This window comes from Diadema antillarum, unplaced genomic scaffold, assembly GCF_040938485.1.
Source record: "Diadema antillarum isolate AM-2024a unplaced genomic scaffold, OU_Dant_1.0 scf00000028, whole genome shotgun sequence".
NCBI lineage: Eukaryota > Metazoa > Echinodermata > Echinoidea > Diadematoida > Diadematidae > Diadema > Diadema antillarum.
Genome location: NW_027270917.1, coordinates 4,645,850 through 4,764,098, shown reverse-complemented (window position 1 = coordinate 4,764,098; position 118,249 = coordinate 4,645,850). Strand labels below are relative to the sequence as shown.

General features: G+C 38.8%; 2 protein-coding genes across 2 annotated transcripts; both read left to right on the top strand.

Annotated features, from left to right (window-relative positions):
* The first annotated feature begins 21,324 nt into the window (after positions 1-21,324).
* Positions 21,325-40,730, top strand: LOC139735990 (zinc metalloproteinase nas-13-like). The gene is made up of 14 exons (XM_071646746.1): positions 21,325-21,330; positions 21,985-22,077; positions 24,425-24,452; positions 26,977-27,054; positions 28,374-28,426; positions 29,519-29,627; positions 30,566-30,683; positions 32,194-32,372; positions 33,284-33,508; positions 34,156-34,296; positions 35,392-35,541; positions 38,944-39,063; positions 39,892-40,020; positions 40,447-40,730. Exons 1-14 carry the CDS (start codon positions 21,325-21,327, stop codon positions 40,728-40,730), a joined length of 1,713 nt encoding a protein of 570 aa, XP_071502847.1.
* Positions 40,731-50,339: 9,609 nt separating this feature from the next.
* On the top strand, positions 50,340-111,386 carry LOC139736898 (cytochrome P450 27C1-like). Its single transcript, XM_071647560.1, has 9 exons — positions 50,340-50,876; positions 87,165-87,355; positions 88,085-88,284; positions 90,437-90,640; positions 95,467-95,633; positions 108,085-108,257; positions 108,926-109,004; positions 109,781-109,987; positions 111,203-111,386. The coding sequence occupies exons 1-9, from the start codon at positions 50,490-50,492 to the stop codon at positions 111,311-111,313; spliced, it is 1,719 nt and encodes a 572-aa protein (XP_071503661.1). The 5' UTR covers positions 50,340-50,489; the 3' UTR covers positions 111,314-111,386.
* The last annotated feature ends 6,863 nt before the right edge of the window (positions 111,387-118,249 follow it).

Here is a 118,249-nt window from a genome sequence, read left to right as displayed (position 1 = left end):
TTGCAACGTACTACACAAAATACATGGCCCCAGAACAACCATTCTCAACTTTGCACTCAAATCCTCATGACTCATAACAACGATCATCCTGACCAGGGTATCATAAGTAATCACAGTAAGTACTACACTATTTCGGATTTCAATAATATGTTCAAATCTTCACTTGATTCCACTGCAAGTCATGTTAATAATTCCCGTAGTAATTCCACAAATAGGAATGATGACACTAATTATAACCCCATTAAAGATTTTAGCTTATTCCACTGGAATGCTAGAAGCTTAAACAAAAATTTTGATTTATTTGAACTACTTCTTTTTTCTTTACAAAATTTTCCCTTTTCCGCAATCGGTATAACTGAAACTTGGCTAGGGCACACGTCTCCAAATTTGTTTAGCCTTGATAGATATAAAATATTTCGCTCTGATCGTAAGAGAGGTAGAGGGGGAGGGGTAGCCCTATATATATATAACGAATTGCGAGTAAAAATAAGAACTGATATTGATATTGAAGGTTGTGAAAGCCTGTTTGTGGAAATCATTAATGATAAAATGAAAAATAAGATAATTGGTGTTATATACAGGCCACCAAATCATAAAACCGAAATGTTTTTAGAAAATTTTGATGAATGCCTCAACACGATTACACAAGAAAATAAGGAAATTTATATTATGGGCGACTATAACATTGATATGACGAAAATAGATACTTTAGCGGTAAAATTAAAAACTATTCTTTTTTCATATGCTTTCCATTCCCATATTGATAACCCAACAAGAATATCCCAAACATCTAAAACCTTGTTGGATAATATTTTTTCTAATAACTTTTCTGTAAATAAATTCATTAATGGTATTTTATATTATGATATATCTGATCATTTACCGATATTCATTATTCTTCGTTATTCTGAAAACGTCAAAAGTATTTCAAAACCCAGGCCGATAATGTACAGAAAAGAATCAGACGAGAATATTGAATTACTTAATCTTGATTTAGTGAAGGAAGAATGGCAAGAAGTGTATCTTCAAAATAACGCCGATAAAGCTTATGATATTTTCCTAGATAAACTTTTATATTATTATCGAAAAAAAACATTCCTTTAGTTAAGAAAACAATACGCAGAAAGAACAAACATCCCTGGATTACAAAGGGAATCATCAATTCAATAAAAACCCGTAATAAATTGTATAAACTGGCGATTACTACCCACAATACAAAACATTTTACAGATTACAAAAAGTATAGAAATATACTCAGTAATTTGATTCGTATTTCTCGTAAAATGTATTATTCTGATAAGTTTGATAATCAAAAGGATAACGTAAATGGTTTATGGGAAATTATATATGAAATAACAGGTAAAAATAATAAGGAAACATCGTCCGTTTTTTATAATGACAACAAAGAACTCATAAACCCTGATGAAATATCTGATGCTTTTAACTCATACTTCGTAAATATTGGTCCCCAATTAGCTTCAAAAATAAAAAACAAACATGTTCATTCAAACTTTACTGAATTTCTTCCACCAAACTGCGACAAATCCCTTTTCTTTACCCCAACAGATGAGGAAGAAATACTGGAGATTGTTAACAGATTAAAGCCAAGTAGATCTAGTGGCCATGATGAAATAAGTGTTTATATACTGAAGAAAAATCATCAAACAAATAACCACACCTTTATCTTACATTTTCAATCTTTCACTGTCTTCTGGAATATGCCCAAACTCATTAAAAATTGCGAAAGTAGTTCCAATTTTCAAAAGAAAAGACGACCCTTCTCTTTTAACAAATTATAGACCAATATCGTTACTACCTAGTATTTCTAAAATTCTGGAAAAAATTATTCATAAACGCCTGTACATTTTTCTTCATGTAAATGACCTACTTATACCTAATCAGTTTGGATTTAGAAAGGGCCATTCCACCGATTTAGCTATAATTCAATTGTTAGATAAGATTACTGAATCTTTTGCAAATAAAAAACATTTTATAGGAATTTTTATGGATTTATCAAAGGCTTTTGATACCATAGATCATGATATATTAATTTACAAATTAAAAAGATATGGTATTCGTGGTTTAGCACTTTCTTGGATTATTGATTATTTATCCAACAGAAAGCAATATGTACTATTTAAGTCATCTAAATCTCCGAATTCTAATATTGTATGTGGTGTTCCCCAGGGATCAATTCTTGGCCCCCTACTGTTCCTTGTATATATTAATGATATAATAAATACATCAAAAACTCTTAAATTTATACTTTTTGCGGATGATACTAATATTTTTTACTCCCATGAGAACCTTGAAACACTGTTTAATACTCTGAACACGGAAATAGACAAAGTCTCCCGATGGTTTATATGTAATAAATTATCCCTTAATGTCTCTAAAACAAATTTTATACGTTTCAAACCTACTGCTTCACAGAACATTAACAGCAGTTATAATATCAATATTGATGGATTATCTTTAACTGAAGTAAGATTTACTAAATTCTTAGGAATCACAATTGACTAGAGTTTAACTTGGAACTTCCTTTCATATATGATATTCGTTCTTGAAAAAAAAAAAAGAAAATGTATGTAAGATCCAAACGTTACGAATATTAGCTGTGTAAATGACTATGTAAGTATCTTGTTGATTTGTTGATTTGTATTGATTTTGAAATGCAGAAATAAAAACTGAACTGAACTGAACTGAACTGAACCTGTTCCGTTGCTTTTGTTTTGCTTTTTTTCTGTCTGTCTAAATCACAGACTTGAGGTGCCTCCTTGTTTGAGGCAAGTAATTTCATTCAATGTAAACACACCGGGTATTTAGCAGTGGAAGATGAGCAATTCCAGTGAAGTATTAAACCTGACCGCTGATATGAGGTCATCAAACGAGTTCAGGATTCCTGTTAACATCCCAATCGCTTCCTTCATGTGAAGGAAGCGATTTCACCTAGCAATCAATAAGCCATTTCCCGGGAGATTTGTGAAAGCATGATTTTAAGGGGCAATTCCAGTCCAAAACTATCTTTCCCTTAACTAATTGAAAATGTCAAAATTTGTTGGTTAAATTCACTTTGGACAAAACTGCAGAAAATTTTGTAAATTCGCAGGAATTCTGGATAAACTCTTAAGTCACCTAGTCACGATTTGCCGCTGAATAGCACGAGCAGCGCAGCAGTGAGCCGTGATTAGTCCATTAGCCTCTAAAACTTTGAATACTGTTTATGAAACGCTAATTTTTTTTTTCGCACTTTAAGCAACGGTATACATGTACTTCACTTTGATCACTTCTGGTTTTCTTTTACTATACAATGTATGATTACTATAGGTCCTCAATTGTTGTACAATCTTTTGTTTCACTATGTTCTATTCACCTTATTCTCTGTTATCAAAGGAAGTGAAACATATGTTTTGTCGAAAATGAAATAAACTTTGAATTGAATTGAACTCAATTACTGTTAAAGTGCACATGAATCGAAATCGTATAAAGTTTAATGAAAGTTTACTTTCAAATGAATTCAATTCAGGTTTTCTTTATTGACCTGTTGAAACTTAATCTCGGGTTGTCCTGTGTCTTTTTGGATAAATGAATGTGGCCAATAAATAAATACTAAAATACCTATAACAATCTATTACTGGACCTGCGATTTAAAGACATATCATCCCTTTTGCATGCAAATTTTTGAAAATTTGGTGAGAACACTTAGGTATTGGAGAAAATACTATTTGGAAATCTCCTGTAAATTTTGAACTCAAGAGGGTCTTTATTTGTTGAGATATATTGACTGCTAAGATTCGAATAATTTTTTTGTACCACAAAAAAAAAAATCTAAAATACTAGTCTAGTTTTACATACCTTTAAGCTTTAAATACTGTTTTCAAAATCTCTTTATAAAACGTCAATGCGTTTGAATAAATTATTAAAAAACTGAGATATTAATTCCCTGGATATTTTTGTCATTCATGTTTCAGGTTTCAAGATTATCAAATTTGTTCTCCATCTCAACATAGTCAATAACAATTAAAAAGGAAGCAATTTGTACGTTTGTCGTGCGCCATATCAATCAAACGTATTCACTCATGAGATTTCAATGTAAAAAAGCATCGGTAAATATTACTTTTCTTCACTCAATTTAGTAGATAATTATGACAAAAATGCCTCATTATAAATGTATTCAGTGCTGTGCCATGGAGCAACCGAAGAGGAATTCGCTGTTTTTGGAAGAAGGGTAAACCCGGCTGTGATTCAAGACGGATGGACGGGCCCTGGACCCCCTACCCAACGCGACCCTAACCTAGACCCTGCCGACAGGAGATCCAGCATCTAAATTGTGCACATACGGTGTCGGGCAAAATAATATCCACAGCACGAGACTGCGTAAGTTGTCGCGGTAATACGGATTGGAATCATACCCTTATCAGATACGACAGGGAAAGAAAGAGAGGTGGAACTAATGTTCTTCTTTTAAGGAAAGGCATACATACAAATGGAATCATTATTTAAAGAAATGTGTGCCATTTGAAATACATCAGGTGCATATGCGCCCCATCCTCTACACTTCGCACAAATTTTCCCTGACATGCATGACTGTATTCTATAATATTCTTATTTATGTTATAGAATTTATATGTTTGCAATCATCATCACGAAATCTGTAATATATCAATATATCATCATGAATTTAAAAAATGCATTGTTTTCTTAAGTTCTCAGGTTTCCTTAATTCAAAAGATGAACATGTTCAAAAACAGATGAACATTTTCAAAGGAAGCATAAAAGTCGATATTTACAGCACTGCATGGCCATAAAACGTATCCGAGCGCCCACAGCATAACAAATTGGAAATTATACCCGATTATACAAATCCATAGATACAAATTTTTCTTCTTCGTTATGTTTTATAGTTGAGTTCGTGAATCCATTCGTTTCTGCCCCTCTTGATGTCTTTATATATATATATATATATATATATATATATATATATATACATACATATATATATATATACATATATATATATATATATATGTGTGTGTGTGTGTGTATGTGTGTGTGTGTGTATTCCAATGATTTCAAGTTTACTTCTACAGATCGTGTCAAAAAACTAGAAATTGTTTCGTTATCGTATATTTTCGTGTGAATATTAACATTGGGGTTTTTTTTTTGTGTGTGTAAAAATTCTATTCGTGGCACCTGAACTGAAATAATTATCATGAACATGAAGAAGTGACAATATTGTAATTTTACTGTCATAGTGCAGATGAAACGAAATTGTATAAAGTTTTATCAAAGTTTACTTTCAAATGAATTCAGTTTCAGGTTTCTTCATAGACCTGTTGAAACCGGTTTGTTTGTGTCTTTTGAACTAATGAATGTGGCCAAAAAATAAATACTAACATGCCTATAACAAGTTATCACTGGACCTATATCTAGACCTAGACATATCATCCCTTTTGCATGCAAATTTTTAAAAATATGGTGAGAACACTTAGGTATTGAAGAAAATACTATTTGGAAACCTCCTGTAAATATTGAACTCAAGAGGGTCTTTATTTGTTGAGTTAAATTGACCGTTTAGATTCGAATGATTTTTTCGTACTACGAAAAAAAAAAATACAAATCTAAACTACTAGTTTTAAAGACCTGTGTGATGCACTTATGTAGTTCGTGTAAGTGGCGTATTGCTATGGGTGCTGTTCATTATTCCGAAGGTTCGTTATTCCGAAGTTTCGTTATTCCGAAGGTTCGATAATCCGAAAAACACAAATTCCCTATACCTGGAGGTTCGTTAATCCGAAAATGAAAAGGGGTTCGTTAATCCATGGAGGTACACTTTGTAACTCCATGGTTAATCCGAACATTTGTGACGTTATTCCGAAAGTTCGTTATTCCGAAGGTTCGTTAATCCGAAAATGAAATAGGGTTCGCTATTCCGAAGGTTCGTTAATCCGAAAATGAAATAGGGTACGGTATTCCGAAGGTTCGTTGATCTGAAGTGATATAGGGTCAGTAACAAACCTTCGGAATAAAGAGCTTTGTTTCATTTTCGGATTAATAAACCTTCGGAATAACGAACTTTATTTCATTTTCGGATTAACGAACCTTCGGAATAACGAACCGTCGGACTAAAAAACCTTCGGAATAACGATCCTTCGGAATAACGAGCTGCAACCGTTGCTATTTGCCATAGATAACAAAGTGAAAGAAGCTAGTGAATTCTTCCTTTCTGACAGCTTTGAAAGGCATATCTTTTGTTCGAAGTATAAGTATCATATCGCAACCACAGGAGGATTAGTTTATGCAGCTGTTCCTCGTACACAGAATACGTTTCGGTGAGCATTTGGTGCATTATTTGAATTTCAACGGCTAACAACCTTCAAATATCACATAAAGGTTATACTACTAGACTAGCTTTACAATAGTCTTGTCATTCTGGTGGAATATATCATGTTCTGTGCTATTTGGGAAGGCATTGAAAAGGGATGGCCCATCTTGAAAGTCCCATGAGAGTAAAGTGCCCTGCCTATATAGACCAGTTCGTAACTGTCTGTAACTTGTGTCGGCCATAGGTAATGGTTGGCTTAAAAAAATAGAAAAGAAATAATGATTCAATAGGTTATGCAGCGAGTCAGATGCATTGCTATGTCAGTGCATAAATTAATTATTGTTATAGACTTACTGAAACCCCACAGATAATGCTGAAATAGACATAAACATACAAAAACAGCACTCAAACCCAGCTGGTCCATGAGCACCACCCCAGCCGCCAGTGGCATCGAACCAGGGGCCCTGTCACACCGGCTGCTCTGTAAAGTTATGGAAACAATGTCCAACAAACGAAAATTTCACAACTCGAAACTTGCCATATATAGCTTGATCATTGATGAATAACTTGTTGAAGCAAAATATTGCAGTCATATTTCTTTTCTAGTTCATAGCTTGTGACCTAGGTTTCGAGTAACAAAAAGATATTTGCAGCATGATGTAAAAATGCATCCTTGTCTTTGGGTTGTTGTTTTTTCTTCATTTCTTTGAAGTGCAGTAATATAGGAGTTAATAGTAAAAAGTAAGTAAGACTTAGTTGATCAATTAAAGGCTAGCCTGGGAATGATAAGAAAAAGAACTGCACGTTGGCACGTTTTCAAATCCACTAAATCTTTCGGACGTAACAAATTCCTACAACGGAAATTACATCGCATATATAGGATCAACCTGGAAATTCAGTTGTCTGCTTATTACACTTCCTTTGATCAAAAGTGACTAGTTTAATCCCAAGGAACCTTGGTTTCACATGATTTTTTTTCGTGATTCACATAAACAACACATAAACATCTTTTTCCCCCTATTATTTCACCAAAACTTAGATAACTGTCGCTATAAATATGATTTTTTTTTCTTCAATCTAAAGAGGGAAATTACAGGTGTTTCTACCACTGGAGAAACCACTTAATAACGAAATTGGGCACTTTACTGTTGCTATGTAGGTGACAAATGTTAGCATGGTTAGTGTTTGGACGTACTCGGATGTGTGTGTTTGTTTGTAATAGCATAATGAATACATTTGTCACGTTGATTACTAATCTACGATGAGAACTCCGATAGTCCTTTTTCAGTACAGGGGGCGTGGAATGAGGCGGAGGACAGCCCCCCCCCCCACCCCATGTTTTAAATCTTGAAAAGAAAAAAAAATATGCGTTTACCCTTGAACCCATCTCCACTGGCCCGCAAACGCTTTAAACGCCTTGAATGAAAATAATGAGTTTATGCCACAACAGGAAAATGTTGCTATGTGTGCGAACTCATGATTTTACTTTGTCATTCTTATACAAAAAAATGTATATATTTTCCGATAAAGAAAGAGAAAGATTTTTGTTTTCTTTTTTTTTCCCCTCACATCCTGTTGAACCATTGCCAGGAACTTTCTAATGGCGTATAGTTCCCAGGGAGTTCAATATAATGGCGTTAGACGATGAATGTAATGACTACACACTCTTGTCATTGGACTGACAAAAAAGGCAATAGGCCTATGTGACTTACATGTTGAATTCCGTCCGGTTTCTATATCACCCGTCTCAACAACGTTGGGGTTGGGTATGAGGGGGAGGGAGCGAAAGTTGACGAAAGATTTTTCATAACAATTAATTTGCTGTTGCCAATAATCCCAGCCATGAGACTTATAAAAATATGATCAAATTCAGGTGAAGTGTAAGGTTCTCCCAATTGCATCTTTCAGTGAAGATGACATTGGTAAAATATGAGACTTAATTATTTAGCGATGTTCCTTTTTCCGAGTCCAGATAAGATGTTGGCAGTGCATTTACGCCATAACACAACCTTGCCAGCGGTATTACAACCTTATTTTACATGCCGTCTATGATTTAGACTAGTAACAAAACGGAGGAACATTTTTTAAACAAAACTGACACCACCAAACGTTATAGCATCTGAACAAATCTGATCGATAACATATAGAATGTTATCCTTATCTTTACATGGCTTGTATATCTACATATTTTTTTTAAATCAGTATGAAATCGCCCAAGCACAATATGTACGCATGTACAGTGTATTTTCATTCCGTAAACAATGTATGGGTTTTGTGCTCATGACTATGTGTAAAGGTGCAAAGCTATAGTGTTACATTAGCAGTTGAACACTGTGAATATACACGCATGATAATCATGATAATTGTGATTGAGTTGTCACAGAAATGGATGTAAACATCTTTCAAATTTATGTGCACGTTTCGTAGAGATTCTCGTCAATATACGCAGTTCCCCTATTTATGATGTTGACTAGAGCTTCAAGTGGACGGTTGTATATAAAGATAAATGATCACAGGCGCACTGAATATAACGTGTATAAAGGAACTCAATCATTCCGGTTTTCATACTGCGACGAGTAAAGGAATCTAAATTTATTTTTTGCTCTTCCCTATTCAAACGCTGTTTTATGTCCCTTCTTGTCGTCTTGCACGTTGTCTTTGTCTAGTTTCATTTCCTTTGTGTTTACGTCCTCGTCTCAATGCAATTGAAATTAATGCACGCGAGGTTAAGTTATGTCATGTATATCTGTGTCGATCGTCAGTCACATTAAAAAAAAAAGGAGAGAGAAAGAGAGAGAATTAAAGATGCCAGATCGCCCATAGGCCGTTATTCCAGTGGCGCAAACTGATTTAATGACTCCGACCTCCGACCGTACCTTCAAATACGATAAAATGCATGTTCTTGTTCCATTTCACTCTAATCTCCTAATTCACATTTAGGTGACAAGATGACAACGTAGCTGTTGATTTGTCATGAGATTTCAGTCGTACAATTGGAGAAATGAAACAAGCCGAAACTGAGAAAAAAAAAACCTAAACCTGGAAAGTATTCTTCTTTTTTTTCAACTCATTATGAATGTTCAGTTCTGGTTGTATTTTCCAACAGCATAAGAACCTCCCTGGGAATTAGAGTGCTCAATATTCTATACCTATAAAAAATGACATCCTGGAACTGAAGTTGAGCTTCTAGCTTTGTGAGATCTTGTTTCGCTTGCTTACTGTTCATTTGCTTTGTTTGGTTATAACTATGATCTCTTTCTTTGTACGCAGCCATGTTAAGTAAAGAAAAGGGGGAGGGGAGGGAGGGGGAGGGGAGGGGGTGGGGGTGGCAGTTGGTATTCCACGGAAATATTATGATCGCCATTGGCTATGAGCCAGGGCCGTTTATCCCCTGGATTTCGTCCAATCTCGGGTGTTGCATAGATCATTTCGCTTGGAACAGGTTGCGAAAATGGGTTAAGCGCCTGCGCAACCAGTTATCAACACCACCAAAACGGTCTCGGTGAGAAACGGGACTGGACCAATAACCCGGAATGCCATTTGGCTCCAAGATTGAAAATAATGTTCATATTTTCACAAGTACATTGTACAACAACTAGGACAAAACTGCAAGAAAAACTGGTCAAATTTTCGACCAGTTTTTCTGCCACATTAGAAACAGGAGCGGATCCAGGAATTCCGTAAAAAAAAAAGGGGGGCGCACGCACCCCCTTCATTTTTTTTCCTTTTTAATTCTTTTGTTTTAACAAAAGATAAAGGAGGGTGTCCCAGGTGCGCTGCCCCCTGGATCCGCCAGTGAGAAAGGATTTAAATGGGTGCATGCTTATTAGTGCTTGCACGTGAATCATGAAGAAATACTGAGGCAATCGGATGTCCAAAAAGTTTACCTTCAATTGGTGGTTTAAATGTGGCTTGTGAGCAAAGAGGTTCTATTATGTAGGCCTCAATAGAAACACTTTGCTTTTGACTTGATTGCTTTGTTTCTATCATTGCGTTTGGGGGTTTGGAAAATCCCCCCCCCCCCCGCCCCTCATCCGTAATTCAGTTAGAGTTATTTTGCGCAGTCATAATAATAAGATCATGATGCTTGCCCGCGGTGTAATACCGCAAATGAGATTATAGGATTACTAGCGAAATTAGTGAAGGATATCATACGTGTTCGTTGACAGTCATCAAGGGTGGTAAAGAATGGAAGGTGAAAGTATATCCCAGCTACAAGGCCACCCATTCTCTATACTTTATCAAAATTTCATAATGAGTCTTGTTCAAGTTTCTGAAATGTTGATTTTCTTATTGCGTAATTATATTCGCTTCATTTCGGATTAGAGGAAATTTTCAAAGTACTTGTAACATATTATATAACATAGTCAGCATGTGTGCTGATTATGTTGTATAAATATATATATATATATATATATATATATATATATATATATATATACATATATATATAATCGTCGTCACATACCGTTTTCAGTGGTAAGTGAACACTGGAACCTCTATGTCGTTATCATTTTAAGTTGAAGTTGCACCCAAACTAGAATGGAATCGACATGTGAATAATTATATGGAAATGTTGATATTACACAAAAACTCTGGACAATATTTACGTGATACTGTTACCCATATGATATTGGTTGTGCATTAGTAATCATGGGTGAATATCGGGAGAAAAAAAAACCAACAACTTTCATTGACTTTTGCAAATTCAAAATTTCGAATTTCCAACATGCATGTACGTCGCATGCAAATTTTCCACGCCAGCTTTTGATTTTTGGCAGAAATTCATAAAGGTGGTTTGAATCTAGTCCACATTGCTAATTTGTACGCATGTCTTTAATAGTTTAGGGACTTATTTTAAACCATTTCAGTGATTTCGTGCTATCTGTTCCTATGTCAAACCACCTTTTCTCTCCAAGATAAGCATTAAAACAGGAAATTTTGCTTACTCAGTATTGTGTTTGTTTTGCCTACGTGCTGTGAGACAAGCATCCTCCTGTCAAGTTCATTAGTCAAGTATAAAAAAGTCCTTTTGAAGGCGAATTCTCCACATCTTGCACAATGCACCACTGCATTTTTCCCCTCTTCCCCCCTTCATTCTTCCCTCCCTCTTTCTTTATCGTCACTCAATGAGTGGTGACTTGTATATTGTATTCTTACGATGTCGCATTGTTTAAGACAATCATTTCTGAGGTCGTTTTCCTCGTCAAGCGTTTGCTTATGATGACGGTCTCCTGAATTTCTATACATCAAGAGTTGCTTAATTTGTCTTTGAACGATATACGGGATCCTATGTTTGCATAAATATATGCATAGAATAATGCTTGTTTGTTTTCATTTTGCATGGTGTTAGAAAAAATGTTGGATATTTGAATTATTCATTTGTTTTAACTGTCAGATTCAAATCATACTGTGCTCAATTAGTTCGTTTAATTGACTTTGTGTATCATTTATGTATGAAAAAGAAATTAAGAAATCAAATCAAATCAAAATTATTCAAAGTAAAGATACATTCTCTGATATGACAACCATCGCCTGGTTTTGCATGATGACAGACATTGAACTGTCAAATATGATGGATCTTAAAGCTTCTAGTACAATTGGTGGTCATAACATCATCTTTTTCTCACCAAGCATACTCGATTCCAGTACTATTCAAAACCTACATCTGGTCCACAATTAATCTCTTATGTGGACTACAAAAAAAAAAAAAAAAACTTTTTGAAACGGAGTGGATGCTAGTTAGATTAAAAATGTGTTATGTCCCATTGCGTTACGGTTGTTTTGCGTTTCGGGCGATGTTCAGTATAGCGTCATTCGAAAAAAAAGAAAATATGATGTCTAGTGTGTATTTGTTCGCCTATCTATCTATCTTTTCTAAAGTTGTATGTTTTTTCATACATTATCTACCATTACTTAGTGAATTGTAAGCCTATGTATTTTGTTCAAAAGATTTGTGGTTGCAGCATCAGTACCTCTTGCAGTTGTTTTTTGTGTGTGTGTGGTTTTTTGTTGTTGAAAACATGCTAAACTTTAACCTTAAAATAATGTTGTATTTTATATCCGATCAAAGATGAAACTTCTATCAGTGTGTTAACATGGTGTGGATTTTGAGATTTGAGATCTGAGACCTGAATATGGATAGATATAAATGATATTTTGGCTGGAGTATACATAACAGATTAATAATAAGTCCATGATCAAGTAAACTATTATTCCTTTAGAGCTCATCACCAGATTCTAAAGCATGCAATTTCCAAACAGAGATAGTTTCTTGTTCTGTTACGGAAACATATTTCAATCAATCAGATCTCATATATATATATATATATATATATATATATATATTGCCCATGATCAGACGTGTTTTCATGTCTGTTTCAGAAACGGGTTTGATTAAGATCTTTTGTCACACCATGGGCACTGATGAAGAGTGTGACCTTGCCTTTCAGTATTTGAGAGCTATGCTCCGTTTTTAAGATCTTCAAGATCTAGGATTTATTATTATTTTTTACGGCGTTCTTTTTCTACTGATTCGTTTACTTATTATCATCAAGATGCCGAGCAGACCAATTTTCTTATTACGTTTCTGTACTGTGTACATTTTCTGCTACTCTTCCGACTGTTGGCGATGAGGCCCTTTTCAGATTCTCTGTTTTGGAGCCGGAGATTTGCCATGTCATCTTGCAGTCATGACTACGCGTCATTGGATGCGTCACTATGGACACTGTGCGCTACCTCCATCTGTTTAGCGCAGTGACTTCTTTGAAAGGTGAGTTTCAAAATCCGTCTGCCCATGATCAGACGTGTTTTCATGTCTGTTTCAGAAACGGGTTTGATTAAGATCTTTTGTCACACCATGGGCACTGATGAAGAGTGTGACCTTGCCTTTCAGTATTTGAGAGCTATGCTCCGTTTTTAAGATCTTCAAGATCTAGGATTTATTATTATTTTTTACGGCGTTCTTTTTCTACTGATTCGTTTACTTATATATATATATATATATATATATATATATATATATATATATATATCTTAACATTAACTGTTTTTGCCAATTTGAATAGAAACACCATAAATGGCATACAACCTTTGCAAGAGACTGGCCACATCAGGAACAGACTAATTCCTCGGCTTAACTTCATGCTGCTAGGTGGTAAAACCAACCTCATGCGGCCTTGAAATTTGTACACTCTCGAATATAGCAATCTCTCAATAATATTGACTCTTATCTACGACAGGTTCGTAGTAAGGGGCTTAGTTTCAAGGACACTACAATTTAACCACGCAAATCTATGTGGTTTACTGAATCGAGCCAACAAAAGTAACATAACTGTTTAATTATGTTTTTAATTCTTAAGTTCTGTTCAGATTGATCTCGTTTGATATATAAAGAAAGACAAATCCCTGACGGAGCAGAAATTACGCATAGTTTGTTTGGAAATTCCTAAAGAAGTACAGCTCGTAAGATTTCTTTTTTTTTTCTTTTCCGACAACGTCCAGTTGTTAGACTGATTTGAATAATGGATTTTTCTTTTGCTATCCTGGTGCTTTGTGGATTAGTAGCGTTACCTTGCAGTGCGTACTCTCATCCCGGACACCAGAAGGTAGGCAGACACGTTTCCAAGATTTTTATTTTGTTTTCTTTCTTTTATATATATAATATCATTCCAAATTAAAGATGAGTTTACCTCCTGATGTTTTAGAGGATGCAGCCAGATTTCCGGAAGTTGGTATACTCTGTGACGCCACTAATGATAGGAAACGTACAAGGGCTACATCGCACGAAGGTACTCAACTCATTCCAGATTTGTTTAGGACTCGTTGCCCTGACAACAAAACGAAGGATTAATGAAATCAGGGCAACATGTTGTTGCTGTTCCTTTTTTTTCCAACAATATTTCTAGTTGACGAATACTGTACGTGAACTCCGTGAGAAATGACGAACTTTACACAAATTAAGTGATGGGTGGCTCAAGATGAAAGTAGATCCTTTTCGAAATTAGATTATTGTGATATCTGTTTCTCTAATGCTTCTCTAAAAGTTAAAGTACACTGGTCACCTTTGATTCAATCTGTGTAGGTTAGCAATATAAATATACACCTTCAAGAGATAAATGTTGCCTCCATGCGTATTCTTTTCACACTTGTCTGTATACCGGTATATAACGCATACTTTGTTATTTCCAAAAATTTCTTCATATCAACTTATACAGTTTTATCATAAACCCATTGTCTTGAGAATAGTACACGTCATGCTTAATGCATGCTACCACAAGAGAGTGATGTCGTACTGGCTACTCTTATCAACCTGCAATCAACCTGAATGTTTCCTGCTTATTACAGTATATATTTGCTGTCATATAAAAACCCGTAATTTGCTTTGTAATCACACATTGTCACCTCTTATATGCATGTGTAAGATCTATTTGCTATTACACTTCGTGAACACACTGTCCCATTATGCTGTATAATTTGATGTGTAGGATTTCATAACCGATACCGGTACACACATTGTGTGCATACCCATAGGTTTAAGTCGAATTGGCATACCGATATACTCTACTCACACTGTTGGCATTACTGCGTGCCTTTCATGCAATGAACATAATGAACTATAAGCAACTCTTTGATCTCGAGTATTTCAAATAGCAATACTTCAAATATATGCACAGCGTCTTTACTCGAATCATGAAACTGATCCAATTGTTCCTTGTTTACATAGTTCACTGAAAGTGTATAATTACATTGTAGCTGCAAGCTCTTTGCAAATCTAATTTTACTCCTTTCTGAAGTGCATAGCAGCTTCAAGCTGATTCACAGTAATACATTGTGTCTTTACTCAAATCATGAAACTGATCCAATTGTTCCTTGTTTACATAGTTCACTGAAAGTGTATAATTACATTGTAGCTGCAAGCTCTTTGCAAATCTAATTTTACTCCTTTCTGAAGTGCATAGCAGCTTCAAGCTGATTCACAGTAATACAATGTGTCTTTACTCAAATCATGAAACTGATCCAATTGTTCCTTGTTTACATAGTTCACTGAAAGTGTATAATTGCATTGTAGCTGCAACCTCTTTGCAAATATAATTTTACCCTTTTCTGAAGTGCATATCAGCTTCAAGCTGATTCACAGTAATACAATGTGTCTTTACTCAAATCATGAAACTGATCGAATTGTTCCTTGTTTACATAATTATTTCACTCAAAGCGTATCATTACATTGTAGCTGCAAGCTCTTTGCAAATCTAATTTTACTCCTTTCTGAAGTGCATATCACCTTCAAGCTGATTTACAGTTTATGTCATAGTTCCATTATCATAAACATTTACAGCCTTGTTTGAAGGATAAATACTCGTTCGTGACTGTTATCATTGTATGAATAAGTCTAAAACTCAGAACTACAGACTACAGCACAATACAGCCGTATATCACCTACAAGTGTTTCAAATTTATTTTCCGTTACCACGGTTGGCGCCACGATTTGAAAAAAATCGTGGTCTTAATCGTGGAGCAATCCTGGTGACATTGTCAAATCGTATCAGATCGTATCATATTTTGAGGTCAGTTGTGGCTATCGCGTTAATCACAGAAAATTTTTACACGGTTCAATTTATATTTTTTAATAATCAACACTATTAAATCGTGATCATTGCATCAGATCGTCTTTGATCGTAGTAAAATGCGACGAATCTCACCTAATGCCATCTAATAATGTTCATCGGGATTAACTTTTTAACTTCCCTTCTGCTTGTTTGTTTTGTTTGTTTATTTGTTTTTGCACATTTTCCCTTCCCTGTACTCGCAGACTATATTATTATTTTATATTCCGCGAGGGTATAGCCTGCACCTTTGGATTATCATTTCCAAATGACTAATTGCATGATTGTATGGACATCTAACTACCATTATATGTGATATATGTATAATTAAATTGCTTATCATTCCGTGTATCATAAATTGTTTTATATTTTCATACATCTCATCATAACCATTATACAGACACACCCCCTTCTGCAGTGCATATCAGCTTCAAGCTGATTCATAGTTTATGTTACAATTCCATTGTCATATAAACATTTTCAGCCTTGCCTGGAGGATGAATACTTGTTCATGACTATTACCACTGTATATGAATTAGTCTGAAATTCAGAACTTATTACAGACTATACAGCATAATACAGCTGTATTTCAGCTATCCAACAGTGCTTCAAATTTATTTCTGCACTTGTAGTCAACGAACCATTATTTACGGCTGTATACCATGATTACTAAGTATTGTTTCACAACCGCAAAGGGAATTCCTCACTGGAATTAAAGGTACCGTTTACCTTTGGGAGCAGTGATTTAAGAAATATTCAAGATATCACATTTGATGCATATGTGTACGTCAGTTGTATCACAAAACATCCTACCATATAAAATTTTCACTATAAAATCTAAAATATAAGGAGATATCACAATTTTTCTCAATAAACCATACCTGTAGACGGCTTAGTCTGGAAACATTTTTGTTATAATCATTGTTCACTTTTTGTATATTGAACAATACTTAACATCGATTATACTAATTAAAATTTTTACATTGGTTTTTTCTATCCCTAAGTCACATTTTAGAACTATTTTGAAGCACTAATGCTGGATTTTTGTTTCATCTGCAAATGGTAAATTATGCCTTTAAGGTTCTTTCTTTCGTTTTGCATGTCTAGGAAACGTAGATCTACCCATGCTCTAACCTCCTGTGTAACTTGAGATTCGTTTATGACAGTTGCAACCTTGCTCAACATGCATCAACCGAACATGAACTTTTATATTACATGTATGACATGCGTGCAAGTAAACGTAATTGCATATACTAGCAATACTGGTTTATACATGTAGCTGTAAAATTAATGACTTTCATTGACAGAAGTTTGTAAAATTGCATGTCTTGCTCACTCAACATTTCCATCACGCACATTGCGACCGACCAATACTAATAATTCATGCCTGTGCAATTTCAACCTGAGACGAAAATCCTAAATATTTCACTTCTTCTATACTCTTGATTAACTTACTTCTTTGACAGGAACTGAAAACTTTCTTTCTCATCTCCACTAACAGACATCAGTCATTTTGGGGGATTCCTACAAAAGACCGGAAAAAACAAACAAACAAACATCAGTTTCGCACAGACAACAACGTTAAACATCTATGGTATCTTTAAATGAGTGAAAACGTAAGAAATAATGCAAACCGGAAAAATAATAATGACACACTTCAGATTTCCCTCAGCGAAACATGTGACCTGTTATTTCTATATAGGACGTGTTATTTCCCTTGGATTAAACATCTAATGAACATGTTGTACTAAAATATTCTCAAAAAGGGCCTTTCATGGAACAAAATGAAAGTATTCCCAAAATGTTTATTTATACAAGCCCACACTTTGCACTTGAAAATATGCAAAAGCTCCCTCTTGGTCAATTGAAGTAAAATTTTGTTCGACCGAACTAATTGATTTGCATTGTTTAGATATAGTTTAAATGAACCTAATGATTGTTATACAGCATGGCATATCACTTCTAAGTAGTTACCTGACACAATGCTGGTAATAAATTTTCATTAAGATTACCACTGCATGCCAACGGCGTAAATCCGTACTGAGGAGTGGGGGGGGGGGGGGTGATCGGCGATAGTCACCATCACCACGATTACAAACCCATAAACGGACCGGCGCAGCCCTTGTGGGGGGGGGGGGGGGGGGAGAAGCTCCCCCCCCCCCCCCCCCCCCACACACACACACTTCACACACTTCACAGGGATCAAATGTCCCACTCTTTTCCATGCAAAGTGGGAGGGAAGTGGCAGCAAAAATATGAAGACTTTTTGTTCTTGTTTTTGTTTGTTTGTTTGTTTGTGTGTGTGTGTGTTTCTTGGTTATCAGCCGACTTTCGGCGGAAAATCAGACCTTAAAAGTATGAAGACTTTTTTTGTTGTTGTTTCTCTTGTCTTTTGATGTTCTTTCTTTTTGACTGACAGGCGACTCCCCCTTTCAAAAACGTAACGCAGTCCTGAATAATGCCCAAATAAATTCAATAAAAAATGCTAATATGGATATCCATTTCTTTGTATGTAATAACGTAGTAGATATTTTCCTGTAGCTATTAATTGTATTCTTAAATTTTCTTCATTTAAGTCAATAAAGCAATCATCCCAGGGCCATCGTTCCGTTTTAATGATGGGGTGGGGGGTGGGGGAGGGAATTGGAGTTTGAATATCTGTGCGAGGGAGCGGAGCGGCCTAGCGGGGGAGAGTGTGGGGGGGGGGTATCCCCCTTCCACAGTGAGAACTTTTTGCATATTGATATTGTAAATGGTGCAATTTGATGCATTTTTGCGTGTTTTATCGACTTGAAATAGTCCAACATGTTTAAGGTAGCAGTACATTTTATGTAGATTATTATTGAACAATATTGCCTTTAAAATGGTATAATTTAGATAAACTTCTTGTATCAAACTATTCATACACTGAAATTCATGAACGCGATCATGAATTTTGACATTGTACAGTTCCAAAACGGCCGTTTGTACGTATATTTTTGCGCTTAGGAAATTAAGGGGGGCGCACCGGGCGCAACTGCTGGCAATTACTGGCAGCAAAATCAGGAGAATGGCATGACGATTAAAAATGCAAGCGAGCTTGGAAATTTTGACATTGTACCATCCCAAAACGGCTGTTTGTAGCTATATTTTTTCGCTTTGAAAATTAAGGGGGGGCGCACCGGGCACAACTGCTGGCAATTACAGGCAGCAACATCAGGAGAATGGCATGACGATTAAATGCGAGCGAGCGAAGGAAGCGAGCTTGGAAATTTGGACATTGTACAGTCCAAAAACGGCTGTTTGTAGCTATATTTTTTGCTTTGGAAATTGAGGGGGATGGGGGCGCACCAGGCGCAACTGCTGGCAATTACTGGCAGCAACTTCAGGTGAATGACATAACGATGAAATGCGAGCGAGCGAGCGAAGCGAGAGAGCTTGAAAATTTTGACATTTTACAGTAAAAAAACTGCCGTTTGTAGCTATATTTTTTCGCTTAGGAAATTAAGGGGGTGGGGCACACCGGGCGCAACTGCTGGCAATTACTGGCAGCAACATCAGGAGCATGACATAACGATTATATGCGAGCGAGCTTGAAAATTTTGACATTAACATTACAGTCCAAAAACTGCCGTTTGTAGCTATGCTGTTTTCGCTTTGGAAATGAAGGGATGGGGGCGCACCGGGCGCAACTGCTGGCAATTACTGGCAGCAACATCAGGAGAGCGAGCTAGCTTCAAAATTTTACAGTCCTAAAACTGCCGTTTGTAGCTACATTTTTTTCGCTTTGGAAATTAAGGGGGGAGCCCGATGCGCTCCCCCCCCCCCCCCTGGATCTGCCACTGGTATATAGTCAAGGGTGTCGGTTTATGTTCATGATTGGGGGAGGTATGACCAGCGAGGCGGCGTCGAAGTGACCAAGCGGGGGAACGATGTCCAAAATCTGCACTTTAGATTTCCCTCAGCGAAACATGTGACCTGTTATTTCCATGTGTTTGTGTGTTTGTGTGTATGCGTGTTTTAGATGCATGGAAAAGTTAGGAAATAGCCCAGGTCAAGTCTTATTATTGACAATGCAAGGCATTTTAATATAGACAAGTATGTAAAGCAACACTGCAAAATCAATGAGTTAGCTTTGATATAATGAAGCGTAAGGTACGAAGGTGTACATTCTACATCACATTGGACAACATTGCAGCGACTCTTTTTTTGCCGTTCGGATGTTCTAAGTACACTGCGCACATACTGCTTATATTCCGAATGCCAACCAGAAATCACGCTGAATCACAATATTTTGTCGGCTCCGGGCTTTTTGAACAATGTTTCACAGTATACCTCTTTAATTATGGTTAAAAGAAATCTCAGAAAAATATCTATTTCTTGATCACCATTTCATGTCGATTTGAAAAGCAGTTTACCAAACCCGTGAATTACCATTTTGGGAAGTCTTTTTTTCCCCAGCGGATTGGGGGGGGGGGGGGCACATCCCCCCCCCCCCCCCGTAGTTACCCTACTATACGCCCCTACATACGAGGGTGCTTTTGTATTTTTAGAATTCAGATGAAAATATCTTGTAAACACATCTATGATGTAATCTGGGGAAATTTCAATCTCAGAAGTGTATACTATTTTTAGGGGGGGGGGACCCTCCGTTAATTGAAAGTATCTAGATATCTCCTCCCACCCAAGGAACATTGGCATTTCTTTAAACTGAAGTAACAGACCTGGTGCACAATTTAGATGAAACATTTTGAAATCTGTCAATCTAAAGTGTATTAAGTAGAAATGACTGAACGGGGAGGGTATGGGAGAGGTAAGGCCTATCCCCCTCTTACGCGACGGAGATTTTGTATTTTCAGAATTGAAATTCAGCCATCTTTGGCTGAAATATTTAGACAATTTTCTATCAAAAAAGTAAGAACATTTCCACATCTCGGGAGTTACGAGGAGGAGCAAAATGATCTGTTTGTCCCCAATACTTTTACGGGGGAACTATCCTCCTCCCCCTCCATCGACGCCTCTGCATATGAGGGAGCTTTTGTAAGTGAAAGATCTGCTGCACACTCTTTCACTCTTTGATAAATATAAGGAAATAAAACGTCAATCTCAAAAGTGTACAAAGTCTATCGAAAGGGACCCAGCAGCGGAGCTTTTGCATATGATTGCAATTCAGCGATCCGGTGCATAATTCTGGCGGTAGTTGTACAATTTTCCATAAAGAAAGTTCGAGATTTGTCCTCATGTGGGGGACAAATGATTTGTCTGCCCCCAACATTTCCGTAGGGGCGGGGTATATGCCCCCCCCCCTCCCGAGATAGATTCGACGCCTCTGATCATCCCTGGGTATGCCCATAAATGTATCAGAGTCATCATCGTTTCAGGAATGATTCAGGAAATGGAGGGGGGGGTTCAAATATGGAGGTATAGTTTTTGTTATTGTTTGTTTGTTTTCGTACATAATTTGCGGATGGTCCCGAGTTGCTCGCTTTATAGCATGTTCACATGTAAACCTATGCTATTTGAGGTTGTCAACGTCTGGACCATATACCTTATGTCGATATTACTTTCTCCGCGAGCGAGCGAAGCGAGCGAGCACTTGAGAAAATTATGTATACATTATCCTACAAGATAGAATACTGTTCAGTTCTGTTACCTGTCTGAAGGCGGGCGTACGAGCGTCATGCATTATGCCAAAATTGATACAAAAATTTCAGGGGGGATGATTGTACAGGCCATCCCCCCCCCCCTCCTCCATTTCAGGGGGGGGGATATATCCTCCCATCCCCCCCCCCCCCCCGGGATTTACGCCCATGCTGCATGCACAAATCGTGCATGACAAGTCAAATAATGCAAAGCAATTAACAGAACATCGTCAACAAACTTGGCAAATTTCCATATCAAGATTTGACAACCATGACAACGTTAGTTTTTTTTTTTCAAAACGCTGCGTATCCTGTCGATTTGACTTTTTATTATTGAACATAACACAAATCCGAATGGTTTCCATTGGCTTTCCCGAATTATAATTGCGGTTCTTGTTTCTGTTTTTGTTGCTATTTTTTTCTTCCTTCGTAGGAGTCAACCATTCCCCCCAGCACACCATCGTATACCGAGGAGAACTATAACATCACTGGCGATCTAAATGAAAATGGTGTGCCACAGCTTGTGGTAAGTCTTTTTTCGATGTGAAAAGTATGTTTTGTAATCTGGAGAAGTTAGCAGATAAGGTTTATAGTTATAGTTTATAATCACTATTCAGTTAGAAGTTATGCTATCAAAAACTGTCAGATTCAGATGTATAAAAAAGACATTAAGAAATCCAATCCAATCCAATCCAATCCAATCAAATCAAATCAAAATAATGTGCCTGTTGATAACATCCGTTTTACAGCTACTGCTCTATAGTAGGGTCAAGATTAAGGAACAAGCCTCCCCACCCCACTACTGAAATTAGTGGAATTTATTTTTTAACGTGTTTTTAGTAGAGTTTATGCTGTCTTACTTGAATATATTCTTTACAGAAAAAGTGCCATATAGCATGCCTTTTTTTTTCCGCACAGAGATAATCCTCCATGGGACTTTAATGTGAGAGGCTCCCACCCATACCCTTATAGCTTAAAGGTATTATTTATCATTTGCAGATGAAACAAAACCCAGCTTTGGTACTTCAAAATAGTTATAAAAATCAATGTGAGTTAGGGAAAGGAAAAAAAACCCAATGTAAAAATGTAAATCAGTACAATCAATGTTAAGTATTGTTAAATGTACACAATGTTAACGATAGTTATGATAAAATTGCTTTTAGAATAGACCGTCTACAGTTGTGGTTAATTGAGAAAAATAGTGATATCTTTATATCCTATATCTTTTAGGCTTTATTGCAAACTTTTTTAATATAGTATAGGATGTTTTCGATACAACTGACCTACACATAGTTATGCATCAAAATATGAATGTGATAACTTGAAAATTTTAGCAATCACTGCTCCCATTGACAAACAGTACCGTTCATCAAGATGTCAGATATATCCATTCTTGGTCAGTACTGAATGAGCCAGGCAAAACTTAAGATAAAGCATTTCTGTTTGTGTAAGTTCCACAAAAGTATCCACGATATACCATAGTACTCGCCGACGTGTGAATAACAAGTACGTTGATAAAATCATCATGATTTGAAAATATTGTGCCATCTAATCATTATCATAATAATTGCCGTGGTATACGATGTCGTCATGTCCCATATTGGATTCGGGAGCATTGAATGCTGACATTTCACGCTTAAAAGTGTGGTCATTCTTGTTCTGACATAAGAAAGTTCACAAAGCTTAATTGTCTGAGAAGTGAATCCGAATGTGTGTTCATATAAAAATGTATGGGAGAGAGACGAAGTGACCAGTGCATTGACCATGGAGAACATCAGTAATACTGGTTTGTGACTCATTGAGTAGACTGATAGATGTATATATATAAAAGTGCGCTTTCCCGGAAAATTCAGCGTCGGATGTGTCCGAACTATTTTGTGTCAAGGATCAGATAAGTATACCCAGAAACACGTTTGATTCCAGTCATTAGAAGTCATTCACCCTGTCTTTATACGCACATGCTCAGTAAACAGATACGTTTATTTGCTGTCTTCTTTTTATTATGTTTTCTTTTGACTCCTGCTGTAAAGTGTTAACGCATCCACTAACGGGTAATGGGCAAGGCACATATCTATTGATAAACCTGACAGCTTCCAGATCCTCACGACAACATTAATTTAGTTCTTTTTTTAAGGTAAATTAAAATGAGAAAACGGAAAACGGTTTTGCTTTGGATGGAAACATCTCAAGATCAGTCAAGACATCTTAAAATAAATTGCTAGATTAATGTGGCTCAAAGAAGGAAATGTATAATCATAATCACAATACCAACAAGAAAAACGACGAGTTGTTTGTGGGGTTTTTTTTAAGTGAGGCAGTCCTCACGAATTTGAAAAAAAAGAAGAAGAATATGTTGTTGTTGGTACCTCCAATGAACTATTTTCACCAAAAACAAACTTTCAAATCACCAAATAAGCTCGTAAATTTTGGTTGAAAAAGTGTGAGTCTGCATGGTGAATATGCTAATGAGCAAGTCTTGGCGGAGAGTCACACGTCATCGAGGCACAACTCTTCCCAGCCGTGTTCTGCTCGTTTATGCGTACGAATTAAACATATACTTATTACCTTACTTAGATGATACAACGTCCTTTTTTGATTGGCTATTGCCAAGTCTTTATGAGAATTTTCATGATCACGTTTCTCAGGTGATCACATACAGATTATGCATTTTAAGATTTGATAGATTTGATTAGATTTATGATAAGATACATGTTATATGATGTATGTTAGGCTTTCAGTGGTACTATGAGTACATGATACAGCCTCTCTCTCTCTCTCTCTCTCTCTCTCTCTCTCTCTCCATATATAATATACATATATGTACATATATATATACATGTATATCTTTCTCTATTATCTCCATTCTCCTCCAGATCGACCAAAGAACTCCGTCAAAGGATGGTAAGAAAACATATTATTCATACTGCTTCACGTATAGTCATTCATCGATAAGCTCATTTCACTTTCGCCCAATTTCTTTTGAACTGAGTTCTGCATAGCAATTTTATTCCGCATATCCAAAGCGAAGGATATATATATACATAATAGTCATGATAGTTGTGAATCGTACGTTAGCCATTCTGCATACGAGACTTAATCCTCTGGTAACATCAGGATGTCTGAGAGAATTAATGTGCCAGCAAGGGCGAAGAACAATGATCTATACTGAAATTGACTCGTGCCAGATGTTTCATTCACACCTGAGAGAATTTTGCGTTATAAATGAATTCGAGTTGTCATTGTAATCTTTGTTATGTTCCTGTCGCGTAACGTCTAAAAACAGTCACTTCTCTTCATATAACGTCTAAAAACAGACACTTCTCTTGATATTATTTTCTGCACTTAAGCCATGCCCAGGAAAGGAAACCTGATAGATAGGTATAGCTTTCCCTTTCCTCCCCATTAAACACGACATCACTACCGCACAACAACACCATGGATATTTATGGATATGTGAAAAGCTGCACTTGATTAAGATAACATTTGTCTTTGTGAGTATGTTCCTCATTTAAATCAGTCAGTTTAGTAGATAATAATGTTATTTTTAATTTAGACATGTCAGATCGGAAGGAAATTGTAACGTTTTTTGTGTTATATTTTTGTATGAAAACACATTATACCAATTTCGTTCTCGGGACATACTATTAATGTGTCTCAAACCTGTAGCATCATTTTTAGTCTGCAACTTCACTAAAGTCGGCTCAAGAAAATTATACAATGAACATAATGCGGAGAAAGAACCTTCACACTTTAAGAGTATGCTAACCTTAAGGAATACCATTCATGAAAACTTAATTGCGATGATTGAAATCAGGGCTTCTCAATCTTTTTTCTTTTCTTTTTTTTAACCCGATGCCCACTTTGGCTCATATTCGGGTTGGGTTTTTTTTTTCTTTTGCTTTTCTGTTTGCTTTTTTCGAGGCCAGTAATAGATAGACTACACATATCTTAATTCATTATCATTATTCTCTGTTTCTCGCCGACATGACAGCCAAACGGTTGAAAATTGGGGATTTGATTATGACACATCAGTAATAATTCAATTCAATTCAATTCAATTCATTTATTTTCATTCTTCTTCTTTTTTCTTTTTCAACAAAAACATAACACAAGATAAATCAGGTTTTACATCATAAACAAAGAACATTTGTCTTAATTAATAAATGGTATCAATAAACATAGGAGCGCATACTGGCAAAAAAAAATAATACAAAGTCATGCTTCAGTTGAAAAAAGTAATAATCATCTGCGAACGCTCCTGTTAACGTTTAAATTCACAAAGTCAGTCATTAATGCGTTGTGTTCCTTAATTTGTTTCTCTGGTTTCTGTGTTCTCAAGCATTCCACAGATGATGGGTTTGGCACATTAAGTCATATGAATTATTGTTACAATTATTACAGTCATGGCTATATTTACACGACAGATGCTCTCTAGGCTGAAGAAAATGATGATTGTATTGGCTGTGTGGTTTAAGGCATTTTTTGTTTTTATTTCAGTTTCATTCATTCTGATTTTTTTTTCTAAGACTATGATATACAAATGAAAATACAGACCCATTGGTAAAACAACAACAACAAAACATTAAGTTTTCCAAACAAATTTGATAAATCATTTATTATTGTATATTTATGACTGTAGATTATTGTTTTTCTCTTCCACGATATAGCTGACAATAATTGTTGTTGAGGCCATTACAACTATCGCCTACATAATTAATGATGCTTGAGGAGATGATTTTTTAGTATAATTGAGGAGACGCCTCCTTCAGGACAGGACGAGAAAAACCTGTTCCGTGGGATTTACACACAAGAAGGGTGGAAAAAAAGTGTGTGTGTGTGGGGGGGGGGGGCAGTAATAGCCTGGTTTGAATTTACTCCAGAAAAAGAAAATCATTTTACTTAAGTGATAATGAGTTAATATGATTATGCTTTTCTGTTGTGGTCGTTGTAAATACAGTTGTACTTCTCTATTATCATTTCAATATGTTTTTGATGAGTTTGATTATTAATACAAAAAATAGAGTGCTTGTGTATCATCATTATAATTTTTTTTTAAGGTTTCGGAAATGGCTCTAAATGGCTATATGCATAGAGAGCAGTCCATACTTCAGGTTCATAGGATTTGTGAGCCAATAGGATTTTAGCGTTATATCCAGGCGCAGAAAAGAGTTCGAAATCATGTACATCATGTTTGAAATATGTGTCTACCAGAACCAGCTTTGCTATTTTATTACAACGGGTTTCAGCTTTCATTTTGCTAGTGGTTTGTCCATTAGTCACGTCCAATCTACTTTATGACTTGATTTTTTTTCCTTCATAATGCTGAGATCCATAACGAGAAATGTCTGATTTTCTTTGAATCTGACTAACATCTGAATTATCAGACTTCAGAATCATGTTTTCCAAATTATTTCAATCTTTTTAGACCTCCAGAAATTTGGCACCTACATGCAGGACGACACGATGAGTGAAATCTTAAGAATCAATACCAGAATGACGACTCGTAAGTGTGGATTGTTGACTATAACATATTATGATATTGTTTCGACAATATGTCACTATAGTCACTACAACCTGAACTGATTTACCTGAAAGACAACCAACTGTACTGTATCTTGAAGTGAATAATACTATGCCATGATAGCAGACGCATAACTTGGTTAAAATTTGGAAATAGTTGATCTTACTGAGCGATTAAACCGACCGACCGAGACGGGTACGGTTTGGCAGACGTAGACCTATATGATGTTAAACTTGAAATCGCTACAGTTTCACCTGTAATAGGTTGGTGTGACACACGCATCAGCCATGAAGAAAAGAATATGTTCTTCTCTGTGCCTACAGTGGATAGTTCTAACGTAATATTTACACCAAGCTCAGCAATACCCTTCCTTATTTTGTATTACTGAAGATATCAACCATCTTTTCATACAGGTTCATCACTTTTTGTTAAAGGATGTGAATGAGTTCAAGAGATATTTTGTCGAGTTTATGGCCATATACGCAGAAAAGGGGGATGTTGCAGAGTTGTGCTCGCAGGGATAGAAGGGGAGGGACGGGGGGGGGGGGGGAATCGAGAGGGGAAGAGGGGCTGGGATATCCCCTTCCCACATGAGGGAACTTTGCATTTTAGAACTTTTCTTATGAACACCTTTCATGATAGATATTCACAGAACCGACTTTGAAAGAATGTAAACGGCAATGAATGGATTGGTGACACACAGTCACGAAAACGCCTTTTGTATTCTCACGATTGGATAACGAGATAGGCAATTAGCAAATCAAAAGAAAACTGCTTAAATTCAGTAATAATTCACTGCTTTTCGTTACAGTGTTGTACAGATTTTTATGTTATTATGTGAATATAAACTTTAATGTTTTTGTGTTGTTGGAAATAGAATAGGATACAATTCTAATGTCCAAGTCTAAAGAAAAATAAAGGAGGTATCCGTATAGTGTTTGAACTGGTCAGAGCCGCCGCCATCCTGCAACCCCGCTGCGTACGGCCATGGTCAAGCTTTGGATCTATGCAGGCTCTCAAAATAAATTTATCTTGCTCACCCATTCATCGCGGAGGCGCCAGTCCCTAACCATGGATACACGAAGGCATTGGAGAGGGGGGGGGGGAGGGTTCAACCCATCAAAGGCTTAAATTCGGGGTTTTTTTCACTTTGAAATCGTAAAAATCGCTCTATTCTTGCACTTGGAGCTATTGTGGTTGTAGTGATATGGTATTCATTGTTTGTTTGGTTTTCGTGTTTGTTTGCGTTTTTTTTTTCATATTCAGTTTATGAGACTGTTTTGTTTTATGTGCATTTTCAGGTATGAAAGATCACCTTCTGCAATACGATATTTGGGTTCCGTACAATGTCACGGTGAGCCTATAACACATCCTTCTTTGTTCTAATTCTTATTTTAATGGCTATTATTTGAAGGCAACCAATTAAGTGTTTAAACAGGATGGGTTCGACCAAAGAATCTCACTTTGCAAAAATGAATGTTGGGTTCATTGCTACCGATAAATAGAAATAGCTAAATAAATCAAAGATAAGATTAGTCATTTCAATGCATTCGATCAATCAATAGATCAGCGGATCAATCAATAAAAGCTAGTAGAGAGGAAAGCCATTAAGCTTGCAATCTATTCCAACCTATTCCAACCTATTTCAATTTCAATATCAATTTAATTTTGCAACATTTCTTCCAAAAAAAATGAATATCAAAGCTAATATTCAATTATGATACAGAGATTTTGACAAAGTAAAAGTTATTCAAACTAATTCTATAAATCATTTCATCAAGACATTCATCAAATCATCAAATCAATAAAAATAATTTTGATACAGTATATGCAGTAAATTGTTGCATTTTTCTCTTCCATGTTTCTGTTTGATTTTGAATATGGGCCCCCGCAGTAAGCGTTCAAACCGATGCTTGATGAGGTGGCAGCTCTTTTGTCATTACGAAATGACTTAAACTCTGTTTTTAGTAGTCAAATGACGTTTACATTCTATTCTTCATTCTTTAATTATCAATATAGCTATATTCAAAATGATCGTGACTTAATTATGATTATGCAGTTGATGATACTTTATTTTGTTAATACTACACTCTACCATTTGTTCATGATAAATTATGAATTATATGAATGCGTCGCCATGATATGGACAATAACATCATGACTAATAGTAAAATTCATACATTCAACAATAAATGGAAACCTTGCGAGCAGGTTAGACTCAACAAATCAAAGAATGTGAATCTTGATTTTGAATGATTGGGTAGAACCAATATTGGGCAGAGATCAGCTCATTTGTATGATTGTTGTTGATGATTTGAATTTTAGTGATACTAACTCTCTTTGATTAATTGCATACAACTGGGGAAAATGTAATTCCAAATTGTTGTTTTTTTGATCATTTTCTATCAGCGTCTGTATCTTTTATCGTTTCTATCCTGGTTAATAGGAATACGGCGATTTGGAATTTGGATCGACGTTACGTCGCAACGCCGTGCGACAGAGAGGCTACCAGTGGCCGAATGGCATCGTATACTACTGGATCGATGACCTTTTCGGTAGGTTCTTTTCGGTAGGTTCTTTTTGGTAGATAGGTGCCGAAATTGGCTCACAATGACTATACAAATATCGCATTTTCAATTTCGCTCAAATTTGGGCACGAACTTGATTTATGCAGGCGTTGCACTGCCCAGAAGTTGAGCAAAGATGGACAGAAGATAAAGGAAATCTTGAAATTCGGATCTGAGCTTATTAAAATCGGGGTATTTGATTGGTGAGGGCATGTTACTTAAAGCCATCGTATAACCGCCGGTGGAGTTTCTCAGGATGCTAATAAAATATCGTACTTGCTTTTGCTTTTGACTGGCTTTTAAGGGGGATGGCTAATAACTGATCATATTCAAGTAATGTGCAGTTTAATATTCCCAGGTTAGTGTGCCTGGTCAGTGACGGGGCATTAATCGGCACATTACTCGAATTTGAGACAGTTCTGAAGCAAATAATTTTCACAAAACAGTAGATACATAATGTACTCTTAAATGAATCCCACAAGGATTGGAACAATCATCCCGCAGCATTCCCATTGATTCCAACTGATCAGTTACTAGCCATCCCCTTTAACCAAGTTTGGTGCTCACAGCGAGAAAATTGAAAACTCCATATTAGTACGTCGATCTTGTCATGATACCATTAAGATACTGCTATTGAAATTCCTTCAAATCGTGTTGTTGAATTTGAAATCGGTCATCAATTTGCGGAGATGTTGTGCAATGCTTATCGTGTATGGGCAGAACCCATAGCTTGATTATCGTGTGCTAGATGCCAAGTTCCTATATGCATCCTCTGATAAACATTTCACCATTTACACAGATCACTAAACTGTCAGTTATGACATATTTCTAAGTCTAGTTACTATATGGATCGGTTTTCATTGTGAAGTCACATTTTTCAGCTGACTTCTGATCGATTCCTTGTCCTTTTTAATCCTTTTTCCTAGATCCTGGGTCCAGGACTCGTATTGAGACAGCCATTGCTCGTTATCACAGTTACACTTGCATTCAGTTCAGGCAAAGATTCAACGAACCTGACTATTTGCACATAGTGCCAACGGAAGGGTGAGTGACAGAAAGCAATATCTCGGTTGCTACTCCTCATGGTCCTAATGATACGGCTCTTTCCTACATTTTCTCTGTTTTATTATTAGAAGAACTGAATAGTTATTATATTTCATCAATACTTTAAGAATTCATCTGAAAAAGGTAAAGAAGTATTTAGTTAAGATCACTTTTTCCCTTTACACTGTTTCCAATCCCACTGCCAATGACTGGACGGAATCCTATTGTTGTACAACAATATGTGTGTTCTCCTCAATTCAAGAAAGCAAATACATAATGTAGACAATTAGACAGCGAGCTGAAGGTTGGAAGTGAAATAAAACAACGATTTAGCACTTCTGTTCATTGCTATTTACTGGTGCAAAAATCAGGATTGAAACTTTTAAAGTTAACATGTTTCAACTCATTCCACTAGAAGTCAGTCAAGTCGATTACTGGGGTATTCGAGGAGACCATCGAACTCATAAACCCGATGCATGACTTGGAAGTAAAGCCATGTATTTACTCATGGTAAATCTTCCAGTAGTTCAGTTCAATTCAGTTCAGTTTTTCTTCGGACGGATGTAAAAATGGATGCCTATATAGTTTCAGTTTTAGTTTATTAACATTACCTACTTGTACAATTCACACACACAAAAAAAAAATAGGATAGCTTTATAACAATTTAACTTTGAGAATGGCAAAAAAAAAAAGAGAGAAAGATCTTATCTTGCTAATAATATATATATTGACATACAGGAGTATGGAAAAATGCACATATGAACACACACAGTTTATTACGAAAATCAGTGCCAAAGGAGGAGACCGTCTTCAAAGAGCAATGTACTTGACTTGCGTGATGGCCTCGGAATAACATAAAGCAACATGTATCAGATAATTTAAACTTCTGATTGAAACTGAAGGAGCTATACATGGCAGAAAGGAAGACCAAATCTCTTCATCAGCCCATAGTTTTACAAATAAAGCAAATGTAATAGAGTACGTTTAATTGAATATACGGGACTACTGAGTATGACGAGACGAGGGGAAGAGAAGGGAACGCCTGAAATAGAGAATAGAAAGACAGGGGTATTTATGATAACAGCAGGACCCCCTCAAATAGTCACCTTTACGTTTTTATTAAACGGCTTCTCTGGCTATATAAAACTCGTTATCATTATGATCAATTCTGCTATAAGTGGTGTTACCATGACAGTGTCACTATCGAAGTATTCAATATTTGCATTAATTGTAATTATCATTGTTTTCATAATCATCAGGATTGAAATGTCAATGATTATCATTTTCACTATCATTATCACTTTAGATACATTTGGGTGTGTGAGGAGATGCATCACAAGAAATATATAATATATATATATATAGCGAAAACTTCCTTGTTTCAATATATATATATATAATATAATTATATATATATATATATATATATATATATATATATATTATATATATATATATATATATTACAACATAATTGAATATATTTCCTATTTTCTCTGATGATTAAAAGTTGTTATTCAGCCGTTGGGAGGCAGGGCGGAAGACAGGTAGTCTCCTTGGGAGGTACGTGTACCTGGAATATCGGCACCATCGTCCACGAGTTCATGCACGCCATCGGGTTCCAGCACGAGCAGTCGAGGTCAGATCGCGACGACTACGTGTGGATCTACTGGGAAAACGTCCAATACGGTCAGATACAAGTTACATACATTTTACTTGATATAGATAGATAGATAGATAGACAGACCTAGATATAGTAAAGGGATCTAAAGTTGTGGTTGAGACCTAACTTCAGGTTTCTAACATATTTTGGTGAGATGAGAAACTTCTTATGAAATATGAAAGAGAATGTAATTCCAAGAGGGATTACACGTTTTGGTTTTTTTTAATGAAAATTGTTTTTTTTTTTTTTGAATGGGCGACATATCCAAAACAGAGCAATCCTAATAAAAGTTTTGACCCACCTTTTATTAGGATCGCTTTGTTTTACTTTGTTTTTGGATGTCGCCACCATTCCAAAAACGATTTCCATCTAACAAACTTTGCGTTCCTCTCAGAATGGTATGCTCTGTATAATTTCATTAATGTTTTTTTTTTTTTGTATCTTGCAAAAAGTTGTATGCGCGATCCTCATCTCCACCAATACTATATTTTCCCTTTAACTTTTGAGGGCTATCTTTCTATACAGAGGGCTCGATGATGCCGACAAGACATAGCGTAGAACAACAATATTAAAACGTTCACACAGGTAGATGAATAGTGGTTTATCGACGCCTCCTATACTCCGACTGTCTCGCGACGAACAAGGGGCGAATCGCAGATCGCAACTCACGTGCGTTGCGTGAAACTCGGAGTAACGTACAAAGCACCGATAAATTACTGGTTATCTACTTGCATGAACCTTATCGTTTTGTATACATACATGCATGTATATAGATAGATAGATAGATAGATAGATAGATAGATAGATAATAGATAGACAGATATAGATGAATAAAATCTAGAGCAGATGTACGGACATTCTCGTGTGTTATCACTCAGGGTTGGCTGTAAGAGTAATAAGGGGAGTAGTGATTTGAAATACCACTGCTCATTTCCAGGTATGGAGTTCAATTTCCAAAAATTTGATGCATTCGCCACCGACAATCTGGGGACCTCTTACGATTACCTGTCCGTGATGCATTACCCCCTCACTGCCTTCTCTTCCAACGGACAACCCACCATGGCTCTCCTCACCGCGGGATATAATCCAAATGAGATTGGCGACAGGAACGACTTCAGTGGTAATGATGTCTACAAAGTCAACGCTTACTATAACTGTTTAGGTAAAAACAACAACAACAAGCCTCAAGGCTTTCACTATGAGACCTTCATCATGTTAATAAAGCTATCTCTTATGTGTAGACAATGGATATGCATGTGTATATCTATTTTTTTCTTTCAATGTGTGTACACGTGTGATGTGTGCGTGAGTTTGTGTGTGTTTGTGTGTGTGTGTGTTGGGGTCGGACTATGGTTTGGGGCAAATGTAGGGACATGAAACTGAATTGGAGTGCTACTCTGTTTATGAAAATAGACGTATAGTTGCGTGTGTAATTAAAACAAGTGGGGTTTTTTGGTCATTTATAAATTAGGGATAGAATCAGCACTCAGATGATCTTATATCTGGGTTTTGTACCTCAAGTTAAATGATATTATGAAAGGAAAATGGATTTGTTAAAGTAAATATGCCAGGAATGATGTACGAGATCATACAGTCATGTTCAGTATGATAAACATCCATTCGATCATGTGTCTGTTCTGCGTTGCATATATTTTCAAATGGACAAGGGGAAAATGATTTATGCTTATAGGGGATGGATTCAAAGCATTGTCAAAATGTGGGGCTTTTTCGCCAAAAGTAATACACAAGAATGACTTCATGAATCGATTAAAAAAGAATAATGATTTATTCGTTACACGTCCCATATAGCACCGACTCCAACTTGTGAGGACTTAAGCAGCGGATGCCCGAGCTGGGCGCTGGGAGGATATTGCAACCATCCAGACTACCAGAGCTACATGTCCTCCAACTGCCCGCTCAGCTGTGGCGCTTGTGCGAGAGCGCCAGCACGTAAGTTGTTTGTTTGTTTGTTTGCTTGTGTTTTTGAGTGTGTGTATGTGTGAAAAAGTGTATTTTTCACCCTTTCCTTCAATCAATGAACATTGAAACATGCACTTCTTCACCATGATCATTGTTCACATTCACTAGACCAACAAGGAGCACGGGCTCCGTGATCCTTCTTACCCGATCAGCATTAAACGGCCAGAGCGCAGAGCACGGTATAACGGCAACGGTCCGGGGTTTTTTGCTATGGTGCGCCAAAACGAAACCATATCTGGTTCTGTTTTTAAACAATCAATAATTTGGTACTAAATCACCTGAAATTTTATTCTTATGTCAGAATCAAGAGCAGCAAAATCATTATTTTGTAACAAAAATGAATTATTAGTGAGAAGTGTTATTGTAACACAAGTGGACATGATTCCTTTTGGCGCTCCATAGCAAAAAACAAAAACAAAACAAAAACAAAACAAAACAAAACAAATCAACAATAAAACAACAACAACACCAAAAACAAAACAAAACAAAACAATACAAAGCAAAAACAACAAAGAAACAAACAAAAACAAAACACCAAAACGGACCGTTACCGTTACCGTGCTCGGTATACCGGTACACATATCTTTTGATGCTAGGTCCTTCCGACTGTTCCTTTCTTAGTTCTAAGTCGTTGCAGCTTAAAATACTTATTTCAAAAGCCTTTGTGTTCTGTTTGTCCAGGTTTTGTGCATGCCTCTGTTTTAAAATGAATTTCTGTTTTCTGTCGTGCTTCAATGATAGCAAAGGGAATGTTGATGCTGCTAATGTATTTCGCGGTTGCTGTTGTTGTTGTTGCTGTTGGTATAATTTTTTGATTGACGCATTGGAACAGCACATTTTTTATCTTGATCTTTTTCATCGATCTACTTTCTACAACATATCAAGGAACAATATTGTACCCAAACCAAATTTGCTTAACTTTTGTTGGGGTGAATCCACAACTTGAATTTGATTAAATTAGATTGAATTGTATTGAATTGCAATGAGTTGAATATAACTTGATGAAATGGAAGTTTCTTGACAGTTTTGTTCTTCTTGTTGCTGATGTTGTTGTCGTTCCTCCAGCGAAACCGACCGAACCAAGCACTGGATGCCGTGACGCCCATGAACGTTGCCCCGAGTGGGCAGGGAAGAACGAGTGCGTGAATCGATCTCGGGCCTGGATGGAGGCAAACTGTGCCGTCAGCTGCGGAAAGTGTGTTTCTTCTCCAAGCCGTGAGTTCACCTCTTCTTCTTCTTCTTCTTCTTCTTCTTCTTCTTCTTCTTCTTCATCATCATCATCATCATCATCATCATATTCTTCTTCTTCTTCTCCTTCTTCTTCTTCTCTGTTCTGTAGATGTTATGCGCTGTGATACTTTTATTAGACTCGTCCTTGGGTGCATGGGGGAGGGGGATCTATAAAGCGTTTTGTCAGAAATCCTTTTCGTGCAAAAAACTGTTGTAAGTTACTGAAGTCCCTGCATGAGACAAATCGGTTCCTGAAATGCCCCCCCCCCCCCAACCGATCTCATTCCGTCCTTAATTGAGATGCATCTATTACGCGACTGATCATTTATTTACCAAATTAATTCAGAGTAAAAGCTATCCCACAAGCTGACGACGCAACAAAGGATCCCACTGCTTTGTTAATGCGTTTTAACATTAGTAACTGTGCTTGTCTCGAAATTACGAGTAAATGTATGTATGTTTATATATATGAAGTTGAAGTGCAAGTTGAAGCTGGGGTTCATTATGGAAGTTCACATATTTACATGGCATAATACATAACAAAAGACACATGCATGAATACTGGATGAAAGGTACCAGAAAATATCATGAATGCTGATCAAGTCCGATACCTGTCTGTAAAGGTTCTTAAAAGGTCATAAGCACAGAACAATGAATAGCTCTACAAATTGCAGTTGATTGTACGTGTGTGTGCGTATGTGTGTGTGTGTGTGAATGCGTGCGTATTAGTAACACTTTTTTTATTGTAATCGCTACGCCCATTTTAAATAGAATGTTGTTAAGTGAAAGTAAAATACATATGCTGCGTGAGGAGAATATAATATTGTACTGGAAGGCATTTTATCCCCAAAAAAAAAAAAGATAATAATTTAAAAATGAATAAATAAAATGAATTAAAGTAAGATATTGGGCATTGTCTAAGAATGTCCTTCCAAGTATGTACGCTTATTTCCTACGTGCCTGCCTCTTATTATGATAATTGCATGACTCACACCTCACCGCATTTCCCTATACATCCGAATTTTCTGGTAACAGGTGAAACCACATCCTTCAAAGGACAGGATATTCCTTTCTATACTCTCCATTGACCAAGCCCTCGCTTGAGGCATGAAAAAAAAAAAAGAACACAGTTTGTAATTGACGATGACCAATACAAACTACGTTCAAGATGCGGAATTGTAAAGTTCCGATTCTTTCCACGAAGGAGCAACATTAATACCAACCAAAATACATGCAATGTTGGAATAGATATTGTGCCTGAACCTCACAACAATTCCGCTTCTTTCCACGAAGCAGCGACATTAATACCAACCAAAATACATGCACTGTTGGAATAGGTATTGTGCCTGAACATCACAGGTGTTCCCTTGTTATGTGGATAAATCCTTGCTATATCATTTTTAACAAGAAATCGAAAGGAGTAACATGTCCTGCGCTTCAAATAAAATGAAATGAAATAGAATTACGTTTTATTCATATTTCACTTTGTTTACATTGTAAACGAACAGCATGTCGTGATATTTTTTTAATATAGATTAGGAATGGACTCTTTAGAAGTATAGTGCGTGTAACATTCAATTCAATTCAATTCAATCATAGTTTATTTCCAATCAACGAAAATCAAAAACATAGTACAATGTATACATGTCATTAAATGATATTGTTCAAACGCTTGCAAAAGATTCATGTAATATACGAGACAAATTATAGAACAACATATAATATGTACAATAATAAAGAGGAACACTGTACAAATACTACGTGGGCGAGCGGAAAATAAATTCGATCATGGAAAATAGTGATCCACTAAAAAGCAAAGCTTGTCGGACGTGGATCGCTAGATAAATAATGAGTGAATGATATACTATTCTATAACAATATACATGTAGTTATTTTGAGATACACAGGTCTGGAAAAAAATATAGAATACCAATGCTATAGTGCCCGGACACTGTTCATTGAACCACGTGTACCGGGGAAATATGACAAGGACAATACATTCGTACACATGTAGACCACACATGTAGACCACCTTTAGACAAAATTCATGTATAGTTTAACAGTTTCGCCAAAATAGTGCTAACGAAAACTTTATGTGCATCATTGATTATGAGAGATGTGTATGAATACAACGTTACATTAACAGGATTATTTACAGTGTGCTTATAATAATGATAATAGTGAGACTCTTATAAAGCGCACATTTCTACCTAAAAAAAGATACTCAAGGCGCTATAGAACAGAGTACATATTGTGTCACGTTACAACAGTATCACAGAAAATAATAAGACAATAAACCAACAAACAATAGGCCTATATACGTACACATACTATACATACAGGTATACAATATTGTCAATTCAAATTGAAAATATACGTCTTGAGATTCTTTTTGAAACCATCAATGGAAGATGCTTCTCTAAGAGATTTTGGTAGGCCATTCCATAGTTTTGGGCCCATATTATGAAAAAGCCCGATCCCCCCAATTATGCTTGATTCGAGGTACCTGTAATTTTAGAGAGTTTGATGAACTATGTAAGATTATGCATGTATAAAGATTTTAAATGAAGTAAAAAAAAAAGAAATAAAAAAGAAGTTTTTCAAAAATATAAGCCTATTACTAGAAAATAGTGGTTAGAATACAAAGACAATTAACTATCATGAAACCGATTATGAATACCTTATCAGAACACCTTCTTAAGCTTATAAATTTAAAGCATCGTGCTTGTTTTAGTGAATGATCGAAAGAATTCCAAAGCTTAGGACCGGCAAACATAAACTTTCTATTTCTAAAACTAGTTCTATTCTTAGGGATATGAAGACCATTTATTTGTTGTTTAACATGTAGTTGCTGAATCCTATGGTATAAACTGACGTTTTGTTTGTTTTTTGTTTGTTTTTTTGTTTCCTATATTCTTTAAAGGAAGGATCATTACTGCGCACCTTCCTTTCATTTTCGGATTAACGAACCTTTGTTTTCGAATCAACGAACAACGAAAACAAACATCACCCATATCTATGGTCTTTGAAGACATGTATATATTATATTTTTCTGTTACATATATCAATGTTTCTGATTCAGTTTGTTGCTAAACAGCCGTTCTATTTTCTTATTCTTCAAGAAGAGCAATCAAATCATGTCTTTAACTGGAAAGATGAAATTTGACACATAATTTATATTTCACTTTATTAGTGCCATGCTTGTATGAATTGTTGCAATGGATTCAATAAGTGGCGTATTGGTTGCATGGTTAACCTATGGGGCGCCAAGTGTCGCATGGTCACTTTCATTACGAAATCAGTCATTTCATAACGAAAGAGACCATGCGACACTTGGTGCCCCATAGTGTGCCACTGTTGTCTTTGTTCATTGATCTTCCGAAGCAGAGCCGTGTAAGGACGAGCGCCAAGAGTGCGGCGAGAGAGCCCGGGCTGGAGAGTGCATGTCGGAGCCCGACTTCATGCTGGCCTTTTGCAGGAGAAGCTGCGGACAGTGTGATATGAACCGTGAGTGAAATCCTCTGGCTTGTCCTCCTATGAACAAGTTCATTTCATTTCATTTCATTTCATTTTACATGCATTTCATTTCGGCCAAAAGTATGCAATATAATATGACATTTGCATAAACAAAAAAATAGAAAAGACAGTTACTTTTGCATATTCAAGCGATATTGACACAGATCATTTTTTCTACAATAAAATAAAGCATAATAGGAAATGCATAGGCAAACTGGAACTGTAGCGTATGAAGGGAAAGATGTCGGAAATGGAGGGAACTGCTAAAAAGCCTTGTTTGTTGCCAAGTTTTTATGCGTGATATTCATCTACTAAAGCGGCATGATCAAGAAAACAACGATAGAAACGATAAAAACGATAAAAGGGCTAAACTTGGCGGACTCTATAATATCGTATCATATCACATTTTATTTTACTGTGATGAACTCCGCCAAGAAACGAGATTATGTTTTCATAGGCATGGGTTTGTTTCAATTTCAATTTCAATTTCAATTTCAGTTTGTGTGTCTGTTTACAAAAATAACTCAAAGAGTTGTTATCTGGAAGCTGATGACCTAACAAAAGGCTTTTATTTTGGGAAACTGGGTGATTTTCAATATATGCGTGTATGGGTGGAAGTGAGCTCCTTGGCGGAGCTCATTCACAATGCATTTCTAGTTACCATTTTGATTGCATTTATGAATGTTGTTAAATATTACATAAGCCTATCTCATCATTGTCATGATCATTTTCATTTTTCCTAATCGTGATATCAGTATTGTTGTTTTTGTCTTCTTTTTAATTGTTATCATGATGATCCTTGTTATTATAATCCTATAGAATGTAGAGACAATGAAGATATGTGTAAGATCTGGGCTCGATTCGATGAGTGCGACAAGAACCCGGCCTACATGCACGTCGAGTGCCAGGAGAGCTGTAATCTCTGCGGGAAAAACTTCAACATCACACGTGAGTGGCAGTATGTCACCTGACTGGCTTTTTCATTGCTTACAGCGTAACCCTGTTGCCCGTAGATGGCGTTGTTTGTCTTAGTAATGCTGTGAGCTTCAGACTTTCGTATGAACATTTTAGGTTGGTGGTTATTATTATAAACAAATGTATATGTTTTTTTCTAATAAAACATATGACATGGATCTACTAACATCCCTTGCAATAGAGACGAGAAATGCCATTGCATACAATAATCAGAACGGCAAATGACATTTAACATCACTGTCTATTCACAAAGTTTTGTCTCTTCAAATTGACAGTCAGAGTTTGTCAGATCTCATTTTCTACCAACAAGGTAGTGAACAGGAAAGCTTGCTTAGCAGCATAGCATTATGCCACAAAACACCTTTTCTAATCGGTTTTTTTAAATCCTTCTCAATTCAGCTGAATGCGTGGACGCTAACGGGAACTGCGCCCTGTGGAAGGCCGAAGGCATGTGCGAGGAAAATGCAAAATACATGACGAAAATGTGTCCGGCCAGCTGCGGCATCTGCGACGGCGATGCGGCTCCCATGCCAGGAGACGGAGGTGACGATGAAGGCGAAGGCGATGGCGACGGCGACCGTCCGGTCACTCCCGGCGTCTGTGGAGGCACCTCATCAGCCTGGAGCTTGACAAGCTCAATGGGTCTCATGCTCTTCTGCTGGCTCCTCGGCAGACAGTTTTGAATCCAACCTGAAGAACGTAGATGGCGCCCTATGTGGCAGTTGGAAGAGTACCCCAAGAGTATAGCACTATACTCTAAGAGATTACCTCACTGATTTTCATCTATGTAACTCTACAGATCAGTGGAGTACCTACGTAAAGATTAATGTAGGTTCTGAATGAGTACTGGACAGTGGTCTACACCTGCTTGGTGTCTGAACGAATAAAGTAGTCATCAACATATTATTTACCTTTACTTTCTCTAAGAAATTATCTTCGTTTTCAAGGAAATGAACAACTGTCACGATTTCATGGATAACTTGTTTAATCAAGAGCAATGTTACATAATCATTTCCAAATGTTGTTTACCCTTCATTAAATACTGCATAACTTCGTGGTATTCAATTTGATGTATTCAACACATGGATAACTGAAGTTACTACTCAAGAGCATGTTTTGTATATCGTAATCATTGTCTGCAACAATAATCTCCATATGTATAACTGTTTCAACATCTTTTCTAGATTTGTCTCGATGTAAGTTTATTGAAAATCATTTTACATACAAAAACCACTGATGAAAAAACTCTCCTTCCGAGCAGAATCGTTTCGTTTCTTTCTTTCTTGGGATTTGGGGATGGAAGGAGGGGACTCTGGCATCTGGATTGATTAGACTTTGACCACATTTTAGTTAAATCTGATTTTGTGGGACAAACTAGAATCATGACCAAGAAAGCAGTTCACACTTACAAGCTGAGTATGTGCAGATAAAGGCCATTGCAAGCCCTCTTTTGCAATAGACTAAAAAAAAACAAACACTGGATAGTCTTCATTGAAAACCAGTATGAATTATGTTACTGCGGTGTATGTCGAAATGTACCAAATGAATGTCTATTCTTCTCAGTCAAATTAACAAATCCATCTAAACTACTACTTTCTGCCTGGCTGTTTTCGATTTCTATTCCAATTGAAACATGAGTCCATGTTTTGAAAAGTGTATAATTTTGAGGTCATTGCAGTCCATTGCAAAAAGTTTATACACCTGTGTACAATGGAACTGTACGGATATTAACTGTAGAGGGCGAAAACCATCAATGACACAATGTCTCGATTGCTCTTTCTTTTTGTGAGTGGAAGCAGAGCAAGAAAAAAAAAATCATGGAGATCATCCAATAGGTTTGATTGAAGTCGGATAGAGTTTTCATTCTCTAAATAGTATTTTCTGAAATCTCCATTAACATCTTTTTGAAATTTAAGTAAGATTTTAGTCATAAAAAAGCAACCAACACTCATCCCTTTTCTCTCCTAGCGACGCGACGTTCCGCTAAAATACTCCTCCACAACTTGTAAGAGATTGGCTTTCTTCTAAAAAGACACCATAAGGAAACCATTCGTAGTTAGTGACAAAACGTCACCACTAAGTAAGTAAGTCTAGTTGTCGGATTCAGAAAGCACAGAGTGATATTCATTTATGTCAAAACTAATTAGGCAGTTGACAGAAGGTTACTCCTGCAGAAAAAAAAAAAATCGGTTTTACCACCAAAAAATCTTCTTCGTCATTTTAAGTCAGACACTATTTTCATCATGACTATGATGTCGATAGGACTATTTTTTTTGAAAGAAGAGACTGTATCCTTTGTCTATGTACACGTAATACCTCTCTCTACCAAATGTTTTCGCTACTGTGCGTCTCTCAATTATGTTTAAGTTCTTTGTTATCAAAGTATTCACTCTATTTATCCCAGATTTGTTGCTATTTACGTGAATTATACCTCATGAGTTATATTGAATAAAATATTCTGTAAATAAACGGCATGGCAATTGCATTTCATTTTACACCGAGAATTACTTTTCCTTTATAGTGCGCTCTTATCACCCTTCATACGCTCATGAGAGTTTGGGGCTTACCAACTAAATGTTTTTTGTTGCATAAATTATAGACATTATGTTTTTAGTGTGTGCGATGTTGTGTGTGTGTGTGTGCGTGTGTGTGTGTGTGTGTGTGTGTGTGTGTGTGTGCGTGTGTGTGTGTGTGTGTGTGCGTGTGTGTGCGTGCGTGTGTGTGTGTCCTTCCTCTTTATACCCCTACCGTCACCACACGATACAGAACCATCATTGAGCTGCAGTTTGATGGTTCTGCCCACTGATCATGTTGATCTCGAGGATCCTGTGGTGTGGTTCTGCCTTTTCCAGACGCTTGTTATAGAGGGCGCGCTTGCTAGAATTTCGGAGATGTTTTGTCATTTCCGCCAGGGATACTTCCATTTCATTTTCTGCTATGTATTAATTAACTCAGCATTTTTATCTCAAGTAAAAGCTACGCCACTTTCAAGTTCCACAAACTTAGCAATTTCCGAAAGATATGCAAGGAGGATATGGAATAAGGAAGTTTTGGATTTGAAATCCATTTTTTTTTTTTTTCGGTCGAAACTTTATTTTGCAAATTGTACAATTTTTGCTTGTTAGTTGATGAAACCCGGAAGTGGCTACCAGTAATGTAAGCTGCCCCCTCCCTCTTCTTCGGATTGTACATAAATGCATACTGAATATAATTTTTTTTTTGTCCAAAATTTAGTAACTACAAGACCCTCTTCTTAAGAATCGTAATTGAAAAGGTATGACAATTCTTAACCGTTTGACGAAATGATATAATGATATAACTGTTCATTTTTTATTTATAAAAATATAGAACATCTGAGTGTTTCTTTAAGAAGCATTCAGACTTTATTTGTAAGGTATACTTACCCAAGATCGAAGATGCTAGATGATCTCCACCATCTTTATTCCGAAGTAACTATGCAAGTAAAATACGATGTTAAGCGAGTGAATCAATCCAAGTATAGATCACGTATTTACACGCTCGTTTCCGCGGATAGCTTGCAAGCAGACTTCATCACTGCATGATTCGTGTATGTAGAATAAGCCGCACCGGCCAGGAATTAATGGCCGAATCAAGAGACGAGCTAATAAAGTAATATTTTGACCATTTTCAACGTATTTCGCCATACGAATCGGTTTTATTTGGACGTTTGAAGCAAGGCAAATGGGAAGGATTGCTAGTGGGTCTAGAATCCCTTCGTTGGTCCATGAAACAGCGCCCTCTTACATCCTGGGTCTGTTTCATCCACACCAAGCGCACCATCAACAAAACTCTGTGTAGAGTTCTGTGGCACCAACTTATTTTAGTCCGGTCCTGAAACTGCGAGGGGATGGGGGTTGCATGCTCAAACTCCACTCAGAGGTCCTTACAGAGGAATTCCAGTCCCGTTATTGGTTTTTATTAGTCTAATAAAAAATGATAGAATCGCAGGAGCACAACAGTGAAAAATTTGATCAAAATCGAATGAGAATCAGGCAAGGTGTGAAATTGTGAAGTTTCGCTAATTTCTGCAGTTGACATAAATATACAAATTAGCGAGTTGATGATGTCATCACTTCACAATTTTCCATTGATCATGTATAATGGACAAAAATAGACGAAAACTCAATGTTTCTGTTAGTAAAGTGTAAAACATAATGTTATTCCCAATATTCCTTCTTTTCAGACTAAACTTAGAACTGCAATTGAATTTCCCTTCAGGAAAGAACACGGTTTTAACCACTCGAAAAATCTACATGTTTGACATGTTTGATGAATCTACACCTAATCAAATGTAGTCCAGCTTAATCCAAAAGAAGGCGTGTCCAGCCCTCAAGCCCAATGGGGTTTACTTTGCAGAGGAATTCACCCTCATCAACCATTCCAAATTAACTTTTGACATGCTTATGTGGCTCATGAATTGTACATTCTGTCCAGTCATAGTGCAGCAGCTTGATACGAAAAGTTATGGTGCTCGGACTAGTCGATTTTGTTTACAGCCATACAGGTGTGACATTTGAATGGAAGTCTTGTGAGTGTTTCTATGACATCATCGGCTAATCTATAGGTAATCGTGTGATATACTTGCGTAATGCGATCGTTATCACTGTTATATACGTGAAAACATCCTATCATTAAAGACAAACATGAATAGAACTATTACTATATTATTTTTGCATGGTCTTTAAAACATCTCTTGGGTTTCCCCTAAATCCTAACTTAGATTTTCACTCATTATATATTTTGTATTGTCGACAAATTCAATACATTATGTTATAGACCTATCCTGCGTTTTTGGTGTGCCTGAAAAAAAAAAAAAAAAATGTGAGACTGGTCCGTCTCAGAAAAATAGAGTAATGCCGAGCTGTTTGTGTCCCCCTGAGCATGTTGATATATTGGGGTCCCGACCCACTCTCTCTTCAACCTTCCTCCCTATTTATTCAACTCTCGGGGGGTTACATCTACGTGGGAGGGTTTGAAGGGGGGAAAGTGATTAAAGGTGCGTTGGTGGTATGAGGCTCATCCAGTTTAATAAAATCATTTGTTAATTCGTTGGTAAGTTAAGTTGCAGGATGGGTGATTTAAAAAAAAATATGTCATTAAAAGGCAACACGAAATTAATGTCAATAATGAAAATTAATGTCAATATATTGATCGCCATAAGATCACGGAGATTATAACCAATAATATCACGTAGTGCATGATAAAATGTGGGATTTATTGCACTTGAATAATTTTATAGGAATAGTATATAACTATGAACAAAATATTCATATTTATGATCATATTTACGTCATGCCAATGGGAGACGAATAAAGAAGTGTTTTTGAATAGCCCCCAATCGGAATTCAAGAGAAACATCAATCACTCAACAACAAAAAAAGAGATAGAAATAATAAAGATAATAGGAGAGGAAAGGAATGTGGACTTCACACGAAGATGTATAATGGGGCCCTATGTACAATCTGTCATCAAGTGACAAATTATCAGATCAAGCTTTTTCCGAAATAAGAGGGCTTTTTTCATCAAAACAACAGAGGAAACCATTCGTATATGCATGGAGATTTTTTAATCTTGAGGCACATTCTTCATGAATTACGTGGGAAGAAAGAAGAGAGGAGTATCTTGTGCGCATGTGCCAAAAGAGTCGGAGCGAATCGTGAAAACACTGGCCCTGGGCATATGAACAAATTATAAGAAATGTTCCATGTGCATTAAAGCTGGATAAAGAAATACGGTTACTAAGTATGCCTTTATAGAGAGTACCAAACATCCCCCAAATTTGTTAGAAAATGTACTTGAATTTCTAGGAGAAACAAGCATACACACACACACACACACACACACACACACAAATCTCAACCACGAAAAGTTTGCCATGCTCTGTTATAAAATCACGCCATTTCATATTCGGTTTTGAGAGTTGTGCCTGGCGTTTATGTTTTCTCCTCGCATTTTATAACAGTAATAGGAATATACTGAATCTCGTTTCCCCTTTCTTTTTTTTCTGTACAAAGCGCTCATGCGGAGAGGTAAATCATGGAGGAAACATAAATGAATGCTGTGCCTTACTTTTGTTATTTCAGCTGATCTGACCACATTTTTCTTTTCAACGGTGTACTCCCTACTGCGCACTCCGATAATAGAAATGCTCAGTCGAAGGAACGAAATAAATAAAAAAAAAAAAGAGAGAGAGACGTGGGGAGGGAAATATTACCAAGTTCAGTTCAGTTTGCCGTAACATGAGGTCCTTGTTCGGTTCAGTTCAGTTCTGTTCTGTTCTGAAAAACAAAGATGTTTTTCAACTTCAGCAATGGAACAATGCTTGGGACACATTGGAAGTCGTCCCCAGCGATCGACGGACCGTGTATAATGAGTTGTGAAAAATAACAGCAGTAATAACGAGGAATGGCTCGACGGCAGCAAAATTAAACTGTTCAATAACTTTTCGCCTTTCAAGGCTTTTTTTTAAGACTCCAGAGCTCAGAGAAGATCTTCGGAGAGAGAAAGAGAGGGGGGGGGGGGAGGAGGGAGAGACAGACAGACAGATAGACAGACAGACTGAAAAACAGACAGACAAATTAAAAAGAGGGACACATTATATCAACCGGCCTTGAAGATTCTTTACTTTTAACACCATTTTGCACATAAAAATGTAATCGATTAATCACGATGTACCTACCGATGATTCATCCTAGCAACTACAAATATTCTTGTCAGAGTAAGAAACTGTTCCCGCGGTGTCTCGTATTCGTTTTGCTTTTTTTTTTAATCTTTTAGATTAATAAAAAGAGGTCAATTTCCCAGATAGTCGCAAATTTGTATCATCATCCTCAATGTACGAGCTTAAAAGACGTCACATTATTATTTGGTATGCTGTTTAGATTTGAGTGAAACTATAGGCGAATTCAAACCACCGAATTTCCCTAACCCATCTGCCTCATCGTCATGAATAGTCACTTACACGGCAATGTCTGTGGGGGTGTAGGTGCGGGATTCATGTAAACGGACAGGGGAAATAAGAGAGATACATGTATTATATCTCACATAACAAAACGCCACTGTGTCACCATCTCCATCTCCACCAACCCCCCCCCCTCTTCTGTCTTGCCCTCTCTCGCTCTCCTCTGTTATACCCCACCCCTCTTTCAACTCCGAACTACAAGCAGGACTGACGCACGGTGTCGCCATTACGTCTTGAATTGTCATCGGCAGGTTCAAGGTCAAAATCGCTTTACATTCTTCTGCCAGCAGGCTGCCACTTTACAGACGTTCCGTTTACCGGTAAAAAGGGGTATGACGGAGACATATTTTCCGGAATTCGAAATTCTTTCGCAACGAAGGAAACAACCAAATAAGTACAGAAATTGACCTTGATATCATTCCTGGCGACTTGGAACGGTATGGGTTGTTTGTGAGTTGGCAATTATGCAGACAGATAATAAAAGTGACCAGTAATGAAAATGCAATCAGCCAGCGAGAAGAGGGAAAACTGTGGATCAGGGGCAGACGAATAAAGGGGAAAGAAAAATTTACATTTTGCAGTCCATCTTTCAATGTGAACTCCATTACCTCGTATTCAATTCATAATGTCAACAAGACGACGGTCAAGTATAATACAGCATTGGAAAGTTCTGTCAAAGTCAGACATAAAACTGTGAAATTTTACCTTTAAACATGTTCGACAAACTGTTATCTTCAACTTGCCTGCGCATAAACATTCATTAGATTTCTTTTGTAAGAAAAACAAATCATAAAAGACAACCATGTTATAGTTGTTTTTGATATGTGAAGTAAAAATCAAACAATCAGAGTAATGAGAGGTTTCATCAAAGGCATGGTGTAGTTTTGGTTGACATGGGGCCTCAAGTTTCCAACTTTTTGTGAGACAATTAGAAACTATACTTATGAAATGATTATGAAAGAGCGTAAAGTTCTAAGAGGAATTCAGAGTTTATTTGATGGAAATTGGTTTGCAATGGCCTAGACATCCAAAAATAAAGAGGTCCTAATAAAATGTTGGTCCCAGATTCTGTTAGGTCAAAAAATAAACAAAAACAAAATAGGTGTATATGGATGGCCAATATAAATTGTCTCAATTGCAAGCTGAGAAGCTGGTTGGTGAGTCATATGTCTACACAAAAAAAAAATCATGTGGTACGATTACTGATGGATAGCCTGCCTGCCCCTCCGTAAACGTATAAATTAGTGGTTACGTTTGAAATATATTCTATTCAATGGTTTGCTTCGTGTAGTCAATATAGTGAAGATAACAGATCATAATCAGGGATTATTTCCTTCTGATTGAAAGTGGATTAATGGACAGTCCATCTGAGAGCCGATGGGCTCCAGTTCAACTATACATTCGTGCACATGAGCCATATCTAATTAATGATGTTGATGATACCACCTTCGCATCACATCGAGGTTGGCATGACAACGCATCTCAACAATGGGCTGAGCAACCTCCATCTGAATTCACATGCGGTGACTCAATATGCTTTAGATAAATTACCTTGATGAACTCCTGCCAATATATAATTCAGACATTCATTGATCCAACTGCTACGAAAAAAAAATGAAGATGGTTAGAAGGTGAATCCTGCGATATAGCGCATTTCATTTTGCTCATATATTGACACACACACACACACACACACACACACACACCTATACAGAAATGTCGTTATATGGATGTCAATTAGTAAAATGCATCTCATGATAACTATTTCATATGACCAGCAGGCAATTCCTTTCCTACCTAGCAGACCAATTTGGGAGAACATTTCGAAAGAATGATGCCATTAATGAGAATAATAATAATAATAATAATAATAATAATAATAATAATAATATTAATATTAATAATAATAATGATAATAATAATGATAATAATAATAATCATAATAATAACAATAATAATAATAATAACAATAATAATGATAATGATAATAAGATCTTTCAAAATCCAGAGTAGCCTCTTCATTGTTGCCACTGCTGTATCAGAGGACCCTGCTGTTATTATTACCCTAGCGAAAAGAACGAAGAAATAAAACAAAGGAGGAAGAATGACAAAAGCCACAAAAAGTGAGGGAAAGGGGGGGGGGCATTCTTCATAAACCAATTACAAAAAGATCATAGCGAGTAAGCTTATGATGCATATATATATAATTATGTTTAACTCGTCATAGTTCCTTGATCATTACCTAAATTTGGAACCAGTTTGTGAAAATGGAAAGGAAAGACTTGGAGACGCAATGTGTATTTTGTGTGTTCTTTTCTGTGTGTGAGCAGAAAGAGAAGGCAAGGAATTAAAACATCATACCAGTGTAGAAGAAGAAAGGAAAGGGAAGCAAACACAGCACACATATCTTTAGAAAGCTTTACACAACTGAGCTTTAAACGCAAAGGGACACGGCAGGAGGTAATCCAATCCGTCTACGCAACAGAGCGTAGCAGCTACTCCTTATACACACACACACACAAAAAAAGATTTGGTAAAGGCCGAGCACAGATCAACCCTTGCGCCCTCGGAGACCTGAGCAAAATTCTATTTAAAACTTTAATCGGCAAAATGAGATTCAAATTCTACGTTAAATGTTAAGAGGACGTCGGCACAAGACACTTTCCTTATCTCTCTGACAGATAATCGCAGCGAGCACATCATCAACAAAACAAAACAAAACCAAAAAATGTGAAAGTTCTGTTTGACTATGGAACCGGCCTGAACAAGCAATCATCTTTGAGAGACCCATTGAAGACCTCCAGCGCGAGGGAAAAAACAGAAGTAGAAAAAAAAAAATGGAAGCTCACAATTGAACAGAGAAGGACCATCGAAAGCGCCTAAAGCCGCTGTCCTATATTCAAGACAGCGGGAGACTGACCCCGGCTCAAGCTGAGCAGTTGTTCTGAAATTTCACTGAAGCTTCCTTATTATTCGTATTTTTGTTTGAAGGTAGGCATCTTTCTGTGAGGATGAAGGCAGAAGGACGGCTTCTCTTGCCTCTCTCTTCTGTTCAGTGCTGTCTTGGTTTGTAAAAAACTTTGTTGGGTCGTTTTCGAGCGAGTGGGGTGCGCTTACATGGAAGGGGTGAGAGCGCTTTTCTTGCTCCAGCCTGTGTTGAAAGCAGCAGCAAGCGCGGATTTGGTGGCGAGCGGAAACAATCCATCCTTTGCCTTGCGTAATTGGCTCTTCGATTGGATTGCTCCTAATCAGCTCCGCGCTACCTACTTCCGCTTCGCTAGCTGTCAGCCGTAATAGGCAGTCTCGTGTGTGTACAGCTCTCCGAAAGGGAAAGAAAATAATAACCCTAAGCAGTAGCTAAGCTTGTTATTTTAGTGGCACAAAGAGAGCTGGCCTGAACTTCTCCTGACTGTGTGGTTAGATTTACCGGTAAGCGACTGAAGTTCAGTCTTACGGAGACATGGCTACACGGCTATCGCGATTTCTCTCCCGGGCGCGATCGGGCGCGTCGAGAGGTATGAAACCGCAGACGACACACGATGTCTACGCTTCCTCGTACCCGCTCCCAGCTGCCTCGGCCACTGAGACATCGAGAACCACAGGGCCTGGTTCCTCACTGGTCCAGCCCCAACCTGTACGAACTGAAGGTTGTCCACTGGATCACAGGGACGTTTCCACTGGAACCTGTCCCATTAGCAACCATTCTGAAATTGCCCATTCGAGGATTGGACAGACGGACCATGCAAAATCTTTCGAGGATATACCTGGACCTAAAGGATGGCCTTTTCTCGGAACCTTGGGAACGTATCTCTCCGGAAAAGGACTCGAGAGGATCTATGAACACCAGGTAAGTGAATGGAATTTCACCTATATCATTTCTCAGCAGTAAATGTACGTAGCCTCATGCCACAAATAACGTTCACGACCGAAGCAATTTTGATTATAAAGTGGACTGAACGTTCAGTTTCATAAATTGCATCACGATCAACCTATGCCCATTTTGGATTGTAAAAACACTCCTGTGGGTGTATCTGAGGGAGGTCCCGTCTCCCTTGTCTATTTGATACATTTCCTCTGCCCAGAAAAAAAAAGAAACTTTAAAGTGAAACATGCATCTGTTTGCCGGGAAGTGTTTTAAAAGAGAAAAAAAAGTTGGCTTGATCAGTCCATTTCGCTAGTTTGAAGTATTTCTGTTGTTTTGCGCCAAGATGGTAAACAAAGATGGATCATGAACAATGACAGCTGTAGTGCTGCTTCTTCAAATCTTCTCGTGTTTGAGTAATGGATTTCTCGAAAGCGAAGTCCTATAGTATGTGGAATATATAATAAGCAAATAATCAATGTTGGTGAAGGTGATGGGACAAACTACCACTTCCTCGACGATCTACATCCAGATCGCCTCGGAAGTGATAGTTTGTCCAATCACCTTCACCAACGTTGATTATTTGCTTACTGTCTTGCGTTTTGTGTTCATACGACTATGAGCATATTTAGTTCATCCATGGAGCTACATAGTAGCTCCATGGTTCATCTTTCTTTCGTCCTCTGAACGTGATGAATATACACCATACCTCTCAGAAGCTTTAATCCTCTTCCTTGCAGTGATCTTATTGACTACAGCGTTTGCCAAGAATCATGTTGTCAGTAGAGCACCATTAATTATTTACAATATTCACAATGCACTCTCCAAATTGATGCATTCTCCTGTCAGTTATCAGTGCTTGACATACCGGCTATATTCAGTGCCAGCGGTTGACATCGAGCATTTACATCACAGGTGCTTGATGCGTTCGATTTCAAACAGTATACACTGTATACTGTCATCCCCGAATAGTCCGGATCCACGATGAAGATGGTAGCTCCATGCTGGGTCCAGGTAGTAACGTACATGGTACAATAAAACTGTTGAATAAACTGTAGTAGCTGCGTAGGTGGCGAGCGGACACCTGTTTTACTGTCATTTTCTACTCATCGCTCAATTTCGGACGAAAACGCACAAGCAATTAACGCATATTGTTAGTGGAATAATGATTCTCGACCCACCAGTCTTTCTCACCAGTGAGGTGGGCTACCCCCCCCCCCCTTATGACCATAAGTGTGAAATAAGAACAGCTACAAACTAACATCAGTTATATTTTCTAATTTTATAGCCACTTGTTACACCATATTGTTTATACTTCAAGGCGGAACAGGTAATTATACCGATGAAATATCTGTTGGAGTTTCATTCTTTGTTCTTGCGCATCATCATTCAATGTTCCATAATAAGTGTTGGGATGTTCTGGAGACAGATTATTGCAGCTTGCCAAGCAAAAGGTGACGGTGAGGTGTACAGAAAGATGCAATGAATAAGGTTATTGCAGTCGTGTTGTCGATAATTTGACAACCAGAAATAACTATCGTGTTAAAAAAATAAACACGAAAAACTCGTTTGCAATTTCAATTTCCACACTCCCCCCCCCCCCCCCCCCCCCCCCCCCCCCCATTTTAGCTGGTAGACCAGCAAAAACGAAATGTTCACATACGATTCTTCTTGGAACTCTCGTTTGTTTCGTTTGTTATGGGATTTTGTTTTCCTTTTATTCGTCTGGCCTTTAAATCCTTAAACAAGGAGGTCTTGTCTCGCGCCAACAATGCTGGACATTCGAAAAGAACGATCCCTTTCTTGACCCTGTGAAATTTGGGCTGGTAAACAAAGGAGCGTGCCGTTAGGGGGAGAAGCGAGAATGAATCATAGAAGAACAACACACAAACAAATCAGCAATCACTATACGTGGAAAAGCCTATTGACTGACCGATTTCACGCATGGCGGTCTTATCGCGGTGACTCGCATTGTGACGTCAGAATTCGACGGGACCATCTTTCCTGTCCGATCGATAAAATGACGTCGTTTCCGCCCAATCTTGTAATCAGAGTTCTCTTTTTAGTAAACTGACTCGATAACCGGAACCAAAAGACGCAGTTTCGAAATACTGGAAGATATGAATCTCGACACACACTAAACCTTCAGTGGTTTTACAGCTGGTCAGAGAAATCACTGTCAAATTTAGTCATCTCACCGTGTTCAACAGTGTAAATGTCAAATCTGGATATGAGGTGGTGTCAGATAATAGTGACAGCTGAAAAAACAAACAAAAACATTTGTAACATCAGATGGGAAGATGTGAAATGCAACGTTACATGCGCTGTATCTGTATGTGTGCCTGTGTGTATGAACATAATAGAGAGATAAACGGTGTGCCTTCCACATTCAACATTTTTGTAATGTTCGGCGATCACGTTTTAACCAGTACATTCAAGTTCCACCTTCACTTCTAAATGTGCATCCAGTATGAATCGAAATGTGGTAAGAGCCTTTTTTTTTGTTACTATGCAGAACAATATAGTCATCAGATAAAATACGCTCGAAAACGCAGAACGGTTTGTAACCAAAGGTCGCGCCACCTTTGACCATTGAAACGATTGAAATTTGACGCATGCTCTTCCATTACAAAATATTGTTATCTGCACGGAAATTGCAAATACTTCTGTATTGGGAGACTGCTGCATTCGGCAACGGTATGGAATTCGAGAATACATTTCATTTCTACAGTTTTTCATTTCAATTGGCAATACGAAAATGGCTTGAAATTGCTTTTCCCTCTCAAATCTGCCAAATTGATTGAAGACTTCATTCGTCAACTCGTTAACGGGGTATTTTTAACCTGTTTGTGTCACAGGCAAAATCGGTATATACAGCGTCACCCATCTTTTACTTTCCGTTCACACCACATTCCATGCTCGTAACTAGAGAAGCACATGCGAAATTGTGGTACCATTTTATTCATTATTTTTTGAACTTCGGACCGTCAACCAGTCGCCATCACGTATGATCATCATCTCTGCAAGACCTTTAATGTGTTCTCCAATATCACAAGTCAGATTCATAAGCTGTGAAGATACATGACTATAATTATCGAAGTCAGCCCTTCCTCATGGCCACCGCCCCCCCCCCCATGACCACAGCCCTCCCCCTCCGAAATGTCCTTGAAGTATAAAATTTATATGATTTAATGTTTTAAGGAGCAAGAGGAAGGATCAGGAAAAAGAGGGGAGGGCGCGGAGAGAGGGAGGGGGGGGGGGGGGGGGGTAATGGGGGCCATGGAACAGCTGATATATACGGAATTTGAATTTCCGTGCATGAAAGTTATCAGATGAATGTTTCATTTGCCTTCTCTACCATATAGTAGAGGCTACTATGTAATCCCGTGAGATTTTTGTGCCAAAATTGATTTTTTTTTTGGCTAACTTTGTCAATTTGGGGGTGCTGAATCCAAAAAAGTTTGGTTCCATTTTTTCTGACCACGTCTTCAGCCGCCATTTTGAATTTCAAAATGGCCGCCATAGTAAACTGTAATTTTATCCATATCTCATTAAGTGAGTATTATAGAAGCTTCAAATTTGGTGCAAAGTGCATGGTTGTGATGTCAGACACTCTGGTATATCTTTTTCTGATATTGTGGATTGTTTTGATACAATTTTTAGGCTGCCATCTTGAATTTCAAAATGGCCGCCATAGCAAACAGTATTTTGAACCATATCTCATGCAGTGAGCATTGTAGAAGCTTCAAATTTGGTGCAAAATGCATGGTTGTGATGTCAGCCACTCTGATATATCATTTTCTGTTATTGTGGCTTGTTTTGATACAATTTCTGGGCTGCCATCTTGAAATTCAAAATGGCCGCCATAGCGTTTTTACCCATATCTCATGTTGCAATTATTGTAGGAGCATCAAATTCTCAGTAATAGACATGCTAGTGGTGTCCAACGTTCCAATACAGCTGTTTCCTATTGTCGATCATTAGATAGGCCACCATCTTGAAATTCAAGATGGTGGCCATAGAAAAACATATGATACTGTGGTAAGCGCCCTAGATAAATTTGCCAAAATTGTCTTAGTTAGACCGAATTCACGTTCAGGTCACGCAGAACGACAGCCATCTCTTAATTCAAAATGGCCGCCATAAATTCAGACTGTAAGGACGAGGTTCCAATGATGTCATCAAGCTATCCTGAGGGGCAAAAACTGTGTGTGTGTGTGGGGGGGGGGGGGGGAGGGGAGGGGTCCCATTCCATTTCCCATAAGTGTGGGCAAGCGTGTAAGCGTTACATCCCACGTCCCATAATAGCGCCAAGCGGGTATGTGATTCGCTTACACGTAATTTGTTTTTGCCTCTCAGGCAAAACATTATTTGGTTTCGTGGAACCTCGTCAATAGTTACATTCAATCCCAGTTATTAAATATTTGTACAAAAGTAAGCATTGATACAATTAAAGGTGATCTTCAAAAACTTGATGCTGCCTTGAGAGAATGAAGACAAACACGGAAAAGTCTCGCATTGTCAAGAAATGCCATGGTCACCCTACCAGGCATCCCATTCACAAGCTTGTTTGTTGACCACAAAATAAAACAACTCATCAGGGAGCTCATAATTGCTGGATGTATTTCTGGAATAACACAGAATGAATAAGGAATGCCAATGAGTAGGTTTTTCCTGATTGCCCTTGTGTGGGTCATCCTCAATTATCAAGACTTCCAAGATGCTTACTGCTGTACCGCCAATGACTCTAAAACTACCAAGGAGCAATAATAGCTCAGTTCTGTGGCACTTTGGATGCATAAGAATTCCTCAACAATTTAGAACTCCATCACACGAGGGTAATCTCAAAAATTATCACTGCATTGAAACTGATGAACGTGGTGTTTGGCAATCAGGTATCGGAAACATTCAAGGAGGATATTCTAGAAAGAGATGAAAATGGATGTTTTCGTGTTCTTTACTAAGAATTTGTATCTGAAAGAATTAAAAAAAAAAATCTGTCTGGGATAATATGAGAAAGGCCACTCATTCAGCTCTTGCAATTGAAATACACGATGTAAGATTGGATCAAAAGTCACTAAGCTTAAGAAGACCACTACCTTCTTATAACACTTCTACCGGTACAACAGTCTGATAGACCTGTCATTATCCAGTCGTTACTGGAGGATACAATTATCGGAAGTTATAAGTTCTACTGTTCTATCAAGTAATTCCACAATCACTCTTCATCTCACAATTTATGGCCTTCTCCTCATTCTGACTAACAAAGGTTCATTTTTCATACCCATGCCTTAGAAACCCACAAAACTGAGCCAAATAATCAGCCTGAAAGTTGAAATACTGATCAGTCAATTCCATCTGACACAGAACGGGGGAAAAAAGAAACAAAAGGTTCATCAAAGATGCCATGGGAGCTGTCACCCGTCACAATGAGGAAGCAGATATCCTCATTCCGTTGCATGTATTAAATGCTACTTCAAGAGCAACAGGGAATTTCAGAGATATTGATGATTATTACGTATAGACACTGACATTTTCATTCTCCGAATGGATCTTTGCTTTACTTTTAATACTGCATCGCATGTTGTCTGCTCCATCACTGGAAAAGGGGAGATAATTAAGTACAATTGACAATGTTGAGAGATTATGTTCTGCAAATTGTTGCGAAAAACACAGGTCTGCTTGGTCATGCCTTTCATGGCACAGGATGAAGTTGAAAATTTGAGGATGTCTCAAAGAGCAGATGGATCAAGAATTCTCTAAGCCTTGAATTATGCAGAATATCCAATGACACAGTCCATGCCTTCCAGAAGTTGGGCGTGGATGACTCCAACCTGGACAATCTCCCGCTTTGCTTTCGTAGAGTCTTGATACAACACATCCAGAGAACAAACCTTGTAAACCTTCAAAACCTAATTTGTGCCTCTACTATACAGGGGAATTTAATATGGTACATTGTAGTTATTTCCAGCGGATATACATAAACTGTGCAATTAAATGCTTTGAGCTTCCTACACCAACGGTAGCCACATAATTCATTATCATGTTCATAATAATGACAAGAAATGCAAAAGTCATTGTTTCTGGAAGAATTCAGAACCAATTCTCCCCTGTGTACAGCCCTATATACAAGTGCTGTGACTTTAAGAACACATGCAGGGAATGAGCCTAGAAGACATTAACTAAAGTAAATTTCCAATAAATTTTCTAGTACACGGCTAATATTGTTTATTTAAGTTCTACAACCAAATCGTCTAAATGGGGGCATTTAGTCACCCAGACACAGTTATTGAGGCACTTTTGAAAGTCATTTGCTTTGACACCAGAATCACATGATTTCCCATTCACAAGTTTTACCCAAATGCAATGCTCTTAAAGGAATGTTTCCCATGGCAGCCATTTTGCATTTCAACATGGCAGTGTACCTACAGGAAGCAGTCCCTCCTATGCAATGATAACACTATTTATTGAAGTGATTGACTTACACATAGTTCCTACTTGAAAGTGCTCCAGCATGCTTGAGTTTGGAGGGTAAAGATCTTACAGTACCAAATATGGGTCGAAATCATCTTGAATTTCATGAGTGGCAGCCAATGCGAATAATCCATTATTACAGAATGTATATGATTATGTGTGTGTGTCTGTGTTTGTAAAATAATGTACAATGTACACCACCATAAACATTGATATGCCTAAAAGTTGCTTGTCGACCACAGATATTAGCTGAAAAGCAGCCATTTTGAATGATAAAATGGCAGCCTCAAAAATGATCTGCAATTTTAGGGAGGGGATCAAAGTACATCTGAATGTTCAACATCATGAGCCCGGTTTATGCCCGAAATGTGAACTTTCTGTATTGTTTACAGCATGAAATACGGGTCGAAATATACATTCTGGTATGGCGGCCATTTTGAATTTCAAGATGGCCACCTATGATATCAAAATGGACCATCATTTCAGATAAAGATGTTTCAGAAAGTATGATAGCAAACGCATGCTCTTTGCCAAAGTTAGAACCTTACACAATGCATACAATATGAGATATAGGCCCAATTACATTTGCTATGGTGACCATTTTGAATTTCAAGATGGCCGCCAACCAAAATTATCCATCATTTAAAACAAATATGTATATATTAGCATATCTGACATCGTAAGCATGCTTTTTGGCCCAAATTTATACTTTCCATAATGCTTACAACCTGAGATACAGGTAAAAGTGCATTTAGCTATGGCGGCCATTTTGAATTTCAAGATGGCAGCCCTCAAATTGTATCAAAACAATCTACAATATCAGGAAATGGTGTATCACAATGTCTGACATTATAAACATACTTTTTGCATCAAATTTGAACCTTCCATGATGCGCACATTATGAGATCTGGGTCAAAATACAGTTTGCTATGGCGGCCATTTTGAAATTCAAAATGGCGGCTGAAGACGTGGTCGAAAAAAATGGAACCAAAGTTTTTTGGATTCAGCACCCCCAAATTGACCAAGTTAGCTAAAAAAAAAAATCAATTTTGGCACGAAAATCTCACGGGATCCAATATTTCGACATAGCAGACCGTACTAATAAATTATGTCTTCCAGTTAAACACATGAGTCGAGCTTAACTTTATACCGTTGATTGCGCCAACTAAAAGAATCAATGTGCATGTGCGTATTGTTGTTGATGATGTTTTTGCCTCGTATTTTGTGATGATGGTGGTGGGGGTGACGATGATGAGAATGATGATGATGATGACGACGATGATGATGATGATGATAATGATGATGATAATAATGATGATTGTAGTTTAGTGACAATGGGCTTGCAGTTGGAATAAAGTTTTCCAACGTCATGATTGCCCTTACTCGAGAAGCCAGTTCAAGGTTGCCTTTCTACTAGTAGGCCTATTACTGAAATTTCTATTGTGGATTTTCATTTCAAGCAATAACTTGTACCAGGTAGATCACCTTTGATGGGTTAGATGAACAATTGTTTGCGTTGAAACGCATGCAAGTTGGAACAGGGAGTAATCGAACGCAAAAACTGTCACCTGAAGTACTAGTATCATGATCATATCAAAAGGACCTCAAGAATTATGCCGTTGGTCTTGTCTGTGTGTATGTGTGTGTGTGTGTGTGTGTGAGTGTGCATTTGTGTCAGTAGTACAGCTGTATCACTAAACTGCATTTTTTATAGAGTTTGTTCTGTTTCTTTTATCTGTCGTACTCTGTATGGAGGTACACTCAACCGTATGATTATTTGTAACAGAGAGGGGGAGCAATTTTTGTAACTCTCATCATGTTACGGAGGAAACAGGGTGCGGAATGTGGAAAGAAAAACGAAAAGAAAAACATGGCAAAACAGTCGTAAGACGGATGGCGCACACATTGTCGTAAATCAATTTCGACCGCTCGCTGCGTTTTCAACTCTGTGACCTAAAAAATAGAGCAATGCTATACATGCATAGCAAAGTGGAGTCACCATCCAAAAACACCCGCTCCCCTCCCAATTTTTTAACCGGTTGAAGTAGCAAGGATAGACGAAGGCAGGAGGTGCATGGGAATCAATATGTTTAATACATGTACTACTGTATACGTCATAACAGGTAGGTGGAGGTGTGTGTGTGGGGGGGGGGGGCGGTCCTTCCCTTCCTTTCTACTGTCCCAAGTCTCCTTGAGCAAATAAAAGGCTAATTTTCTGTACAATTCAGGTTAGTTAGCCATGTATTCATTGGCTTTTCGCTTCTTATAATATGACGAATGGACGCAATCAAGTCCCAAACAAGCCCCTAAACGCAAAACAAACACCAATTCAAAATTTAGTTTTTTTTTTTCCAGTTGCAACATTTCAGATGTATCCTGCAGATAGTTATAGAAGTGATTCAGATCCACAGCATTCAAAAGAGCCGTCGTTTATTTATCTATTTGTCTATTTATCTCTACTATTTATATTTTCGTCTATCTGCACGTCGACTCTGTCTATGTTTGTATGTGATTGGGATTGAGAAAATATTTGAAAGTTTCGTGTTGTCTAGAATAAAAGTGATTAGGTGTCCAAAGTCGTCGTGAAAACATTCAAGTAAAGCATCCAAGTCATGAAGATCTTAGAGTATTTAAAGGGAACAAAACCCAAAGAGGAATGTGGGTTGAGTGAAAGCAGCAACATTAGAAGAACACATCAGTTAAAGTTGAGTAAAATCGGACCATCGATGCAAAAGTTGTGAATATTTAAAGTTTTGGTGTTGTATAAATCACTGGATAAGAAGACTACTTCAGTTTATGACATCATGTGTGGACAAAAATGTAAAGAAAATATAAAGAAAATCCAGCATGTTTTCACTTGACTTGCCTCTTTCAGAAAGCAGGGGGAATGATACCTAATAACATATGTCAGTAACAAGTTGATTGAAAGTGTAATTTTCATGAAAAATGAATTTTTGTGGAATTCTCCTTATAATTTCTTTATATTGTTGTCCACACATGACGTCATGAACTCTAGTAGTCTCCTTATCCAGTGATTACAACACCAAAATTTAAAAAATTTATAACTTTTGCACTGGTTGTGCGATTTTCCTCAAACTTTCACCGATGTGTTCTACTAATGTTGCTGCTTTCACTCAATCCACATTGCTCTTTGGGTTTGGGTTTCCTTTAACTTAGGAATTGTCTAAACCAAAATGACACATTGAGCTTTAGGAGCTGAATGCTTAACTCCAGTCGACTAAAATTTAGGGCCTATACCTCTTCGCTTCAGAAGGCAGATCAATTTCTTACTCAACACCTATCGTTAGCAGCTTGATAATATCTAGTTGATCCTGTAATGAGTTCTTTGAAATCAAACCAAGGGCATCACTCACCCTCTACATGTAATTTTTCAACCAGGCAACCACGCAGGTATACCATTCCCTACATGAATTCTGCTACTTAGTTGTCTGTCAAGGAATAAGGTTCGACAGGTCTTCATCTATCATGATTGTAAAGCTTGATGATTGAAAGCAGGTGAAAATTAGTCATGTGTGACTTTGACTTCTTGCCGATTATGGCTGTTGGTTTATTGTGAAGCATAAATTTTTGGTTGTGCTTTTATCTACATCATTATTTCAGTCCTTTGGAATGAAGAAGAGGTCTAATTTTGAGCATATGTTGCACTCCTGCCTGCGCGTTCGACAGATCAGTTATTATTCTTGTCGATAGGTAACAGCATCCTCACACCAAGTCCGAGGTACGTACTCCTGGCATGCCTTGGCGGGAATTAACGTCAGAGAACGCGTTAGCGCCACGTCGCACATTGGACATAGGTGTGCTTGCATTCTTTTCTCCAGGTATAGGCCCTACAGCTGGCGGCGTCAAACTGTTTGTCCCCACGAGTCGCGACAGAATGTCAAGGTATTAGGTGATGTGCAGATGCAGCAAATCACGTATAGATTAGCATTGTCACATTTAAGGGCCAGTAAGAAACTCTAATTTCTAAAGGAAGTGGATGCAAATTTAGAGCAGAGTAGAAATTAATATATCGTACGGATATTGGCTTTTTAGATTACTTTTACTTGTCCCGAGGGGAAAATATAACCCCCAGCTGTCCCAAATTACGGTATTACGAGAAACAGTGCATTATTATATTTTCATATTATTTAAGGTCTACATACACATCATTTCATTCTAGCTCAGTATTAAAGAAACTTCCTCAAACAAAAGTGATACACATACAAGTGTATTTATGTGAAGTTACTCAACTGATAAAAGACAACATCAACGTAGGTTGCGCTTTGAATGTTTTTTTTTAATGGATTTGATGAAGGTCTTTAAATAACATGAAATCCATGAATATATTAAATTCTCCTCTCCTCAATGCAGTACTTAGATGTTTCATAAAATTCATTCCCTTTCACACTTGGCCTTCTCTCTATTCCCCTCCCGACTCGGCTGTGTATTTATGTTTATATTAGGACGCCCTCATCTCATCGTTGCGTTAATCGTGCGTCTACCCAGGGTCCCGTTTTATTAAACTTATCATCAATAACAAGTTACAATAGTTGTGGCAAGTTACTGAAATCCTTGCATCTGATTGGTTGAGAGCAAATTTGTCGTAGAGATGTGGCATTTGTTACTGCCAACAAGTATTATGAAACGGGACCCTGATCAAGCTTATTATTTGTATAATTATCATCGTGTTCGTTTGCTACAAAAAAAACCAACAACAAGCAAAAAACCAAAAAAAACACAAACGTTCAATTTGCTCTGTGTAGTGTGAAAAAGGACTAAAGTCTGTAAAAATCTATCATCATCTCGGTGTCTGATACCGCCATACTAAATATACAGAAATGCAGAGGTGTTTAAAGGGATAGTATAGTTTTGATAGGTATGGGGCTTCAGGTTTCTAACTTATTCGTGAGATAATGAGATATCTCTTAATAGTATTATGAAAGAGCATATAATTCTAAAGAGGAATTCAAAGTTTATTTGATGAAAATTGGTTTTGAAATGGCCGAAATATCCGAAATAAAGTAATCCGAATAAAAAGTGGGACCCATCTTTTATGAGGATGTTTCAGCCATTTCAAAACCGATTTTCATGAAATAAACTAATGAATTCCTCTTAGTATGACGATGCTCTTTAACATTCATAAAGTGGTTTCTGAGTATCTCACAAAAAGTTAAAAGCTAAATCCTCATCTCAACCAATACTTTATACTATCCCTTTAAAAGCAGGGTTTCTAGAAACTTGAAAAAAAGAGTAAACCTTATTTCATCGTACTCGTCTCTTTGCAATGACCTTATATCGTAACTACGTCGTTAGAAGAGCTCCAGTTCCCATCTTATCAACTCTTCGTTTTGATATACTGAAGATTGAACAGCTGCTGATGGGAGCGGAAGAGTTGAATGTGGGGAAAGTGCAACGATGACATGAATAACTACAGGCAATGTGAATATAGGTCCATAGAGGGCGAAGAAAAGAGATAATTCGAATAATCAGACAGCGAACGCCCAGCACGATTGTCGTTCTTCGTACATGTCTCCCGACACGATTCATTTCCGGCGTGTTAAACGTGCCTTGCTCATTAGAATTACGCCACCTAATCGGGACGGGAAACTTCCCTTTATGGCAGTCCCAAATCGTGTTCTCTTCAGATCTTCAGAGGATGTCTGCATGACATACCGACGCATATCGATCGCGGAAGAGAGTATAGTTGATTTTTATCGGGGGTAAAGGCTCGGGTTTCCATCTCCAAGGGTTTGTTTCCATGGAGATTAGTTAAGCCGATGATAAACGGTTCGCGATATTATTAAAGAAGATCTAAAGAACTTTCGTAAGATTTAGATAATTGCATGAATAGTGCAGGGCATTCCCCGCGCGGCGAAACATTCCCGCCTTCGTGTGTCGGAAGATGAAAGGGGGGGGGGGGGATAATATGGGGTCTGATGCTTCGAATCACCCTCAAATTTGGCTCCGCCGTGCAGTATCCCACGAACATGCGACATCTGGATCGATTAGCGTAGAGTCGAGAGTGTGGGTCTATTTCGATGTGTTTTGATTTGGATTGTCATTTCCATGGTGTTTCATTAAACTCTACAGCCTGTATACAAAACGCTCTATGTAGGCGCACTGTGGCGTAGTGGAAAAGACTTCTGACTCTCAGTATAAGGACCCGAGTTCGAAACCAGTCTGGAGCTTATGCGTCCTTGGACAAGACGATTTGTACCCACCGTGGTCATATTTAAAAAAAAAAAAATAGAAGGCGTTATTCATTTAGTCTTCTGCAAAGTGCTTGTATGAATGGACGGATGAAATATGTTTCTTGACGAGTTTTGTAATGACAAATCGCAATCGAAATATTAATGTTAACAGTTAAATTTGTGGTTATCTATATGCTTCGAGATAGGGGGAGATACAGAAGGAGACAAAAGTGTGTTATGTAATAGCGGAGCGGCGCCTTTAGTCTATGCTATACACCCATCATGATTATGTGCTCAATTTGCAGAACGAAAGATCTCTATTTGATTTTACATGACTTCTCAAGCATGAGTGTATATTACAAGAACTGGCATTAGTATAACCATGGTATAGCAAATGCCATGGATAAACCATGGAGGTAGAAAAGAGATATTTCTACCTCCATGGATAAACAAATGACCATGCAGGGGGATGGTCGTCTCCCTGGGCGGACACCAACATCACGAGAGTCCAAGGCGTCTCCGAAGTGAGTCTTGTACTTCGTAGAGCCAACTTGCGGCGAGGCAAATTACATCTTGTAGAGTCATCATTCATCTTCATTCCAGTTTTATATTTACGCTTCATCCCATATACTATGGTTAAATCCACAAATGCCTGTTGTCATTTACTCTCAGTGAAAATGTGTGTATCTATACGTGGTTTAAGTACACAAACGCACTCACACATTGTTTTAGTGAGATGTGATGGAAAGTATGTATTTGATATCAGTCATTCTGATTAGATGTAGTAGTACATGCTATATGATTTCAAGCAACTTCATGATTGTTATTATGTACATGTGCATCTATTCTGGATGGAAAATATTACGAAAATAATAAAAAAGTACATTCTTCCATAGTACATAGTTTGCAAACAGAACGTCGTGTGGATCACTCTGAACAAATTGGCCTTTGTATTTGTTTTGTTGAGGTTTTTTTTTTTTTCGTTTTTCTATCATGTGTGTTTGCGTGAGTGCATGTTTTGCTAATGTTGTCCTCCTTGTTGTTTAATTCTTACTACTGCTAGTTTAATATCTTGCCCCCCCCCCCTCCCCCCATTGACATATATCTCTTGGCGCCGGTCCCTTGGCACAGTGGTTGTAATACATGATGATTGAAAGCTGCACGCAGTAACTCCCTACTGTGATGTCGAACAATGGATGGAGACATTCGAAAGGAACCGGTTTATCAGACCGCAACCCAGCGAGCAAGCTGCTAATTTGTAACAAATGTTAGTTCTAGAAGGTATTAGCCACACCCGATCAACATTCAAACAAGTCATCACGTAAGTAATCTGATATGATGTGGAATTTCATTTTTTTTTTCTCAAAATGCGATAAGCTGACAATAACAGAAGGAATAACCTCACAAGAATATGGTCCGTAATAAGGTGTACTTATAGATGTCACCTTTTCACACTAAGTTAACTTTTTGGGGCGAAATCCTCAATTTTCGTAACTGTGAGTAATTCGTCTAGGATTATGGATTGAAGGAGATGTCTCACAAAGAGTCAAGAAAAGTCATTAAAGCACCAAGGACTTGGTACAAAGCAAGAATCCTCAAAAATCCAATCCCTTTTCCCCTTTGTGCTGAATACTCGGTGAGTCTTGACAGAGGCAATTGAATCCCTGCATGTTAAAGGGATGGTGTATAGTATTGGTTGAGACGAGGATTCAGCTTTTAACTTTTTGCGAGATACTTGGAAACCATTTTATCAAATGTTAAAGAGTATACAATTTTAAGAGGAATTCAAAGTATATTTGATGAAAATCGGTTTTGAAAAGGCTGAGATGTTCAAAGACATAGTGAAACAAAGCGATCTTAATAAAAGATTGGTCCCACCTTTTATTAGGATCGCTTTGTTTTGACCATCTTAGCCATTTCAAAACCAATTTTCATCAAATAAACTTTGAAATCCTCTTAGAATAACCATACTTTTTCATAGATTTCATAAGATCTTTCGCATCATCTAAAAACATCACCATCAAAACCCGTTAAAAACCCAAAGCCCCATCTCAAGCGAAACTATACTATCCCTGTAATCTCCAACCTGACGAAATCTCTGATACTGCTGTCAGTGGTAGAGCAATCCTGGAGTTTGCTACTGCTAAAGGAGTGTAAAGCCAAGGAGGTATACTTCCTTGGTAAAACGTAAAGCCTAAAGGATGTTCAGAATCAGATCTCATTATACTGCATACTGCAAGACTTTAGTGAGGGAATGCTCGGAGAACGGATGTGTCGATGTTTCGCTATTTTGTTGTCGTGAATCAACAGTCTGAACCAAACATAGTGCTCTTTGACTTAGGCAATATTTGTGCTCAATAATCTTGTTATCACAGTCGAGAAGGCAGAATCTTATTCATTGCCATAGTCATCAACGACAACAACATTGTTATGATTACAGTCATTTTATATTTTTTGACTTATCGTGTATCTGAGTGTAATTATGGAAGTATGATTTTGTGTGTAGCTTTTGAAGAATGACCACACACGTATATTATACAATAGGCACTGTACAAAAAAAAAAAGGTGCGTACTAACAAGCATGCGGAATCACGACCCTTGTTTCGTTTTAGGATTAATAACTTTCGGAATAACGAACCTCATATTTCACTCTGGGATTTAGTACGAACTTTCGGATTAAAGAATCTTATTTCAATTACGGATCCTTGAACGAACCTTCGAAATGACAAACTACTTGTCATTTTTGGATTAGCGACTCTTCGGAATGACCAACCTTACCTCATTATAAATTTGTTCGGAAGAACGAACCTTCGGAATTTAACGAACTGTATAACTGAAATTTCTGACACTCGTAACGAAAGGGGTTAATCCACCGTCGACCTAAGTGCCTGCCTCTACAGAAGAACAGAAGAATTAGGCTACCTCTACGCGAAGGATAGATTGGAGAGTTGAGATTTACAGGTGTTTAATGTAAAGGACGAAAATGAAGAGAAGACTGTGATATAGGGCTAGACCAGATGGTATTCAGCGACACGTAGACATGGGGCATGGCCTGTTCCTTGTAAACGTCGTTCCGTCGGGTCACGTATACGTTCGGGCCCTTTTATCTTTGCCTTCAGTTGTTGCCTTCTTCCCATGCTTTTACTCTGGAGGGCTCGTTGCCATGCACATGTTTTTCGATCCATGAGATCCAGAAAACATGTTCCATATTATTACAGTCTTCTGTCTCCCCCCCCCCCACCTTCTCCTATTTCTCTGCCCCTCCTCCTCCCCCGCTCCCCACCCCACCCCCAGCCCAAACATAATGCCTCTGCATGTATCATAATAATTCCTTGCAGACATTTACCTACATGCAACAGCAAACAAGACTGGAATGCTTGTGCATATTAATGTATCACCTGCCTATGCTTCTCCCCCCCCCCCCCACCCATCCCACCCCCATCTACGTCTCTCATTTAAGGGCTTTTTACACTTGTGTTTCTTAACCCCGGACTTTCTCTGACCCAGGACTATCGTTAGTCCCGTACCAATTTTTTTCAGCTTTTTACACTTGCCATCTTATAGTCCCGTACTATCTCTTGTCCGGGGCTAAGGAGAAAACTGACGTTTTTACACTCGTATTTCTTAGCCCCGGACTTTCCAAACCACATGAATATTCATGATTACGCTGTGCAGTGTACACGTACACGCACGCACCGGCAGCATTTGATTACCTCGTTTCTGATTGGTCAGTGAGGGTCGGACTTCGTCTCCGTCGCTTAGCCCCGGATTATTTTTTCGTTCTGTTTACACGCACTTGCTTGGCACCGCAATTGCGGTGCTAACTCTGCTATTTTGCAGGGCCAGGTAGTACGGTACTATCGGTGGGGCTAGCCCACTTTGGCAAAAACGAGTGTAAACAGAAAGTGGGCTAAGGATAGTCCCGTACCAACGGTGGGGCTAAGCCCCCCCCCCCCCTTAGCCCCACCGTTGGTACGGGGCTAAGCAAAAATTTAGAAGTGTAAAAAGCCCTTTAGTCTCTCTCTCTCTCTCTCTCTCTCTCTCTCTTTCAACTAAAATGGACGTGATTTTAATGACTTATGACAAACTCAGAATATCGTCTTCAGGTGTCCCTAGAGGTTTAAACCGTTATGATAGTGTTCAAGCGTTGCATTTATACACGTTACCATGATTGACTTGGAGACTAGTCCTGTTCTTTATAATAGGCTCAGACGAAAGTACATAGTAGTTCTTTGGGCTTGGAAGAAAGTGGAGACAGGGCATAGAAAAGTTTTGTTCCTGTCGTTTTTCTTTTCTTCTCTCTCTCTCTCCCTCTCTCTCTCTCTCTCTCTGTAGGGCAGGGGTGGGGGTTCTTTCCGTGTAAACGTCAGACTTCTGTATAATTGATTAATTCGTCTGTGGAGAATGGGATTTGGATGGTATTTGTAGGATTAGCACGTGGGGATTAGACGAATATTCAGTCGTTGGGCCCAGAGAGGCGTTACAGTGTACTATAATAGTGTGTCGACAACCGTAGCTCTCCGTGTGCAAATGCAGTCTACCGACGATCAAACATCCCCAAACGTACGTGTACAGTGTGCAAAATAAAATATGTAATATGTCCTTTTTATCACATTTTGAGTCATAATTGATATACGACATTAGTACCGACTTTGTAAACAATGACACTTATCCCGATTGCGTACATGATTTTTTTTTCTGGCCTTGACCTTAAATAATTAGCCCTGATTCAGTTGTCACGATCTCCTTCATGACAAGCCGACACATCGCCTTGCGTTCTTCTCTGTTCTTGGGCTTGTTTATTTTTGTTTTATTAATGATATCCTGCTAAAGACTGGGCGTTGACAACTAATTTAGACTCCTCCTACCTCTGGGTGTGTAACCATTGTTAGTCAAAATGAAGTGGATAACAGGATAACGTGTTGAGGAAACTTGGAAGCGCAAACAAGAAATGGATACACAGCGAAAAGTTTAATTTGCTACTGAGGAAGTGTAAGAGCATGGAGCTACTGTGCAAAAAGTCCGATGTTAAATAGTGAACACCGAGCTGGTGTTAAATTTTCGGTGCTCATTTATGGTGTTAGATTAACACCTCCGGGTGTCATTTCCAAATTTCAAACTGTTTTTTTTTGAAGAGTTTCTTAGTAACTGCACTTCTTGTTGATTTTCAATTTAAACAAGACGATCAAGAATTTTACATTAAAATACTTGATTTTTGAAAAATGTGAAAATAGATTTACACCAAAGTAACACCAGCTGGTGTGGTCTCTTATTGAAGCTGGACGGATGTTAAACCATTGATATTAACACCAACAAATATCAAATCAACACCATGTGGTGTCATTTTTGAATTAACACCAGTACAGTGTCAAAATAACACCAGGTACAGTGTCAAATTAACACCACGAAGTGTCAGGTGAACACTTTTCAACACCATCACAGTGCATTTTTAACACCTGTGGGTGTGGTCCTTTATTGAAGTTTGATCGGTGTTAGATTTAACACCCTTGGTGTTAAATCTAACACCGATGTTTTTACAGTGTACAAGAGATATAAGGAAGCCTGACGTTCAAACGGTTGGACCTGTTACAGCTCCGGCAATCATTGGTTGTTTTTTTAGCTCACCTGAGCCAAAGGCTCAAGTGAGCTATTGCGATCGCCCTTCGTCCGGCGTCCGTCGTGCGTCGTCCGTCGTCCGTCGTCCGTCGTCCGTCGTCCGTCGTCCGTCGTCCGTCGTCCGTCGTCCGTCGTCCGTCGTGCGTCGTGCGTAAACTTTTTACATTTTCATCTTCTTCTTGAAAACCCCAAGACCGATTTTCATCAAACTTGGCAGGTAGCATCCCTAGGGGGTTAGGAACTCAATTTGTTAAAATGGGCACCATGACCCACCCAGGGGGCCCCCAGGGGGGCCCAAACCCCCCAAATTTAAGGAATCTTTAAAAATCTTCTTCTCTAGAACCAGAAGTGATAGAGCTAAGTTAATACTATGAGTTAGTTCATTGATGACTGTAGTTTCAAGTTTGTTCATGGCAGAATCAGGGATGCCCCCCTTGGGACCCAGGGGAGGGGGTGGGGAGGGGTTCTAATGGGGCCTAAATTGTACATTTTCATCTTCTTCTTGAGAACCCCATGACCCATTTTCACCAAACTTGGCAGGTAGCATCCCTAGGGGGTTAGGAACTCAATTTGTTAAAATGGGCACCATGCCCCACCCAGGGGGCCCCCAGGGGACCCCCAGGGGGCCCAAATCCCCCAAAATTAAGGAATTTTTAAAAATCTTCTTCTCTAGAACCAGAAGTGATGGAGCTAAGTTAATACTATGAGTTAGTACATTGATGACTGCAGTTTCAAGTTTGTTCATGGCAGAATCAGGGGTGCCCCCCTTGGGACCCAGGGGAGGGAGGTGAGGAGGGGTCCTAATGGGGCCTAAATTGTACATTTTTATCTTCTTTTTTAGAACCCCATGACCCATTTTCACCAAACTTGGCAGGTAGCATCCCTAAGGGGTTAGGATCTCAATTTGTTAAAATGGGCACCATGTCCCACCCAGGGGGCCCCCAGGGGGGCCCAAACCCCCCAAATGAAGGAATCGTTAAAAATTTTCTCTAGAATCAGAAGTTATACAGCTAAGATAATACTATGAGTGAGTACATTAATGACTGTAGTTTCGAGTTTGTTCATAGGAGATCCAGGGGTGCCCCTCTTGGGGGCAGGGGTGGGGTGGGGGGTTGGTTAGGAAGGTCCAAATGGGGGCCTGAATCGTACATTGTCATCTTCTTCCTGAAAACCTCATGATAGATTTTCGTCAAACTTGGCAGGTAGCATCCTTAGGGGGTCAGGATCTCAATTTATCAAAATGGGCACCATGCCCCACCCAGACGGCCCCAGGGGGCCCCCAATCCCCCAAATTAAGGAATCTTTAAAAATTTGGGCCCTTATTGTACATTTTCATCTTCTACTTCAGAATGCCTGGTCAAATTTTGGTAGAGCTGTGAATAATTTAGATTGGTGACTGCGTGAAAGGTGAACTTGCGATACTCAGGTGAGCGCTAGACCCGCGGGTCTCTTGTTTTTTTTTATGAGGGAGATGGAACTTGTACCTCCTTGGTTCCATTTTCTGGGTCAATGCGGGTCACACCGGTTCAAGTAACAGCTGTCCCCCAGACATGATGCGGACTGGATCAAACCCCAATATAGCTTGTCGATAGGACGATTTTTATCTGTTATCTTTCATCGACCATGGAGTTCTATGTTCTGAGTTACCGAGGTATGGAGGGGGTCCATGCACTTTCCGGGTCAAATCAACTTTTTGCGTGGGTTTGTTGTATTTTTAATGGTGACGGGTGGTTTAGTCCGTGTTCCTGATTGTTTATATTTAATGAGAAAGGAACATGGAGGGAACCATTAATAGTCAAGGTAGGCTCATTGTTCTTCAAAGTTCAACGGTAAAGCACCGCGTCGCGTCCCCCGTGCCCAATCCGTTGCCTCTGATTCCAGAGAAGGCCCGATAGGTTTCGGCAAGGTTGGGATTTGGAATACTATTTGTGACACTGCGAGTAATTGATCACTCCTTCGTGAGTGTGAAAGAAGTTGGCCCAGACGAAATTAATATCAGTATCACCTCGGCCGCTTGGGGGAAGTATTTCCTCCCAAGAATGTTGCACACTCTACTCTGACCTAACGAAAATCCTATCATTCCTTATTAGAGTAGAAGGACCATTCGTATTTCAAGATGATCAGATGACACTTTCATCATTTGGATGTAGAAAGAGGAAAGTATCTGGAGTCTTTTTAAAACTCACAATTATAAACTAGCTGGTTTTTTATTTCACTAGAGTCGGGCACATGTTATTTTGATAACAATTAACATTTTTGGCATTTCAAGCCATAAAGTAAAGTGTTGATATTCGTTTAACTTGCAATAAGTATAGTTTACCCTCTCTATGCTAGATTTTGTCTTCAGCAACTTTGCTTTGAAAATTTCAAATACTTGTACATGTAGGCCTATGTACATGCACTCGCTTGAAAGACTGGCGAACATGCAAGATCCTTCCTTCGATTCAACGTTTGGTTCAATGTGTTGTTATGTTTTCCGATGTGGTCTTGCTCTGTAGAAGGCAGCCCACTCCTAGCAATTATGAGCAGCCATCGTCACGTACTTCACGCCGGGCGCTCCGCTGCGGTTGGCTCCCCGACGTGCTGTTAAAATCAACACTACACCGTTACTTCTTGCTGTGCCAGACACTACCGCGTAAATCATCAATTCGGTGACAAGTTGTATCAAATTTTTGGCGGGTGGCAAAGTCCTCGCCTCTGGACAAGCCCGACACCTTGATTGTAAACCACATGATTTTAGCATCGAGCCAAGTAGATCCATGATTTTAGCGCAGAGTTATCACAGCGATAACATAACTCCTTGGTTTTGATAAGGAGAAAAGGGAAGAACTGAAACAAAACCTGTAGTATACGATTTCGCACTCAGAATTCAATCCCTCTGCAAAACTTGAAAATCAGTTCGCCTGAGTTATACCCTCCTACCATTTTTCCCCCGAGTAGATTAATTCACGAAAGCTCTTTCGTATTTATGCCATGATTAAAATGTTTATTGTTCGAGCACTGGTGATATCGTGGACAAGGCTCCAGACTCGTTAATTGTGTATTGATACCCAGAGAGGTGAGAGTCTCACCTCCCTGGTATATACCCGAGTTCAATTCCCAGCTTTCTTGAACATGATGTTATCATCCACTTGGTCCAGCTTGATCCATCAGGTGTGTGAATGGGTACCTGGGCAGTGATGGAGACACTGGTGCGGTGATAATGACATGACTTCTTGGAGAAGGGTTCACACAAAGCTACTCAGGGTTGTAGCTAACGTCATTTAATTACCATAAGTGTAATACCATCAATCACATCATTCTGTAGATCGTTTGCTCCAATTAATAACCGTAAAGTTCTCATACTTTCAATCACACGTTCAGTCTCACACTTAGTAACGCACACCCACACACACACACACACACGGTAACATCCGTCAAGGTTAAACGTTAAATTTGTCTGCGAGCCATGGGATTTGGCAAGAAAAGGGGAAGATTCCATCTCAGTTATTACCATAAGCCAGATAGATGTGCTGCTAACAAGGATTAGCTCAATGCGAGAAAAAGATCCCTGAATCGTGTAAGCATTCTGAGACGTCCTGACAACTTTGTTTAGTCAGGTTATTCGAATTCAAAGGAAATGGGAATGGATATGTTTGTTTGTGCCATGCAGCAGTGAAAGTATCTTTATAGAAGTTAAAATATCTATATGCAATTAGCTAGAGATCTGACAAATTCTAGTGGGAATCTGACGGAAAAGATTTGAAAACACATACCAAAGTTTCTATTCCTCGTCATCGAATCTGGAGATATTTTAAACTCATACCTTTGATCTATGAATGCCAAAGAAGATCTAAAGAGATGAATTTTGTTATCGGGAGAGCCCAGCATTGTTTATTTGCCGAGTTTAGATGGTATCCTTTGCACACACGTCGCCTCCTTGCACAATCCACAATGTTCTTCAAAATACGGCTGCAACTTGTAAATATCTCCTTCCCAGCTTTCATAACACCAGCCCCATACATCAGCAGAAACGACCACAGCCTCAAGCTTACAGTACCTGTGGCCACCATAGATTCCTACAAGTTTTCTTTCTATCCTCGAGCCATCCGTATATGGAACTGTCTACCACATCAAGCAGTAACAGCGCAAACCCTGGCTGCTTTCCAAGAGGCTGCCCTTCCAGCCATCCGAAGGATGAAGCCTCCCATTGGTGATAGGATGCTGTAATTCAAGAGCATCTTTTACTTGCACATGTATCACGTTTTAATTGTATATATACTGATATCATCACGTGCACCATCACATACTGCCACTGCACCAACCCATCCCAGTCTAGCTGTGCTTGCAGCTGCTATAGGGATTACTCCATCAAGACTCAAGACTCAAGTATATATCTGAATCGGAGTCCAGGGAATCAGGTTTTACCAGCAAAAGTGAGCCATTTTCATCGACCTAAGTGGCAATACGGTGTTGATGCTACGAACCATGAATAAATTCATGTACAAATGAGCAGCGGGTGCAGCGGGTGATGTTCGTTATTCCGAAAGTTCGTTGATCCGAAAATGAAATAAAATTCGTTATTCCGAAGGTTTGTTATTGCGAAACACACAAATTCCCCATACATAGAGGTTCATTAATCCCACAGTGAAAAAAAAAAGGATTCGTTAATCCGAAGATTTGTGGCGTTGTTCCGAAGGTTCGTAATTGACTGAGGTAAGAATCGTTAATTCGAAATTTCGTTAATCCGAAAATTGAAATAAGGTTCGATAATAGAAAATGTAAAGTTGGTGCGCACTAACGAACCGTCGGAATAACGAACTCCAAACATGAACAGCAATAATCTGTCCATAAGCATTCTTTTCAGTCGGCCATACTCAAGTTTCTTCACATTATTGGGATTCTGTGGTGTGTCGAGAAGACATGTCGCAGATAGCTCAACGTCGTCATCACTAACGGTATAGTGCACCCTCATCCTTTCACAGTTTACAGAGACCAATCTTACTTCAAATACTCTGCTTGACACACTTGGATTTCATCGTCTTTTATGCGTAACCCGGATTTCGTATTAAAGAAAACCTATACAAGTACAGTAGGCCTATATATGCGTCGAATAGTCCGTATAACTAAATTTTAAGATGAGGCTTTCGAACCATCAGACAATGTCTGCCAAAGATTGATTTCTCGTCACTACAGGAAGCGATTCTATACAAGTTTAAAGAATTTTCGAGAGGCAGCCATAGGGTAAGCCTCATTGATACTCGTACTCTTACTGCTGCTATCAAAGGATATCCCTTATAATGACTTATTAAGGTTTTTTTTTGTATGTGTGTGTATGTGCTGGTTGTAGGTTGCTACGAAAGTTTGTTGGAGTCTAGAAAGGTTCATTGTATGTACAGGTGTGTGACTCGCGGCAATTTGTCAAAACACACTTTCAGCTGAGCGCGATGTAGGTTAACCTGACCTCAATTCCCTATCAACAAAGCCAAAAAAGGAAGGCCAACCAGTATAAAGGATGATGTTATCCCCTCTCGATGATGACGAGATTCCTTCATGGGAAACTTCTATTGACTTTTGCCACATCCAAGAACATTCGGAAGAATTTTCGAACAGATGGGCAAAAATTTTGCTTAGCCCCGGACCAACGGTGGGGCTAAGGGGGGGCCTTAGCCCCACCGTTGGTACGGGACTATCCTTAGCCCACTTTCTGTTTACACTCGTTTTTGCCAAAGTGGGCTAGCCCCACCGATAGTACGGTACTATCTGGCCTTGCAAAATAGCAGGGGTTAGCACCGCAATTGCGGTGCCAAGCAAGTGAGTGTAAACATAACGAAAAAATAATCCTGGGCTAAGCGACGGAGACGAAGTCCGACCCTCACTGACCAATCAGAAACGAGGTAGTCAAGTGCTGCCGGTGCGTGCGTGTACGTGTACAGTACACAGCGTAATTATGAATATTCATGTGGTTTGGAAAGTCCGGGGCTAAGAAATACGAGTGTAAAAAGGTCAGTTTTCTCCTTAGCCCCGGACAAGAGAATGATAGTACGGGACTAATTGGCAAGTGTAAAAAGCTGAAAAAATTGGTACGGGACTAACGATAGTCCTGGGTCAGAGAAAGTCAGTTTTGGTGCCCTGCGAAAACCTCATCAACGAGTTGAGTGTTCATGAGGTCCTATGTACATGTCCTCCTTTTTTAAACCCTAGATTGGCAGCTTCAACCGTAAATTGGCAGCTTGTCCCATCGTCGCCGTCACGTGATCCAATCAGTTTGGATACAGCCAAAACAGACCTCGCATGCGGGGACAGATTCTTCCCAGTAATGACATCATTATACACGGAAAAGTCAACAGGAGTTACAAGTATGTTGGGTGCTGTTACGGCGTTTTACCCCTTCTTCAATGGGATCGCAGCCTTTTCGTTTCATCGTATCGAACTCTGAAGTGGATATTTGAAACACTGAGATGGGAGAGCGCATCTCTCCCGACTGAATGATGAGGTTTTTGATTGTTTTTTCCCCGTCCAAAGAATCTTTACTCATTTTCCAACACATGTATCATCCACTGCCTGATGTCATGCGACCCCACAGTTTAAGCAAGGAGCTTCCTTGGTTTAAGTGACCATCTTTAAATGTGGATATAAGTGCAGGATCAGCCCTCAGTTGCAAACATCTTTGGCATTCTCAAACAGAAATCGGTCGATTATACATTTGACACTGATGAATACTGCAGTAAACAGTTTTTCTAGTCATGGTAACAGTGTAACGTAAACCTCTTTCATAGACAACTTTCACAGCAAGTAGATACGTTTATCACAAAGAAGATAAAAGCAAGGAAACATTCCCGTCGTCCTTTCACCGATGAAATTTGGTTGCATGTCCCACTTGACACTGCAGATCATCTTTCGATGAAATTCGATCGCAAACATCTGCAATTATGAAGCTGTTTGAATAAAATGGATAACGCAAATTAAATAGTTTATATACATGCTGCATATCAGAAGGAACAGGTTTCTTGTAATTATTATAGTGGCAAGATGCTACCAAGTTGGCGCGGGCAGCTCTGTTTTCAATGTAGATCTTGAACTTTCAAACAACAATAACAACAACAACAACAACTCGGAAGACCAACCCGAGCAAGGTGACTCCCAACCGAGGAAATATGTCCATATACAGTATCACACACCACGACCGATCGCGAAAGGTTTAGTTGCCAGAAGTGGATTCTTAATTAAACCCTGGCAGATCGGAAGAAAATTAAAGGACAAGTTCATCCAAGATATGTGTTTGATAGAGTGAATCAGCGATACTAGTAGAACACATCAGTGAGGAAAATTTGACAATTAAAGTTTCAGTGCTGGATGAGAAGACTGCAACAGTTTGTGACGTCACTGCATGACAACAATATAAAGAAAATATAAACAGAATTCAAAGTATTCGTACATTTCTTGAAATATGAAAGAGCACTTGTCTTGCCTCTTTCAGAAAGCAGGGGGAACAATATTACTCTTAACATATGGCAGTAACAAGTCTAGAAAATGTGTACTTTTCATTCGAAATATAAATAATTTTGTGGAATTCTCTCTTTATTTTCTTTTTATTGTTGTCCTGCAATGATGTCACAAACTGGTGTAGTCTTCTCATCCTGAGATGGCGGCACTGAAACTTTATAATTTTTGTAACTTTTCAACGGATTGTCCAATTTTCCTCAAACACCGCGTCATGACTGATGTTCTCTTCTACTAGATATTGCTGCATTCACTCAATACACGCATGTTTTTTAGTCAACTTGTCCTTTAAGGAGAGAAGTCGGAGACAAAAAATATACAACGAAGAAAAAAAAAACCAAAGACTGCTCTTGGTAACCGGAGGGTTTTTTTTCCTTGCGTGTCATAATGTGCGTGCATATCTGTTGTTTGTGCGTGTTTGTTTGTTTGTTTGCCTTTCCGTTTGTTTGTACTGCTGCTGTTTCTTATTTGTCACAGGTCTAATTCTTATACTTGTAGTTGTGATACTTATCATACATGAAAGTTGTCACCAAGCCAAAAGAGAAACTCATATCTCCGTCACCTTTCAGTCCTGACATCATCACTCATCGTTGACATTCCATTTGTCTCATCATTTGTCACGACTGATAATCGAAACCAGCTCCAAGATACTGATAGCAAAATGAGAAACTTCCCAGACATTCATCTTTCCTGCATGCTTGTAGCATCGCGGCGATAACAATATTATCATACAGACAGCAACATCTTGGCACGGAAGCCAGGGGACAATCTCATCAGCCAGAAGTACATGTAATAGAAGTAAAATAGTGTTGTTGAAGAAGGAATGGTGTATATTGGTCTTAATGGTTGATTCACACATTATTATTGGCTTGTAATGGAGACCAAATTTGGGGATCCGATGAAAATATAGAATTGATGGAAGGGAACCATGTTTCGCTAGCCGGTGCAACAGGGCGTAGCCAAGTCTTTATAGTGGGATCTTGTGGGGTTTTGTTTTCGTTTAGCGTAATTTGTGTCGTTCTGTTTTAATGCTGTGAATATTATGACTGATGTGGGGAATTCCATGCTCACTCTTGCATGGGATATTAGAACATAAAATGTCACCATCGTCATTATGCGATTGGAAACCACTGGGGAATCACCATCTATTTGCACCTAATGAGAGCATTCCACATAGTGGATTTTGCGAATAATAAAATATATCTATGATGATGATGATGATGATGATAATGATGATGATGATAGCGGGGAATACCAGTTTAGGCGTTGTCCCAAATTGCACTATACAGCAAAATCCAAAATGATTTCTCATCTGCTGTATATAGAATGATATATATAGAATATTATTCATGCCATAAAAATTGTAAGTTTCATTTCGCAATGACAACTTGGGGAAAGGATAGACATTTTGGTTTCCGTTGACACCAATCCAGATGAAATAATGAGGAATAAGAGTTGATGATAAACACACAACTGAATTTCAAACGTCGCGACGCCTTCATAAAAAAATATGATAATAATGTCCAAATTTAAACTTTGGAGACGTAGTTTTGATTAGGCAGGGCTCGACACTAACTTTTTTTGTTTGGTGGTCCAATGGGGCCACCAAAATGCTCAATTTCAAATTTTTGGTGGCCCGAGAGAAAAATTTGGTGGCCCCGAAAAAAAAACAATAAAAAACATTAAACGTTCTGGTTTTTTTTAATGTGTCAAATATCTAAGTTTTATCCAGTCATAGTAAGAATTGGAAGTTGGACATACATCTACTCATGAATAAACCTCAACAAACTCGCAACACTCACAGGCACTCATTCAGTCCTTTTCATCTATCCTTTAAACAAATATAACTGCTAATTTCCGGCGCAAAAAGTTACGAATTAATTGACGTACTTTTCAAAAAATTTTGGTGGCCCGAGGCGGGCCACCAAATTTGCCCTTTTTTTAGATTTGGTGGCCCGACTTTCAATTTTGGTGGCCCCGGGCCACCGGGCCACCGGGCCACCGTTAGTGTCGAGCCCTGGATTAGGAATCGTCCAAAACATGAACATGATTATGTATACGAGGGCATGTAAAGCTTGACCGAATGATTGGTCTGTAACTTGTTGTCGTGGGTAATATGCTCCGCGGAGGCTAGTCTGCGTGGTGTTCTAATGTTGTTATTGTTATTGTTTTGTTCAAATCAGAGCAGAATTTCAAAGACATTCCAAATATAATGATGAATGCTGTGATGAAGGACGGGTATGTGGAGGAGGAAGAGAGCAAATCACATTGTCATGAGGAGACTCCCATGCCGTATCAGCTGGAGAGAAAATAGATGGGGAACATTTACCAGTGAACTCTTTTGACAGAAATCTTGGTTTGATGCTGCAAGAATACAAGTCATCAAAAACAACCCACGACCATGTAAGCAAAGCAGGTTTATCTCGCTGACAAACCCAGAATGTTGACACAGTCACATCCCCCCCCCCCCCCAATCTATACGCCTGTTACCATTGGTTACGCCTCCAAGTAATTCGGTGCACAACTACCCTGATTTTGTGGAGTATAGTACGCTGGTCAGTTTCATTTTTTTTGACATCCTTGCTCTCTGTGTGCATTTTGACTTGTCTCTTTAGTGTGGTTGTTAGAATGTATACATTATATCGTCGCCTTTTTTTTTTCATAGGAGCTTAGGGCTGCTTTCTGGTATGTTATCGTGAACAAACAATGAAACAGTTTATTTGTCTCTTGTTATTCTCTGTAATGGTATGGTTCACGGGAAAATAACACGAGTCAAAATGTGATATCGGAAACACTGACTCGTTAATAAAGCCTGGCGCGATGAACTTCTAAGAGTTTATTCTCAGTTTGTGCCATGGACTTCGGTTAGTTCGGGTGATGATGGTTTATTATCATTGGTTGCGTTTCAAGATCGACAAAAACAAAAATTATAATATCTGCAAAAGCGGTTTTGCAGTTAACTCAGTAAACAAATGGTGGCAGTACTTCTTTAATTTCGTGAAAGACGCATAATTCGATGAGATTCGATTGTTGGGAAGCGAGTGCGTACAGCGTGACATTTCAACCGTTGTACAACAGTTTTATGTCTATACCACTCTTATCTATGGCTCCCGAAAATCAATTGAGAGTGATTAGCGCCCCCGTCCGGAATCTCCAAATTTGACGCTGAGATTAATGATTGCCTCCCGTTTAGCCTCCGGAACGGGAAATCCAGAGCAACATAAATGTCCTGATTCAGACTCTTTTTTTCTCCTTGTGAATGTGATAACTGTCGAAACGTGTGCCCGGTTCTAATGATTACGTAAAAGATTGAGAGAGGCGATAGAAACTTAGTTTCGACGTTCCGATAATTGAGAGCACGTTGAGTGGGAAGGGTGCACCAAGAAAAGCACCTTGGGTGCACTGAGTGAGTGAGACAATGACAATGACGAAGCAGTTTGCTGTAACGTCTTTATGGTTGCCCCCGGTCCCTGGGTTGCGGAGATGAGGTCTTATGCCTCGCCCCAGAGCCCACCTGTCATCAATTTGTTTATTTCTGAATACATTTCCATACTTTTATCAAGGGATCTTTTTTTTCTGTCTGCTTTTTCATTCATTCATATATCTAATTATTCATCAATATATTCATTTTTTCATTGATTCATTTATTCATCTTCGTGTTAGATATCAGCCCTTAATTCGAGAACGCGTGGTCGACGTGACAAAATCGGGAGCTAGCAGTCTCACATGGTCAAACTGAAGAACTACGTTCACTTTGAAATATTCTTATGGGATTATGAGTCACTTTGAGCTCTCTCCTTCTGTTCATGTTTCGTGTTGTATATCAGAAAGTAAATGAGAAAGTATAGGATATATCTGATGTCCGTAGCATGATCATTCTTACCATGGACCTACCGGGTCCATGGTCTTACAGTGTACCTACTTAGTGTGTAAGTATGTGAGATCACGAATCATTTTTGTAATTAGCCATGCAGTTGCTGAAGAATGTTGCTGATGAAGGCCTATCAATTTTGCCACTGAGGAGTTCAGTTCTCGCTTGACATTCTGCAAGCTCCCTTTCTCGCGTCCCTCTTCGGTTTTGAATTCGAGGGAGTAAATAGTGAAAGTCAACGGCAGGAGTTCTTTTATGGTCGGATTTGGGGGAGAATATCTGCTCATTTTGTAATCAGTGTGACGAAATTAAACAAGCGCAAAAGTTGCTAGCCTACTTCGCCCGTATCAAATCTGTTAGGAATGAAATGTCTTCGTTTAACCGAAACCATGATTCATTTTCCTCCGTGATAATATTTAAGTAGATGTTAAAAGAAATGTAGAGGCACATTGGGTTACATATTTTAGTAAATGCGATAGTAAAAGTCGCTTTTTTTCGGTCACGGCGGCAGCCCTGGCATCCATGCAGAGGTGCAGAAAGAGCAGTGGATGAATCACCTGATCACGGGTATTGGGAATTGTCGGCTAGGTACGCGCCGTCCTGAATTGGGTTTACCTTCTTTCCGGTTAGTATGTGAAGGAGCTAGGGCCTGGTCGGCCCGACTCGCCACGAGTCGATCGTCGGGTGTCGAGATGGCTAAGTGGAGGCGACGTGCCAAGGGCGAGTTCGTGTCTGAATGTCAAGGTGACTCGGTGGGAGGGCGCGAGTCGGTGTAGCGAGACGTGATGTTGTGAGCGCTTGGGACTAATGAGCACCACATGACGGGCGTGGCGGCCGGGCTCCGATCGTGATGGGCTAGGCGGAGAAAATGGGAGGATGCCATGAAAGATGAAAGTGTGTGTGGGGGGGGGGGGGGGGGGGGGACTGGAGAGCAGACATGTTTGAGATGCGGGAACATCATGTCGGTCAGTGGGATCAGCTGGAAGTATGTATACAAGCTGTGATCCAGCAGCACACAAAAACAAAATGTTACCGTACGCAAGAGGGAGGTGGGAGACCATCTTCCTGCCGACATTTTAGGAACCTCGTCAAGAAGTGAGGGCGGTGATTTGGCTCAGTCGGTAGCACGTCTGCCTCCCAATCCAAACGACCCGAGTTCGATTCCAGACTGGGCAACCCGGCAAATCACTCTGTCCCTCTGATAGGGCATAAAATGGAGATCCCGTGTGTGAGAGAGTAACAACTCATGGAAAAGATCCTGCTTCATTCATTTATCCCAAGGAGCAGGGTGCATAACCCGGCGAAGTGGTCCACCTAACATCCAATCCAACTGGACCCCTTGGAAGACTAGCTAGTGCAGCTGAATGTGGCTATACATAATCTGAGAGATACTTATTTGTGTAGATAGTAAAACGAATAAATGTTAAACAAATATTTTACTAATAAACCCAATAGAAGAGTGTGTTTAAGACTAATAAGAGCTTCACTCCTCATAGAAACCTTGAATATGTTTGAATATATACTAGATGATATAGGTGTATTATTACATTGTAAGTTTCAGAGTGTAAAGATGAAAAATATTGAAAGTCTTTTTAAAACAAAACATAAAAGTATCAAACCCTACAAGTTTACGAAACAGCTTACAATCTTTCAAAAATTCAAATCCTATCTTTGTGAGGAGTGAAAACTAGTACATTTCTTTGCAACTGATTGACAAAAAGACCAGTTCGTAATTCCACTTTGTGCATGAACAAAAAAAGATCATTTGTACGAACAGGCATTTTGGTTTGTAAATTCACTGACATAAGCATCTGTGATGCGATGATTATTCATGCGATCCTTATCTAAATGATGCTTGCCAGCACATCCACCTGACAGCAAGAATGGTATTTTGCAATATAAACGGAAATAAGCTGTTACTGCATTCAATACAAAACAATGATATGGATGCCTGCTAAATTATAAACTGATGGGAGTATTCTGATCCCCTGATCTAAATGCAAGTTCATTCTTTTTTTGAACAGAAGTTCCATAAATTGTTATGTCATGCAAGCTTATGCATTATGCTGCTTTGAAAACAAGTGAAGTGCCGAACCAACTGAGAAAAAAAGAAAGGTCATTTGTACCAATGTGTACATGAGCTACAGTGTATACGAACTGGCTTATTACCCTACATCGACGTAAATAAGCACTGAATTGATCAGTGTTTTAGTAGAAGCCATGATAAAAAAAGTCATGGGCGTAGTTGTACATACTCAAGCAGTATTCAAACTTACGACCTCCTGATCACCGGACAGGTGCCATCTCCACTAGACCACTGTGCTTTCGCCCGACAGCAAGTGCTGGTTCTAATCCTTATAACATGCAGTGGGTACTGCGTAATTATTCAAATTCATGAAATTCTTCCGTTGAGATGTTTTCATTGCAACTGATTGACAAATTGCCCTACATCAACGTTAATAAGCTCACTGAATTGATCGGTGTTTTATTAGTAGCCATGATAAAAAATCATGGGCATACATACTTGAGCAGGATTCGAACCCACAACCTCCTGATCTCCGGACAGGTGTCATCTTCAGTAGACCACCGAACAAGGATTAGAACCAACACTTGCTGTGCTTTATAGCATTCTGTAATAAAAATTCTGTAATACTGATGCAGGAAATTCAAAAGATAAATCTAATGGTCTCATTCACTGCTGGATACATGTACAGTATGCAGTGAAAGCCAGGCTAGACTCTTCAATGTGGCATGTGATCAGTGGCCTTGATGCTAATCACAGTTTATTAGGCTGTCCTCCTTTGTTTCAGTCCAGCATAGTGTGTATAACACTGCATTTGATTGTTTTCACCACAATCTAGCTTAATTAAGTGCTAAAATTTGCTTATGTTGGGGGAAACTTGTGTTTATAGTTGGTAACTCGCGTTACATGCCGGTAACTCGCGTTACATGGTAACTCGCGTTACACTTTTCATTTACGTTTTTTAATGTGATAACAGTGTTTATTCAAGTCAACATCCTGTGTACAGTATCAGGGTATGATGAATTTAGAAAATTATGATTCCCAACAAATTACCTCCACTGCTTCCTTCAGAATGAAAAATATTTCTTGTTTCGGTAACTCGCGTTACATGGCTCAAGGGCTGAACTTTCATGTGGTGATTAGAATTTTTTGAAGGTGGCATAAAAATTTCCTCATGGGAAACTGAAGTAGAACCAATTTGCTTCTTTAAAATAAATTAATTGAAGTGCTAGCAGAATTTTTCTATTAACAAAAATCATATCAAGTTAAGCATGCATTTTAGCAATTTGGATGACTGAAAAATTGTCTTCAACATTTGTAGCTGTTTCTCGGGAAATATTTGACCGATTGATATAATTCTTTGAGTTCTTTAACTTCAATATATGGGTAATACATAATGAGTAATTCTTTTGCAATATGATAAAGTTGAAATTTTAGTGCCATGTCCACATTCCCATGGAATTGCCCATTATTTTTTTCAATTATCTATATTATATCTATTGTTTTATTCCTTTGTCTCATAAAAACAAAGGAAATAATTAGAGAAACTTTCCAGGACCATAATTACTTTAAATTTTGCTCCTTCAATAAATTTCAACCAAGAAACACCCATTTGATCCACTGTAATGCTGTTAAATAAAATGGGAACAGAAAAAAGATGCAAAATCTGACTGACATGGTTGTCAGTTTATGGTTACCATGGCAACCAGCAACATCAAATATAGCTAAATTATATATCAAAATGTTCGCAATAAGATTTTAGGAAAAGTCACCAAATTTGGTTGAAATCGAATAAAGGGCGAAGGAGTGGCAAATGAAAATCTGGTAGGGGGGCACAATGTGCCCCCCCCCCCTTGGGCTTTATAGGGTTAATGATCAGAGGAAAGTTTAACAAACTGATAGAGGCCTCATCGAAATGATTGTGGGAAGAGGTGACATTCTTTATCACAAACACCAGCGCATAATATCGTAGGAGGTCATCACTGAATTTCCTACTTTTACGTCAAATCCTTTTGTGTAATTATTAAAGTCTTGAATGACCTTTAGGGGGAAGGGGACCTGAACACTAGCTAAATTGTGGACCAAAGATTTTAATTTTATGAAATAAATTCGAGTTTAAGAGGTGATTACATCGTCAACTTTTGTTGACTGCGTGTGTCGTTGGCACCAATATTATCACCATTCTGTAAAACGTTTGAAACTTCTGAAAATATCGATTTTGATATTTTTATCGTCTAGCACTCTGTTCGTTTGCTTCTACTGTAATATATCAAAAATGGTATGTTATTGTACGTTACGCCATGACGATCGTTACGTGCAAATGGAAATCTGAAGTGTTAAAAAATAACGATCCAAGTCTATAAAACGCGCAAAAGAAACTATGACATTTTACATGGCAAGCTTGCGATTGGGGACTGGATTGTGAGTCTCGTAAGACAATCTGAGAGAGGAGGTTTTGCTCGAAAACTTGACATCATTATGTCAGGCGAAAGTCTGCCTGGGAAAAGAGTAGGGAGGAAAAGTAGACAGGAAGCCGGCATGAAAAGAACTTTGAGAGAAGAATAACACTTTCTCCTCACTTCTGTTCAAACATATACGATGTAACCAGAATTCTCCGCTGTGTACCCACTTTTCCGACATTAATCCCTATTTCTGCGTGTAACTAAAGCAACTTGCATTTTCGATTGTCTGCGGTTTGGTCCAGTGAATTGTGTCTCGGCGATATCATTTCTTCATCTTATTCTTTGAGCAGGTCACCGTTAGCCATATGCATGAAACGGAGCAAGAAATATGATATCACGCCTTTTCTATTGTTGCCACCATGACAATATAGCAGGGCAGCGGCGTGATCGCTTCGAGACTGCCGAAATTGAGACGTCTTTTGTTTCAGCGAACGTAAACACTGACAGTTCGATGACCGCGCGGTTTTTGCGCTTGGCATGGAACACGGCACCCGCATCGCCGCTGTGTTTGGTTTTGAGCCATGCATGCCTCTGAGCTGAGATCACTGTACCAGGAGACAGGGATGCGAGTCTTTCAAACTCCCGGATGTAGTACTCTGAGCGCATGCGCGAATAATACAGACGCAAAGCAAGGATAAAAGGAAATTCAGTACCAGTTCAAAGTTAGACTGAAAAGAAAGAGCAAAGTTTTACCAGCATATCAGGGAAAGTTTGATCAAAATCGTACCATAAGTTAGGAAGTTATGAAATTTTGAAAAGAAAAGAAAACTGTTCTTGTGCAGTTTATATGAATAGTCTATGCAAATCAGTGATTTACCGATGTCTCCACCTAACATTTTCTATTAATCGTGTACTGAAATTTGAAAATTAAATGAAGAAACTTAAATTCTTCTGCCGTAAAAGTGTAAAAAACATAATGTTATTCCTGACGGGAAAACCGAAAACACTAATTGGTCACACTAAAGGAGTTGGGACTTGTTATTACCATCTTAAACATGATTGTCATCGTCGCCATTTGTCTGGTGAAACTGCTCATGATGAATGAGTGTTGTCCGGGAAAATTGCAGGTGGAAAGATCCCGATGGCTGATCCCAAAGCGTCTCTTCGCATATCCTGTATGATGCGTTCCTAACAAAGGACGCGCGGGACTCGACTTTCCGCACCCACCTGTTGGATTGTGTTATTGAATTTGTCGTTTTGGGGTCGAGTGATTGGGAACCGTACGGATATGTTTGATTTGGTGGGTAGCTCCCTTTGTCGTAACTCCGCAGTGTGGGGGTGGCGGCCAATTTGTCCAGTTGAGCGGGGTTAAAATAGAGTTTGGAGTGCAAGGAGGTATCGCATACCTCCTTGGTTAGCGTATCCTCTGAACGCTTTTAAAACATCGAGCTTCAAGTAGCTCAATGTCTAAACCATGGCGCTTGAACAATGCGCGTCGAGTTCACTGGGTCTCGGGGAAACGATTCCGCATAATTTTTTCGATTGTTCCACAATTCCACAAATCGATGAGATACACGTTACACCACATACAGATTTTAATTGGGCGTGTGGTCATTGTCCATCTTTCTTTTAGGGTAATGATGTCAATATAAAATACATGTTTTATAGAGCCCATAGAATTTTCGGTGTCAGTCATGCCAGAGAGAGGGAGAGAGAAGATCACACTCCCACAAAAATAATGAAATGTTGTATGTCTCTTCGGTTGCGAAATTTTTCTCTTCGATCGATCACTTCTCGTCGTCACCCATTATCCATCATCATTATCATCATCATCATCATCATCATCATCATCACCATAACCACATTATCATTACCAGTACCAGCATCATAGTTCTTGTCTTCGTTTCTGTATTTTTTTTTTTTTGTGAATGCATGGAAACATAAAGCCTTCCATACAAGGAAAGTTACTATCGAAACAAGGGTACATTATTGTATTGTTCTACAACTGTCCTATCAACTATATTTCACACCCTTGTCAATCACAATTTCGCAGAGAAAGCTTCCATGCTTCAGTCGTCTTGTCTTTAATGTGCATTGATGGTGAAACAGTTCACTCAGAATTTTTGATGAAATTGATCATTATCATTCAAATAGAAAAAAAAAAGAAATCTAAAGATTTTAATTTCCTCCCTCTTCTTTCCCCTTGTCATCTAGATCGAGTTCACAAAGACGTATGGACCGATCTGGAAGGAACGGCTCGGCTCGCTGGAGTTTGTCAACCTCGCCAACCCGGAACTGGTTGAATCGCTCTACAGAAATGACAACAAGTATCCCCGAAGGTTGGACATGAAGCCCTGGAAGGTGTACCGCGCTCATCGGGACGAATCACTCGGAGTTCTCACCCAGTATGTCTATCAGATTCTTTTTCCCGCTTCCAAGTAACCACGACTACCTGGTGTGATAGTGCATTGCTAGAGATATTTCTGTCACTTGCCCGAAGATGCTTTTTCGGGCTAGGGTTCTGTTCTTTAAACAGGCAAGTGCTTACTCATATTACTTGCCCGACAGCAAGTTTCAGTTTGCCCTGGGAAGCGAGCAAGTGGATGCCGCAACACCCTGCTTGTTGTCCATCCCCTCAATACACGTATCGTATCTATATCCGTAGTGAGAACGTTGTGAAAGTCCGCGCAGAAATCTCGCATCTCCAAGCGGTGTTTATTATCATCTCGCATCTCCAAGCGTTGTTTATTATCATCTAGGGAGCATCCTCGGACACACAGGGTCTGTACTTCCGTATGTGATTACAAGAATAACATGTCGTTTATGATAGATTATACTAATGGTTTTGTCATTTGGGTGTCTCGTTATTTGATATCAGAGATCATAATAACAGCTATTACTATCTCTGTTTTCGTTAGCGGAGAATATGTTATCACTATGATCATGACCAATGCCTTCATTATTATCCCCATCTACAATCAATGACAGTAGTGTAACGTTGTCTGCGCAAATTGCGTTTGGTCTCTGCCATATCTGACTCAATAGGTATATTGATCCATAACTCAGGGAGAGATCTTAATCGGTCAAGGCCATGCTCGATGTATTTGTTTATCTGGGTTTGTTGTTTTCTGTAGTGAGGGAAAAGAGTGGCATCGAGCGCGTCGCACCATCAGTCGGAAGATTATGCCGCCGAAAGAGGTCGCCAAGTTCTCGGGCCTCATCAACGAGATCGTCACCGACATGGTGACACGGCTCCGCTTCGTGCGGGACACGAAGGGCGAAGACGGAGTCGTGCCCGACCTCCAGAACGAGATGTACAAGTGGTCCATGGAATGTAAGTGTAAGAGGATGAGTGATTCAAGCCTGGAATTTGATGTTGTCAAATCCTTGGAGCTATGTAGCTTATAGGATAATTTGTATACTACAAAAATGTGTGTTTTTTTCGTTTTGTTTTAGTTTTTGTTCGATGGAAACTTAAAAGTGCCAGCCAGATGTCCAGGTAAATAACTCGTCATGTCGACATCCAGTATAACAAACGTGGTCGGATGATAAGATCTCACATCTTGTTTTCTCGACATCCTTTGGAAGAGATGATCAAATGAGAAGATCTTAAATCTCGTTACGTCTATATCCTGCGGAGCAGATGACTAGGTGACAATATCTCGATTCTCTTCATGTCAAAATTGTGTGAATAGATGATAACATGACAAGAACTCCTATATTGTCATGTCCACATCATGTAGAATAAATGATAAGATGACAAGAAGTTAATTAGAATTCTTCATGACTGATATTGTTATTATCTGATATCTTGTCTGATTCTGATCATCTCTTGACAATGATGTAGACACGACGACATCCGAGATCTTGTCAGCAGTCACGTAATTCTACAAGATGTAGAGATTATCCTTCTGTCTGTGTGTTTTTTAGCTCACCTGAGCCAAAGGCTCAAGTGAGCTATTGCGATCGCCCTTCGTCCGGCGTCCGTCGTGCGTCGTGCGTCGTGCGTCGTCCGTCGTCCGTCGTCCGTCGTCCGTCGTCCGTCGTGCGTCGTCCGTCGTGCGTCGTGCGTAAACTTTTTACATTTTCATCTTCTTCTTGAAAACCCCAAGACCGATTTTCATCAAACTTGGCAGGTAGCATCCCTAGGGGGTTAGGAACTCAATTTGTTAAAATGGGCACCATGACCCACCCAGGGGGCCCCCAGGGGGGCCCAAACCCCCCAAAATTAAGGAATCTGTAAAAATCTTCTTCTCTAGAACCAGAAGTGATAGAGCTAAGTTAATACTATGAGTTAGTACATTGATGACTGTAGTTTCAAGTTTGTTCATGGCAGAATCAGGGGTGCCCCCCTTGGGACCCAGGGGAGGGGGGTGGGGAAGGGTTCTAATGGGGCCTAAATTGTACATTTTCATCTTCTTCTTGAGAACCCCATGACCCATTTTCACCAAACTTGGCAGGTAGCATCCCTAGGGGGTTAGGATCTCAATTTGTTAAAATGGGCACCATGACCCACCCAGGGGGCCCCCAGGGGGCCCAAACCCCCCAAAATTAAGGAATCCGCAAAAATCTTCTTCTCTAGAACCAGAAGTGATAGAGCTAGGTTAATACTATGAGTTAGTACATTGATGACTGTAGTTTCAAGTTTGTTCATGGCAGAATCAGGGGTGCCCCCCTTGGGACCCAGGGGAGGGGGGGGGGGGTGAGGAGGGGTCCTAATGGGGCCTAAATTGTACATTTTTATCTTCTTCTTGAGAACCCCATGACCCATTTTCACCAAACTTGGCAGGTAGCATCCCTAGGGGGTTAGGATCTCAATTTGTTAAAATGGGCACCATGCCCCGCCCAGGGGGCCCCCAGGGGGCCCAAACCCCCAAAATGAAGGAATCTTTAAAAATCTTCTCTAGAATCAGAAGTCATAGAGCTGAGATAATACTATGAGTGAGTACATTAATGACTGTAGTTTCAAGTTTGTTCATAGGAGATCCAGGGGTGCCCCTCTTGGGGGTAGGGGGGGGGGGTTGGTTGGAAGGGTCCAAATGGGGGCCTGAATTGTACATTTTCATCTTCTTCCTGAAAACCTCATGATGGATTTTTGTCAAACTTGGCAGGTAGCATCCCTAGGGGTCAGGATCTCAATTTATCAAACTGGGCACCATGCCCCACCCAGAGGGCCCCAGGGGGCCCCAATCCCCCCAAATTAAGGAATCTTAAAAAAATTGGGCCCTTATTGTACATTTTCGTCTTCCACTTGAGAATGCCTGGTCAAATTTTGGTAGAGCTGTGAATAATTTAGATTAGTGACTGCATGAAAGGTGAACTTGCGATACTCAGGTGAGCGCTAGACCCGCGGGTCTCTTGTTTTATTTGCGTTTGTTTTAATTCTACTCTCCACTTGTCTGTGCATATCTGCCTGTCTCTTTCTTCCCTTCTAAACCTTCTCTCTTTCTCATTCTTGTCTTATGATACCAACTTCCACACCCCAGCGATCTTCAAGCTCCTCCTGGAGACCAGAATCGGCTGCCTGGAGGAGCCCATCCCGGCCGAGTCGCAGCGCTTCATCAACGCCGTGGGAGAGATGTTCGCCTCGGGCCAAATCATGTTCGTCACCTCCCCGGAGTGGTTCCGCAAGTGGAACCTGAAGCCCTGGCGCGACCACGAGGCCGCATGGGACTACATGTTCAACTTCGGTAAAGACAAAACAACTTGAGACGTCGATGAAAGATGGATAAATTAGAAAAGAGTTGATTGATCTATAGATAAATGAAGAAATAGGCGAAGAAGCATGGTGTAATCCTAACCAATCACTAAAGTAATGTTGTGTTTTATGATACCGGGGCTCATCACTGATTCACATACATCTATTGATCGATTTTGATATTTGCCAGAGCATCTGTACTACAATTAGAATGACTATAATACAGCAACATGAAGTAACACATATCGTAATGACCGTAATAATGACTTGAACATTGTGATTTTATCACGAGAGAATTTTTTTCTGGTGAAATGACCCGGGAAGTCACGTTAAAAGCTGAGCACTCATCACCTCCCGCTTACTACCAGCTGCAGTCGGGTTTGTCAACATGGGCAAGATTGGTCTATGTTCTCTGCTTCCACCCCTTCCTCCCACCCCCACCTCCAGCACATTCTTGAACTTCAATCCATTCTGCTGCAGAAATTATTTCACTTCAGATTATACTATAGAAAAAAAAGACTAGTTATAAATTAATGCACCATACAGATACGCTGTCTCCGCACAAGATCAGAAAGCATTTTAAAACAACAAAAAGAAAGCCAATTTGAGAGAGACACGGGAACTGTAATATTCTTCAATGTTCTGAAATGTGTGGTGAATTTGTAGATCAATTGTAAATGTAGCATTCCATAGGCTTTGAAGATTATATGTAACCGAAGCAAACAGTGATATTATGAACAACAAAGTGAGTCATATTTTTGTACTCAACCATACTTATGAAACACGAACGGGAAAACAGTGAATCGTAAAAGTTGATGTAAAAATAGACGATATTCCAAACCGAAGATTTATGATTTGTAGGACTTAATGGGTTGATAGGACATTATCTCATTGTGATGATCAAGGATCTGATGAGCGCGAACAGAATTCTCAGACCTATTGATAATGAGTGCACTATATATTGATGACTGATAACTCGTCAAAACCGTAGACCCGCAAAGGGCCAAAGCTGACGTGGACCGTCCGTCATCGGACACGGGAGAATCAGTCTTTGTTCTTTTTCTCCAGCGGTCAGTGCGGGGATGAAGATGACAAGCACAAATTCAGCGTACTTTTTTTTTCACACAGTAACTTGACAGTAATATTTCCTGCTCACATATTATTGAATGCATATTAACATGTATCATAGAATTATGTTGATTCTTTAAGGACAAGAATATGCCATTGTTAATATTCATATTTCGTATATTTCGTGCGTTTACCTGAACAAAAGTTGAGACTATTTTCTGACGTAGCAACAACTAATGCCTGCAAACCGAATTCCCAAATAATAAAATGTATAAAAAAGGTGCATGACTAAGATTATCAGGGAGAATTATCAAATCGTGAGCATTACCGACCACTGGTGATATTTGCTAACAAGAAAAATAATGATCTGCGAAAAAGTATAAATGAGGAGCTATCATGTAATTGTATTATCTATTTTTGACAAATCAATTGAATCATAAGCTCCCAAAATTTGATATATGCTGCTCGCGGTCGAGCGTAACTTAGCACAGGCGAAAGCAATATGAGCGGATTCTACAAGGAACAACCATGACGTTTATACGCTAGTAATCAATTTTCGAATGTAATCGATTTATCCCTCTAAGCCCCTTGTTAACTTGTCATTACTTTTTCGTCGCTTTGGCATCACGTTGGATGACGCAACCTCCATGAATAACTTTGGAAACTTTTGGCAACCATCGTTCTTGCTATCGTTGGGGCATATTTGGCAGCCAAAACGCAAACAATTAACGCGCCGCAAGTAATCCTTCTACTCTACCTATAGCCGCGGTTAAGACCCGTAATTAGCGCGTTTCCCCTGGGCGTGTCTCTAACATCCTTGATACTCCACAGATGTTTCTGTACGTCCGGGTCGCGAGACGCTCTTTGCCCAGGTGCTGCGGATTCATTGTGGTTAACCCTTCACCACGTTAACACACACGTCATCCTCACACAGCCTGTTGATGCCTGTCAGTCTCGAAATGACAGAGTGATCGAATGGTTCTCCAAAGCAGGCATACTTTTGATTTTTTTTTCAGAACATCTCACCGGAATTGATTATAGTATACGTTTCATCGAAGACTCTATTGAATAGTGGAATTGATGTTGGAATGTATATGTCAAAGCTCACCAACGAACCATGCCTATATGCCCCTATATAGCAAATCATACTCGACCTTTTGCGTCTCAATTGCTCAATTTCAACTCCGAACAATTAGTAATAATAGTACAAGAAGTTAAACAAAATGTAACTGGCAGTACATGCACTAAAAAGGTATTATGATGGAATAGGCCCATGACATTATCATCATTGACATCAGTGTTTGTTCCTTTTCTACTCCTCCTCCTCCTCCTCCTCTTTCTTCTCCTCATTCTTTGTGCTCCTTCTTTTCTTCTTCTGTATCTCCGCATTTCCCTTCAACTTCCTCATGTATCTTTGTTATAGTTTCTCCTAATCCTTCTCTTCCGCTTCATTTCCTTCACTACCTTCTCCTGCCACTCGCTTGATACGAGTTAAGTTACTTGTCAACAAGTGAAGGCTGTGAAATTTGCGGGACATGGATCATGAAATGCAGCAGTACTCGCTAGTTATTTTCATTGCCGTTGATTGTCCTGGAAAACCATGAGTGTATATCTGTAGCTGTTTTCATTCTCGTGCACTTATTGCCAACTGCTTACTGTATTGTTATCCTCGTCTTGGACCGTGAGGTTAAATTTTGTTTTCATTTGGTCACCCAGAGGAGACGGAATTTCCGAATGACCGTTGTATTTTTCTCTCGAGACCTTACAGGCCTACACAGCCGTCCGTTAATACCTCCGGGTGCAGAGCACGCATTCGTTACACGCTGAATTGTGTGTTATTTGTGTTTTGTTGGTACGAGTAGGTGTGTTTTTTTTTCTCCCGCGTCACCCCCGGAGTAATGAATAGTCATTACCATGACAACTGGTGAGTGCGGAGGATCGGTCGCGCTGCTTAATGGCCGGATAAGGGTGCTAAGGTTTCAGGAAAGTTTGTGTAAGTCGAAACTCGCATCGGGCCCAAGCAGGGGAATCGCGGTGAAGCGAGTTTGACCTTTTCCCTTTCTCATGAGATGATGTGAAATGCGAGCGTCGCTGATGATGTGGGCGGAGGTGGCGCTTGGCCGTGAAATATCACTTCTGTTCCGGGAACGTGAACTCCTTATTCCCCTTCTTTGATATGAACGAGAACAGGCGTTCCTTTTCATCCACACAGGAAGAGGTGTTCCCCCCACACTGGTCAAATTCAATGTCACAAGTCGCCATCGCCTTGGAACATATCCGCATGAATAGACCTGTCTTATGAGGATTTTAACACGGTCGTTTATCCGTGTGGCCATAAGGCATTCCTCGTACAGCTCTCCTATTTCTCTTTTAGATTGTATATTTTTTTCAGATAATTATGAATAGAGACTTTAAGGAATGCGTCATCGGTAACTTGAAATCAACCTACACATACTGTATTCTTAACGTTTCGCCCAGAAAAACACAGAGAAATTCACAAAGTGGGGGGAGGGGTGAGTTTCATTCTTCACTTGCGTTCCTGATTTAAATCATCTTCTTCTTCACACTGTGTCATGTTTACTGTATAGCATTGGTTTATTTGAGTTTTTATTTCTCTGTTCCTTTTTTTCTCCAAGTAGGCGTACAGGGACAAGTAATTTACAAATTGATACAAAGATAAAAAAGTGAAACATACAAATCAATGTAGAAATTTTCAAAATCGTAACAACACCGTCCCTAAGATGATAATTGCAATATATTTGACAATAGCAAGATTGAAATGCATAAGTGTAAATGTATACGGGAACATGTAAGATATCAACACAAGGGACGGTCATCATAAGCAGAGCTTGACGAGGCCCTATCAAATATACAATGTGCTTGTTAACAATTTGGTCACGTATACGATTCGTTTTCCCGGTTCTGCTGTTGGCCGAAATGCTCATGTACAATAATAGCTATTATCATTTCTGCACGTAGACCATGAATGGCTTTGCACTTTTCCGAGTATGAACGTAATCAACGTATCATTTCATTCATAGTTGTGATGTCAGATTGCTAAAGGACATGAAATATTTACAAGATTTTTTACTGCCCACGATAACCATAGGATATCAAAGTGGCTCAGAAGATATACAAATTCTGCTGTGGTTCCAAAGAAACTTTTTTTTTCTGCTTTGTTTGATTGTCGATCACGTAGATTGCTGTTCCTGAATTCGAGGCAGACCGATGAATCATAAAATACCTTACAACCATGACTTCAGTTTGAATTAAAAAAAAATGCTCATGAGATTTCATAATCTATGCAGGCATAAATATAAGGTACACCTGTCCGCATAATTTATGACGATGATGTTTTGGTATCGTAACATGTGCCAGAAACGTTTCTTTTTTGTTTGTTTGTTTGTTTGTTTGTTTGTTTTTGTTTGTTTGTCTGTTTGTTTGTTTTTTGTCAGTATTTTGTGGTTCCTAGAACTGTATTCATGACTGGGTGAAAGTTAATATAATTTAAGAACATTTTCATTTATTACTACCCAAGCTACCTAGCAGCACTTCCGGCGAACAATAATTTTGTTTACCTTTTGTCCCGGTGACCATTGTTACCCATAGATGATGTTTGAAAAATTAATAATGACTCAAGGGGGACTACGTTCTTTATCTCTTTGCCTGAAATAGTTAATAGGGTTTCCTGCCAATGTAACCGGATGTTTGTTTGTTTGTTTGTTTGTTTTCGTTCGGATTTTTTGGCAGCGCGGAAGTGCGTGGACAAGCGACTGACCGAGCTAGCCTCGATGGCGTCCAAGGGGGAAACCGTGGAGGACAGCGGCATTCTTACCCACCTCCTGGCCAGCCAGAAGCTCAGCATGAAAGAGGTCTACAGTAACGCCTGCGAGCTGCTCCTTGCTGGAGTCGACACGGTGAGTTGTCCGCCCTCGCGCCGCCGCCGCCTCTGCGGCGGTGCGGCGGCATTACGCTCGGAAACGAGCCGTAGCTGTCTGATCCAGCTATCTAATTTCCGGCTGCCAAGTCCACTCTTTTGAAGAAGCACGCGGTGCCACGACTCTATCTTCATTATTCCTTTATGTCTTGCAGTGGAATGCATTGCTGTAGTTCATTTACAGTGGTGTCTAAGAAACTCTGAATTATTCAGTTGCGGTTATTTGCATGTAGCCATAATAGTATGAAAGCACATATTACCAAGATATCTTTTCTTTTTTTTTTCTTTTTTCTTTTCTTTTTTCTTTTTTTTTTTTTTTTTTTTTTTTGGGGGGGGGGCATGTTAGGAAGGAAATGACTGATTTATAGGTTGACTTAGGAATTGAAATAAGAGGGTTTGTGGGGGGGGGGTTCTGTCATCTCTCGAGAAGGCATTGACATTATTCCCTGATGACAGCGAACAAGCTGTTTTGGCTTCGTTTCTCATCATGAGCCGATTTTGTGGAATGACGGAAAACGCGTGTCATCATCAGTCATCTTCACCAAAACTTGTCAATGACCACAGAAACAACCCGTCATTGTGGAGTCATCCCCTCAGCGATCGAACGAAGTGCACTTTTGGACCCCTTCTCCGTAGAAACGTTACTATACTGCGCAGGGTCAGAAGGTCAAGGTGTGCGAATTGAAAGAAGGTCGATGCGACAATGTGTATATACATTGTTTTGTGAGGCGGATGTTTCGTTGGCGCTGAGCAAGTCTGCTCATCTTTAGATTAAAGATGTAGTTCAGCATTAGCAGCAGCTAGGTTGATTCCCTTTAATAGCTCCACATCCCTTTCCGTAGCTTTTCACACCGGATTCTCCAATAGGAACTGGTTTCCACAAAAGTCGGCGTCCATTACCTTGCCACCGACTAGCGAGCATAAAACAAACAAAACAAATGAAACAAAAAATAAAACAACATTTAAATAAGCATTCATATTGAAGTTAGGTCTAGGTCAATGCCGAAGCACGATGGGTAACCGATAGATCAAAATGTTCGAATTGATTATATGGTGTTGCCGAACTTTGTATCATCTTTCCCTCTTTAAAATGTTATTTATGGACGTACGATAGTACTTTGTCGTATGATCATTTGTTGATTGATTGATGAATACTGATGGATAATTCATAATTGATTGAATGATCAAAACATAAAGTGTATGATTACCACAACCGATCAACCATGAAAATTAGCCAGTTGTTATCCCCGTTAAACGCTTCATCCGAGCTCGTTTCAGCGTCGCTTGCAGACTTGCACAGTCTCGATTCAGGAATGCCCTTCAACATGTCCAATGTCGGTTTCAAACGCCTTAATTAAAGTCCTCGAAAATAACTTGCTCAGGCCATTTTCTTGTGTGCACAGAACATCCCTTTGTATCTGAGTTCCTGATTTCAAAGCCATTTGTGTGCAGTCCATAAATAGCAGCCATGTTGACTGTGGGTAGAGGACATCGCGAGCTGAGAGAAGTAGCATATATTGTCCAGTGCTTGATGTGTTTCCCAATGTCCGAAGGCGGCAGAGAGGTAACGCACAACAGCTGGCATCCACATTATTGCCCAAACAACTTTCAAACTTCAAAGGTGAAATCCCGCTCCATGTTCAAGTTAACTTGAATAAAACGATGTGAAATCTAGAGTGAGTCATAGGAACCGGATGGTATAGACGTTTCATAAAACTCGAAGCTGGAATATGAAGAGAGATACTGGCTTATTACATTCCCACTATATCCAGGAAACGGATGTACATGTTGGCTATAGCCATGACGTGTATGCAATATAGATGTGGTGAGAATGTCATCGAGTCCAAATTCCCCCATCTATACCTATGTACAGAGTTCCACTACAGTTCTATTTTGGTGAAATGAAATCAAGAGAAATACACTTTGTTACCTTCCGATCGTAAATAATGAGTAAAGAGTTGTAATAAAATATAAAAGCTTTGACTTGTATTTCTTAGTAATTTTAATCACTACATAATCAATCAAAATATAACTTTAATGACTCTTTTTTAATGTTGAAACCAATAAGAGATATTGACACCAACTCCTCATTCAAAATGCTTTATTCAAGTTAACTTGAATGTGATATGGACTTTTGTTTTAAAGGCGGAATTTCCCTCGCCCAACCCTCGCACTTTCCGCGTATACGTATTATGAAGATACCATTTTGGCAGCAGCCGAAAAACATTTATAGTCGGTTTGTTCAGTGGTGAGAGATTGAATGTTTCTGCCTTCAGATTTGTCTAATTTTCTTTGAACGCGCCTGAATCTACCAGAATGCATTTGGAATAATATGCAATTGTGATCATAAGTCAGTGACGCTGTGACGTCATGATTTAATCCTCACTGACTGACAATCACACACACAAGTGAGGGTCGGCTAAACCACTTTAACGCATCACCTTGACTACAAAGCGGAAGAGCAGCAGTGGCGGATCCAGGCAGGGGCGCACCAGGCTCCCCTTTAATTTTTGTTAAAAACAAAAGAAATAAAAAAAATGGGGATGCATGTGCCCCCCCCCCCTTCCTTTAAGGAATTCCTGGATTCGCCCCTAAGCAGTGTGGTGCCGTTGAGACATGGCTCTGAAAACGAGCAGTCGAACCATACATCGTCGTATATTGAAAATAGATACGTTTCAGTGCAAGGCCATCGATGTCGGGACCTGGTTCCCTATTGTACGTGGGATAGTCATCTCATCGACACCCTGGCGAGTGAAAAGCTCCTGGGTGGTAGAACTCACTGACAAGGCTTCGGGGGATAGGGCGTTTATACGGATCAGAGAGTGAGAGAGAGGCTCTTCAATATCTTGAAAAGGAGAACATTAAACGGTCGCCAAAAATATCGTTATGTGACATCTGGTTAAAGGATTCTTTCATTTTTTTTTCAAGCGATATTGCACGAGGGCACCATGGATATGCATTCAATAGGTAGGAGACAGTAATAATGGTTGATTTAGTCTTAGCCTGTTAAAACATTGCTTTCGATGGAAGGGGTGTTATAGTTTTAGATGAGATTTAGGCTTCAGGTTTCTAACTTTTTGTGAGATTATGAGAAACCTCTCATGAAATACCAGTGAAAGAGCATACTAATCTAAGAGGAATTCAAAGTTTGTTTGATGAAAACTGGTTTGATGAAAATTGGTGGAAGTGGCTGCGATATTCAAAACAAATAGGGGCCTAGCCCTTAAAAAAGTGGGACCCACCTTTTATTAGGACCACTTTGTTTTGCTTTGGTTGTGGATATCTCAGCCATTTCAAACTCGATTATCATCAAATGAACCTTTAACTCCTAATAGAATTGTATGCTCTTTTTACATAAGTCATGTTTTCATAAATGGTTTCTTATTATCTCGCGAAAAAAAGGTTAAGATCTGAATCCCCCGTTTCAACCAAAGCTATGCCATCCCCTTTAAGCTTTGTAGTTCTTCATGTTCAGTGACAAACATTTCGGACGTTACTTTGCTGATGACGAGAAACTCTAATTTGATAAAACGGTGGAAAAAGGAGCACGGGAATTACCCAAACCAGCTGCGAGAGAGGAAACAGTGCTGTCAAAGGGTGGGGGCAGGGAGGAACGGAATAGCGTTCGCTTTCACTCGAGGAACCATGATGGTGATATAGGTTGATGGGTGGTGTACAGTGGGCGGCGATGTTTAACACCAAGTTCCTCGATACGGAGCACTCCGGAAAACTCGTTTCCCCAAGAAAAAAAAAATCATTCTCTAAATGAGAGGGCCAGGGAAGACAGCAAGGCAGAAGAAGGGAGAAAAAAATGGTGCACACATCACAAGAAACAAGAACTTGAACGGGGGAATGAGGAAAACCCGGTCAGGATTGATTTATTCAGGATTTTGTTCTCATTATGAAACTCGACATAAATGGACATCAGAACTCTTTCGATCGATACATGAGATCCGTTAAGGAAGAAAGGACAGCGCGGGTGTGAATGTATTTCTGACGAAGAAGAGTGAGAGAGCAAGAGGGAGAGATGATATATATATATATATGAGATAGGGAGAGAAAATAGAAAGAGACTCTTGTGGTAACATGGCGAGAGTTCGCGTGCTTTTGTCTCTCCCCGGACCTCCGCTGAATTACAGATTCTAGGAAATCGGATAGCCACTCCCGTTAACGACATAAATCCTCCGGATAAAACGATATATTAGAGTGGCGAATAGGAAGATGCATATGCCGAAAGTGAAAAAAAAAAATGCATTTTCGTTCAAATGCCGCTGAGATTTCTTGAAATGTTGAACACAATTTGCCCCTTTGTTGAGTGATGTTAGATTAACTATCTCGCGGGTAGTGCACTTTCCCATATACAACTGCATCTTATCAAGGAGGGATGATATACCCTAATGCTGAAAAAAGAAATCACGCTTAATGTGCTGCTTGGGTTGGATTTACGAGCGATACGAATTTGTAGATGAATATAAAAATGATTTAAATGAATCAATCAAGGATCAAAGAACACAAAGATTTTAAGATGGAAATGATTTAATCACAACAGAATTCCAACTTTTGCGTCTTGCAAATCGTATACGCCATAACTGAGGTATGATGAATAATAAACATTTTTGTCTAGAAGTGATTTGGAGTCCCAAGTAATGGTGATCTGCAATTTGTCGACAATTTCCTTGAGGAGAAATTGTCTCGTGGTAAAAATGAACTGCAGAAACTGAGAGAAGTCGGGTGTTGCGATCTGAAAGACCCGAATGTGATTTTGTTCACGTGTAAAACTAGATTCATTCCAATCAGCACAAGTGGTGGTGAGTGTGTGCTTGTTTCGGCTTCCCCGCACGAGGCGCTGTAGACGAGTTCCGGAAAACGCGTAACTCGATCTGCAGCAAAGCCCCTGTTAATTCGTGTACCCTATCAGCCTGATCAGCCACGGACCTGGTTTTGGTTCCTGTCCGCGAGCAAATTCAATTTAGGGACTGTTTAAAGGCGCATGGAAACCATTACATTATTATACTTCGCGAAGAGGAAGATTCGTGTTGAGATTTCTAGTCTCTCGGTATATGAGATGAGTAAGCCTCGCCGAAAAGAGAGAGAAAAAAGAGAATACAGAAACACTGTCAAAAATGGGCAAAATTGATCCAGTCTTTAGTTGTTCATTTCATGGTATCGTCTTGTTGATTACCATCCAGAATGAGACATGCGTAGGTCCTATATCTCAGAGTGAACGAAGATGTGCTTCCATTCCTCTTGTAAGATGTAAACCTTTTTTCCCTCGTAACATTAACTATTGTTGTTGGCCATCTAATCTATTTTGTCTGCCGAAAATCCATTTGGGATTATGATGTATCATGCAATGTGTCGCTAATTCACACGGGTAAGTTGAAAAAGTCAAACAAAGGGGAAATTGAAAGTTTCGCAGAAGCACAGAGAAGCAGTCACGCTTTAGATTGAACAGTGAATCGCTACAGATTCCAAACGTGCACTTTGTGATTATGATTCGCTATACCATAGTTGTGTATAGATCTTTTTATCGCGTTTCACTGTTTGTTTTGTGTGTTTCAGAATGTTGTGATTGTATTCTTCTGGTGTATTGCCTTAAAAAAACGAAAATGAGCATTCAGAAAGAATTTCAAGTGATCACTGCCATTGGCAATATTCGTAGTTTATGTGCGGCGTCTGTTCTACATCAAGCGACAGCGCTGCTGATGTGCAAAGTGATTCAGTGCTGACATGTTCGAGAAGTGGTGGAAATATCTGGGATTAGTAGTCTCCGCCCCAGCTGTTACTATGTATCTCTTTCCCGCCCGCACCTCTATTGGTCCTTTTATCCAAAGTTTCATTGATGAGACAGTTGGCTTTTATGTTGTTGTATGTGTCAAGAAAGTGCATGTGACCCGAAAGTAAGAGGAAAATGTACAAACAAAAAAAGTGCACCAACAGAGTGCCAGTTGTATGTCATCATTACAGGGATAACGATTCACGTGATAGAAATAAAATGATGTGAAGAAGCTGTGGAAGAGAGAGAGAAAAGTCGAAAAGAGGGAGGGGAGAGAATAGGCTGGGGACAATGATATGGATCTTTGAATGTTATTTGCTTTTCCGTAATACTAACCACTGTATCTTCGAAAGTCTTAAGACAGAAAAACGTCCATACGTTTGAGAACAGCAGACTACATTTTGCCCTCGTCACTGTCGATCTTTGTTTCGTTGTCTCTTTCGCCGCTGCTTCCAAGAAAGTAAAATGTTTGAAATGTTATATTAACATGATTTTCACTAATACAGACAGCTTTTCGTTTTCGCTCGATATAAGTGTTTCATTGAGATTACCCCTCCCCCCCCCCAAAAAAAAGAGCGCTTAGAGGACAAGTTCACCCAAATAATGCGTGAATTGATTGAATGCTCCAATATTGGTAGAACGCATCAGTGAAAGTTTGAGTCGTTGTACATACAGTTGTACGTGACATCATAAGCTGCAGTAGTCTTCTCATCCAGCGATGGTTGCACAGACACTTGGATTATAATTCATAACTTTTGAACGAATTGTCGGATTTTCCTCAAACTTTCAATGATGTTTTCTTAATCATATTGCTGCATTCACTCAATCCACACATGTATGTTTGTGTGAACTTGTCCTTTTAAGTCATGAAACAGCCGTTCTGTTTGGCAGTCAATCGCATGTGTGTTCGGGATGCCATAGCGCCCGCTCGTAGACCCCTTGGGATAGTGACATACTGTGCGGCCGATCAATCAGACTGGCTTGGTAGCAATCCAGGTATCCAATCAGTCCACCTCCTCCCGGTGATGCGGAATCGATTTACCCTATACCGCCATCCCAATGTGTGTCACAGTCTTCTGTTCCGAGTTTTGCGTCCAACATACCCATATGATATTCAACCCTTCCTCTCCCCTCCAACCAAACCCCTCCCCATCCCAACTCGCTCCATGATACAGAAGAAAATACAAACAGAGAAAGTAATCTGGAAAAGCCGTTTAAATGTGGTAAATACCTCGGTAGTGATGAATTTGCGAGCGCTTTTCGTTACGTCGGAAGTGTCGATTGATATAGAGGTCACGCACATAGTTCCACTCGTGTTCTCTCGGAGTGGGCTTGTGCGTTAACCATTTGCGGTCGGATGAGTAACGAAATGCCTGATGGGCGCGTGGAAAATCCGTCTGGTCCGTTTATGTCTACACCTGTCTGTGCTGTGAAATTGGATTAGACGCGAATAGTACGAGAGTTTGTTTTTCAAAGCATGTAACAGTGCCTACCTGACACATTCCTGTTTCTTTCTCCCTCTCCGAATTTACCTTGTCAGAGGATAAAGTTTTCTCGCAATACAATGAATGAAACGCATCGCGAAGACCCTTGATACGTTACCATTTATGTTCTTGATTTCCCACGCCTTGTAAGAGTTACAATTGTCCGGGATTTTGCTCATATAAAAACCCCGGTCACACAGCGCTTTACGGCTTAATCACGGCCAAAACACGTCAAAACGTAGTCTCCCGTGAAGCAGACGATGTTGTTCGCGTTGATGTCGAGTTTAAGACGAGCTACGGTCGATTTATAGACGTGGCAGGACCCGGGGAAAAATCGGAACGGCGTCGGACGCGGTAAAAAGTTTTGAACTGCTCAAAACTTTATTCCGCGGACAACCACGGGCGGCATACGTGGTAAAGACGTGCAACACACGTGAAACACACGTGGTAGTCCGTGTTCCGGCAGTGATTAAAACTTGGGGAGACGCAGTAAGACGCGACAGTTTTGAGGTCTGTCACGGGCAGAGCACGGTTATCTGACGGGTGTTACGCGTTGGTATCACGGGAACTAGCGTGCGTTTAGCGGCTTGTCACTGACAAATGGATTTTCGGCGTACATACACGTGCCTGGACGTGGTTAACCGTGCTTAGGCAGTGCTTCAGCAGTGGAACAGCCGCCCACGGCCATACCCCGTACAAAGCACGGCCGAACCAAAATTGACCAAAAAGTTACCACTTACGACCACGTCCACCAGATTTTCATAACTTTTTGTACGTGATTTAGACGTGGAGTGCTGTGGACGGGGGCTAAAGATAATGTTTCGGTTTGCCGTCCGAGATATTTAACGGACATATCATTGCCAAGCACGGGGAAACTACAACGTGCGAAACGAAGTCAGTTCGGTCCTTCAACTCAAACCTTGGAAAGGGAGCTTAGATATGAAGATGATTTGCATAATTACTCAAATGATCTTAGTCATGACTTTACAGTCTGCTGAATAATTCGAGTACTCTTTATGCGCTTGTTATAATTTTGTACCCCTTCCCCTTCCAACCAGCTACATGCATGTCATCTTCTGCGTGTTCTCACGAGTTGATGAACAGTGCTGCACAGATCGCAAAGTGCTGAATCATAACGCAGAAGTTGCGAGTTAGTTGGATGGCCTATACCATGCAGATCTAATTATGGTAATCAGTTCAACTTTACCGCAAGTATAAACCGGGCGCATTGTAATAGACTGACCCTCCCCCGCGATAAACCAATTTCTGGTAATACGAACAGAGTGTCGAGTGTCATAAGGAGAGTGTTTGTGCTGTTAAAGTGGAACTGAACCATTACGACGCGTACGCGCCCGGAAAATCCGCGCTCTCGTTTCATTTTTTTTTATACGAACGTTTAATTATTTTGAATGGTATCTCTGTCGTGTTCTTCTTTTCTTTGTGCAAGCATCAAAATTGTCCTCACACGCAGCTGTGTTTCGTTTCGTAGAATGCTGCTGGTTTTTAAGATCTAGTATATCTTTTTTATTACCACTGCTATTTTGTCTGCATGTCTGCACCTACAACTTTTGTTTCATCAGCTCCTGCTACCAGCAAGTGTGATTATCCATCTGTTTTATTCTTCTGCTCAGTCGCATCTCTGAAAATGATTATGATGTGATTGAGATTTAGAAGTGCCGTCTGATACGTAAAGCTAGCCTGTTTGTTTGTTTGTTTGTTTGTTTGATTGATTGTTTGTTTTTACTTTTACGTCTTATCCCATGATTATTCATTTTTATTTCCAGCCACTATTTTGGTGAATACCTTTTTTTTCGATCCGATCGAACACTCACACATGCATTATCCTGAATACGAAAACGAGCTATATTTCTTTGTGAGATAAGGACACAGCACAAGAAACCCATTGAAAAATAAATGTGTGATTAAGTCCTTCACTTTTACAGTCATTCCAGGCTCATCTGCATGTTGTTGTCATAGTAACGTTAAGAAGACATTTCGAGTAGGCCTATATGTGATAGTATGTATGTCCCTTGACCACTCTACAGAGTGGCTTTGGCGCAGTATATATAAAGACATATTATCTATTATGTATTATTATTATTATTATTATTATTATTATTATTATTATTATTATTATTATCATTATCACTATTATCATTATTATTATTATTATTATACTGCGTTAAAACATAAGTATATTTCTCTCATTTTGTTTTGTTTTGACTGTGCGGTTGCAGATGATAATTATTTATTGTGTTTGTACCAAGTCATTGAATCAAATCCGCGCTTTCCACTTCTGAAAGTGAGTATGACATAAAGCGGACCCGGGAGTTATGGGCTAAACTGTTAAAGCCATCTGCCATGCATGTCGAGGATTATGATCAAGAAACACACACACACACACACACACAGCATCAACAAAGTTAACAACAAGAAAATAGAACTTAAACAAACAGAGAGTTATGATTGTATGGATGTGGGCACGTGCTGCTTTGCTGGTCCGAATGCCGGTGTTGATAACAGGATGTGCGTTAATGCGTAATCACTGCGCAGATTGCTTCCACTTTCCAGCATGACTAGACAATAAATAATGAATATGGCCTCTTCCAGCAAACTTGAATATGGCTAATGCTGTTTATGATTAAATGTGTTTTACGCGCAGTAAAGCGCATTTTTCATTTCATAAGATGAGAAGGCCGGATATTGTTCCCAGGCCTGATGTCGATCGCGCGAAACGGAGAAAATAACATGTAGTCACATTCTTCCTACGGATAGTCCTCATTCCTTGATGAGAATCCCTACGATGTCACTTAAGTTGCTCAGCGGCGTGTAATCGTCCTCTCCACGACCACCTGTCCCGTTTCTGTCGGCCTGGGGTGCCAAAAGGTAGCCGTAACTCATCTTAGCAGTATACATCGTCCTCGACTTGCATTTTGGTAGATTGATTCGAACACATGACCTCAAAATGATCTGTTGTGAATTTAAAAATTACGTTCCAGCCTAGAAAGCGATAAAATGTTCCCTTTAAAGATATCTCTAGCGAGCCCCATCAGCAAGTCGTTTTTCCCACATTGATAAGTCGGTTTTAATCAGGAGCGGAAATGTCCCTTCATCGGAAGAGACGCAAGGGCGGTCCGGCACTGATGACACAAATCAATTGCAGACGCAACGCGTCAAGAGGCCAAGAGGGCCAGCTTGGCCTTTCTCCCTTAAAGAACTTCGGGTGCTGCTTTGGCAACTAGCATGCCTTGATCTGGTTTTTCTTTTGAACAACACCATTTCTTTAATGAAGAAGATGAAGAGTTCAGTCGGCACTCCTTCGACTCTGTGAACTTTTGCTTATCGATTTGGCGATCTCGTCTGCTTCTTATTGTCACTGTCTCTTCTCTCACACTCTTTATGAGAATGATGTTCTCCCGCGGTCCGTCATCCTGTCAATGTAGTTTTGCTCCCACACGTTGTTGTTTTTGTTGTTTTTCAACAAAATTGTTGTTTCTCTCAGCTCCTCTGATTTTGATTAGCCTCTGGTGTCTATCAGCCGCATTATCAACACCAAAAGCCATCCAATAGACATTGAGTGTAATCTCCTCTTGTTTCAGGCTTTTTAAAAAAGAGAATCCATGCTAGATAGCACTTAACCCTTACACATGTATGACTCTTCTGAATTGTCTTGTTCACTGACCAAATGTTTTAATTGGAGCCAAAGGGTAAGATCTGAGATAGGGAAATCTTTGAAAGCATTTCTTTAAAAACGTGTATGGCTACACACAAGGCTCGACACTTACTTTACTTTTCGCACCAAAATCATCAAATTGCGTTTTTGCTTTTTTGTTTTTTTGTTTTTTGTGGCCCGACCATATAAATTTGGTGACCCAAAAATGTAAAGAAAACATAGAAATGAAAAGATTCACAAAGCATTAAAACAATGTCATAAACCATGGCGCATTGCAGATGTATACTGGTCGATGATGATCATGATGAAATTCTCTGGAATAAGTATGTTTGCTTTAATGCCTCAAGGATGTCAGTCGCAACAACGTGCACATCAGAATGCCTGATGCCTCACAACTTCTCTCCCGGGATTACGTAGTATCAAACAAAATCACGATCGATATTTGACTTTCAGTATCCACATCACCGCTCCCCATGATAAAGATTATTTGAATATTGACAAGTATGACAACGGCATTCAAATAACGTCACTTATAATAACTACCAAGCTCATGTTGAATTGAGGCACAAACATAGTTTTCCACGACACTGTGCACGCATTCAAGAAATGATTTCATTTAACATATAGGAGTATATATGCTTCTATACTTGGAAAGATAAAAGTCGGATGAGAGGTAGAAAAATAGCTTTGCGGAATTTTGCCGTTAAATAGACGAGTTCTGTCGCGAGGACTATCTTGCAACCCTGGTAGCGGTGTCTGCTGAAATGCGTACAGTTGTGAAGCACTGAGCCCCGATTCATTTTCCCCTTTTTGAGTGGGATACACATGAAAAAAATAATCTACACAATCTTTTCTTAAAAACTGGTGGCCGGGCCAACATGTACATGTAGGGCCACCGCTAATATCGAGCTCCGTGGCTACAACATCATAAAGCAAAAACATTTGTGTCAGTAATTGAGGCAGTAACCTTTAAGTGTTGCAGTCTGTAGAATGAGTTGAGTATGAGGGACATTTTAGTGCCAGTGATTAATGTAAACAAAGTGCAGAAGGTATTAAAAGCAGATGTGAGCAAGAAATCATTGGAAACATGAGCTGTCTCTATAATATTTCTCTTTTTAACTGTTTAAGCGGAAACTAATGAACTAAGCAAGGAAATATGACGTAATCACTTGCTATATGCTATCTTTGCCAAAAAACAGGAAGATCGAACGCAGATCACCCCCTAACCAATCAGTATAGGGACATTCGCGTTATTACTTTCAGATGTAACAAATCACAAGTAGGTATTTGCGAACATTGTCGTTATTTCGCGAGCTCGCTAATCAGTGCTTTCCTTTCAGTACTGCACAGTTTGTGCCAATCACTTGCTTTTATTGATGCTGGTTATTCTTGTTGATAAAGAAGATGAAGACGAAGATGATGATAATGATGATGATGATGATGATGATGATGTCAAAAAGCAACGCTAAGTCACATATTTCGTTATATCTTACCACAGACGTCCAACACGTTGGCCTGGACGCTTTACGAGCTGTCCCGTCACCCCGACACTCAGGAGCGTCTGTTCGCCGAAATAGAGGGCGCTCTTGCACTTAGCGGTCGAGACATTCCGGAGCATGACGATCTGCCCAACATGCCTTACCTGAAGGGAATTATCAAAGAAACTCTGAGGTCAGTATTCCGAGAATTATGCCATTTTTGTTTGGGTGATGAAGGCTTCGAAACCTTCTCGGGTTTGATTTGGTTTCGTTTATTTCTGCATCAAAGCAAATACAAATTCAACATGAATTTCAGAGACATAAAGAATGACAAATGCAATGATTGATATGATCACAAAACATTACACAAGTAGATAAGCACAAGCAATAGTATTGTGCTGTTAAAAGAAGAAATTTGTTTAATTACTTGAGAGATGTACCCAGTACTTACAACTACCGCATGTCGCATCGTGTAAGTTTTGTTCAAAAGCTATTATAAACTAGAGTCTTTTCAATGAGTGAATGAGATTCATGCTCTGCTTGGTTTAGTGAATCTATGACTTGAGCGAATAATAAGAGAAGTCTTTCCTAAATGCCTATAGATTGTAATATTTTGTTTATCAAACCTCCACGAGGTAATATGGGAAGATGCGTGTTCGCGAGGACGAAGTAGAAATGTCTTGTTTTTTATATGTATTAATTTTGTGTGTGTGTTCGTCCCTAATAATTTCCATTCCAGTGGTTCCAGTTATCAATGTTATAGTAGGGAGACAATAACGACGGGTTTACAGACGGTAGTTCTCTGTTTACGAGGCAAATGTCAGATAGAATATTTTGTCGTCATTCTTTTGATATCCGCAGATTGTACCCCGTTGTGCCAGCAAATAACCGTGTGTTGGACAAAGATGTCGAAATCGGGGGCTACCACATCCCTAAAGGAGTAAGTGGCTGACATTTTACATGCTTCATAGAGTAGGCGTACATGTTCCTACGATGTGTAAATTTGGCAATTATAATGTGTAATCACATTTTGTTAATGTCCGGTTTTCTTTTTCATCTACCCAATATTGTAGGGAGTTGTATTTTTCATTATAAATCATTGTGATATTAATCAAATCAACCATATCGAAAGAACGATAGTCTTACATTATATATGTTATATATCTCATGCATATGTAATCAATATATTTTCATTGTCATCTCCAGTGAGATTCAACTCTCTCTAGTTGATACAAACGTGAGTCAGTCTTTTCACATCCGTCCAGATGAGTTCCATGACACATATAAATATTTTGCCCCTGCGACAATTTGCTCCCATGAAATATCTGCACCCTAAGCTAAGCATGAAAGCTACCCACAAACATAACCCTATATAACCCTAATCCTAGTCCTCACATCAAACTGCACCTAAAACCCAAACCCTTTTAACTCTATGTCCTTGGAGAAAAAGACCGGAGCAATTGTCGCAGGAGCAAATGTCGTGTCACCCTCCGGATGACTCTCATTACCTCACTAGGAATCATTCTGTCATTTTTGAATGTCTTACAAATTTATGTTGTTGTTTTTTCTATCTCCCTAGTTATCATTTCTAATACGTTGAGATATACCGAAGAAAGAAGAACTAATATGGATGGGAACATTGTTCGCAATTTTTTGCATTGAGGGAGCTAATCGTTATCTTGCGATTGTTGTCGATTTTTTTTTCAAATCTTTCAGACCATGATCGGTTCTCTTCAGTACGTGATGAGTCACGACCCGGAACTCTTTCCCGATCCCGACGCCTTCCGACCCGATCGATGGTTGCGGGCCGAGGGAGTGGGCGAGGGCGTATCTTCTTTCTCCTCCCTGCCCTTCGGCTTCGGTCCCCGGATGTGCATCGGCCGCAGGATTGCCGAGATGGAGATGCATCTCGCCCTGGCACGGGTAAGGCTTATCTTTAACCCATTCCATACTGAATTCCGAAATCTCCGCGGACATAATACACTAACAGGACAACAGGTTCCAGTATAGGGAATGGGTTAACGCATTATCTGCGTATATGAAGAGTTTGGGCTAAGCGCCATTTTTAAACATTTTAAAGTAAGTTCATCATCAGATAGCGCAAAGTAAAACCTTTCCAACTATACCTCACTTGTTACATCATATCAAGGGATATTTTTGCAGTTATGATTAAAAATGTTTTTCATTTTCTTATTACTTTTTATTTTTTAGAAGCTTCAGTTACAAATATATGAAATTGACACGAATGGAGTTATCGCGTTTTGTGCTCAAACTCTTCATATTGTTTAATAGAATATATCGTTATGTTATATTAATGTTATTACTTTAATTATATTGTGAGATATTGTAATCGACATATCTAATATGAATAAACTCTCTGATCATTCCCTCCCGTTTTCATCTACCTAAATGCTAAGCATACACACAATCTCTTTTCTCTCCCCGCCCCTCTCCCCCCCCCCCTCTCTCTCTCTCTCTCTCTCTCTCTCTCTCTATATATATATATATATATATATATATATCCATTTATATTTTAGGTAGATTAATAGTTAGATAGATAAACTGACAGACAGACAGATATATCGATAGATATTCTTGGCACAGCAGCGCTCGCCTTCAGCTACGGTTTACATTATTGTTCTGGATTGAGTAGCATTAAACCATGGCTTTCACAGTGCGATTTAGAGCTCATAACTGCCGCAAAACACCTTCGTGACTGACAACCGCGAAGGCCTGTAACGAGAGGAAGTAAAAAGTATAATGAAATCGAACCAAAAACTAAACTACTAGTAAACTAAACAAAACTAATTAAAATAAAGTAAACAGAATAAACCTAAGGGCCGCAAAACAAAATCTTTCAGCAATCATTGTGTAAACTTTATTGGAATGTGCTCTAAAGACTAGTTTGCTTCAAAATATAAGCATATCTATAACTGTAATTAAACGTGCACAGCCCTTATCGTCAACTTCTCTCAGCCAACCCCCACTGATATACTACTTATGAGCCTAGGGTGTCAATCGAGAAAAAAAATGAAGCTGAAACTGAAGTAAACTAATGGCTATACACATACTCTGAGGATTTCGTGTTTGTACTTCAGGTGATCGTTTTGTTTGTGTGTTTCTTTTATTTTTCTAAAGCTCTCCAAAACGTTCGAGCTCCGTTACCGAGGCGACGACAAAGTCCTGCCCGCCGTCCGTGGCATCCTCGTGCCAGGAGCGCCGCTTAAGATCAGCTTCATGGACAGGTGAAAATTGGCTCAGCGCATTAATTAAGACGAATATTCGTACTACAAGAAAGAGAGAAAAATTCAAAAATGTGTGTTCCAAGGACAACGCAAGATCAGCGATGTGGACAAACTGAACTGACGCTGAATAAGTTACAGGGATTGTGAATCAGGTCTTGAGTCTTGAGCCACAAGATGGTTGCTTCTGGCGCTGGGTGCGTTTTATGACCAGATAGCGTGGTGAAACATGGGTAGGTCTGATTGAATCAATTTTCATCGGCTGCCCACCGGGGTACATTCTGGAGCCACGAATAGCGTCCGTCAGCCACGTGTCAGAGAATATATTCATCGAAGCTACACATGTCGGTAACGGTCGACTCCGGTCGAGATTCTTGTTATACTAAATACATAAGTCAGTGATCAAGCTGTACACAATTCGTTACGGGGATTCTTGAATATATCCGACCCAAGCCAGCCTTTCGACTCCAAGCATGGTATACCCACGATACCGGCCCCGTTTCATAAAAACTTGTTATCAATACATGTAACAAGTTACGATAGTTGTTATAAGCTACTGAAAACCTTGCATCTGAGTGGCTGAGAGCGAATTTGTCATAGAGATGTGGCAGTTGTTACTGGCAACAGGTTTTATGAAACGGGACCCACGTCTTTAGATGACAGATCCCTTTATCTGCATGTCTGATTCTCATTCAAGAGCCTATTGGACGAAGTGCCGAGGTGACTGGACCTATACGTAAACCATCGATGTTTGGTTTAAAATGAAGGCAACGTATTAGCCCACGTATCTCACGTCATTCTGATGTTACCTTGTATATCTCAGTTCATTATTATTCCAACATCTTTCCCCATCTTTGCTCTCTCCGAAACGACATTTTAATGTGGTATGCTGTTTCTCCATACGCCTATACATCTGTAGCAATGCGAGACGTAAATTTAATTGATATTTATTCATTACAGTGTGTGATTGTCGTTTCGTCAAGTAACATCGTGTGTATTCTCTATTGGTTTGATATGTTTTCTTTTCACTATTAGTACTGTCAGTGTTACTAGAGTTATCAATAAAATTGATATATCATTATTTCATTCTTTGTCGTATGAACTATTATTATCAATACTGCTATTACCATCATCAGCAGAAGCATTATTACTATTATTACTGTCATTATGATTCATAATTATATATATCATCAGTGTGTTTTTTAATTGATTTCATTATATCAATGGTTTTAAGAGAGATGTCAGTTGCTCAATCAAAATTTACTTTCTTCTATCTTCCGGCGATGTGTAAGAGTCAGAGAGGTCAAGGAACTATTTTGTACTAATACAGGAAGGAAAAAAATTATTCTAATTCATTTTAGCACTTAGAAAATATATGTTCTGGTAGCATCAATAATATCAATTAGGCTTTGTGGTTTTATTTTTTCTTATTCTTCTTTTTATTCGTTCTATCGTGTACTAATTTCTCATTATGTCTTCTTCAATGTGATTCATACAGACTAAAGTGACTTTTTAAACACTATTTGACAATGCGCAAACATTTTTTTTTTCTTGAATCACTGTGAACATAGCCTCATATATAATGGAATTCTTTTGTATGCCAGATGTGCAGAATGGAATATTGTAATGAAAACCTTTTCTATTTGCAGTAAAATGTCCATATTCATTATGCAGTACAGTTTCTCGCTGTCATAGCACACAAACAGCAGCAGTTAAATCCTTGTTTGATATTTGAAAGGGTTTGACAATATATTATTTTCACAATACTCGAATTATGACCAAAGAAGCGGTATAGAAGACAGTGATCTTATTGCGATAGCATGTTCTCTTGCATAATACAGTTATTATCGTGTAAATCTCGTGCTTGATTTGCAGCAAAGTTTAACGGTTTTGCAAAAGACATTTAGTATGCGTTGTGTTTGGAAATGATTCAGGTTTGACATGCATTATTTGGTGATGTGACTTGTGAATGTTATACCTTCCATCGCAATCTTACCAAATACTCTGGCTCAGCTTCGCAACTTGTTTAGCATTTTGATATCAAATTTATGAAATAATCGAGACAAGCATATCAAAAAATATTTCAAATACTAAGTATATTATACCGTGTAATATCATATTTCCCATGCTATTGAGAATTTATTGAAGAGTATGTGACATTTCCTTGTTAATGTTATTCGCACAAGGAAGAAAATGAAAGTTGATAGTGTTGATGATTATATGTATTCTTGTTTTGACTGATGATTACTACAGATATACGTCTTGTATAAGCGACGGGGAAGGGTCAGGGAATACTGACCTATCATTGAGGGCGCATGCACTGCAACCAGTTTCATGCAGGAGTGCGAATTACAATGTACTGTATTCAGTATTATTGCCCTAATCGTGAATACACACACACACACACACACACACACACACACACGCACACACACACACACTTACAATTATGCCGGTGAAGTACATATCTCAGGAGCCGAGGAAACGGTGGGGGAGGGGGGCTGCCCCCCCCCCCCACCCCCAACACACACACACACACACACTTTTTTTTTGGGGGGGGGGGGGGTCTGTAAAAGAAGTCGGGAAAAATCTTAGAAAAATCGGGAGGAAGAAATTACAACACTCTGACTCAGAACTTTCTATCTATAAAGTGGGGAGGGGAAACCCTGGACACCCTCCCCCTTCCATCTTTCAAAAAGTTCCGAGGCTCTTGAGTCTATCTTAATGATTTTTAAGGCTTATACGCGTGCGATGTTGCAAAATGCATTGTGACAAGTGGAAATCATAATTATTATATACATTGTGCATACGCATTTGTTTCAAATAACAATACGCATATGTTTCAAATAACAAACGGTAAGTTTCAATAGCCGACAAATTGGACAAAATGATTATTTTCTGATGGAAGCATTCAGTGCCCGGTTTCTTCATTCAGGCGTCACTATTTGGCAGATCTCTGTCAATTTCTCGGATATGTCAACAATTTCGCACCAGAAAGTACACATTTAAAAGATGATGTCATTGTAAATAAAAATTGTCAAAAGTACTGTAAATTCAGAGAACGTTTTGAGACATGTTTACCATATCATATATATTGTATGTACTGCTTCTGATCATGGAACCATAAATTAAAGAGATTTGTAAATTTCCATATCAATTATCTGTTCTGACATTCTGTGTCTTTTCTGCGCATTATCTGTCATTGTTGAAAACTTATCTGTTTACTCAACCTTAATTATGTTGTTGTTGTTGCTGTTGTTATATATCATAAGTTGTACATGTACATAATGCTGTATTTTATTTCAATGTCATACTTCTTTTTTCCGGATTGATGCGCTTAGAAACATCAGTATTAAGTGCTATATAAATGTTATTCATTATCATCATCATTATCATTATCGTTATCATTCTCTGGATTTTTGCAGGCACGATTTTTTTTTTTCAAAATTGCGAAACGACTCCTTGTCATACCGATATGATTCATATACTTACGGGTATCTTATTATTGTTACTTTTACTACAAATAGTCAAATAGTACAGCAGTAGCTGTAAAAGTAGTTTGTTGTCCCAAATGTTAAATTCTCAAACATTCCCAAATCCATGAGCACTAGCTGAGTTTCAACAAATAATCTAAATCATAATAAGTCATTCTCACCCCAATCCACGGGATCTTGAAACTTCCCATTCCAATGAAACTCAAAAAATATTTTTAAATCTTTTACATTATCAACTTTCAGACTACTCAAAGACATGAAATATAATTCAATTTTGATACAACATATGTTTCTTATAAATGCACTTTATCTATAAGAGTTAAATCCCTTTGTTTCCATCTCCAGCACTCCACATCTTTTTATAATTCATTTTATATGAAATGTAAAAAAAAAAAATCCTAAAATTTTCATTTCTTGTAACCAATTTCAAAGTAAAAAGATACTTCAGGAATGTCAGTTTTCCCCGTACAAAATTGATTTTTCCTTTGTTTAAGTCTGTGACCACTTAATTTTTTTAGATCGATCCAATATACATCGTAACCAATTTATAGAACGTCTTTAAGAAAAGGTATGTAGTCATATCTTCCTGCCGTCAAAAACATAAAGCCATTCAATGGATTTCCAGATCAGTTAAAAGTTAATCTGAAAAGAAAGAGTTAAATTTTTAAGCACAACAGTGACAATGTGATCAAATTGGATGAAAATTAGGACAGTTATGAAATTGTGAAGTTTCACTATAGTTGTTGCAAAACAGTTTTCGAACATTTGATCTGAATACGCAATGAGTGAGCTGATGATGTCTTTACCTTACAATTTATATTGATAGTGTAAAAAAAAAACCCGAAAATCTGAATGTTCTGCCATTAAAAAAAAATGTTAATCCTGGCTGAATAATGTCACAGTCATGTTCAGTCAAATTTTGAGACTGTTATTGGTATAACTGCATTTGAACAAAAGAACTGGATATGCAAGTTGTGAGGCAATGACATCTCATTAACGCACTCATTTGCATTTTCATATTGTTCAAAAATGTTAGGTAGCCTATGTGAAAACTAGTAAATGTCACAATTTCATAACTTCCTTTATTTTTATCTGATTTGATCAAATTTTAACTGCTGTGCCCAGAAAACTTCACTCATTTTCTTCAGATTTAATCTTATCTATAGCCCGTCAGTCCCCTTTTAAAATTCACGGTACTGGTATTTTCTCTTACACACACACTCACACACACACACACACACACACACACACATGCACATGCACACAACACATAATGTATTATACACAAACATAGATGATCACATACACGTTTAAGTTAATTTACACGCGTACACACAAGCACATTGTGATATAGGCCTACGCCATCACCAACAACCGATTTGCAGACACGTATAGTTTGCTTCCAAAAATTTACACACAAGCCTGTACCATGTAGCACTAAAATGCATTCTAGACACTCCCGCTGTCCTATATAATCTTTCTCTTTTCTCTTTCCAATCACCTTCCTCTTATTTCTTTTATTTCATTTTATTTTATTTTTATTTATTTATTTATTTTTTTATTTTTTATTTTTTTTATTTTTTTTATTTTTATTTTTTTTTATTTTTATTTTTATTATTATTATTATTTTTTTTTTTTTTTTTTTTTTTTGGGGGGGGGGGGGGTTTATTCTTCACTTACCCAGTCCAGGTAGGTGGGAAGAGACCCACCTCCCTGCCCAGTCAAAGCGTATAATACATTTCGTTTTCCCGAGGTCGCCATCGAAATCAAGGAACTGCATGCAGATGATGACGGTCCCCAGCATTTTTCAATTTCTATTTCCAGAGGATTAGTCACATGACTATATAAAGATTGTTTCTACATTACCTGTAAGGATTATAAATTATGGACATTGGTTTATTATTTCGCTTATTAATTTTGTGTTATTATTATCATACCATGCATTAACTATTGTGTATCTAATGCATGTCACGTTTATATCAGAATTATTGATCATATCCTGTATATTTTTCTTATTTGGAAAATGAAAAAAAGAAAAGAAGAAATGTACAATACATACATCAGGATTCGACGTTTCCGGTGGCCAGGGGGCCACTATAATTGTAGTCGGGCCATCAAACTTTCAAAGAGCATGACTTTGGTGGCCGAATTTGGAGACTAAGATTAAAAATCGATTGCTATATATATTTCCTTTCATTTAGGGTCGTTCCATTTCTTTTTCGGGCCACCCATTTCAAAGTCAAGTTATTTAGTGGCCCAAACTAGCCACCAGAGAGAAAAATGACATGCCCTATGACATACATGATGTTATCATGTACACTTACAATCTGCATACTGTATACATATACACGTACACATGATACATGCTTACAATATAGGCCCACTTACCTACATTTAAACACAATATTTATGTTTACACACACACACACACACACACACACACACACACACACACACCAAAAAAATGGCTTTAAAACATTTTCTTCGCTACTTTCATTTTACTTTTGTTGTTGGCCATGGTGTAAAAGTAAAACAAATCTTAGTCTCTCCTAAACGATGTGGCACTGTGGTATATAGTGGATAAGACTCCTGACTCCCAACTGAAAGACCCGAATTCCATTCCCGCCCAGTGCTTAGGTCCTTGGACAAGATGTTTTTACCCACCATTTCCCTCTCGACTCTATATAGGGTGATAATAATGGCAGGGCCCTCTGGTACAGCAGTGGCAACACTGAAGAGGCTACCCTGGGTAATGAAGACATCATTATTATAATTAATAATAATAATAATAATAATAATAATAATAATAATAATAATGATGTTATTATTATTATTATTATTATTATTATTATTATTATCATTATCATTACTACTACTACTACTACTACTATTATCATTATTATTATTATTACTATTATAACTATTACTATTACTACTACTACTGCTGCTACTATTATTACTTTGTTACACTGTTGGTTTGATCGAACGGGTAGGTGATCATGGTACGCCTTCGCAAATCTCTTAATCGGGATTACAGAACAGGAAACTGCTAGCAGAAAAAAAAAAGAAAACACGAAAAAAAAATATCGAGTAAACGTTGTTAATCAAATATTTACAGTCGACTAGGTATGACTGCAGTCACACCAAAGTACATAGTCCCGTAATTATTTCATAATTGGCATGATCCTAGCCTGATAACACTGTTAAATGTTTGTACTAGCTATACTCGTTTGTTATGATTGAGACAAAGAATTTTTGTCTTCAAAATGACGGTTTTATTTTAACTGGACATGATTGTAATCGAGGGAGTGGTGAATGATATGTGATAATTTCACAACCATTAACAGCTGAAACCAGCATAAGAATGAATGATCACCTTTTACCTTTTATCAAACCTTTTCTAGACTTTGAAGACGGGTATAGAATTTGCTAAGGATTCATCCGGTTTC

Excerpts from the sequence above, each read along its gene's own strand:
- LOC139735990 (XM_071646746.1), top strand. Across the intron at positions 30,684-32,193 it reads CACATAGTGCCAACGGAAGG|TTGTTATTCAGCCGTTGGGA; the intron begins GTGAGTGACAGA and ends GATGATTAAAAG. Across the intron at positions 35,542-38,943 it reads GTGTGTTTCTTCTCCAAGCC|AGCCGTGTAAGGACGAGCGC; the intron begins GTGAGTTCACCT and ends CTTCCGAAGCAG.
- LOC139736898 (XM_071647560.1), top strand. The coding sequence starts at position 50,490 with ATGGCTACACGGCTATCGCGATTTCTCTCCCGGGCGCGATCGGGCGCG. Across the intron at positions 50,877-87,164 it reads AGAGGATCTATGAACACCAG|ATCGAGTTCACAAAGACGTA; the intron begins GTAAGTGAATGG and ends CTTGTCATCTAG. Across the intron at positions 108,258-108,925 it reads ATTATCAAAGAAACTCTGAG|ATTGTACCCCGTTGTGCCAG; the intron begins GTCAGTATTCCG and ends TGATATCCGCAG.